The 144,179-nt window shown below is 43.8% G+C and overlaps 3 protein-coding genes and 1 pseudogene across 6 annotated transcripts; 2 read left to right on the top strand and 2 right to left on the bottom strand.

The window, feature by feature from the left end:
- Positions 1 to 40,608: 40,608 nt before the first annotated feature.
- Positions 40,609 to 54,767, bottom strand: LOC307227875 (glycine amidinotransferase, mitochondrial-like; annotated as a pseudogene). The gene is made up of 8 exons: positions 54,760 to 54,767; positions 53,326 to 53,437; positions 44,035 to 44,230; positions 43,667 to 43,857; positions 42,260 to 42,383; positions 41,155 to 41,389; positions 40,810 to 40,926; positions 40,609 to 40,718 (listed from the first exon to the last, which is right to left on the bottom strand). The product of its transcript is annotated as a glycine amidinotransferase, mitochondrial-like (transcript).
- A 2,974-nt stretch (positions 54,768 to 57,741) lies between these two features.
- LOC307227740 (glycine amidinotransferase, mitochondrial) lies at positions 57,742 to 62,747 on the bottom strand. The gene is made up of 9 exons (XM_079997163.1): positions 62,610 to 62,747; positions 61,621 to 61,830; positions 60,861 to 61,056; positions 60,512 to 60,702; positions 60,112 to 60,249; positions 59,579 to 59,743; positions 59,381 to 59,444; positions 59,165 to 59,281; positions 57,742 to 58,921 (listed from the first exon to the last, which is right to left on the bottom strand). The coding sequence occupies exons 1-9, from the start codon at positions 62,676 to 62,678 to the stop codon at positions 58,809 to 58,811; spliced, it is 1,263 nt and encodes a 420-aa protein (XP_079853289.1). The 5' UTR covers positions 62,679 to 62,747; the 3' UTR covers positions 57,742 to 58,808.
- A 9,190-nt stretch (positions 62,748 to 71,937) lies between these two features.
- On the top strand, positions 71,938 to 98,218 carry LOC307227999 (long-chain fatty acid transport protein 2-like). 3 transcript variants are annotated; one of them, XR_013844069.1, is made up of 11 exons: positions 71,938 to 72,439; positions 73,897 to 74,106; positions 74,209 to 74,367; positions 76,183 to 76,307; positions 78,700 to 78,894; positions 92,297 to 92,387; positions 94,238 to 94,436; positions 95,342 to 95,439; positions 95,549 to 95,679; positions 95,773 to 96,537; positions 98,159 to 98,218. XR_013844069.1 is itself a non-coding variant. In XM_079997458.1 (10 exons), the coding sequence occupies exons 1-10, from the start codon at positions 71,968 to 71,970 to the stop codon at positions 95,947 to 95,949; spliced, it is 1,857 nt and encodes a 618-aa protein (XP_079853584.1). In that variant the 5' UTR covers positions 71,938 to 71,967; the 3' UTR covers positions 95,950 to 96,771. The 3 variants fall into 3 exon arrangements, 1 of the variants encoding a protein (XP_079853584.1); XR_013844070.1 differs by lacking the exon at positions 98,159 to 98,218 and having other exon boundaries at positions 95,773 to 96,016; positions 96,429 to 96,771; XM_079997458.1 differs by lacking the exon at positions 98,159 to 98,218 and having other exon boundaries at positions 95,773 to 96,771.
- Positions 98,219 to 124,662: 26,444 nt separating this feature from the next.
- On the top strand, positions 124,663 to 133,895 carry LOC307227998 (long-chain fatty acid transport protein 2-like). The gene is made up of 10 exons (XM_079997457.1): positions 124,663 to 125,323; positions 128,977 to 129,186; positions 129,292 to 129,450; positions 129,545 to 129,669; positions 131,692 to 131,886; positions 132,460 to 132,550; positions 132,644 to 132,842; positions 132,927 to 133,024; positions 133,394 to 133,524; positions 133,612 to 133,895. The coding sequence occupies exons 1-10, from the start codon at positions 124,849 to 124,851 to the stop codon at positions 133,783 to 133,785; spliced, it is 1,857 nt and encodes a 618-aa protein (XP_079853583.1). The 5' UTR covers positions 124,663 to 124,848; the 3' UTR covers positions 133,786 to 133,895.
- Positions 133,896 to 144,179: the final 10,284 nt, after the last annotated feature.

Here is a 144,179-nt window from a genome sequence, read left to right as displayed (position 1 = left end):
GAGTGGGAGTCACGGTACAGCACGGTGGAGAAGGGGTGTTTAGCCATCAAGTGGGCAGTCGTTTCCCTCCGCTATCACCTCCTGTGACGAGCTTTCACCCTCTGTTCGGACCACGCCCCGCTTCAGTGGCTCCACCACATGAAGGACACAAACGCCCGGATCACCCGGTGGTCACTTCCGGGTGGTCCATAGGCCCGCGGTGCAGATGGTCGTGGCTGACTTTCTCTCCTGCTCTGGTGGAGGCTGGGGGGGAGTCGGCTGTTGCCAGATGGCTCCCCATCCTAAGTCGTGCAGTGGTGGCATGTGCCGGACAAAGGGGCGTGGTCAAGCACTGGCTCCGGACGACAGCACAGTTCCCTTTCGCATGGCCGCCAAGCTGCCTCAAACCGTCCAATCAGCGGCCGAGTGGTGGTGATTGGTCTGACTCGAGGCAGGGAGATTTCTTAATGTTTGTCTGTCTTGCAGAGGGGGTCGGCAGCACAGGCTTGCAGCAGCCCAGCAGCAGATGCCATTCCTCCTGCACCCAAGATGATTATTATTATTATCATTATTATTATCATCATCATCATCATCATTATTATTATACATTGCGTTCCAAATTATTATGCAAATGATATTTTTCTAGGATTTTTCTAAATAGTTGATGCAAATGACAATCGTTAGGCTATAATTTGAATGGTATTGAACAACCCTCCCCATGATGAACAGTAGTTTTTTCAAAAATAAAAAACTCAAAATGCACTGTTCCAAATTTTTATGCACAACAGAGTTTCAAAACATTTTATAGGTTGTAAAGAACTGAAAATGGTGATTTGTTGAATTTGCAGCATTAGGAGGTCATATTTACTGAAATCAAAACCTATTTCAATCAAAAACATCTTAACAGGCCAAGTTAGATGTTAACATAGGGCCCCTTCTTTGAATCATCTTCACAATTCTTGCATCCATTGAACTTGTGCGTTTTTGGGGAGTTTCTGCTTGAATTTCATTGAAGGATGTCAGAATAGCCTCCCAGAGCTGCTGTGTTAATGTGAACTGACTCTCACCCTCATAGATCTTTTGCTTGAGGATGCTCCAAAGGTTCTCAATAGGGTTGAGGTCAGGGGAGGATGGGGGTCCACACCATGAGTTTTTCCTCCTTTTATGCCCATAGCAGCCAATGACACAGAGGTATTCTTTGCAGCATGAGATGATGCATTGTCATGCATGAAGATGATTTTGCTACGGAAGGCACGGTTCTTCTTTTTGTAACATGGAAGAAAGTGGTCAGTCAGAAACTCTATATACTTTGCCATGGTAATTTTCACACCTTCAGGGACCCTAAAGGGGCCTACCAGCTCTAGGGGTGGCCCAAGTGTAGGTTTATGCACAACTGCAAGCCTCTGGAGGATCCTACACCTTGAGGTTCATGGAACTCCACAGGCACCAGCAGCTTCAAATACCTGTTTGCTGCTTTGTAATGGCATTTTAGCAGCTGCTCTCTTAAGCTGATGAATTTGTCTGGCAGAAACCTTCCTCAGTATGCCTTTATCTGCATGAACCCATCTGTGCTCTGAATCAGCCACGAATCTCCTCACGGTACGATGATCACGCTTAAGTGTTTGTGAAATATCTAATGTTTTCATACCTTGTCCAAGGCATTGCACTATTTGATGCTTTTTGGCAGCAGAGAAATCCTTTTTCTTTCCCATGCTTGAAACCTGTGGCCTGCTTAATAATGTGGAACGTCCTTCTTAAGTAGTTTTCCTTTAATTGGGCTCACCTGGCAAACTAATTATCACAGATGTCTGAGATTGAGTTCAGTGATCCAAAGAGCCCTGAGACACAATACCATCCATGAGTTCAATTGAAAAACAAAAAATAAATGTTTATGACACTTAAATATCCAATTTGCATAATTGCATAATTTGGAACGCGGTGTAATATTCATCATGATCAATTGTGATTGATTCTTGTGGCCAGCATACCTTATTGTTCAAGGTGACAATAAAAACTCTTGCCATGTTGGTGCACCACGGTCAGAAAGACTGTTTCTCTACCTAAACCCTTACCTGTGGACAGACTCCCACACACACACACACACACATATATATATATATATATATATATATATATATATATATATATATATATATATATATATAAACGATCAGACATAACATTAAAACTACAACAAATAACCACTTATATTGTGTAGCTCCTCCTCTTGCCGCCAACACAGCTCTGACCTGTCGAGGCATGGATTTGGACAAGACCTCTGAAGGTGTCCTGTGGTATCTGGCACCAAGACGTTAGCAGCAGATCCTTTATGTCCTGTAAGCTGCGAGGTGGGGCCCCCATGGCTCGGGCCGGTTGTTCTACCAGCACAGCACAGCACAGTCTCACAGATTGACCGATCCGATCGGACCCTCACCCCTGCCTACCACATAATGTAGAAGAAAATGTGATTCATCAGACCAGACCACCTTCTTCCATTACTCCATGGTCCATCTTGTCTATAAACAGTGTACATTTATGCTGTGAAATTATCCTGCTCAATTCCTGCTTGTTCCTGTGCAGTCTAATCACTGACTCTTTTCCTTTACTTTTGACACATGCCTGCTGTTACAAGCAAATTTCCCTGGTGTGATTAATAAAGTTCATCTTATCTTCTTATCTTATCTTATCATCTTTCTTGATGCTCCTCATGTTACTTGTTTCTGGTTTACATATGCATAGAGCTCCTTCAGACTAGTGCAGCATCCATTGTTTTTCTAAAAGCAGATCACTACATACCTCCTCAGTAAACAACTAATGTTGTCCTTTTTCTGGCACAAAAAAAGTCAAAGTTAAGGCTGTATGTGCCCACATAGTGTGGCAGCAAGAATTGCACATTACCGTTTTACTTTTGTCTGAATTTCACTTTTTTAAAACACGTTTCTTATAAAACATGGGATGTTAGAAAGGTGAATGACCTGGAAGGTTTTATTGTGCTGAAAAAAATAACCATTAAACCTTAATTTGTGTGCATGACATTTGTTTTCCATATTTTACTTAATCTATCAAACTGTTGATGACAAGGACACAGCCAAGAACAACTCATCAATGAAAAATGCCATTGTACATAATTTATTGTTCATGTAAGACTGGGTCAAATGCGGAAGGAGAAGGAGAAGTGGCAGGCAGGATAAAGCATCAGCACATAATGTATTCTTAAACAGCAGTTGGACATTCGTTTGTTAAGGCACAATAAACACTTACAATCACTGATGCAACTGAGGCCTCCAATGTTTCTTTATTATGTTCTCTATCTGTTGTCCATAGCATTTTTCCAGGTGGGAAACCGAAACAATTTTTCCACGTGGACAACTTTTCAACCTTTTCCATCGGGGGACTTTACTATTGCAGCATTTCACCCAACACAAGCGTATCATCTCACAATAAAGGAATCGCACACAAAAACAATGCTCTGTTAACAAAATACCTCCGAAATGGCGGTGATGGTGGTGACTTTGATTATCGCGCATTTCACGTCATCTGTCGATATTTCTAACTTTACCTCAGCGCAGAACTTTCCTTGCAGATGTTCTAGAATCGAAGGAACAACCAGTAAGATGCACGTTATTTGGGTCTTTATTGAAGGCTTTTTCTTGATGCATTTTTCGATTTTGTTCATTTCTCAGCCCAGGTGCAGGTAGCGTTTCAGAGCTCTTCCATCGCTGTGGCTGCTGGAGAAGCTGTCCCTGAGCCAGCGCAAGGGACAGCAGGAATGCCCTGTCTGTGCCTACAATGACTGGGACAGGCTGGAGGAAGTCATTGTGGGCTGCGCCAAAAATGCTTTTGTGCCTCCCTTCAGTGTGAAAATCCAAGTAAGTCATTGTGTTCTTTGTATTCTGAGTGAACATAAAATAAACAAAAGCAACTTGTAAAATAGCGCAGGCCTACACAGGAGACCGCTGAACGGCACTCAGTGGAGCAATTCAATTAAAGGTCCTTCAAGAGACAGAGATTAGATCCACAGAGAAACATGAATACATTATCACCCTATTAGGGTGGAAGGAATACAAAACCAACCTTTAAAAAAAGAGGAGCTTTTATTCTCCAAAAAAACACACTGCTGCCTCAAATCACCTCTCTGAATGAAGCTTACAAATTCATGCAGTTTCAGACACATGCACAAAAACACCCCAAAAAATTGGGAAAATACATTTCCTGGACCCTGATCCTTTGCCTGTTTCCACATTAAACATTGCTCCTACTACCAAAACCGTTTTGTTTTCCTGCATTTGGGTTCACCAGACTGTATCCTTAACAGTACAGACCTAACCAGACATGAACCCAGTGGATCCGGTTTTGGTAGCATTCAAGCGGTTCTTCGGCTCATCCTGCTGAGGCTTGCCCTGTTCCTGTCTACGAGCTGTCAGCTCCTTCTCCCGAGGGCCAGTCTGTTCCAGTTCCTGAGCTGTCGGCCGCTTCTCTCCAGTCCGTTCCAGTTCCCAGGTCATCGACCGCCTCTCCCGAGGTCCAGTCCGTTCCAGTTCCCGAGCTGCTGGCTGCCTCTGAGCGACCCTTCACTTCTACCGGGGCTCTGTCCACTCCTGATCCCCGAGCCACAGGTCGTTCCTGCCAATGCTCGCCTCTCAGCTGCCCTCTTAAGTGGCCCCGCCTACAGGCTCATACTCCGGAGCAGCCCTGCTCATCTGCCCTGAGGTTGGGTCGACCCCTCGAGCGGTCCGGCTCCCGGGCCCGGTCCCTGGTCGCCCTCCCGAAGGACTCTACCTACCTGCCCGGTTCGCTTGGGCAGGGTTCGAGCTCCCTGGCCGTCCGCCTGATGAGTGCTTCGCTCCCTTTTGGGTTACGGTTCAATGGTATTTAACCGGGTCCCCATTCACTCTGTCGGTGTCAGATCATTGTGTGTGTCTCTGTGTCTCTTGAACTCTCAGTCCTATCTATAGTCCTGATTCCCTGCCTGTTCCTGGAGCCTGATTCCCTGCCTAGTTCCTGGACCCTGGTTCCCTGCCTTGTTCCTGGACCCCGATCCTTTGCCTGATCCTTTGCCTGTCTCCACATTAAACCCTGCACCTACTCCCAAAACCGCTTTGTGTCCTGCATTTGGGTTTACCAGACCGTATCCTTAACAGTGTTAAAGGGGAGTCGCTCATACATTACATCTGTGAACTTTTTACGCGCTGCGGTGCGTTCCGTGATAATAAAAAGGTTGGGAGCCCTTGCTCTAAGCCACAAGAGTGAACAACATGCATCCAGAGATTTGGAGGGTTCCGTCAGGCGAGAAACCTTCATCAAGTCTTTAAGCGAATTTATTCAATAGGTGATTAGGTTGACCATGTATTGAGAGGCTTTAATATAGAATACTTCAATACTGAGATTTTTCATGATCAGTTCATCAGGGACACGCTGAGGAGGGGCACAACACGTGGAACATGTGGTACAGACGGTGAAAAATCTCCTAAAGAAAGGAGACCCGTACCTCGTTTTGATTGCATTTACCCCTTTCCCACTGCACAAAGAACCCACTAACACCAGCAAACATCTGGCATTTCTCTTTAGTGGGAAAGGTTACTGTGACAAATCTTTGTCGGTTACATGGTAGATATGCCATGATTTTGGCGATAGTGGCGCCGCCCCTAGCGGTCGCCTGCGCCGGCGCTCCGGTTACTTTCTTACTCTTTAGTATTTTTTTCCTTTTTTTATCACGATGTTCGCCAGAAAAACATCAACAATTAACTCATACGGCCGCGATGCACTCATGGATATAAAAATTTCCCTAAACGAACAACTTTGGGACTTTTTATCCGTGGGAGCAGAGTGGCCGGCGGAAATCCTACGCGGGAACACTCGCAACAACAACAAAAATGGAGTCGCTGTTCCACGAGCCGGCCCACGGAGGAAGCACCGAGGTAAACGAGGCGGCATTCGGGTCAGAATGAGGACGCAACCTTACCGTCCACCTCTGCCAAGCATCCTTCTTGCTAACGTCCAGTCCCTGGAGAACAAGATGGATGAACTTCGAGCGAGGATTCAATTCCAGCGTGACACGAGGAACTGTTGCGTCCTCTGCCTGACGGAAACATGGCTGACCCCACTGGTGCCGGATGAAGCCATACGTCCAGCCGAGGCCTTCTCCGTGTTCCGCGGCGACAGAACGGGAGAGTCGGGGAAATCCAAAGGTGGAGGCGTCTGCCTAATGGTAAACAACCGCTGGTGTAACACCAACAACACCAAATTCCTCTCCCACTCCTGCTCGCCGAACCTGGAACAGCTGACCATACTATGCCGTCCATTTTATCTCCCCCGGGAATTCAGCACGGTCATCATTACAGCCGTTTATATCCCACCGCAAGCGCAGCTCTGTCGGTTCTGTACGATGTGTTGTGCGGATTTCAGAACAGACATCCCGACGCGGCTGTGGTGGTGACTGGGGACTTTAACAGGGCCAACCTGAAAAAAGTTCTGCCGAATTTCCACCAACACATCACGTGTGCCACCAGGGGAGACAGAACTCTGGACCATTGTTACACTCCTTACAAGAACGGATACAAGCCCGTCTCGCTTCCTGCTTTCGGGAAATCAGATCACGCCGCGATCTCGCTGCTTCCTGTTTACAGGCCTCTGATCGCGCGGGATCTGGTGATGACGAGGGAAGTGAAGCGGTGGACGGACCAATCAGAGGCTGCGCTTCAGGACGCTCTGACTGACGTAGACTGGGACATGTTCCAAGCGAGCTCAAGTGACGTCAGCGAGTTTACGGAGGTTGTAGTGAGTTTTGTGGCTACGCTCGCGGATGAAATCGTTCCCACGGTGAAAGTTCGGATATTTCCAAACCAGAAACCATGGGTTGATAAATCCATCCGCTGCGCTCTGAATGCGCGCACGGCCGCTTACAACGACGGACTTGTATCTGGTAACATGGACAATTACAAAGCGGCGTCGTACAATCTGCGGAGGGCGGTGAGGGACGCTAAACGGACGTACAGAGACACCGTGGAGCTGCAGATGGAGCGGGGGGACACAAGACGCTTGTGGGAGGGGCTGCGAACAATAACAAACTACAAGAGCAGCTCCTCCCCAGCCACGAGTGTGGACGCCTCCCTGGCCAACCAACTGAACTCCTTTTATGCGCGGTTCGAGTCTGGCAGCAGCACCGCTAGCTCGCCGGCTAATTGGAGCTACACCGCTGGGGACGAGCGCGCACTCTCAGTGTCCGTGCACGAGGTCAGGAGGGCTTTGATGCGGGTGAACACCAGGAAAGCTGCGGGCCCAGACGGCATATCTGGGCGAGTACTGAAGACCTGTGCTAACCAGCTAGCTCCGGTGTTCACCACAATATTCAACATCTCCCTGGCTGAATCAGTGGTCCCGTCCTGTTTCAAGAGGTCCACCGTCGTTCCTGTCCCGAAGATCGCCTCTCCAACCTGCCTGAATGACTACCGTCCGGTGGCCCTCACCTCGGTGGTCATGAAGTGTTTCGAGAGGCTGATTAAGGATTACATCTGCGCCTCCCTCCCCCGCACCTTGGACCCGTTGCAGTTCGCGTACCGGCAGAACAGATCCACGGATGACGCGGTCTCCCAGGTACTGCACACCACGCTCACGCACCTGGATGGCCAGAAGGGGGCCTATGTGAGAATGCTGTTCATTGATTATAGTTCAGCTTTCAACACCATAGTTCCCACCAGACTGGCTGTCAAGCTGATGGAGTTCGGATTGAATGGTCCGCTGTGCACCTGGATCCTGGACTTCCTCACAGGCCGCCCCCAGGTGGTCAAGGTGGGGAAGTACATGTCAAGCTCCCTCACCCTGAATACAGGATCCCCCCAGGGCTGCGTCCTCAGCCCCCTACTGTACTCCCTGTACACACATGACTGTGTGGCCAGGTCCAGCTCCAACACCATCATCAAGTTTGCTGACGACACCGTGGTCGTGGGCCTGATCACCGACTGCGATGAGAAGGCCTACCGCGAGGAGGTGGCTGACCTGTCACTCTGGTGCCAGGACAACAGCCTCCACCTGAACGTCAGCAAAACCAAGGAGCTGATTGTGGACTTTAGGCGTGGATCACAATCGAGGACGCACGCGCCCTTGTGGATTAATGGGACTTCTGTCGATAGGGTGAGCAGCTTCAGATATCTGGGAGTCCACATCACAGAAGACTTAACATGGACTGTTCATACAGACACTCTGGTGAGAAAGGCGAGGCAGCGTCTCTACCACCTCAGGCAGCTGAGGAAATTCCGGGTCTCGGTGAGGATCCTCAAGTCCTTCTACTCTGGAGCAGTGGAGAGCATCCTGACAGGCAACATCACTGCCTGGTTTGGGAACTGTACTGCCCAGGACAGGCGGGCCCTGCAGAGGGTGGTGCGTTCAGCTGAACGTACCACTGGAACTACCCTCCCCCCCTTGCAGGAGTTATACACCAGGAGGTGTAGTAGCAGAGCCCGTAGGATCATGAAGGATCCTCATCACCCCAACAACGGACTGTTTCAGCTGCTGCGGTCAGGCAAGCGCCTCCGCAGTCACGCAGCGAGAACAGAGAGACTGAGACGGAGTTTCTTCCCTCAAGCCATCAGAACTGTCAACGCTGACCTCACCAGGGGTCCTAACTGAGCCATGCACTAGGCTCCACTACCTACTGTACTGTATGTAGCATACTGTACTGCATACTGTATCACTGTTCAGGGTTGTTCGTGATGCCGTATTGCTGCGCCGTACTGTTGTATACTGTGCTGTATTATCCCAAACACTACCTCACACTATTCACATTCACATGCCACTTTAATTCACATGCCACTTTAAATGCACATATCTGTATATACATAGCCATATTCCTTCAACCTATTCCATTTTATTTCAATTTATTTTTTATTGTATTTTATTCTATATATTTTTTATCTTATTCTATAAGTATTCCACTTACTGTATTACGTTTTAGGAGTCAGTTAGTCGGTCTATTAGAAAGGAATTTTCTACTTTTTATTTTATTTTATTTTTGTACTTTTTCCTAGGACTTATTGTGTGCTATCACCGGGTGCGTTGCATTACATTTCACTGCATATATGTATGGAAGTATGTATATGTATGTGACAAATAAAAAATCTTGAATCTTGAATCTTGAATCTTGAATGGACCAGGAGGCAGGTAGAACACAAACCAGAATTAACTGGACGTTTATTCAAGCCAAAAGTCAACAACGTATAAAAATCTCTGTAGCCGGCAGACTGGAGTGGGAGCCCAGCCTCCGGGTCAGGAGAGAGAGAGACAGAGAGACGGGTACAAATACAGCACCATTTGAAGACTGCTTATTCCTGTCCTTTTCGCAGGTATGACTGTGGATAAAAACATCATCCATCATCTGCGTAAATATCAAAAGCACAAGCTTTATCTGAAACTTGATGTTTTGAGTTAGCTGACAAGTCTCGCTGCACAACTGTGGTTCTGGACATGCTAACGTTGTTGAATTCCTGTATTTTCTCCAGGCACATTATTCCTGCAACTTCAGTGAGGTACTGTTTTATGAAGTCACCATCTGAGAAAGGTTTCCCGTGTCAAGCAATGACTTGAAGCTACCTCGGCTGTTGTGGCATTTTCTTGTGTTTTGTTAGCACGGAAGAATTACTGTTCCTACACTTTCTGTTCTAGCTCGGCATAAGTGTAGGACGTATAGGTCTGATGTTTGGTTTCATAGTGTCGTCACACATTACAGTTTTTTCATCACTGCAACAGTTTCAATGCAAATCAAACTGACACACTTCCACTTGACATTTATGAAGAAATATTCATTTTCCAACTCTGTCTGATATTTTCTGCACTCACTTGCTGTTTTGCGTTTCTTTGGTTCTGCCCACTTTGGTTTCCCGTTGCAAAATTTTCTTTGATTCCAGTTTTGTGGAGAAGCTGCTGTAACAAAATAATGTCAAAATATATACATATATAAATCTATGGAATCACATAAACGTATATGCACACACGTAATGATGGACACAACTTCATAGAACCCAAGTCACATATTTTCCATTATTAAATTAAAAAGGGACCACGGGCCACAGTTGGCCTGCAGGCTGAAGTTTGGACACCCCTGCACTAGACCATTTGTCTAATTCTGTCCAATTTGTACAGTTCCCTGAGTGTGTGTGACATAAATGAAGTGCCTTGATCAGTCAGAATCTATTCCGGAATTCTGACTCGGGAGATAACCTCTACAGATAGATATCCTCTATAACACTCTTTGCAGAGATGCTACACAGGGCATGGGTCTCAAACTCGCGGCCCTCGGGACGATATTTTGTGGCCCCCTACTTGACATCAAAGTTTAGTGCTAGTGCGGCCCGTGCGTTTTTCTCACGCGCACCTTTTTGCCGAGTCGTTGCGTGAGTCATTGCCCTGGGTGTTTTATATTATTTTATCACTTATGGGCTGCCATAGCTCAGGCTCGTGACAGTTTCCGGTGGTGTTTGTTGACAAGTTAGCCAAAACGGATGAGCAACGTTAGTCACTTGATTGAAACGTAATTCCGGAGTGACACCAAGTGGAAGGAAAATATATCTCGCACCCAATGCAAGGTACAGAGGACTGAGGAAGTGGGCGGACTCAAGAGTAATCAGTGACCTAATACAGACAGAAGAGTGTTGCAATCGGAAAGAGAAAATAATTACATGAATAGCAAATAGCGAGATGGCAAGTATAATATGAGATGGCAAGAACAAAAGCCAAATGGTGGTTAGAACCTGAATATTTTAAAGAAGAAGTTATAGATTATTATAACAAGAGAAATAAAGAGAAGGAAAAAGGACAGATATGTGCGATTGCAAAACAAAATGAATTTACCAAGAACAATTTCATCAAAAAGAGCAAGAAATTAATATAATATATAAAACATGATACACTTGATGTTAAGAATTAAGACAGGTGGAGTAACATGGACATATCTGTGTGAAAAGCTCTTCCCCACCATGAACTTTAATAAGTCAAAGTACAGGTCCAAACTTACTGACAAGCACCTTCAAGCCATACTGAGGATCTCAATTGCTTCCTCCCTCCATCCAAATGGGACACAGCTGTGTAAGAGGAAGCGCTGCCAGGTCTCTGGCTTCAAGGAGTAGGTAAGAGAAGCCTATGTTCTGAAGAACCGTTCGTGTTCTGAACTGTTATTAATAAAGAATGAGAAGATTGGATCAGTTGTACTTTTTTTTGGAATACTTGAAACCCTTTTTTCTGTGGAATACTCGATGCGGCCCAGCCTCACCCAGACTCTAACTCCAGCGACCCCCACGTAGGTTGAGTTTGAGACCCCTGACACAGGGGAACTGCTTTAGGATACCGTGTTTCATAATCCACCAGGACTAACAAAGTTCAAGCTCAAACCCTATGCACTCTGGTCTAATGGCCCAATGAGGTCCATCCCAATTCTTTTGAAGGGGACCTGATCTACTGTAATGGAAGGGGGCACAATGGCGCTTTTGGGATGGCCGTCGGATTGACTAAGGTGCATTCGTGGTTGTGAACGCACCCCCACGACCTCCCTAGCTAGTCTATGAAACCCTGGCCAATCAGTCCCTGAAAACAGGGGGCGCATGAGGCAGGAGTGAATTTCCACCAGTACTACTGGGTACATGTGAATATCACTATGCACCCACCTTATCTCCACCCATTCCTCCTCGAGCGCCCCGGGCCAGATGTTGGTGGATCAGGGTCTATGTACCCCCTTGTATCCTTACCGGTATACTATACCTCCCTTCTGGCCCCGGAGAGGGGGCCGGCTTGCCGACGACCCTGTAATGGGTGTGGTTAGGACCCAATTGCAGCACAAAGACAGGCAGGGATATTTGGTAATGTCTTTTATTTGTAGAGCGGTCGGAAGACAGGCAGGGGGCAGGCAGGATATGTCGTCGGGAACAGGCAGGTTCGATAACAGGGAGGGCAGACAGAAGACAGGCAGGCAGGCAGGATACGTGGTCGGGGCGAGGCAGGGTCGGTAGCGGGGAATCAATCCGGAGAACGCTGGAGAGTCTGGTGCAAGCATCGAAAACAATCTGGCAATGGGTGACTGGTGAGAGAGGCTATATATAGTGGCTTGGAGTTGGGCTAATAAGGCAGGTAAGGAAAGGGGGGGTAAGGTAGATGAAAGCGGAGATCATGACAGACCCGGACCACTTTTCCCACCTCCCTCAGGGGGAGACTAGTTACAGACGTGTCCGGCATAAACAGCAAAAATGCTGTATTCTGAGCAGTGTTTTCTCAGCCTGACATCACCCATGACACAGCACTTTTGTTTCCCAGGAATGGTGATGGGATCGTTTCCATGCAGCTTGACGGGATATGCATGGTTGTCTGTCTGATGTGTGCGGGCAATATGCTGGAAGATCATTGCAAGGTCTTTGAAGCAAAGTTTCTGGATGAACCCTAAGCCATCCTGTTCAAGTAGATGATCATAAAGTCTGAATAACACATTAGTCCCAATCAAAAGTGGTGTTCTACTGTGAAATGAACATTCTGGGACTATAAGTGTTAACACCTCAAGCTCTTTTTCTCGGCCAGTGATTGGTTGGGGAAAATTGATGCGAGCTTCTATGTAGCCAAGATAAGGGACATTCTGTCCACCAGCTCCTTCAATTTCAAAAAGAGCATTAATAGGACGGATGGGTAGGTGAGACAGATTGTTTCTATAGAAACACTCAGAAACTGTAGTTACTTGTGAACCAGAGTCCATGATTGACTCACAAGTTACTCCCTCAAGAGAGACTGAAGCTTCACAACGGAGACCCACAAGTCCTGAAGGTATGAGTTGCTCTGTACTGTCAGGCTCCATTGTCTGTGTCATTACTTTATTTTCTGTTTTAGCACTGTGGGTCAAGCTCTTGGGACAGGGGTTATGTGCTGTAGCAGCTCCTGGGTGTCCCATGTCAGAAGCTGCTACAAATTTTAAACCAAAGGGCGAAGCAGTCTGCTGAGCGGAGAACTTGTCACGTGCCTCTCTTAGCTCTGCATTTTTGATGCAGACTAATGCCTGTTTCGGTCCGTTTGAACAATGAGCAGCAATGTGGTTGTCTTGTCCACACTTGAAACAGAACCAAGCTCTTGGCATTCCAGGAACTCTAACAGGTCTCCTGTTATTTTCGCTAATTGCGAGGCACTCCTTTCTCTTAGTGCTCTCACTCTCTCTTTGACTCTGAGATAGCATCTCAACTTCTTTTGTTAGTTCAGCTATTTTACATTCAAGCTTAAAGGTTTCACCTTGTTTTGGTTTTGGTGCTGGCCCGTTATCATGAATGAGGTTGTGTGAGTCTCTGCTCAACTTCTCTACCTTTTCAGTTAGTTCATTCACTTTCTTTTCAAGCTTTGATGCTTCGGTTTCTTTTGGGGTGGGTAATGGGGCAGGACCACTATCATAGAAGGGAATGTCAAAGATGTGATGGGCTTGTGCGATAGCTTTTGAAGCACCTAGATGTTTTTTCATTCTGTCTAGCTTTGCTGAACGGCGATCTTCCTCAGCTCTCAACATGAGGAGAAATTCACAGAATGATGGGGGGTTGCTCTTTTTGGGCCCAAGCTGTGTACCTATTATGATGCTCTGATCCCAACAGCCTCGGCAGAACTGTCTGAGTAAGTGTTCGTTTGGATTTTCAACTGAGGCTCCCCCTCTAGAAATTGTTTTTGTGAGGAGGGTTTGGAGCCGGTTCAGATATGCTGAGGGTTTCTCCCCATTGTTCTGGTTTGAGCTGAGAAACACTGCAAAGAGCTTCTCTCCGTCCTCCACAACACCGAAAGCAGACTCAAGCTGAGTGACATAAGCGCTAGGAGGTAAAGGAGATTCCAAGGGGTTTGACGACATCAGTAGCTGGATTCAGCAGGCTTTCAAGGATTTTCCTTACCTTGTGCGTATCACTAAAGGAAGGATGGGTGGCCAACCTGGGTGCCAATGTGTCATAGTCAACCTCACCGTTAGGCCATGGCATGCGACCAGAGAAGATGCACAGACGGGCAGGCATGGATGATGTTGTTCTTGAGTCACTTCGGATGACATGCTCTACGATCACTCTTTGGATCTGAAAGGGGGTTAATGACATTCTCATCAATGTGAACTGGGCTCACTGGCACACTAGCAGATACGATAGGAACATGTATGGATCCTGCAGGTTCACTTTGGTTATCATTGTCAGGTGTGTTATCATTTTCAGTTGTATCTTGGTTCCATAGTAACTCGTTTGTGAGTACACTTAAGAAGCCTGTTTTGCTACTACCCACGACTAGCTTTAGTTCACTCAGGTATCGGCGGGCTATCTCCCTGCCCATCTCTTCTTGACAGACATCTCTAATTGTTCTCACAGACTATTTTAGGGAAGGATCTTTGGGACTTGGTAAGGTGCCTAAGGTAATGAGGTCTATTCTAGAGATGGACCGGTCAGACGCGTACTCAATCAGGGTTCTACCCTTTGGGTGTTCTAGCTCATCATGGATCCGGACAATTTTTTAGACTTCCCCATTAGCTTCAAAAACACAAGCTATCTCTACATCTGAGTAATCTCCCTCAATGCCCGTTACCAAGAGGGAGCTCTGACCATGAACGTCAAACTGGTTACAAATATCCATAGCTAACTCGGTGGAACGAATTATTAGCGTACAATGTGTGTAGCGTGGGATGGAAGGTCAGGTTGCTACTTAAAACCAATTTCCTGGCTGGCTCACCGCTTTATGTTACCTTCTGGTGACCCCTACGTGATGGGGTACCTATGCTGAAAGTCTGTGTCTAAGGTTGGATCAGGTTACTTAAGATTCCAGGTTCACATCTGATTGGTAAGGGGATTGATTGTAGCTTATTGAGATTTATGAGACCTTCAACCCACACAACAACATGTGACCACGACTTGAGAGAATAAAAGTTATATATTTACAAAGATACCTTCAAGAAATAAATAAAGAAATGTATATGTCCTCTCAACACTGCGGCAAACAAGACAAACATTGACCCAGAATCACATCCCGAAAAAAGTTAAATGAAACGGTTTGCTTGTCTTGGCCACAAGAACCAAAAGAAAACTCGAAGAAAAACCCAGAAGAAAAAAACTGAGTACTCAGAAAAAAACAAACATCAAAACAAAATATTCCTCAGTTTAGTTCCCCAATTTCGCTCTGATGACCCCTGGGCCTGAGCACAATGTCCATATGACGGACGTCCGACGAGAGGTGATGGCATCCAGGAACGACGACGATGGTGGAAGCAGTCAAATCCAGTTGGACCAGGACTGAATCAGTCCGACCCTCAAAAAAAAATAAAACAGCCAGGATAACCTGTCTATTTGCTCGGAAAGCATCCGTCCGGAACTCTCCCCAGAAGTTTTCACCAGTTTTCCTGTCTCCAATGAAGTGTTTTCCACATTAGGTATATTATATATATGTAATCATATATACTGTATATATCGCTTTCAAACCACCATCACAGTTGTGTCTCCTTGTTCGTCTATGCTCTGTGCTCTATCGTCTCTGTGCATGCGCTCGCGATGCGTTTTGGGGCCTCGTAAATTACATTGCTCAGCAATTATCTCAAAAAAATGTAACTGTAACTTAAGAACTACAGAAAATAACTTGGGTTACACAAACGTGTAGTGAGGGTGAACTGGGAATGCCTGGTGGATGCCCCTGTTTGCGAGGTCTTCAACTCCCACCTCCGGAAGAATTTTTCGCGCATCCCGGGGAGGTTGGGGACATGGAATCCAAGTGGGTCATGTTCAAAACCTCCATTGCAGAGGTGGCTGCTAGGAGCTGTGGTCGGAAGGTAGTCGGTGCCTGTCGTGGCGGTAACCCAAGAACCCGTTGGTGGACACCAGTGGTGAAGGAAGCCGTCAACCTTAGAAGGAGGCCTTCCGGGATTGGCTGGCCCAGGGGTCTTCCGAGGCAGCAGACAGGTACCGGCGGGCTAGAAGGGCTGCGGCTTCGGCAGTCACTGAAGCAAAAACCCAGGTGTGGGAGGAGTTCGGGGAGGCTATGAAGAAGGACTTTCAGTTGGCCTCAAGGAAGTTCTGGCAAACTGTTCGGTGACTCAGAAAGGGAAAGCAGGGCTTGGCTTAGGTTGTGTTCAGCCGGGGAGGAGAACTGCTGACCCGGACTAGGGATATTGTTGGGCTGTTGAATTAGCACTTTGAGGAACTCCTGAACCCCATCAATACGTCCTCAGGGGAAGAGGCAGAGTCTGAAGACTTGGGGGAAGTCTCATCCATATGCCTGTCAGAGGTCGCTGAGGCAGTCAAAAAGCTCCTCGGTGGCAAGGCCCCGGGGGTGGACGAGATTTGCCCTGAGATGCTGAAGGCTCTGGACATTGTTGGGCTTTCTTGGCTTCGCGAATACAAGCGGCCAAAATGAGTTTCCTCGGGTGGCTGGGCTCAGCCTTAAAGATAGGGCGAGGAGCTCGGACATTCCGAGGGAGCTCGGAGTAGAGCCGCTTCTCCTTCGTGTCCAAAGGAGCCAGGTGAGGTGGTTCGGGCATCTGATCAGGATGCCTCCTGGGCGCCTTCCCTTGGAGGTTTTCCGGGCATGTCCAACTGGTAGAAGACCACGGGGTAGACCCGGAACGCGCTGGAGGGATTGTATATCCCAGCTGGCCTGGGAATGCCTCAGAGTCCCCCAGGAGGAACTAGAAAACATTGCCGGGGAGAAGTGGGCCTGGAGCTCGTTGCTCAACCCGCTGCACTGGACCCGGCCCTGGATAAGTGGTGGAAGTATCTTATCTTATCTTATCTTATCTTGTATGTGTGAGTCTCACGGTCAAAGCGGGAAACTTGGTAGCTCTGTATAACAATGTTTTTAAAAACATATTTTTTATATATTTCAAGTAATGCAAGTTATAACCTGGAGCCGCAACTTACCACCGCACCATCCGTGCCACGCGCGCCACCCTGTCCAAATCCTCCACCTGCTTCCTCGCTGTTGCGCGTCCACATACATCCTCTTTGTGCGCGCAAGTGAATGAGCTTTGTCCGTGCGCGCTGCTGCTCCGTCCGTCGCTCCCTGTGGTTCCGCAGACGGACGGACGGACGCAAGCCAATCTCGCAAGCCGATCTCCCAATCTGGGCAAGTGCCCAGGGGCCCCCGAGCGCGAAACGGCCCTCCGCAGATGGGAGAAAAACATTTAGGTATTGTTTTTCTAAATGCAGTTATTTGTTGCACAGCGGGGTTAGTGGGAGAGGTGCAGAAAAGAAGAGAGATCCGTCATCTATGATGGAGAGAATCAAAGACGTGCACGGACAGGTAACGTCTCTGCGAGCATTTGATCCCTCGTTACCATGCTCTCTCTCTCTTTCTCTCTCTCTCTCTGTCCTTTCTCTTTCAATAAATCTCTTTCACTTTCTCACTCTGTCTCTTTCCCTCTATCTCTCTTAGTCTTGCTTTCTCTCGGTCTCTTTCACGCGTGTGTGTGTGCATGCGTGCGTGCGTGTGTGTGTGAGAGAGAGAGAGTGCGTGCGTGTGTGTTTGTGTGTGTATGTCCCTCAATATTTAGAACATTACACTTCGAATAAAGGCAGATGGCTGTCATTTTGGAAAAACCAACAGCGGAACCTGCGCTGTCTCCTCCTCTCCACCTGCCCCTGTTGACGTCTCTGCACGGGGTGGCACACGAGTAGCTGCATTTTCCCATTTTAATCAATGCAAATACATTTTCTGAAAATGGAACTCATTTGCATATGGCAGGCATCAAATTTGCTTGTTATCGTCAACTGGTTTAAAATCCGTTGTTACTTTCCAGCTGTGACCTTCCCAGCCTAAGTTATTTGCTCGCAGAATCCAAATATCCAATGTATTTCTAACTTCACCTCAGCGCAGCACTTGCGTTGCAGATCTTCTAGAATCTGAGGAACGGCCATTAAGATACACGTTGTTTGGGTCTTTCTTGAAGGCTTTTTCTCGATGCACTTTGTTTATTTCTCAGCTGTTGTGGGTGCAGAGAGCGTTTCAGAGCTCTTCCAGAGCTGCTTCCAGTTCAGCTGTCCCTGAGCCAGCACAGGAGGAATGCCCTGTCTGTGCCTACAATGAGTGGGGCCCGCTGGAGGAAGTCATTGTGGGCCGTGCTGAAAACACTTGTGTGCCTCACTTCAGTTTGGAAATCCAAGTAAGTCATAGTGGAGGGAAAATAGTTCCTTTAATATACTCTGTACATTGACAAAGAGCTTATTACAGAGGTTTTACTCACCTTCTCCTTCTAAAAAAAGGCTTTTTCTGGGCACAAATTATAAAAAAAGCTTTTGCCCTCTTGACATTCCACAGGTGACTGGTATGCTCCAGCGTTACATAAGTATATGGGTGATTCCAGGACTGGGGCAGTATTTGTGTCCCACTGATATAATTTACAAAATTGCATGAAGTGTTAAACAGAAATACAAGAAATTATTTTGACCTGTTCCAACCCACTAAACTTTACCTTTAAATACCATTATTATTATTTTTTGCTTCTTTCATTGAGGATGAATGAACTAGGGAACTTCATGGCCCTTCAATGCAATTTTAGTTTATACAGTTGACTTTGTGTTCACAAGTACAGTAATTATGATAACGGGGGAAAGTAAGCGGGGCATGTTTTTTTTACTGGATACATGTTAGTGTGGTTACCATAAAAATGTTTTTTATAGTAGTCTGCCATAAACAACTTTTAATATAATTGAAATACAACTGTAATTGTTGAAATTGGTCAGTGTTTGTACTGAAGAAGAACAATCTTTATTTGTCACATAGCACACCCACACGCTTTGGATGGTGCCTGGTGAAATGAGGCCTCTGCGTTTAACCCATCCTGGCTTGTCCTTCCCCCGGGGGCACAGCCAGGAGCAGTGGGCAGCATACGTGGACGCGCCCGGGGACCAGGTGATGAGTGTCCATCGCGGGTCAGACGATGATGTGTGCATGTTTTTGGCGGGGTCCTTACTGACGTTAGGTGGAGGAAACCCCATGTGATCACGGGGAGAACATGCAAACAGAAAGGCTCCTATTTGGGAGATAACCCGCGCACAGTGTCAGAAGTGGGATGAATTGCATTACTTCTACACATGACATGTATGTTTGTTATTTATATTTAAAATGGGTAGTTTGAATACCACTGTACTACCAGGACAACAATACTGTTGCTCAGAACCTCGGTTTGACATCACTGTTCACTCAACATAAAATTTCATAGAGAGCTTTTCTCTCCAACAAACTACAGTGCCGTCGTAATTGCCTGCTGTCAGTGAGCCAGCTTATTTTCCACTTTTTCCTGTGAGTAATTAGTTCAAACTTGAACTCCCATTTAATATTCCATTATTTTGTCCACCCATTGTATAAACACAGCAGCCTAGGTCAAACTGACATTTTGAGTCATCTTCTGCAGTCTCTTCACATGAACCTGTATCGTGATATCGCTACCACTTTGTGTAACTATCCACAGGCTCACACATTTGAGAAGTATTGGCCATTCTACCAGGAAAATGGAGTGAAATCTTTTCCAGAGGAACACTTGAAGAAAGCTGTTGCTGAGGTGAGGAATGTCAAGTCAAGTCAAGTCCCACTTTATTTATGAAGCGCTTTTCATACCAGGGCAACACAATGTGCTTCACAAAGAAATACAAAAAAGAAAGAGAGAACATAGTTGTCAGCTGATCATTACAAAAGAATGCCCCTGAAACAACAGCAACAACAAAAGCAGCAGCAACAACAATAAAGACAACAAAAACAACAACAAAAGTAACTCCAACCACAGCAGCAACAACAGCAGCAACAACAGCAAAAACAACAACAGCAACGCTCATGCAAAGACGTCACCGGAACCGGAAGTGGTAGCTCTCACCGGAACCAGAAAAATCACTCAGGTTAGAGACGTTAGAGATGGTTAAGTTGAGGTATAAGGTCAGAGATGGTTAAGTCTAGGTATAAGGTTAGCAGCACCAACAAGAACACCACCAGCAGCGACAATACCAGCAGCAACAGTAGCAGCAACATCAAGAGCAGCAACAAAAGAAACACCAACAGAAAAAGCAGCAGCAGCTACAGCAGAAACAACAGAAACAGCGCACAAGCAAAGACATCACCAGAACCGAAAGTGGTAGCTCTCACCAGAACTGGAAATCTCCTCATCTGAATTGAGTCAACAGTGTGTACCATCTCATCTCAACAAAGTAACGCACATGCAAAGACGTCACCGAAACCAGAAGTGGTAGCTCTCACCGGAACCAGAAAAGTCACTTAGGTTGGAGATGTTAGAGATGGTTAAGTTGAGGTATAAGGTTAGAGATGTTTAAATTAAGGTATAAGGTTAGAGATGGTTAAGTTTAGGTATAAGTTTAGGGATGGTTATGTTAAGGTATAATGTTCGAGATGGTTAAGTTAAGGCATAAGGTCAGAGATGGTTAAGTTTAGGTATAAGGTTAGCAGCACCAACGAGAAAAACCAGCAGCAACAATAGCAGCAACAAAAGCAGCAGCAACAGCAGCAGCAACAGTAGCAGCAACATCAACAGCAGCAACAACAGAAACCCCAACAGAAAAAGCAGCAGCAGCTACAGTAGAAACAACAGAATCAGCGCACAAGCAAAGACGTCACCGGAACCGGAAGTGGTACCTCTCACCAGAACCAGAAATCTCCTCATCTGAATTGAGTCAACAGTGTGTACCATCTCATCTCAACAAAGTAACGCACAGCAAGACGTCACCGGAACCGGAAGTGGTAGCCCTCACCGGAAACGGAAATTTCAACAGTGTGCACCATCTCATCTTAATCCAGTCCGGGTCCTTTAATTAGCATCCCTAAATTACAGGTCAAGTTTTCATTCAGACCTCGGGAGGGGGATCCTTTTGACTCGCTCTCTCCTAAAACACCCCCTTTTTATGAACCTCTCACTGTAATTTCACAAAAGAAACAACAACAACAACAGCAACAGAAAAAGCAGCAGCAGCCACAAAACAACAACAACAGCAGCAGCAACATCAACTCCAGCAGCAAGTTGAGGTATAAGGTTAGAGATGTTTAAGTTATGGTATAAGGTTAGAGATGATTAAGTTTAGGTATAAGTTTCAAGATGGTTATGTTTAGGTAAAATGTTCACGATGGTTAAGTTAAGGGATAAGGGAAGCGATGTTTAAGTTTAGGTAGCAACAACAACAACAGCAACAACAACAGAAGCAGCAAAACTAGCATTAACAACAGAAACAAACAGCAGCAGCAACCACAAAGAAATGTTTTGCTGTGATGAAGATGAGAAAGTCTTCCTGCAGCTCCTGCCTGACAGATTAACACATTCCCTCCATACTTAACTCCATACACATAGACACACACCGAACACACACACACACACACACACACACACACACACGCACACACACACACACACACACACACACACACACAGTCATAGACTGTAGTGAACAGCAAGGTTTTTAACCTTCTTTTAAAAGTATTCAGTGTGGGGGCCTCTCTCAGGTCCCCTGGTAGGGTGTGCCATTTACTTGAGGCATAGATACAGAATCAGTATCATCAGTATCATCTCCTGCTTTAGAGTTGGCACATGGGATAGTTAAAAGACCACTGCGTGTGGACCTGAGAGTTCTTGCTGATAGTGTATAATTAGCATTTATTTTATATACTGCAGTGCAAGGCCATTTATAGCTATATATACGTACAAGTAGCAGAATCTTAAAATCATTTCTAGCTTTGACAGGGAGGCAATGTAGAGATCTAAGAAAAGGTGTGATGTGTTTTTTTGCTTTTTTGTCCCAGTGCAGCCGCATTTTGCATTAACTGTAGCCGCTGCACAGCTGATTTCGGGAAGCCGCTCTCCGCAGCCCCGCCAGGTCGCAGCATACCAGAGACCATCAGGCGCGAGTTGCCAGGACTCGAACCCAGCTGGCAGGGGGTGCACCCGGCCACCCCCCAACCGGCCACGTCCCCACACCAACTCACCAGCAACCTGCCATCCCAGAATACCCTAGCGCTCAATGTGTGCTGTTGGCAATTGCAGTTAAAATTGCAGGTTGTGGGGGTGCGAGCCCTCCAAGCAAGTCAAACCCAAATCACTCGCACCCCTCCTGCCCCGCAGACTCTGGTCTGGTGGAGTGCTGTTTGGAGTAGGATTGGCGTGCGAGTGAATGTGTTCTAGGCTAATATGAGTCGGATTCAAATTTTTCGGGACGGACAAGAAGCACGTCGGGGCATGAGCGTGAAAGGCAAGATCGCAGCCACCCGACACATCCCCACCCACATAGCTCACACCCCACCTGTCCCGCAAGCGCTAGACCTATTGTGTGTTCTATGTACGGAGTATGAGTTTTGACACCTAAAGAGGGAGAGATAGGCGAAGCATAACCAGATCAACGCAGGGGCACAGAAGGCCAAGTGGCCACGCGGACCCTGAAACTGATAGGTCTAAAGCTAGTCAGTAAGTCAAATAACAAGTCATTCTAAGTTCAGCTCATGAACATAAATTAGGGCCAGACCCCCTCGGTTCTGGAGGTGACAGACTATTGATGGATAAAACTATAGAAAAACGAATATTCGTTTTTTACAAATTTTAAACGTTTCCTTTCATAATGTTTTGTTAAAGGTTTGTAGACATAAAATGTTAAGAAACAAATATAAATTATTTTATTTAAATTACTATATGTTGATTAAATTGCCGAAGTTTTCTATCATTTGAAAACAGATTCAACAAAGGAGTTTATCAATTATTTAATATGACTGTTCAAGATTGGCAAGCAGTTGCCTATATTCAGAGATAGGTCACTGGGAAGTATTCCTGTTGTCGTCTTTATAGTTTCTATTTATACTCAGTCGGTCATGTTATATAGTAATCACAGATGGAAAATCTTCAATGCAGAGCTGTCAAGGATTATAGAAGCTAACTGCATGTTGAGTGTTTCTTCTCCACACCAAATCCTTGGCTTTATCTCTAGGTCACAAACTACATGGGAATTGAATGGATGTGTCGCTCTCTAGCCCTAACCCACAAGGTCCACACCCTCTCCTTTGATGACCCCTCCCCTATGCACATTGATGCTACTTTTAACATCATTGGTCCAGGACTGGTGCTGTAGAACCTTGTTCTTCCTTGTCACCAGGTGAGAACAGAAGAGAATAAGTGACGAAGCTGTGCTGCCCTCTAGTGGTGTGACACTCTAATATCTTGGATTGACACCAGGCTGTGCACCAAGATTCAAGATTCAAGATTCAAGAGGTTATTTGTCACATACATAAACATACGGTCATACATACATGCAGTGAAATGTCATGACACCCGGTGATTACGCATAATAAGCTCTAAAAAGACTAAAAACACCAGTTTCTCTTTTTATTATTATGTGTTTGCTTGTTTGTTATTTCCTTTTATTTTTGTTTCCTACAGATCTAAATGTTTAAAAAGGCCGGCTGGACTATTGTGGAAGCCCATGATGCCTGATGGTGGGTAATGGAAGACAAATAATCTTGTAATGTTAGAGAGTTATGGTTTAAAGGTTTGGTGATTTTGCAGGTAAGTTGCTACTTAATTATTATTATTATTATTATTATTATTATTATTATTATTATTATTATTATTATTATTGTTATTATTAGGGGTCCAGCCTGCAGGGTTAAAGCCTAAAACTATCTGGAAAAACAACTTCAGCATAACACATGAACACGATTTATATCTTCTTTGAACCGCTCTGTCACAAAGACCTTGTGGTTGAAGTTTCAAATCTATGCACAAACGGAGCAGATATTAGCGAAAAACCAAATTTTGTGCGATTTTTAGACTGACGAGCCAAATATTTCCAACCCAGCTAAATCTATCTGGAACACATACTTCGGTGTGAGCTAGAAACATGTTTCAGGTGTCGTTCAAACTGCTATGTAACAAAGATCACGTGGTTTGAATCGCATCCAAATGGATACACATACAGAGCAAATTATTAGTGAAAAACCAAACAACTTTGACCCAAATTCAGTCATACATCTCCTTTGAAAATGAACAAGATGAGATTTATAGAAATACGCTTTATGATGTCATCATATTATTTACTATAAATGAACAGATTCCAATTGAGAACGTCCAGTAGGACCGTGTCCATTGGGCAGGATTGAAGCAGTCACGCTGTAGTCTTCAGAAGTTACCAAACTATCTATTTACATGTACAGTCGGAGCCACTTGAAGAGGCTTCTTCCAGCTGGTTGACAGCTGACTTGCAACCAGCTTTCAGTCCGTTTCCAGCAAACCATCATGCATTTCCCAGCCAGTTACCATTCGCCTGGAATCCCCCCTCCTCATGTGTCCTGACAGGGCGTGTTTAATTTCGATTGTAAACACACCCATTTATTCAATTGCAGTGTGTCACCATGAGATGGCGCTAACTTCACAAAACACAATCACATTCCAAAAAGATTTCAGATTTTAACCAATAACCCTGCCTAACTTGATATATGAGATAGAATCATGACCAGCGGTCATCTTTCAAAGTTCAATTGTTTTTGACATATGTGACCCACCACGTAGTTTAGGGTCATTTTTCTCACATCATTTGAAAGTGGAGAATCAGAGCTTCCAAACAAGGTGTCACTTGTGCAAATCAAGCAAATACTTTTAAAGCTATGACTTGTTAATGACAAGGGTGTGGCAAACCGTCTTTCTGAGATAATCACCGTCAAAGTTTTACCCACACCAGGTTCGTGCAGCCAGCTCCCAGAATTCAAATGTGGTTGGCAGACAAACAAAGGCTCATGGCTAATGAACATACTGCTGAATGGGCCAATCACAAACAGCTCAACAACACAACAAATTTTGTTTTAAAAAAAAAGCTTTTATTTAACAGTAGAATATACATGTTTAATGAAAGTGGAATTATTTTGGAATTTAAAAGTACGGACAACACAACAAAATGTAGAGTCTATCAATATTATGAGTCTCAGAAAATCTGAAATCTGAAAATCCTTCACCAACCTCAACGGACTTCATCACGACATCAACTTCTTCCGTTGTAACAACAACGGACGTATCGTCGGTCTCCTCCGGTGGTTCTTGAAAATATTTTCTTTCATCGTCACATTAAGTTTGAAATCCGCTGTTTGAAATGTTCTCCAAGTCCGGAGTAATATAGGATTCAGCAGTGCTGTCGCGGAAAATGAAGTCCAGTACGCGCTGCTTACACTGACTTGGATCTATCGCACTGGTCAGATTAAGGTCTGAAATATGATTCAGAGCTTCCGCCACCCGCTTCGCATAATCCATAACGATACGGAGAAGAAAGTTTTCACAGACAAGTGAGCCTGAACCGCGAGCCCACTTTAACCGTCTGTTTATGGAAGTGACGTAGGTGTGTGACGCGAAGGGTTCTTCTTCACCGTTTCACAACAATGGTACCGTGTCTGTAAAAGTAGTATGATTAAGAGGTTGAATTCTATCAAAACGGTTTCACACTTCATATCACATGGAATATGGGTGAATGATCTTCAACTGGACTTGTAATATGTTGTTTTTAACGACAAAGTTCAAAAGCTTTGTAATGAGAGCACTCAAACTAGGTCTATATAAATATAGTTTCAAGTTCATTGTCAAATACTTGATAACATTACCAGTAATGAGATTCTTAATCTCAGAGCCAACTCAGCTTTACATAATACGTAAACTAAGGGTATAGTAGTGATGAATAAAACAGTATTTAAAAACAGAATTGAAAGACTTTTTAAACAGTTATTTTTAAACAAAATTGAAAAATCTAAAATGAAAAGAAGTAGTATAGTACAAGTAATATAAAAGTATTAACCTAAAAGAAAGACAAAATAAAATGCAGACAAAAATGACATTGAGTCGAGTTGATAGTGGACATCTTAAATAGTCGTGGGCCACAACAATGCGGTGTCATACTGAATGCTAAGATAAACACAGTGTTGTAAGAAAAACACTGCAATATACTACTAAGCCGTAAGACAAAACAGGTATGCAATGCAATACTTGATAAATTAAAATGACTAGTTTTAAAGTTTTACTTGCCTCTTTTTAAAGTGGCTAAGTCTGTGGATTTATAGCTTCTAGTCTTTGGCCTTTTGATTTCAAAATTAGGGTTTTTTAACTATCGAATTGTTATTTTACTTAAAATTATTGTGAAATATCAAAACAAATTTCTGCATTTGAGCCTCTCTGCCGGAGAAATGGTCCCCCATCACCCAACCACCCACCCCCCCACATCTAATAGATTGATTTTCCAAATTTCAAAAAAACAACAATGACACAATGAAATGATAAAAATCAATCAACAAAAGTTGATAGAATAAAATCAACAACAAATATCATAATATTTTGTACAGACGTAGAAGAGACTAAACAGTATCTGCGTCCTTCTGAACACTCAAGATTGTTTTGCTGTTGATACAGTTATAACCTCCATTGTTATAATTGTAAAACCCGTGGTTTTATTCACGGATTAGTTGCCACCTACTAAATAAATTGCCATATGATAGTAAACTGGATATTTGATTCCCCCTCTACAGAGAGGATTTTCACCTCTCAGTGAGAAAGGGGTGGATTGCCCCATTTGAATGTGAAGATTTTGGTCAGTTGGTTTGCGTTTGCATATGTATGGGTTAGGTATGATAGCTACCAGACAATGATCGGCCATTAAGTGTAAACAAAGAGATGGCCCACAGCTTTACCTGCGGTCTGCTTCGTACTCACTCAAAAAATGTGTACTGCGGCAATTAGAGACAAGTACTGTATCCTTGCGTAAAAGGCTGTGATTCAAATGATTATATAAAAAAAACAGAAAGTAGAAAGCAATCTGTAAAACAGAAAAAAAAACATGTGATAAACAATAAAGGGTGATGCAGCAATACAGATAAAAATTATCTCATACAAACAATAGTCATCATGCACTGATGGTCAATGACACTTGTGCATGTACATTAGTTGTCGTTATGAAAAGCAACGGGGATCAATAGATACTAATATTATACTTCAAATAAGTATTTTCAGAGTGTAGTAATTATACATAATAATAACTTATAAGGTTTGCACACGGCACACTGTAGGACAAAAAAAACAAAAACGCTCCAATTCTTAGAGTTTGGTTCACCTCTCACACAATGAGTGGAAGACAACAAAGTGTTGAAGATAGCATTATTGTATTCATGCATTTATCAATTTACAGTAAAGCAGCGGAAACGTACATTATGCTTAACCTGTACACAAGCTGTGTAACAGGCACCGGTAGTTCATCCTCGGATTTTGCCCTAACCCTGGTCTTTATTTGAGGTAGGGCTTAGGCCTTTATTTGTTTGTGTTGACCATACCCCCGGCATTTATTTGAGGCCCGGTTTTTAGTAACTGTTTAAATTTGAGGAAATATGGTAGCTCAAATATATGAATTACCTTATATTCCCAGCAGTGGCGTACATGGCATTTAACGGTCGGATACCATTGAAATCACACCTTTGTGTCACGGTGGTGCAGTGCATTGCATTGCTGCCTCACAGCAAGAAGGTCCTGGGTTCGATTCCCGCCTGGGGCGCTGTTGGCACCGTGCTCCGGGCGGGTTATATCCCAAATAGGAGCCTTTCTGTGTGGAGTTTGCATGTACTGACATGGGGTTTCCTCCACCTAACGTCAGTAGGGACCCGGTTCCAGAGACATGCGAGACACCAAAAACAGAGACACCAAAAACATGCGTACATCATCGTCTGACCAGCGATGGATACTCGTCACCAGGTCCCCGGGCGTGTCGACGAATGCTGTCCACTGTTCCTGGCTGCCCCCCGGAGGAAGGACAAGCCTTGATGGGTTAAATGCAGATATATACATTACCATCTCAATGCTAACCTTGCTATTTGTTGTTGTTTTCATGTCATTCATTGTCTCAAGATCGTTCAATCGTCACAGAGAACACAGAGGAATGTTGTTCTGAAAGTTTTGTGTTTATTTTATACAAGCGCAGTATGGAACCAGATGAGAATGGCACACTACTACTTTATATATATGTGTGTGTGTGTGTGTGTATGTGTGTGTGTGTGTGTGTGTGTGTGTGTGTGTGTGTGTGTATATTGTGACATTTAGCGGGGTAGCTTGACAGACGAGGCGTGGAGACAAGATCCAAGTTGCTAACTCAAACACTGAGCCCAGATTTATTTCTCTGTCAGTCACGTACTGACGTACAACTAACCCGAGGTTGAGGGCACTGGATTAAAACAAATAACAGGGTGGCTAGCACAAGGTAACTGATAGATGCGGGGCAGTGTCTCTCAGCTACTTCGTTCCCCGCGTGCACCACCAACAAACACAACCACCACCTGTGCTTCCCTCCTTTTCCTTCCTACCGGAACAGAGCCTGCAGCCAATCCCCAACCAGTGACACCTCCCTCAATTAAAGCAACAGAACACACCTATACACAGTACCTCAGCGTTACACTGCCCCCCCCCCCCCTTTCTAAATTCCTCGTCCTCGAGGAACTAACTAACTTCAATCCAAGTAGCGCTGGGGGACTCTCCTGGGTCGCCTGGGTTGCTGCATCCCCCATTCCCCGCTTCCTCTCTCCCCGAAATCCTGTGTTGGAACAACTGCTCCCAGTGGCGTGACCTGAATCTCCATCTGCTGCCGCCCCGATGAACTCTGTGGCCCCCCTGGGGAGGGCGGTGAGGATGTGGCTCCTTCAGCACGTGTAGATGAACGCTGTGAGCCCACAGGAGACTGCGGCGGGGAGAAGGCTCCGTCTTCAGGTTGTATCTGAACAGCTGGAGGGGTGCGACGAGCCTGACTGTAGATTGGTTGACTCGCGCCCCTGTAGGGCGCCAAACGGTCACGGTGCAGCACCACCACTCTCCCCCAAACAGCCAGCTTCACCCTGTAGACCACCTCCCCCACCCGTTCCAAAACACGGCAGGGCCCAATCCATTTACTCTGCAGCTTAGGCGACTTCCCCTTGATCCTTTTCGGTGCATAGACCCACACCAAGTCTTCTGCGTCGAAGTGATTCCCTTTTGTGTGCTGATCATACGCTCGCTTCTGTCGCTCCCCCGCAGTCTGTGCCCTCACAAACTCATGTGCCATCTCCACCCTGTCTCTGAGCAGGATAGCATACTCCGTACCAGCCGGTACCTGGTAAGTGCCGGGGGGCAGGCCATATGCCAGAGCGGTCGGGGTCCGGAGCTCCCTACCGAACATAAGTAGGGCCGGTGTGCACCCAGTTGTCTCCTGTGTCGCTGAACGGTAAGCCATCAGGATCAACGGCAAATGCAGATCCCAGTTCTTCTGGTCCTTGTCAACCACAAGGGCCAGCTAAACTCCCAGCGTGTGGTTAAAGTTCTCCACCAGACCATCACTCTGCGGGTGAAGGGGCGTCGTCCGAGTCTTGCGGATTCCGAGTTGTTCGCAAACCTCCCCGAACAGCTTGGACTCAAAATTGGTCCCCTGGTCAGAATGTAGCTCCGCAGGGACGCCAAACCGACTGAACATCGCATCAACTAACGCCCCACACACGGTCGCTGACTCTTGATCAGGAACGGCCACAGCCTCCGGCCATTTCGTGAAGAAATCCATCGCCACCATCGCGTAGCGGTTGGAAGGGCGAGGGGAAGGGCCCTAGCATGTCCACAGCGACCCTGTCCATGGGCGCTCCAACCCGGTACTGCTGCAGTGGCGCTCTACTCTGGCCTGAGGGTCCTTTGCGGGCTACACAGGGATCACACATCCGGAAAAAGGCTTCCACATCACGCCTCATGGTGCTCCAATAGAACCCCTCTCGCACCCTATTCAGCGTCTTGTTAATGCCAAAGTGCCCCACCCCAGGCTGCCCATGATGGAAGCTCAGCACCTCTTCCTGACGGCTTTTCAGCACAACTACTTGCCACTTCTCTCTTGCCGATGCCGGCTCCTTCCAACGTCTACAGAGCACACCATCACGAAGCGCTAGGCCATCCCCTTGCGACCAGCGCATCATTAACTCGGGGCAGGGTCCTTCACAGTTATGTCATTCAGTGGTCTGAAATCGACACAAAACTGCCACCCTGAATCCTCTTTCTTCGGTACCATTACCACGGGCGACACCCACGCGCTGCTTGAGGGTTCAATCACCCCAGCTTCCAACATCTCCTCCACACATCGTTCAGCAGCCTCCTGCTTCTTCAGCGGAATGCGCCGTGCTCGCTGGCGAATGGGGTGCTCCGTGCCTATGTCGATTTCATGCTGCACCAAATGGGTCCTCCCCAGGTCAGTGGGCGACATGGCAAAGACTGACCAGAACTCATACAGAACATCCCATAACTGTTGCTGTTGTTCTTCTGACATCCCCTCTCTATTTTTATCCAGCACCATCTTGATAACTTGCTCCTGGGAAGGTGGTTCTTGCGGGAGAGCATGGGTCTTGCCCCCACTCACTGCTGTATTGTTGATCGCAGGCTCCGTGGACAGGCACGCCAGAAGCTCTGGGCCTGATTCTTGTGGCAGGTGTCCTTGTGAATGCATGGTCTCTGCGGGGACAGTTGAAGCCTCTGATTGCCCTTCCTCTCGGGCAACCTCCCCACATGTCTCTGCCCTCTCCAATACGCTGGGCCTCTGGACCGCCCCACTTCCTTCATCCCCGCATATCAGGGGTAGTGGGGGACCACCCATGAACGTCACCCTCTTTCGACTCACATCCAACACGGCATTAGCGTCTCGCAAGAAGTCCTACCCCAGCAGGCACTCTTCATGGATATCAGCCACCCACACAGTGTAAGGGAAAGTCTGTTCCCCCAACTGGATGTCAATTTCACAATGACCCAGCATTGTTGCTCTATCTCCGGTCACAGTGATGAGAGGCCGCACTATAGAGCACCCCTGCAAATTCTCTGGAAACATGTCTGGGCGTACGATTGTCACAGAAGAACCTGAATCAACAAGTGCACATATAGGCTTTCCATTAATCAGGGACAGCACTCGTGACACCTTGAGCCCTGACTGTGGTTGTACAGAACCCGCCACCCCGACACAGTTATTCATAGCTGGCGAATACATGGAAGGTGAACGGCCCGGAGCGGAGTGACCTTCCTCACCTCTGCTCCCCACTCCGTTTCCCGGCGGCTGGCGTTGGGCAGGCGGCATAGGATTAGAGAGTTCTGGGCCCCCCTAGAATACTAGGCCTAGGTGGGGGCCTAGCTGTGTCCCGCCGCGGAATGGAATCAACATTGCGTGTAGGCCTCCAATGCCGTCCTTCCGTAAAGATATGCTCCACCTCCTGTGCGCGCTCCAGTGCGACCTCCCAGGATTCAGGTTTGCTGAGTCGGACCTGCTCCCGCAGCTTGTCAGGCCTCAGTCCGCTGATGAACGCCTCCTTTGCAAGGATAAACCTTTGTTCTTCACTGAACTCTGGAACGCCTTATGGGCCAGGCGGCGTAAATAGGCTGCATACACGCCCAGCTTCTCTCCTTCTCTGCGTGTTCTCTCATTAAACATTTGCCTGGCTGTTGACTTATTGATTGGATCACCAAACTGTCTTTCTATGGCCTCTGTTATAGCCTTTGGGTTAGCCATTTCATTGTCTGAAAGGTCCAACAAAACCCTTCTAGCCGCCCCCTCCAGGGCTGCCTTCTCCATTTTGTCCCACCCGTTGGCTCTGGCTATCAACTTGAATTGAACCCAATACGATCAATCAGTAGAGCCATCATATCGCCCAGCCTTAACTTGGTCTCTTCTCTGAGTGGCTGCCGGGGCTGCTGCGGTATTCGGAGACGAGGGTGCATGAGCTATAGCTGCATTGAAGGCTTGAGTGAGAGCAGTAGTCAGCATTACAGTAGGGTCAGGAAGGGGCCGCTGACCGGAGTGCTGGGAGCACTCAGGGGGCCTGTTATCACGGCTCATCAAGGGGGTGTGGTAAGCATGCTGAGTCACATTTTCCTCCCCTTCGCTCACATTAAGTGTAGGCGAGCTCCTGTAATCGCCCTCAAGGTGTCTTAAAGGTTCAACATTATGATTTTGTGTCCTTGATCCCTCAGGCTTGGCGAACACACGGTTAATAATAGCAGCCTGTTTATCTTCCCCCATATCCTGCTCATCTTCCAAACTCAGAACCCTCAGCTTTGGAATAGCACCCTCCCAACTAGCTCCAGATTCACGTCTCTGTGCAGCAGCAGCAGCTGAGCTGCCGGGTTGCTGTTCCATCGCAGCCGCATAGCGTGTCTTCAGCCAATCTCTGAGCAGTCTCTTTTCAATTTCGGGTGTGTATGCTGAACTATGATGTTGATAATCAATCGATTCGTCTCCTACTTTCCTCCGTTGTATCTCTGTTCCACCTGAACGTGCCTCCATCTCCGCCGGAGTTATATCCGAGCGCGCTTGACTCACTTTTGCTTCCACAGACGGCGGGGAAGCCGTCTTTTCTTTTCTCCTCCATCGCCGTCGTTTTAGCTACTGTAGATTAGTGGGAAATCCAACACTTCTGACACCAATGTGACGTTTAGCGGGGTAGCTTGACAGACGAGGCGTGGAGACAAGATCCAAGTTGCTAACTCAAACACTGAGCCCAGATTTATTTCTCTGTCAGTCACGTACTGATGTACAGCTAACCCGAGGTTGAGGGCACTGGATTAAAACAAATAACAGGGTGGCTAGCCCAAGGTAAATGGTAGATGCGGGGCAGTGTCTCTCAGTCTTATGGTTGGCCTCTAAATGGCTGTCCACGAATGTACTGATACCCGACGAGAAGCGTGTTTTGGTTGACACCAATGAAACTAGCATTCAGAAAATATTTAAAAACCTTGTCATTTAATGTTGAGAAGTTGAACTCAACTCAGATTAACTCTGTGTGGCGGACAAAGGGGCGTAGTCAAGCACCGGCTGCGACCGGCTGTGACGACAGCATGGTTCCCTTCCCCCAAAGCTGCCTCGAATCGGGGCACTAACTCGAATCAAACTCGAGGCAGGGAGATTTCTCAATGTTTTGTCTGTCTTGTAGAGGGGATTGGCGCACAGGCTCGTCAACACCTCAGCAGCGGAACGCCATTCCTCCGAGATGCCCGAGATGATCATTATTTACATCATCATTATTATAATATTCATCATTTGTTATTTCTACTTGTGGCCAGCATACCTGATTGTGTAGATGACAATAAAGACTCTCGCCATGTTGGCGCCCCACGGCCAGATTTATTTGATATTGTTAACATCTTATTATTAAAAAATGCTGCAGTGAAAGAACAAGAAAGTAATGACAGATGTACACCAATCAGCCACAACATTGACATAACATTGATAATCTCATTCCAATGGCACCTGTCAAGGGTTGGGATATATTAGGCAGCAAGTGAACAGTCAGTTCTTGAAATTGATTGAGCGTAAGGATCTGAGCTACTTTGACAAGATGATGATCGTCAGCAATCAGGCTCACTCTACTCTGAGAACAGCAGCTGCCAGCAATTAGAGGCCTCCATATAAGTATGGAAAGCCTTGATTCACCTCTATTTTAATTCTTTCTACATTAGAAATACACGTTTCTTACGGCGTTCTAAACACTTAAGGCCCCGTACACACCAGAGAGAGAGAGAGAGAGAGAGAGAGAGAGAGAGAGAGAGAGAGAGAGAGAGAGAGAGAGAGAGAGAGAGAGAGAGAGAGAGAGAGAGAGAGCCCACGCCTGGTACCAATATAGATTCTCTAGCTAAATACGTAGTTTTATTTGCTGTGAAACAACTTTGTAGTTTAAGCTGAGGTTTTTATACATTTGTGTTGTGTGACATAAGTCCTTGTCTGTAAACAATGGTTGCTGTTGTTATTTCTGTGTTTATATAAGCGTCTTACTCTGTTATTAGGTTAATTACCATAACAGTTGTTGGCAGGTCTGAAAATAAATGGTTTATGCATCATCTAGGTGGGATGATGACACACACACACACACACACAGACACACACACACGCACACACACACACACACACACGCGCCTGAAGACAATCTGGCACCAGAGGAAGGGAACAGCAGAGCTTATATGCAGCTCTCTAACTGCTGGCAGTTGGTGACAATCTTCAGCTTGTTGAACCAGGACCTGCATGAAGGATAGAGATGGAGAGAGGGGGAAAAGAGGAGCAGACCAAGAACCAACCAAAACTCACATTAACACACCAAAACTGAAAATAAAAGAGAACCACACACACAGGGGAGCAGGCTGGGCAGGTGTAATACTACTAAATGCAAGCAAAAAGGCTCCACCTGAAAGATCATTAATAAAAAATGAAACCCCACTGAGAATATTCTGAAAAAGAAGGTACCTGTACCAAAGTTTGGATAGTGCACCAAAGGATTGTGCACAGTGGAATTCCAAACATAACTGTAGCAACCCTGTTCGAAATGTTTAAACTGTGTTATTGATATATTTATTGTTACCGTGTTGCGGGCTTAGATGCTCAAGGGGACGGGTCCAGGAAGTGGGGAGTGAGAGACCGGAAGTGAGGAATGGCTGCCAGGTGGATGAGCGAGCGGGTCTGTTCTTCGGCGTGGTTACGGCCACACCTAGCCTATGCTGTTATACAATAAATACAATGGACTGCAGCAATATCACCCCTTGTGCTTATTCGAAGCATTGAGCAAAACGCTACAATACCTACCTAGTGTTTACCTGGAAGCCTTTATTGGCAGGGAGCCAAGCCTCAAAAGGTGTGTCCTGAAATGTGTTTGTCCATGGGAGCAAAGGCCTACAGCCGCCTACCGCACCCTATCCCCCACCCACGACAGCAAGTTGCCTGCTCAGGGCCCACCCGGTGCCCACCCGGAGCGAACCACATCCCCACACCAACCAACAAGCACCCTGCGACCCCAGAAAACACCAGTGCTCAATGTGTGCTGTTGGCAATTGCAGTTAAAATTGAGGGGTGTGGGGGTGCGAGTCCTTCAAGCATGTTGAACCTGAATCACTTGCACCCCACCCCAGATTGAGTTCTGGCACTGGAAGAGATAGGCGAAGCCCAATCAGATCAACGCAGGGACGCAGCAGGTTGGTCTGCGGCCAGGCAGACCCCACCGCGGATCCGACTGTGACCAGTGCACCCCCCGTACCCGGAGGCACCCAACCCAGAGCAACCAGCAATGGACACAGAGTGGCCCACCACACGCCTCCACCATGCTGGGCTGCTCTGCGCACCCACTAGGCCAGGGGTCTCAAACTCACGGCCCGCGGGCCAGTTGAGGCCCGCAGGACGATATTTTGTGGCCCCCTACTTGACATCAAAGTTTAGTGTTAGTGCGGCCTGCGCGTTTTTCTCACACGCACCTTTTTGCCGAGTCGTTGCATGAGTCGTTGCCCTGGGCGTTTTATATATTTTTTTATCACTTATGGGCTACCATAGCTCAGGCTTGTGACAGCTTCCGGTGGTGTTTGTTGACAAGTTAGCCAACTCATTAGTCACTTGGTTGAAACGTAATTCCGGAGTGAAGCTAAGTGGAAGGAAAATATATCCTGTCACCCAATGCAAGGTACAGAGGATTTAGGAAGTGGGTGGACTCAACAAGAGAAATCAATGACCTAATAAAGACAGCATAGTGTTGCAATAGGAAAGGGAAAAGAAGTTGTACTTTTTCTGGAATACTTGAAACTCTTTCTTTGTGGAATACTTGATGCGGCCCAGCCTCACCCAGACTCTACCTCCAGCCGCCCCTAGGTAGGTTGGGTTTGAGACCCCTGCACTAGGCCAATGACCACCCCCTACCTGCTGCACATGCACACCACAGAACAGAGGGTGGCAGACGGCACCCCACCCACAGCCTGGCCCCCCAGCAACGAGAGCACCAGAGAAAGGTACCCAGGCGGACAGGTGCGACGGCAGTCGGAGAGCACATAGGGAGCCCAAGCTGAGCACACCTGGGCTCAGGTCCCCGACCATGTCACAGGACCAACTAGCCTAACCTGTCTAACTAGGCCTTGAATCTTGAATCTTATTTTGTTTTTATTTTATTTTAATTATATCATTCTATTCACTAACTGCATTACAGTTCAGGAATAAGTTAGTTTCAGCTCGTAAGCAAGGTAGGAAATAGGTTCGCTATGTTTGTTTTAGTAACTATTGTGCATTATCTCCAGGTGCGTTGCAAAGACACTTTACTGCATATATGTCACTGCATAGCCCGGCCCCAGGTGGTTAGGGTGGGGAAGCACCTGTCCAGCTTCCTCACTCTGAACACAGGATCCCCCCAGGGCTGCGTCCTCAGTCCCCTTCTGTACTCCCTGTACACACATGACTGTGTGGCCAGGTCCAGCTCCAACACATCATAAAGTTTGCTGACGACACCGTTGTTGTGGGCCTGATCACCGACGGCGATGAGAAGGCCTACCGCGAGGAGGTGACTGGCCTGTTACTGTGGTGCCAGGACAACAGCCTCCACCTGAACGTCAGCAAAACTAAGGAGCTGATTGTGGACTTTAGGTGTGGATTACAACCGAGGACGCACGCGCCCTTGGTGATTAATGGGACTTCTGTCAACAGTGTGAGCAGCTTCAAGTAACTGGGAGTCCACATCACAGGGAATTTAACATGGACTTTACAAACAGACACTCTGGTGAGAAAGGCGAGGCAGCATCTTTACCACCTAGGCAGCTGAGGAAATTCCGGGTCTTGGTGAGGATCCTCAAGTCCTTCTACTGTGGAGCAGTGGAGAGCATCCTGACAGGCAATATCACTGCCTGGTTTTGGAACTGTACTGCTCAGGACAGGTGGGACCTGCAGAGGGTGGAGAGGTTCAGCTGAACGTACCACTGGAACTACACTCCCCTCCCTGCAGGATTTATACACCAGGAGGTGTAGTAGCAGAGCCTGCAGGATATTGAAGGATCCTCATCACCCCAACAACGGACTGTTCCAGCTGATGCGGTCAGCCAAGCGCCTCCACAGTCATAAAGCGAGAACAGAGAGACTCAGACGGAGTTTCTTCCCACAAGCCATAAGACCTGTCAATGCTGACCTCACCCGGGGTCCTCACTGAGCCATACACATAAGCTCCACTACCTTGCTGTACTGTATGTACCATACTGTACAGCATAATGTGTCACTGTTCTGGGTTGTTCGGTGTTACCATATTGCTGCGCCATACTGTTGTATACTGTGCTGTATATCTCACAAACACTACCTCACTTTATTCACATGCCACTTTAATGCACATATTTGTATATACATAAATAGCCTATCCCATATACATAAGTATATCCCATAAACATAAGTCTATCCCATAAACATTCCCTTTAACATTTTAGCCTATTCCCTTTATCTGTTTTGTACCCCCGCCCTGCATTAACTTGAGTTCTTATTTAATTTTGTTAAATTCTATTCGATATATTTTTATTTTATTCTATAGTATCTGACTTACTGCATTACATTTTAGGAATCAGTTAGTAAGTGAGGTGTCTTGGAATGTGTGGCGTCCCAAGACAGCCCCCATTGTATAAGATAATTATTAACAGACGGTGCCAGGGGTCTCAAGAGAGAGAGAGCCCATTGTCAGGGGTCCCAGTGATAAGGGATGTGAAGGGATGTGACCTGTGACCTATGTAGTTGAATCAGATGGTCAACGTTGTCTCTGGACAAGCATAAAAGCACCAACCCGAGTTTCATTCGGCAGAGAATACATCCGGCTTTGTTCTCTCCCGGACGTCCATGGCAAGTCTGGTCTGATGCAGTTATTTTGTAAAAAAACTATTATTTTACTCAAGTCAGCATCAGCGGTCACTCCTTCTTCAGCAACACATCAAAATCATCAAGAAACTACATTAGTCAAGTAAAAATTCTTAGGTAGCTACTGTGTTCAGTCTAGAACATATTGTGTGTAATCACCGGGTGCGTTGCATTGACATTTCACTGTATATATGTATGAAAGTATGTATATGTATGTGTCAAATAAACCTCTTGAATCTTGAATCTTTTATCTTGGACTGGGGTCATTGAAAATATATAGTTTATTTTTGGTAGTATATTAATTTTTACTGCTGCAATCCTACCAATTGGTCAGATGTGTTCAATGAATTTTATCAATGGAGTAAAGTTAAGGGTCAACAAATTTGACAGATTGGTGGAGATCAATACCAAGGTATCTAATGTTGCCCGTTGTGATGGTTAAGGGAGGTCTCTGAGTTAGAGCATTCCAGTCTTCCTCACTGAGTGGTAAGACTATGGTTTTAGTCCAGTTTATTGAATAGTCTGAGATGGCTGAAAATTTGAATCAAAGATTGAACACTTCCGGTAGGGAATATATTGAGTTCCGTAAATATAACAATATCATCTGCATATAAACTGAGTTTGTGAACTGAGTTTCCTGTTTGTATGCCAATGATAGTACTGTTTTGATGGATGGCTGCCCCGAAGGGTTCAATAAAGATGGTGAATTGTAAAGGGGAGAACAGACATCCTTGTCTTGTGCCATGGTGTAGAATGAAACGCTGTGAAGTGTAACCATTGATGATGTATGTTATTTTTATACAATATATGTTATTTTCACTCTTCCTAGACTGATGCAGTGAGTTGCTTGACAAAGACTATGTTTGGACTGCAGGTATTAATACTGTTTTGTGAGCTATGACCACTTTTTGAAACAATAAAAACAATCAAAATCAATTTATTTCAAACAATGTTTCATATTAAGAATTAAGAATCTTTATTTGTCACATGACACACCGCACTACAACTCATATATACATACACACACGCACATGCTTTTTGGGTGGTGGCCAGTGAAATGTGGCCTCTGCATTTCACCCATCCTGGCTTGTCCTTCCTCCGGGGGGGCAGCCAGGAGCAGTGGGCAGCTTTCGTCGACGCGCCTGGGGACCTGGTACCAGGTGTCCATCGCTGGTCAGACGATGGTGATGTGTGCATGTTTTTGGTAGAGGTCCTTACTGATGGTAGGTGGAGGAAACCCCCTGTGAGCACGGGGAGAACATGCAAACTCCACACAGAAAGACTCTATTTGGGAGATAACCCACTGGAGCACGGTGCCAACAGCGCCCCAGGCGAGAATCAAACCCAGGACCTTCTTGCTGTGAGGCAGCAGTGCAATGCACTGCTATTATTTTTATTTTTATTATCATTATTATTAAACAATACAAAGCATCTGTTAAAGTAAAACAGCTATAAACGTTGTTTGTGCATGGACTAATCGTTACAGAGGAAATTGGAGACAAATACTTTAGGTTAACAAAGTATTTAATCTTGTACAATAGGATCCAAGGTTGTACAAGAGGAGCAATTTCAGTGTAACAATACAGAAACAGAAAATCACAAAGGAAATGCTCAATTTCTCACTGAAGAACTGAGCTTTTATACAGTCTTCTTGCAGAGACAGTATAAGTGATGGGGCAGTTTTCATTGAGACTGACCATATCTTGATGTTTCCGTACTTTACGATCGAGACATGTTGCCTTCCTCCTCTTTACATTAGGGACAGAAAGTGATTAGTTTGTCCTTTTTAAGATATGAACTCTTACTTAGCCCTGAGAAGGAAAAAAAGAGTACACATATACCGTACAAGAATCTAAGAGAAAAACAGCAATAAAATGTGAACTCTACTCAGCCTACAGAAAGAGCGCAGAGTTCATATACGTAACAAAGTTCTGTGAACGGCACAGAAATATATATAGAAATATAAAATTCTTATAACAGCATCTACCCATATTCCTACTCCAATATTCCCATATTCCTTGTATATGCTCGTATGAGCAGCAGTGACAATGACTCGCAGTGTTGATGTAATAATTAAAACACATGATACCTTTATATGGTTGACAGGTAGGCCTATAAAGTTGTCTTCTATGGTGGCACTGTGTATTAAACAATACATGAGCTCCATGAAAGAGATGACATAGTATTTTGCTAGGGTAATATGACCCACGTGTTGTGGGTCTAGATAATTGAGTCCAGGATCAATGTGGCTGTACGCCTGTTGCGCATTGATTGGTCTAATGAGCAACAGGTAAAATCCCCATCCCCCCCCACACACACACACACACACACAGGAGAGGAGCCCTAGTCATGACATGTCTTTCCATCTGCTCCGGGGCTTGTTCCACATCGCCCACTTGCTACAATACACTGGTGTGTCTCCATCGTCTGTGTCTCTGTGCTGGAGGGCCCTGAAAACACCCCTGGCATGTGGCAGGTGGCTCTGCCACACAGTTGAATCTGCAGAGCTAGAAATGTTATGCCTAGATGAAGACTAAATGAATTTGTCCCCAAGATGCCATATGTTGCCATACAAGACAGAAGCATTGGGATAAAACACAAATGTCTCATGACTATTTAAAATTTATTCTGTTTAAAGAAGATTTTTGATTGTTGTAAAACATTCTGGTTATACAGTATATATGTTTGTGTGTGTGTGTGTGTGTGTGTGTGTGTGTGTATGTGTGTGTGTGTGTGTGTGTGTGTGTATATATAAAAATCGTGTATATATAGACATGGATCAGTTCCAAAACCTCAGGAATCAATCATATATATAATTGAGAACACAGATCACACATACAAACTAACATAAAAACAGCTGGTTGAAAACAGGCTGCCACACATCATCCACAGTGGTGTGTGGCAGATGGACAGGGTCTTTCATGTGTGCAGGGCATCACAACAAGGATTTATAAAGAGAATGAAACCCTAATTGAGGATTGCGCCTTAAAAGCTAAATATAACCTACTTTAAATGTATTTTAGAGGTAGGACTGCAGGGTCCCACGGCGACGGATATCTGTTGTCCAGCAATGGAAGCCTCCACCCAGGGAGTTGGCATGGCGCATGCTCACCTTGATGGGTTTGATACCTGTGGAAATGTAATTTTGGAGTATATTATCACACACACACATCGAAGAATGAGAGAGAGAGAATTAAAATGTTACAATATGTGCACTCACCAAGGTCTTCAAACATTTTATGAATCGTAGGTTCTTTGGTTTCAACCATAACACGCTTCTCATCCAGCATCAGTACATTCATGGACAGCCATTTAGAGGCCAACCACAATGGGTGATCTGCAAAAACAAAAACAATAATAATAATAATAATAATAATAACAATAATCATCATCATCATCATCAGAAGAAGAAGAAGAAGAAGAAGAAGAAGAAGAAGAAGAAGAAGAAGAAGAAGAAGAAGAAATAAATAATTGTAGTAGTAATAATAACAAAACTTGTCCTTTTTTTCAAACAATTAACTCGTAAAAACACACCTCACAAGAACATTTGTCTTCCATTACCCACCATCAGGCATCATGGGCATGGGCAGGGGAGGGGCAGCACAGCTTCGTATCTTATTCTCTTCTGTTCTCACCTGGTGACAAGGCCGGGTCGGGTTCGACAGCACCAGTCCTGGGCCAATGATGTTAAAAGTACCATCAATGTGCATGGGGCTGGGGTCATCAAAGGAGAGGGTGTGAACCTTGTAGGTTGGGGCCAGATGGCGACGCATCCATTCAATTCCCATATAGTTTGTGACCTGGAGATAAAGCCAAGGAGTTGGTGTGGGGAAGGAACACTCAACATGCAGTCAGCCCCTATAATCCTTGACAGCGCTGCATTAAAGATTTTCCATGGGTGTACCTTGATTACTGAATAACATGACCTACTGAGTATAGACAGAAACTATAAAGATGACAACAGGAATACTTCCCAGTGACCTATCTGTGGATATAGACAACAACTTAGGGCCTTGCCTCATCAATGAGCATCAAGCATCCTTTATTTATTTCTACTCTAAAAGAGAAAAGTGCATTATTATCCAATATCCACCTTGCAAATGAAGGTGAAACCAATCCAAATCACTGAACTCGGGGAAGCCCTCCTACCCAAACTCCCTATAGGAGCATTGGAATGATTTGACTTACTTATCAGTGGTATTGAACTTTTTCTTTTCGAGCCCCCCTCCCTCGGATCTCACATTCATTTGTGGCTTTTATTGACTAGTAAGGTGCACAACTAACGAAAAATGATCATAATAATAATGAAAACAAATTATGAAAGTAAATGAAAATATGATTTTTCTATGTGGTTTTTGTTTGTGTTAATTGTGTTACTTTCAATAAATTAAGGAAAATAGCAACCCCTTTCCCTCTTCCCATCCTTTCCCATTTAACAGAATACCCAGTGCACCATTTCTTATTTTTATTTTTATTTTTTTAATCATTCATTTCATCACGCTGCCTTGCAATTCCCCTGCACACAGCTAGGGGGCGCGCCCGAAATCAAACCTTAAATCCTTTATCTTTGTCTACATTAAGGCGTGATAATGGTAGCTAGATGAGACAGTGAGGTATGTCATGTTTGCAATAGAGAGGCTACCAGCCCACACCCACAGTGGTCTACATACCTGACTCCTCTGGGCAAACACATCCCTCCCAGCCCTGATGAAGTCGGCGGCATCGAAACAAGGTCACAAACTTCCCTTGGACAGCGGGCTTCTGTCTGTCCTCTGCCGTGCGCATGGAATATTCCTTGGAGGGCACAAGCAGGAATCAAATCAGCTCGAAAGAACTGTAACTGCTATCATCATTATCATCAGCCTTCCCTAGATACTCCTGATCTTCAAAAACCTACACAGCAGGGCTTATAGATTAAAAAGATAACGTTGCAGTCGAGTTATGTCCAGCAGTGGAATCAGATATGGTTACTGTAGTGGCAGTCGAACAACAAAAAAAAAGCCACTTGAGGGAATTTGAAGGCATTTCGAATACCTCTGCCATGGACGATGTGTTTGAAACTTTTTTTAAAATGTAGATTAGAGAACACCTGCAAAAGCTGGGTGAACTGCCAGACATAGACCAGGTTGACGTTTTAAAGAATATGACATCCTCTAATGTCAGAGGGGGCTGAATGGAGTTTTTTGAGATACAGTGGTACTTTGACTTATGAGTTTAATTTGTTCCGTGACAGAGCTCGTAATTCAATCTGCTGGTATAGCAAATCAATTTTACCCATTGAAATTAATTGAAATGCCATTAATCTGTTGCAGCCCCCAAAAAACCACTCCAATTTTTTTTTGTTACGTGTTTTTAAATAAGAAAAACGTATTTAGAAATAACAAATATTGTATAAAAACATAATAAAACACTATCACGCTATCTCCTGCGAGCTGCTTCTCCATCAACCACACCAACAGCAGATTCTCCATCTTTTCATGTACAGCAGTCCGCAGCTTAGACATTATTTTAATGCCCTTGGCTGGCGTAATACACTTTTTCCGCCTCCTTCTCATATCGTAGAAGTACTACGTTCGTACTGCCTCGCCAATTCCATCACACGCACACCTCACTCATGTTTTTCTATGCTTTCATGCTTTAACTCAATCGACATCATCCGCTTCTTCTTCTTAGCACTTACTTTCCCAGGACCCATGCTTAGAAAATTATTTTTGTGGCAAAATAATTGCACAAAAAGCACAAATTGCCAACTAGCCACGCCAACTAGCGGCGGCGTACCAGAAGCTCGCTCCCTGTAACTCACATTTTTGCTCGCAAATCAATACAAAAAATCGACGGAACGTCGGCTCGTAACTCCGAAAACTCGTATAGTGCACTCGTAAATCAAGGTACCACTGTATATTGTACTTTTCTTGGATTCCTAAACGGCTTTACGAAATGGGTTGAGATAATATCTGGTGAATGCAACATTAACAAATAGCCTTCTATCACTTTTCTTAAATCTGGCAAGGTGGTCAAAACAAACCCTCTTAGCTCTCTTCTCCTGTATGTAGATGGTTATTTGTGTTCTGCCATACCTGATCATACAGCTCATCAGCCATGGTGGGTTTGGGAGCAGTGGTCCATTTGGCACCTTTTCTGAAGTACTCCTTCATCAAGGGCCTGTAGGCGCGATATTCAAAGAAACGAGCCCTCCAGGCCATGGGAGCCTCAATGATTTCATTGCCCACGACCATGAGGATGTCTCTGGGCATGGCAGCGTACATGCCTGCAATCAGTTTGAATCATTTTAGAATGACAACACATCATTGAATATATAGTAGTATACATGCTTATACAAGTATACGTGCTATATGGATATTTACAATGCCTCAATTGTTCAGGTATTATGTGACCACAATACCTGATGTTGAAAACTGTATCAGCTTCATGCCCTGGTGTTTACCTGATGATGTGAAATCTGGAGTTTTGTATTCAAAAGAGCAGTCAATAGGCTCCAGCCTCCGAACGGTGACGCCCTCGAGACGCAGAACATTGCACAATTCCTCAACCTCAGCAACAGCTTTCTTCAGGTGTTCCTCTGGAAAAGATTTCCCTCCATTTTCTTGGTAGAAGGGCCAATATTTCTCAAATGTGTTAGCCTGTGGATGGTTACACAAATAAAGAAAATAACAAACACACAAAGTCATGCCATTGATGTTGAACTCAGGTTCTGAGCAACGTTTGTGTTGTACTGGTAGTACAGTGGTATTTAAACTGTCAGTCGCACCCTGACCCCCCTAGTGGGGCGAGGAGGAATTGCAAAGGGGCGCGGGAAAATGAAAGATTAAAAAAAAGAAGGAAAAATCTACATTCGTAATTACATTTCATGAGTTGATTTAAAGTTTCTAAATCTACTGCAAATAGTATCACTTAAAATAATACAATTAATTCATTATTATTAAATAATGATTTTATTAACTCATTTAATAATTTGTTGAGCCCTAGTTAGCCTGTGTGAATAGGCAATAAAGGCCACAAATGAATGTGACTGCTTGACCTTGTTTAATATAAACTACATTCGTTTACATATGGCACATTTTAAATTGTAACTTTTTGGGAGGGGGACAGGGGTAAGGGGACTGTCATGTCCTTGAAATCCAAGGGAAGGGGGCTCAACAAAAAATGTGGTAATACCACAGTACTAGTAAGTAAGATAGATTGATAATAGTCTGTTCCTCCAAATAAAACAACTAAAAACAGTGTGGGGATGGGGCAAGGAGGAAGGGGCACGACTCGTAGACTCATTAAGAGTATTTTCTGTGAGGGGGTGATCGGGAGAGATTCACAGAGAAACCGTCGCCATGAAGCACGATCTCGTTCCATACCCACATGTTTCATTCCGTAAGGAGAGGTAAAATTTAAACACACCGTTCTGCCACTTATCGCAGACACCGCATCACTGGCTGTCATATCGTCTGTACCATAGGAGAGGGAGACAGGTGCGTATGCGATTCGACTGCCAAAATTCTGAGTTGATTACAGCCCCAAAAAATAATAATCTAAAAACACACTATTTCTATTTGTTTTGATGGGAGAAACAGGGAACGCGAAGCTTGCAGCTCGAGCCACAGCTCAGCCGCTTGTGCAGAGGTGTTGGATCCTGTTGTGGTTAATTATTAACACAGAGAGGGGAGCATCTTGCGAGAAGATGGTCGCGGAAGTGAGTAGTGAGTGGAGACCCAACATGGCGGCGCCCTGCTACACTAACTAACGCACAGGTAGCTCCACCTCAGACAAAATAACAAAGCGAATTGCAAATAATATTTATATATATATATATAAAACAGGGAACACTGCACAAAACCAAAGTGGAGGACCTCGAGGATTCTATCGATTACACATACTTGATGGAAGACGACCAGGGCCGCAATAATACCGTGAAAAGGAAGAAGACCGACTAAGCAACGGACACAGACAATCTCATACCGGGTGCCGTAGAGGTTAGTGTCTTGGATGAGATGAACAAAAAGCTTGACATGCTCAGTCTGCTTCTCCGAGACATTACCGAGATCAATGCCAGTCTTGATTTCCTGCACCGCACGGTCGACGAGATGCAAAAAGACAATGCAGATCTAAAAACCTCCATTCACAGAGTTCATCGACTGGGTCCACGCTCCATCATTGCTAAGTTTGAACACTTCAAGCACAAGGAGCTGGTTAAAAGCAAAGGACGGGAGCTGAAAGGAACAGAGCTGGGCATGAACGATCAATTCCCCCGGGAGATCAGCAACTGTTGGAAGGTGCTGTATCCTGTCCTGAAGGAAAACAGGCAGAAGGGTAAACGCGTATCGATGGTTGTTGATAAATTATATATAGACGTCTGTTATACTGAGACTCCATCACACCCTGGTTATTCTGATCATAATGTATGTATTCTTGTAATTCTGGGAATTATATACTGCAAGATGTAGGAATAGGCATGCTATCTATGTCAGGATTTATAATATCGCTCACTCTCATCTCACCTTCCTAATTCCCTCTCCATACTCCTGTCATCATCTCACCTCCCTAATCCCTCTCTCCTTACTTCTCCTATCACTCTCACTCCATAATATCTTACACTTTATGTATGTCTAATCCAGTAATATTCTGTGTTTATCTTTGTCTACTTGTCATTTGTTTGTGTGGTTATGTATCCCTACAAACTTCCTACAATACTATGGCAGTGAAAAGGAATATAAATAGGAAACTCCAGACTTATCTTTGGGAAAGCATGGGAACGATAGTATAGCTATTGCCTTGGATGCACTGTGCCATCACCCCCTAACTAGCCTCAATGACACCCATTAAGTTTGTTAGTTGGAATGTGAGAGGCTTGGGCTCACCTGCTAAATGTAGCAAAATCCAAACTCACCTCACCAAGATGAACCCCAGCTTCTGTCTTCTGCATGAAACCCACCTCACTGCATCTGAGCATCTCAAATTCAAAGCTAAATGGGTTAATCAGATGTTTTACGTATCATTCAACTCAAAAAAAAGAGGTGTATCTATATTAATCAATAAGAGTATCCCATATCAAAACAAAACCACAATATCAGACCCAGAAGGGCGTTACATAATGATTAATGGGATTTTAGGTAACATCAAATTAAACATAGCTAATATTTATGGCCCCAATGAGGATGACACAAATTTCTTTCACAATATATTTTCAAAACTCTTAGAATTCTCTGAAACAATAATCATATTGGGAGGAGAATTCAACATAGTACTGGATCCAAATTTAGACCGTTCTCCAGCCAGAAATATTCCCAAATTCTGGCGTTCGTCGGACACTATAAAACAATATATGAATGATCTTGCTCTTGGGGATTGTTGGCGATCAAATAACCCACATTCTAGAGAATATACATATTTTTCACCACCCCACCAAAGTTTCTCTAGAATCAACCTTTTCTTGACAAGTAACTCCGCACTGTCCAAAATCACTAATCCAGAAATCCACCCTATTGTAATTTCCGATCACAGGCTGATTAGTTTCAACCTGATAAATGAAACAAACCAGAACTCTCCCGGCAGGTGGCGGTTTAACACCTCACTTTTGACAGATAAAGAATTTAACCATTTCTTTTCAAGAGAATGGACTTCCATCATTGAGCTGAATGACTCCCCAGAAAAATCACCATCCTTACTTTGGGAAACAGCTAAGGCAGTTCTAAGAGGTAGTATGATTTCATTCCCCACTCACAAGAAAAAGGACAAGGATGCCAAAATAAACTCGAACACCGACTAAAGGAGTTCCACTCCAAACAAGGCCACTCATCTTCTGAGCAAATCCGAAATGAGATCAGGACAATTACATCTCAACTTGAAACTATCATCCATCAAAAGACACAATTCCTTATGCAACGAACAAGAGCAAATTATTTTGAATTCAATGACAAATCAGGTAAATTTCTTGCCAATCAACTGAAACGTGATAGAGAAAAATCACTTATTACAGCCATCAAAGATTCACAGGGTAGAATAACATACTCTCCACAAGACATCAATAACATATTTTGAGACTTTTAGAATAACCTATATCACTCGGATAATGAATCAAATATATCAAACATTTCCTCATTCCTTGATGATATTGACCTTCCTAAACTTTCGATGGAGCAGGCTACCCCCTGAGATCAACCACTCACTCTTGAAGAACTCAGAAAAGCACTCTTCTTTATGCCCAACAATAAATCACCTGGATCAGATGGCTACCCAATGGAATTCAATGAACACTTGTGGCCACTTATATCCCCATTATTTATCAGAATAGTTACAGAGGTCAAGTCAACCTCCACCATGGCTCCGCACATGAATACTGCTCTCATTTCGGTTTTGCTCAAACCCAAAAAGGACCCAACCTTCACCTCCAGTTACAGACCCATGAGCCTTATTAATTGCGACCTTAAGATTATAAGTAAAACACTAACCAACAGAATTGAAAAAGTAATTCCATTTATAATTCACTCAGATCAAACGGGCTTTGTCAAAGGCAGACACTCATCCAGCAATAGGCATCATTTATTCAGTCTGATGAGCATATCTAAAAGGAACAACTTTAATACTATCATTGCCTCTTTGGATGCCGAAAAAGCATTTGATAGAGTTAATTGGACATATTTATTTTCAATCCTTAACAAATTTGGCTTTAGAGAGTCCCTCATTCAATGGATCAGAATCCTCTACAACTCTCCATCTGCTTCTGTCATCACCAATGGTTACACTTCACAGCGGTTCACTCTACAACGCGGCACAAGACAAGGATGTCCCCTCTCCCCTTTACTATTCGCCATCTTTATTGAACCCCTCGTGGCGGCTATCCATCAAAGCAGTAATATTGTAGGCATACAAACAGGAAACTCTGTTCACAAAATCAGTTTGTATGCAGACGATATCCTGTTGTACATACGGAACCCAATATCATCCCTACCGGAGTTGTTCAATCTTATATCTAAATTCTCAGCTATCTCAGACTATTTAATAAATTGGACTAAAACCACTCATTGGGGGGGGGACTGTAATGCTGCAACCCAGAAACTTCACTTAACCATCACAACGGGCAATATTAGATACCTTGGTATTGATATCTCCCCCAATCTAGATTTGTTTACCCTTAACTTCACTCCATTGCTCAAATCCATTGAGAAGACCTCATTCTAAGGAACAACCTACCCATCTCACCAATTGGTAGGATAGCAGAAGTGAAAATGAATATACTTCCAAAAATAAACTATATATTTTCAATGACCCCAGTGCAACCAACAGTACATTGGTTTAATACTCTCGACTCAATAGTCAACACATTTTATTGGAAATACAAGAAACCGAGATTTAAACTGTGAAGACCTAGCAGCCCCAAACTGTAACTATTAAATGGTTACAACCAGAGCAACAATTGGTCCATGGATGGCGAGACATTGAACAATCTGAATGTCAGGAGTTATCATTATCCGATCTCCCATTCCTTACTGAATCGATAAGGAAACATAATTGCTTTAAAAACCCATTCATTGCAAGAACTCTGTCAGCCTGGTGGAAATTCCTCAAACTCAGTGGTCACACTCTATCTCCAAACAAATTCACACAAATCTGGCACAACCCAGATTTCTTGGTTAAAAACAGACCAATAATCTTCAGGTCTTGGAAAAGACAAGGAATTACTCATCTGGAACACATTTTTGAAAACAATTTGCTTATATCCTTCCCAACCTTAACCCAAAGGTAAAATATCGGTGGCCACGGCTTCCTTCAATTCCTTGCATTACAGCAGTCTCTAAAAATTAAAATCAAATTGACGAACAACATCCTACTACCACCTGAAGTGATTGAACATCTCACTCATATCAGTCACTTGAAAAATCCCTTTTCCAAAATGTACAAACTTTTATTAAAAAGAGATGACACCTTATCTTTACCTACAATGAAATGGGAAACAGCCCACTGATATCAACCTGTGGAAGCTTATTTGCCACAACACCTTTTCTATGGCCCTCAACTCCAAAATGCTACTCATCCAATATAAGATTTTGCACAGAGACCATATCACGGAACACAAAATGTTCCAGATGGGTTTTGTGGATGAAGACATTTGCTCTCACTGTTCCCTTGATACCAGTTATGACTACTTTCATGCCTTCTGGCTCTGCCCACCTATCCTAGCATTCTGGACCAACATCACCAAGAAGCTATCAACCCTTCTGGTTCGCAGCATTCCATTCTCCCCGTCTATATGTCTTCTCGGTGACCTCTGCTCAGTCGATCCACCACTGAAACACCACCAACCCATTTTGATCGCCTTAACAATGGCCAAGAAAACAATATTACTCAATTGGAAAAAGAGAGATAATCTCACCACATCCCAATGGTTGCAGTTATTAATATATTAATTAATTAATAATAATTATATCTCAATGGAAAAACTATCGGCAATATCCCAAAACAATGTTGATTCATTTAATGAAATATGGGCTACTGTTATCACTGACATAACTCCATCATTTAATACTTGAGTATCCTAAGTCGGTGCAATGTCGTTGTGCTTTGAGGCATTTGGGGGTCCTCCTGGTCCGCCAGGGCTCCGCAGTTGGGTGGATGCCTGGGCGGCTCTAGGGGTATCTGTGGTGCGTGGGTCTGTGTTCCTGGGGGATCCCGGGGCCCCATGGGGGAGTTGAGTAGTCTGGGTGGTGGCGCCCGCTCCATTACATGAGTTGAGCTGGCCTGTCTCCGGGGGTGGGGGATGGGGGGACGTGCTCCCTGGGAGTACCTGCAGCTGGTGTCCGTGTGTAGGTTCCGGGCGTGGTTGTGGGTTCTGGGTCTCGGGTTGGGGGCGGGAGGTGTGGGTCACTGGTTCGGTTCTCGGGCCCCGTGGTCAGCGGGTCCTTCTGTGTCCCGTGCGGGGGGTGGCCCGTCGTGCTGGGGCTGGTTAGGCGTTCCGTCCGGTCCTGTCAATTTGAGTCCTGAACCTGGCTGGCTGTGCTAGGCGCGGGCCTCACCATGTGGCCTGCTTCGTGTGGGGCTGTTTCCCATCATCACACCGGGCTGGCGAGGTACCTGCCCTCTGACGCTCTCGGTGCACGGGGCGCTCAACGCTGGGCGGTTGGGCTGTGGGTGGGGGTGCCGTCTGCCCTCCTCTGTTCTATAGTCTGTACGCCCTGCGCCCTTGGCTGATCGCTGTAGGTTGGCTGCCACCAGGTACAGGAGGTGGGCGCACTGGGGCGCAGTTGGGTCCGAGGGGAGGGGGTCTGCGTGGTTGCTCCCTGGCCTGCTGTGCCCCTGGATCGATCCAGTCACGACTTGCTTATCTCTCCCAGTGCCAAAACTCATTCTGAGCACATACACCACACAATAGACTGAGGGCTTGCGGGATGGGCGGGGTGCAGGGTTTGTGGGTGGGGATGCGGCGGGCAGCTGCCATCTTGCCTGTCACACTCCTACCCAAGCGTGCTTCTCGTCCGTCCCAAAATTTGAATCCCACTCACATTAGCTGAGAACACATACACTGGCACACCAATCCTACTCCGAACAACACTCCATCGGACCAGGGTCTGCGGGACAGGACCGGTGCGAGTGATTCTGGTTCGATTCGCCTGAAGGACTTGCAACCCCAACCCAGCATTTTAAACTCTACATTGAGCACTGGGTTTTTTATTTTTATTTTTTTCCGGGGTGGCCGGTCGCTGGCAGGTTGGTGTGGGGGCGTGGTTGGCCGGGGGGCCTCCCTGCCTTGCTGAAGTCCTGACAGCTTGCGCCAGGTGGTTTGGGATGTGTTGCGACATTGCTTTCCTGGGGCCTTAGGGTGTCCACAGGGCTGGGGAGTTCGGGGGGGCTTCAGGGCCCCTTCCACTGCTTGGAGGCACCGCGACATATTACTGACCTTCTACACCAGAACCAATGGGGATAAGTTATGTACATTCACCAATCGACATTTCTCTCACACACACACACACACACACACACACACACACACACACACACACACACACACACACACACACACACACACACACACACACACACACACCCTCCTGGTAGCATTCCTCTCCTTTCCTCTCTCAATAACTACTGTAATGACAGGAAGAGATCACATGACCAGTTGTAGATCCAGTTTTCCTGGACCGAATTCACTGTTTTTCATCCATGTTGTCATCCAATTTTCATGTTTTGTGTAAATGTGGTTTGTTTCTATGTTTATTTGTCTCACCGTGGTGATTCTCCCCCCAAAAATGATAAATAGTTCTCCAAAGAGGGGGGTTGGTGGTTGTTCTCTATAACCAAAAAGCTGTGCTCTTGTCATTCTACAGGTCATTCACAGGACAGAGTTATTGCAGCAGTATATACAATAATTATTAACACCCACATGACAAGAAACCGATTACATGGTATACTAAACCACCAATATTTAAGGTATATGTATTAAAAAACCTTTAAAAAAAAAAGTATGCTATAAACCCCAAAAAAGGGAAGTAATAAAAAAACAGAAAGAACTTCAGTGTTCTACAAAAACAGGCCTAAACAGAATACCAGCATAATACAGTTGAAACAAAGAAACAGGTCAAGGTCATGAAAAGGGAATATGCCCGTTTACGTACTCCTCACTTAACCACCTACCAGTTCAATAACCATTCAGACTTAGGAACAGCTCTCTGAGCAGTCAGTACTGTACACTGCATACAATACCGCGGCGTGCGCGCTGTGTCTCAGCAACAAACATCTCATTGCGATCACCGTTCTCAGTCTCAGTCTTGTTCAGGAACTCTGTCAGTATTCACTACACTGGAGTTTGCAATTGCTAAGCCCCCTTACCATGCGATAACATGGGTCCATGCTTTTCGACCAATTTGCTTAACAACCTGGTTGTCGGAACAGAACTTGGTCGTTAAGTCAGGAGTACCTGTACATGGTGCGGGTGTTCCAGGAACCATGGAGAAAAAAAATCTCTTCCAGGAAAGGAGAGGGTGCTCAGTAACAGGACTGTGATTTGTTCACACTCCACAAGACTGTGATTGTTTTTTTAGGAACCACCCCCAAAAGGAGAAGCTGCCCAGTAACGACTAAAACTAAGACTAAGACTGTGATTGGTTCACACCCCACAAGACCTGGGAGAAACCCTCTTGACTATGATTTGTTCCCTCAGGAGCAGAGAGAAACTCCCTAGTAACAGGACTATGATTGGTTGCTAGCACTGAAAGGGGCAGGACATATAATAGGAGAAGAAAACATCTTGGGTATATAAAAGATCAGTTTTTTAGTTGGGCTCGGGAGCCCCTCTCACTGTTTATTGCTGTACTTGACTCTGGGATACACAATTTTTCGTATCAGACTCTGCTTGCTTCCAGTGTTCTTTCTTCCAAGTTTTTGAGGCCAAAGCAGATAAAAACATCGTCCAGAGATCCAGACTTTTTACCGGCCCGGGTCTGGACCTTTTTGGTCATGACAATCCAATCCATATGGCAATGAGCCTTGTGTAGTTTTGAATTTACCACCGGGGATTATCTTATCTTATCTTATCTGCTTGAGCCATTGGTGACATTTCAAATTTATAGCATTCCAGTCACCTGTGAAATGTCAAGGGTGTAACTTTTTTTTATATACATTTATGGCCAGAAGAAGCCTGTTTAATAAGGAAAAGGTGAGTAAAACCGCTGTAATAAGCACTTTGTCAATGTGCACAGAAAATTAAAGGCAGTACTTTCCCCGCACTATGACCTACTTTGACTTCCACACTGAAGGGAGGCACACAAGCATTTTCGGCACGGCCCACAATGATTTCCTCCAGTGGGTCCCACTCATTGTAGGCACAGACAGGGCATTCCTCTTTTTTCCTCCAAAAGAAAATATTCAACCACTCCTTGTCATTTTTGTTCAAAGAACTCGTGTATCAGGTTTTCTCTAGGTGGCAGTAGAGAGAAAGGAATGTCCTTCTTCCTTTCACAGGAAGTAGTAAAAGAAGAAGAGCGCTAGACAGCAACCATGGCTGCAGGCACAGCTTGTTTGTGGTGAGGAGGAATAGAGCAGTGCAGGGATGATGCAAACTATAGTTCATGATACATTTTTTAGTTGAATACACGTCTTATTCAGCTATATAATCTTCACAAATAAACACCACTTTTATGATTTTTGAAGCGTGAATGCCATCGGCAGAAGTTAAAAGCTGACGTGAGGCTATAACGGAACTACCGCACGGTGGCATGACTTCAACTTCACCACCACTAAGCTTCCAACTTGCTAAGCTTCCATGTCCATAATAAGAAGAATAAATACATTGTAATAATTTACCTCAAATGTATTTTAAGAAAAAAAAAAAATTACCTTAAGCTGTAATTTTGTTAACAGGGTTGTACTTTGAGAGTGACATCTCAGTCAACATATCAATATCAGTGAAATTGTTAGGGGGTATGCAGAGTGAACCCAGGTGCAGAGAACAAGGCAGAGGCGGCAAAAATAGAGGTTTACTCAAAACAAGTACAAAAACTGGGCAAAAACAAATACGTCTCGGGAGCTTGGAACAAGAGCGTTGTCATGAGGTCAGACAAACTCAAGCCTGAGCGCCCGAGGACACAAACGACAGGGTCTAAATAGGGACGACCAAACGAGACACAGGTGAAACATCTCACCTAATGAGGCAGGGTAATCAGGAACAGAAATAGGTGAAGCAGAGCAACCTTGAAAAGGCAGTACTGGCGGCATCTAGTGGCTGATGCTGGTAGGACCCGGGCGAACCCTGACAGAAATTACAGAAAAAGGAATGAGATAACGGACATTACCTCTACCCACGGCAGTTCAGATGATGCTACTTCCCTTTGAACATGTTGAATAAGGGTTTTTTTTTATACATTTTGTGGCCACCGTCCACCTTGTTCAGAGGACAACCTTACCACCTTTTGGTCAACTGAACAACATAGACCATAAATTGCCTTTTTGAATCATTGAACCTTTTTCAGCCCAATGACCCCTTGGTAGATGAGACAGAACAGATTTGTATAAATTTTTTGTTGCATTGTAAGCCTGACCCATAATAAAATATTTATAATACCTTATTAACATACTCAGTTGTGATGCTTATGGTTCCTGTGTGTTTTTATTTCCGCTAGCTACCTGCTTGCAAGAAAGAAAAAAGGTAAACACAACTAAGAGACTGTCCCACCCCGTCATCATGGAGAGACAGTGCTAGAGAGCAGCATTCCACGGCAGATGCTGTCGCCTCCAACCACACCCACATACTGTAGTGCACATGCGGAAGGAGTTAGCCAGGGCCAAAGGAGGCCAAACTATTCTATTCTATCATATGAAATACTTCTTGAACAGTGTTGAGAAATTTTTACTTTTCATTTTGAGAGGCAAAGTTCAGATAAAGATTCAATTTCCCTCATGACGGACATGATGAAATAATAGGGCAGGACATCATTGGGTCATTCACATCTAGCAAGAGGTCATCTGCATAAAGTGACACCCGATACTGAAATACATACATTACTAACACCTTATTCCTCGTAGCTGAGGGGATGCCTTCAGTGCAATAGAGAGTGGTAAGGACATCCTTGACGTTAAAGGGAAATATGGGGAGAGTAATGTGTCCAACCCAGGAAATGTATTAAAATGTATTTATTTCCATTCTTTCTTTTCCCCTTTTTGTTTGAATCCGAGGTTTCAAGTAGGTGTGGGCGGACTGGTACCAAAAGTATCGATACTCCCGATACTTTGTCTAGTTTTGAAGATCGATTCTAGCATCAATAGGATCAATACCAAATAAGGGATCAGTTTCGCTCTCCAAAATAAGTAAAATTGCTTGTTTTTTTTATTCCATGTATACATTTTCTCACTTGCGCTTGCTTAGTGTCCGTCACTGCTAGCGTGGTGAACAGGAGATCCTTTCCTCACATACTTTACGTGAACGCCAACACGCCCTAACACCCTTGTTGGAGTGCAGTGCCACGCATGGCAACTTAACCCCCAACCCCCCACCCTAATCTAGCCCTGGTATTACATGTTATCGGATTGAAACCAAATTTTGCTGTATTTCCTACCCCAGCCCTTTCACAGAACCATGTGGTCAATGACAAAATGAGGCCTTGCCGAGAACCGTGTGCTTGATTTGATTCGTGTTTCGGAGAGTAGATACAGAAGTGAGGATGTTGCGAAGAGCAGCAAGTATTTTCTTTTGGAGAAAAGCCTTTTGCGAAAGTAGACAAAGTTTTTTGTGCTTTGAATTGACATCTCCCAATCAATAGAACAGCAATAGATTACTCACTGGTAGAGGAACTGCTATTATTGCTCTATGACACAAGGTCCTAGCTGTTCATTGTCATGCAGTAGAACACAATGGAACAGCTTGTTTTTCAAAATAAAAACCTCTCTCTCTCTCTTTCTCTCTCTCTCTCTTTCTCTCCCCCCAGGGCCCCTAGTGCTCACTTCCTTAAATCAGGCCTTGAGTAATTAATCTATTAGGTTGTTAGTTGTTAGTAGTAGCAGTAAAGTTATTAGTTGGCCTTGATTAGATTAAGGCCAACTTGTCAGCAAGCCAGACTGGAAGATCCTGAACTGGAAGATTGTTGGCAGGTCTGATGACTCTCTCTCTCTCACACACACACACACACACACACACACACACACACACACACACACACACACACACACACACACACACACACACACACACACACACACACACAAACTTAACGGACTGGAAGATCTGGAACAGGAACTGCAGTCATTAGTGCAAGACGATCTGGCACCAGAGGAAGGGAACAGCAGAGCTTATATGCAGCTCCCAATTGCTGGCATTTGATGACTATCATCAGCCTGTGGAACCAGGAACTGTGCGATGGATAGAGATAGAGAGAGGGGGGAAAGAGGAACAGACCAAGAACCCCCAAAGACCTACATTCATACACCAAAACTGAAAGAAGGCACCTGCACCAAAGTTTGGATAGTGCACCGAAGGATTGTGGACAATGGAGTTCAAAACATACCTACCTAGTGTTTATCTGAATGCTTTTCTTTTGATAAGCCTCCAGATGTGTGTCATGACATTCATTTGTTGATTTATGGTCCCGAGAAGAAGTTTAGGAATATATAAATCATGGAATTGTGTCATAGGTGGTGATAGAATAAACAAAGTCAAAGTAGTGCAGTGCTCACTGAATTAGTTCAGCAACATGTCATAATAATACAGTACATGGTGGTGAGCATGCTGTCCCCGTGGTCAGTTTCAATTACACCTGGACCCCAAATGTAAGTCAGGAACCCATGTATTATTAACAGAAATGTCATCACTTTTTGAACAGTCAAGATTATTGTTTTAAATTTGTGTAATATTTTTAAATTTAGCAATAGGGTATTTTTGCAGTTCCTCACCTGGCCAGGAGAGTTCCTAAGCATTCCTCTTGTGTTTCCATCCAAGTTATAATGTACTAGTGTCCATGTTGGACACCTGGACACTAGTACAGTGGTACCTCGACTTACAACTGTAATTCATTCTATTAGAACGGTCGTATGTTAAAACAGTCGTATGTCAAAGCAATTTTTCCCATATACACCACGCTCATATTTTTCTATTATTTCCTTCTTAGTTTCAATGGGAGTTATTGCCTTTTTCTTTTTCCCATCATCCTCCTTCTTAGGACTCATCTTGAAGGGTGAAAATAAACAAAATACACAGCACAAACACAGTAAATATGAAAAAAATATCGATAAGTCACGAACTACGTGCACACACGATGTAGGTCGCCCGCTGACTGACTGCTGAACGGCTGCCGACGCACCAACTGCAAATTTCCACGCTCGTATCTTGGAGCATACGGTCGCAAGTTGATACAAATTTTCGCGACTATTGCTACTTGTATCTTGGATTAGTCATAAATAGATGTGGTCGTAAGTCGAGGTACCACTGTACTATTCTATAAAGGGAATTAAAGTTAAAGGTGTAATATTTTATTTTTATATATTATGTTATTTTCACTCTTCCTAGACTGACCCAATGAGTTGCTTGACAAAGACTATGTTAAGATCGCAGGTATTAATACTGTTTTATGAGCTATGGCTGCTTTTGGAAAAATAATGAAAACAATCAAAAATGATTTATTTCAAACAATGTTTAACAATATTAAACAATACAAAGCATCTACCATATTCCTGTTATTCTCAAATTCCTTGTGCTAGCGCAAGCAGCAGAGCAGCAGTGAGAATGACGATAAGCATAAAACTGGCCCAGATTTGCAAGAATAGAACACAGCTAGAGGCCTAAGGTGTAATATCTCATATGGATATCATACTGTACTTTTAAGTAAATATATAAAAACACTAATTGTTGGGAAACAATTTATACCCATAAATGTATATGTCCAATAAAATGTATTAAAAAGTATAAATAGAATGTTTTGCTCAATTAATTTGAATCCTCTATAAAAAATAACATATCTAAGGAATCAATCCTGTTTAATGACCTACACAAAAACCTTGACACATTATTTTGATTTAAAAAAACAAACAATCTTTGAAAATAATCAGTATTAATTCAAAATACAGAGAATTCAAATGCTGTTTCGGAGTTTTCAAAAGGAAAAGGCTTCTCCTCTCTTGTGCACGAAACTGATGGCATACAGTACCAATTGTGACCTGTCCTCAACTTCAAGACTTTTAGATGTACGAGTCATTGAGAATTCTGTTTTACAATAGCCAGGCCAGAAATGCAGTTATACTGAGATTAAGCTTTTTGCAAGAAAATAGGGCTATTTTTTGTTTTTTGTTTGCTTGTTTCATTTTTTTTTTTTTTTTTTTTTTTTTTGTTTGCTATTGAGCATGTATCTCTGAACAAAGCCGTTTGCAAAGATATTCAAATGTGAAACATTGGCAAGTCATACGTTTGTTTGCTTAAGTCCTGAAACCCAATTTAGAATGTAGTGACAGCAACATTTCCCCACAACTGTCTAGTTCATTGCTTTGAAGGATTATTTGAGTTTAATAGCATTGACAGACATCTTAAACCCAAAAAGTCTCAATTCTAATATAGCATCTTATCATACTCACTTTAGCAATGTTTATATTGAATAAACTGCAATTGTGATGGAAAACACGGGAAAAAAAATGTATCTAAAAGTGGTAGATGCGTCACCTTACATTAGATTAAAAATAATAAATCCAAGATTGAGGCTTTAGCTTTACAAGCTCAATATAAACTGCCATATTCTGGCAAGGCTAGTGGAAGTAGGACTGCAGGGTCCCACGGCGACGGACGTCTGTTGTCCAGCAATGGAAGCCGCCACCCAGGGAGTTAGCATGGCGAATGCTCACCTTGATGGTCTTGATACCTGCAGGAGTATCACATTAATCAGATTAATTCTTGTTCTTTATTATGTCGATACCAGATTATTATCTCACCCATCATAGGTTTATACTAGCAGATTATTTTCTAGTGAGGAAGAAAACAACATGCATTTGTGTTTCCTTAAGATCCATTTTGACTGACATGGAAGGTTGATTCAAGACTGAAATGAATCCTCCCTGTTCACGCTAGTTAAAACAAATGGAATCTCTCGAACATGTTGACTCACCAAGACTCTCAAACATTTTATGAATGGTGGTTTCGTTGGCGTCGACCATCACGCGCTTCTCGTCCAGCATCAATACATTCATGGACAGCCACTTTGAGGACATCCACAGAGGGTGGTCTACGAAGAAGTGGAAGAAAAAGTTGAACGTTTCTTACCAAGTTCAAAATTATTTATCTCATGGTATTTTATTATTTGGGATTATTCGTCTTTAATTACCATCGGGAATCAAGGGCAGTGGAGGTTTCACTACAGTCCAGCCTGCCTTTTTAAACATGTCAATCTGAAGGAAACAAAACCAAGTCAAGTGGTGAAACCAGGGCACTGTCTCTATGAGAGAATTACACCAAAAGAGGGCGGCAAAGCACAACCTATTTTCCCTGCTTTTGTTTCCAAAACAACATGCTCCAATCTCACCTGGCGACAAGGCCTGTCAGGGTTTGACAGCACCAGCCCCGGCCCAATGATGTTGAATGTTGCATCAATGTGCATGGGATTTGGATCCTTGAATGAAATAATGTGGACCTTGTAGTCTGGAGCCAGATGTCGGCGCATCCATTCGATTCCCATGTAGTTTGTAACCTAGAGAAAAATCCAAGGAATGAAAGAAAGAAACCTTTTCATTTCCCGCTGTAATGCTCAGACTGAATGGTTGATTACAAATAGTCATTGCAGGATACTTGACAAAAAAAAATCCTGCTAAATACTTCTTAAAGAGCTTTCTTTATTGTTCTCCAACAGCAGCAGGGATTGTTAGATCGTCCCCATGGCAAAGCCTGCATTTATCTAATCTCTGTTTCTTTCCCTCCTCAAGGTCAAGCAAAATGTCATTATGTTTTGAGCCACGTTGTGCTTCATTAGTTTGAACGCTGTCACCAGAAAAATGCTCAATGAAATCTCCTATCTTCTGTCGCTGTGAGAGGAAATCAGAAACACATCATCCTATGTACCTGACTCCTCTGCACAAACAGGTCTCTCCCAGCCCTGATAAAGTCAGCAGCATCGAAACAGGGCTCGTGCTCGGTGGTCACAAACTTCCCCTGGGCAGCCAGCTTGTGTCTGTCCTCCACTTTGCGTATGGGATAGTCCTGTACAGAGAAGGCATGGGAGAAAACCAATGGAGTTACCTCTGGAGTAATACAGTGGGGAATGACACCACATACAGATGAATGATACAGGTACATGCAATGCCATTTTGTTGGATTTGTCCCTATTGAGCTCTGGCAAATACGCAAGCAGACACTATCCCTATGCTACAACATCCCATATCAGAGGTAGATAACAGATGGTCATGATTTTCATACACTGGTATGTAGTTGGTATTTTGTGTTCTCCAATATGCTGCCATACCTGATCATATAGGTCATCGGCCATGGTGGGTTTGGGAGCAGTGGTCCACTTGGCACCTTTTCTGAAGTACTCCTTGATCAAGGGCCTGTAGGCACGATATTCAAAGAAACGAGCCCTCCAGGCCATGGGAGCCTCGATGATTTCATTGCCCACAACCATGAGGATGTCTCTCGGCATGGCAGCATACATGCCTGCAATCAATTTGAATAGTTTTAGAATGGCAACACATCATCGAACATAAAATAATATTGATGAATATGTATAGGGCAATGGCTTTTCTAAAACATTTCGAGATGACAGGCAATTAAATTTTTTTTTTATAATCTCAACCACGTGCCCTGGTGTGTACCTGATGATGCGAAGTCTGGAGTTTTGTATTCGAAGGACCAGTCAATTGGCTCTGGCCTCTGAACAGTGACGCCTTCGAGACGCAGAATATTGCACATTTCCTCAATCTCAGCAACAGCTTTCTTTAAATGGTCCCCTGGAAAAGGGTGACCTCCGTACTTCTGGTAGAAGGGCCAATACTTTTCATATGTGTTAGCCTGTCAAGGATGACACAAAATGGCAGGTCGAGATGGTCAACAGCAGAAAAGTAAAGCGTGTTAATTCATTCAAAATGTCTTTGACATGGTGTGATGTAGAAAACCCCTCCACACCCACTGTGCTTGTTATTTCCACAAGATGTTCACAATGAATAGACAATAAATCTCACTTGTATTCACATTATAACCCTAGGCAAAAATTCAACATAATATTCATAAACATACACTTTATTGGAGTTAAGGCTACAGCCAGGTTGGGTGTGGCACCCTATAATAGTCACTAGTCCCATTCTGTCATCCCATATATTTTTGATGTGGCTTCCACTTAGGGCAGAGTGAAATTGACAAAATTGAAAAGCAGAGTATTTTAGGAAGAAAACCTCAATATCGATAATTTTGGGGACGGTGCCTTCATAAGATATTAACACACAAGAAGTATTTGAGAAACAATAAAATCCCACATGATATCAATTCGCATATCACAATATGACACCTGATTATATCGATATGTCACCCAACCCGATTTCCACTCCTTTTATAACTTTTTTCCCCACTATGACTTACTTTGACTTCCACAGTGAACGGAGGTACCCGAGCGTTTTCGGCGCGGCCCACAATAACTTCCTCCAGCGTGTCCCACTCATTGTAGGCACAGACAGGGCATTCCTCCTGCGATGGCTCAGTAACAGTTTCTTCTGCAAGGAGCTGTGCAGCAGCAGCGCTGGAAGTGCTCTGAAACCCCCTCTGCACCCATCCAGCCACAGACTGGCCCAACTGCCAAGAAATAAGCATCCAATAACATTTTGAATTAAATGCAAAATGTCTTTCTCGAGAAAACCCAGAAAACCAGAAACAGAAATGATTCTAGAACAGAACAGAACAGAATGATTCCATCAAAAAGATGGAAAAAAAAACTAATTTTTAACAGACATCTAGGGGGATTTACTTTAATTTATTAACTGAAATTGGGAGGAATATATATAAAACATGAAATGAAAAACCCGGAATGTAAATGTTTTGTGTGATATAGGCCTAGACAAAACCTACTTATATTTTTATGTCTTAATCCATATAAAACAGATTTTTTTTTTATATATCGGATTTGTTTAACCCAAAGACCTGAGAGAAACCTCTTAAGACATGTGGTTGGAACCAATGTACACTTGTCAAGAAATGTCTATCTAAATAGAGAAGCCAAGGAGACACATGGCTTCAAACAGCTGTCCATCGTCACTCAACAAGCAGAACAATGTATTTTCAATGTAATGAAACACTTAAAATAACCACTTCAATTCAAAACAGGTTTTTCAAAACAGTGTTTGTAGTTTTTCAGATGAGAGAAAAAAAAAAGATCCAATAGTAAGTAATAAAGTGTAGGTATAGTAATAAAAAAGATTATAGAAAAAATATATAGAAAGAATATATAGCCAGTTTTTTACACAAACACAATGTCTTTATTCCCCTTGATTGTTTTTGTTGTTGCAGAAATGTATTTTAATTATTATTATTTTAAATTTGGAGTAGGCCTAAAAACATCAAACCCCAATACCAACCATAGCTCCGATCAGATGGGCAGCCTCAGCGCCCCTGCTACCTCCTCTCAGACATCTGACCCGCAGCATTGTCCAACGCAATGATTAAGGATGGGAAATATAATGAAGACAAAGGCGCAGAATCCACCTCTCAACTTGAAAGCAAATGTAAGCAGCCCAGCTGACATGCAACTTTTTATAGGAGCCGGCTACGTGTCTCTCAGATCATTGGTCGCTCAAAAACTTGTGAAGCAACGTGACCTGAGAAAATACACCCGGTCACACAAATCCCTGAGGCCAGCACATTCTTATCTACTGGGCTGCCTGTTCTCGGGTTCTCAAGGATACTATCTGAAACGTTCCTAATTTTAAGGAGCCCTATGGATTTTCTTTCTCATTATGTTTGACTGCTTTAATTTCAAGAATAGGCATTTTGCAGAATGCAGTGTAAACTATGCAATATGAGTGAGTGAGCAGGGGAGGAAGAAGTACAAAAGTATAGAATGCACTATTATTAATGTATTTAATGTACTTAAAGTATTAAAAATAAAAGCAATTGTCATATCCAGTAGCCTGATAAAGCAGAGCCTAAAATACAGCATAAGGTGCCTACTCTCCCTACCTTTTTTCTGCAGATGAGGGCTCATGCAGAAAAATATAATCCTTGATTAGTCCTTGATTTAAAATAACAACTAAATGTGTGTGATGGTGTTAGAAATGTCAAGTAAGTAAAGGGTATAGATATTTGCTGTGAAATGTAGCGCGGTAAAAGTCGAAAGTCTCTGAACTAAATACACTTGAGCCTATACAGAAACTTGTAAAAAGCAGTTAAGTACTGTAACAGTTACTTTCCACTTCTATGAGTGAGCGAGTGAGCAAATTCATAGAAGGTTGCAATTCCATAGCATTTGAGACAATACCTATTTTTTTGAGAGACCATTATCTATAGCATGACAGTGAGAATGCTCAAAGGAGTTCTCATAATCAAAGCGATAGTGCAAGCTGTTTCACCACCTGCTCCACTGGACTGTGCTCACAGCATTTCACAACGAGGCAACCATTCCATAAAGACCTCCGTGAACCTCAGGGAAAGCAACTGCTGGCCCAAGGTTCAAAGGACATGACCGAAGACGTCTTCAGCTTTAAAGCATCATCATCGAGTGGGTTCAATAAACTAATACTTGGAAGCTTTTGTTAAGCGTGGTTCTCTTTCTAATGGAATTACAATGTCAAAGAGAAATTAAAAAGCTCAATTGTCAAAAATTCCATTTCTTCAGGCCATTTCTTTAGAGCACAAACTGTCCGCCACTTATAGCACGGGTACTGAAATTGAGAGAAGGTTCTTGATAAAGAGGTCAGGTGATGAACAATGACCAACACTAGTATTAAAAGGTTGCTGCCAGACAAAAGCAAAAATCTTTCTTTAAATATAAAACTAACTGGCTTACATTTAATATGTTTTCTTCTGTGAATGATCGCTTTCTAGAAACTCTTGGTAAATCCAAAATATCTCATACCTATAACTACAAGCGATCTAATCCTTGAGTCAGATCACTAGATTAGACCTTACTGATAAATATATGTGATCACAAATTACCTCATACACACCCTAGAATTCACATGTTCAAATACAGGTCAAGAGGCATACAGTGGAAATGTGGTAAGTTTGAACAGTGATAATGTATTTAAAACCACACCTTGACTTCATTGAACTGTTAGACAGTAAAGCAATAAAGGTTGTATCCATCTGTACAGTATATCAACTGATAACATAATAACTATGTACGTTATTAAGGGATGGCTATATATTACGTGACAAACTGCTTAAAATATATATCGTAATAACTTATAACAACAAACATTGATTGATAACATTTAACTACTTCATATAATGCATTGAGTAACTTAATGAATTCATGAAAATATTTTTATCAAATTGTGATAAAGGGCTGTATAAAGAAAAACCGAAATGATTGATTGAATACACACTGTTTTACGATTCAGCCCTCCCCTCCAATAACACCACCAGCTGCCACTGCCTGAGGCAATGGAAAGATTGGTAAAGCAAACCACCTTTCCTGCTATTCTAGGGCTCTGGTTAACTAGAACAGTATCACACATTGTTTTGCTTTTATCAGGGTCCAGTAGTAAGGAAAGATTGTGAATAGTAGTAGGATTTGCTATTTACCACTGACATGGTGTAGGTTTTGGTCTCTTTGGACAAACTCACAGTATTGCCCTCTGCTGTGCTGAACTGGCCAACTCTTTCGACTAGGAGTACGGTACATGAAACCTCTGTTCTCACAGGCTATCGTGCTTGGGAATAATCTGTGCAGCCTCTGTCCCCAGTCTCTCAAAAGAGTATCTTGCCTGTCTTTTTGAAGATGTTATTAGCAGAGCAGGCATGAACCCTGGACAACTCTCCTCTTGATGAAAATGTTTTTGTCCACCTCTGGGTTTGACAAATTGACAACTTGTGTCCATTGCTACTACTTCACCAGGGCTGAGGAGATTCCGTGATTCCATTAAGCTGCAACTGGGCACTGTGGCTACTTGCAAGTTCATATAATTGACAGAAACAGTCGATTTGGCAGAATGCTTCTTCCCCCAGTGCCGCCTGAAATTATTTTTGGTCAGGGCAAATTGTCCAAGGAGGTACTTGATGGAAAGGGTATTCCAAAGTTACACAGGGCCATGACAATCCGATGGACTGTAGGCTTTATCTCCACCATGAGAGAAGAGCAGAATTTAGGAATCACAAGGGGAACTTTGACTGTAGTCCTTAGCCATGTTTTTCTCAAGGATTATGCAACAAAAATGGTTGACATGCTAGGCACACAATCCAGTGCCCCACGTACTTATGTCACCATGGCTCCAGGTTTTTGTGGAAAAACAATGCTGCATATAAGCATGACTTATGCATCAGATAAAGGGCTTTCAGGTGAAAGCAGCAGCAGGCCAGGAAAAATGAGGTGCCTCAGGGCAAGGTACCTACAAAATGTACATTGCACCCCATGGTCCCTGTATTGCTTCGAAAAAGATGCAATAACCGATTTCAATTAATATACAACATTCTTATCATTACTGCAGAGAAGGTTTGATTCTTAAAAGGGACTGATTCTTCCTCACACTTGGACTCAAAGCGACACCGACACAGCACTATTGGACCTAGATTATGTATACCTCGTCGGAGACCCCGTCCATCTCCTGGTCCTCTGCTAAATGGGCCACGTGATCCTCATCGGAGTACTCATCGGAGACCCCGTCCATCTCCTCGTCCTCCGCTGAATGGGCCTCGTCCTCCTCGTCGGAGTAGGGGCCCACAGGGTCGACATCGTCTGCCTCTGAACCATCTCTGGAGGGTCCAGACAAGAGAGGTGGTGGGGTCTCCGGTCTGGAGGGCTGGTCAGGATGGCGCTGATGGAACCTCCTGATGAGGGTGTGGTCCAGAATGTGTCTCGCAGGGACCCAGGACCTCTCCTCCGGACCGTAACCCTCCCAATCCACCAGGTACTGCAGGCCTCTCCCACGCCGGCGGGAACATAGGAGACGGCGGACAGAAAAGGCGAATGAAGGCCTGGACGGACGGGCGTGAAGCCTCCCTCACAAGGGCCGGGAACAGAGGCGGTGAGGAACCAGCAGTGGGTGTAGGAGCAAGAAGAGAGGGTTTGTGCTGGTTACAGGTGGGGCAGGCATTGACGAACCCTCGGACATCCTCACCCAGGGAGGGCCACCAGAAGCGATGCTGGACGACCTTCTTCGTCCGCTGGATCCCCGGGTGGCAGGTGAGTCGGGAGTTGTGGGCCCACTGGAGAACCTCGGACCGGAGGTCAGGCAGGACGAACAGATGGTCGGGCGGACATGCGCTGGGTCCAGGTTGGTCCTGGGCGGCGGCTCTGACCTTCTCTTCCACCTCCCAGGTGAGTGTGGCAACTGGACGGGAGGACGGTAGAATGGTGTCAGGGTCAGCAGCGTCTTCCTCCTCCCCCTGGAACTGCCGGGACAGGGCGTCAGGTTTGACATTGCGTGACCCCGGCCAATAGGAGAGGGAGAAATTGAACCTGGTTAGGAAGAGCGCTCAACGAGACTGACGGGAGTTCAGTCTCCTGGTGGACTGGATATACTCCAGGTTCTTGTGGTCAGTCCATACCAGGAACGGCAGCTGGGTTCCCTCTAGCCAGTGGTGCCACTCCTCCAGGGCCAATTTGGCGCCGAGAAGCTCCCTATTCCTGATGTCGTAGTTCCTCTCGGCCGGGGTCAAACGCCTGGAGAAGAAGGCGCAGGGATGAAGCTTCTGGTCGGAGGCGGTTCTCTGGGACAGAACAGCTCCGACTCCCACGTCGGAGGCGTCCACTTCAACCACAAACTGCCGTTCGGGGTCAGGCAATACCAGAATGCGGGCTGAAGTGAACCGTGCCTTCAGGGCCGGGAAGGCGTCGTTGGCGGCGACGGACCACAGAAACGGCACCTTGGAGGAAGTTAGGGCTGTGAGGGGGGCAGCCACCGTGCTGTAGCCTCGGATGAACCTCCGATAGAAGTTGGCAAAACCGAGGAAGCGCTGGAGTTGTTTGCATGTGTCCGGGGCGGGCCAGGTGGTGACGGCGGAGACCTTAGTGGAGTCCATCTGGATGATCCCCCTCCCTACGACGTACCCCAGGAAGGAGACGGACGGGGCCTCGTTAATATAGGTGTCCATGGCCTCTCTCTCCGGGGCGACAGGGAGTACAGGCGGCCTCTGGGGGGGGTGGAGCCGGGCTTAAGGTCAATGGCAATATCGTATGGCCTGTGCGGGGGAAGGGATGTCGCCTTGGCCTTGCTGAAGACCTCCCTGAAGTCGAAGTACTCAGCGGGGACCCCCAACATGTCGGGTGTGGAGCTGGAGCTGGTGGGTGGCTGAGGTGCGGCAGCTTGCTTCAGGCAGACCTGATGGCACGCAGGACTCCATCCCAGAATAGCCCCTGTGGTCCAGTCGAGGTGTGGGTGTGACGCCGGAGCCAGGGGAACCCCAGGAGGAGAGGGTGACGAGGGGAGTGCAGGCTGCAGAACTGTATGTGACGGGTTGCTGGGCGGCGCTCCACTTGCCTCTGACGCCTCTCTCGCTGCCGGGCCTGGATGCGTCGGTCGATACGAGAAGCAAACTCAATGATGCCATCGAGAGAGGTGGGCAGGTCGTGGGAAACTAGCTCTTCCTTCATGTACTCTGCTAATCCCATCAGGAATGCGTCAATCTGGGCTGCCGGGTTCCACTTGCTCAGTCGAGCCTGGGTGCGGAAGTCGATCACGTAATCGACCACGGAGCGGGACCCTTGACTGAGCCCCAGGAGACCACCAGCAGCATCGGGACCCTGTGATGTCACCCCGAACACCTTGCAGAGCTCGGCGGCGAAGGCGTGGAAGGAGGAGCAGGCTGGTGTGCATCTTTCCCACTCGGCCATTCCCCACAACCGAGCGCGGCCCGTCAGGTGATTTACGGCGAACGCCACCCTGGCATCCTCGGAGCCGAAGGTGTGGGGCTGCAGAGGGAAGAGGATGGAACAGTTCGTGAGGAACGGACTACAGCCGTCTGTAGCGTTCTGGAACCCCCACCCGGGGCTCCAGGGGGTACCCAGGCGGGGCCGGTGCTGGTGGAGGTGGGTCCGGGGAAGCGGGCGGCAGGACGAACCGACTGAGAGCGTTGGTGAGCTGCTTATAGAGAGAGGCTTATATAGTGGTTAGATTTCAGATCATGAACAGCTGTGTGCGCAGGTGAATGGAGTTGGATTAATGAGACAGGTAAGGAGAGGGAGGGGAAGGTAGATGAAGGCGGAGATCATGACACTTATGGATCGCTGTGTGACTGCGGAGGCGCTTGACCAACCGCAGCAGCTGGAACAGCCCATTGTTGGGGTGGTGAGGATCCTTAATGATCCTGTGGGCTCTGCTACTACACCTCCTGGTGTGTAAGTCCTGCAGAGAGAGGAGGGTAGTTCCAGTGGTACGATCGGCTGAACGCACCACCGTCTGCAGGGCCCGCCTATCCTGAGCAGTACAGTTCCCAAACCAGGCAACAATGTTGCCTGTCAGGATGCTCTCCACTGCTCCAGAGTAGAAGGACTTGAGGATCCTCTCCAAGACCCTGAATTTCTTCAGCTGCTTTAGGTGGTAAAGGCGCTGCCTCGCCTTTCTCACCAGAGTGTCTGTGTGTATAGTCCATCTTAAGTCCGCAGTTAGGTGGACACCTAGGTACTTCAAGCTGCTGACCCTGTCAACAGAAGTCCCATTAATCACCAATGGCGCATGTGTCTTCAGGAGTAATCCTCTCCTAAAGTCCACAATCAGCTCCTTAGTGGTGCTGATGTTAAGGAGGAGGCTGTTGTCCCTGCACCAGAGTGACAGGTCAGCCACCTCCTTGTGGTAGGCCTTCTCATCGTCGTCATTGATTAGGCCCACAACGATGATGTCGTCAGCAAATTTGATGATGGTGTTGGAACTGGACCTGGCCACATAGTCTGATGTGTACAGGGAGTACAGTAGGAGGCTAAGGACGCAGCCCTGGGGGGGATCCTGTGTTCAGGGTGAGGGAGCTGTACATGTGCCTCCCCACCCTAACCACCTGGGGCCTGGCTGTGAGGAAGTCCATAATAGTTCATAATAGTCATTAATAGTCCGCAGCCCCTTCCACAAGCCTCTGGTGTCCCGTTGCTCCATCTGTCGCTCCACTGTGTCCCTGTACGTCTGTTTTGCGTCCTTCACCGCCCTCCTCAGTTTGTACGACGCCGTTTTGAAATTGTCCATATTTCCGGATACGAGACCTTCGTTGTAAGCGGCCGTGAGAGCATTCAGAGCGCCGTGGATGGATTTATAGACCCACTGTTTCTGGATCAGAAATATCTAAACTTTCACCATGGGATCGATGTTGTGCGCTAACATAGCTATGAAGCTCGTAGCTACTTCGGTAAACTCACTGACGTCACTGGAACTTGATTGGAACATGTCCCAGTCGATGTCAGTCAGAGCGTCCTGAAGCATGGCCTCTGATTGGTCCGACCACCACTTTACACCCTTTGTCACTACTGTTTCATGCACGATGCACGGCTTGTAAACAGGAAGTGGCCAGATGGCGGAATGATCCGAATTCCCGAAAGCAGGGAGCAAGACGGTCTTGTATCCATTCTTATAGAGCAGTGGTCCAAAGTTCTTTCTCCCCTGGTGGCACAGATAACTTGTTGATGGAAATTAGGTAGAACCTTTTTAAGGTTCACCCTGTGAAAGTCCCCAGTCACCACCACAGCCGTATTGAGATGTTTGTTCTGAAGTCCGCATAACACATCGTACAGGTCTGATAGTGCTGTGTCGGTGTCCGCTTGCGGTGGAATATAAACCGCTGTGATGATGACCGTGCTGAATTCCAGGGGAAGGTAGAATGGACAGCATGAGATGGTCAGCTGTTCCAGATTCGGCGAGCAGGAGCGAGAGAGAATCTTGATGTTGTTGCAGTTATACCAGCGGATGTTTATCATGAGGCAGATGCCTCCACCCTTGGATTTCCCCGACTCCTCCGACCTGTTGGTGCGGAACACAGAGAAGGACTTGGCTGAACGTATGCTGTGGTCCGGCACCAGCTGGTTCAGCCATGTCTCCGTCAGGCAGAGGACACAACAGTTTCTCGTATCCTGGTGCTCCATCATTATTAGCAAAAAATTGCATCATTTTACATCAGGGCGCAAAAACCCTTTCAAACCTGATGAACTCTGTCCAAACAGATTAGGGGTAAAACTATAAGATGTTGAATATTCATTATTCCCTTTATCACTCATAACAATTCCCTTCATTCCCCCTTTTACAAATACACTGCAGTCTGCCTCTTCTTCGTTTCGGTATCAGCAGCCAAAGGCCAGCCACTCTGACTTGTCTCCTGTCTATCCACAACAAACAGGTCAGAGCCAGCATCCATGTGACCCCCAACACCAGACTCACTAAGCAGTCATGTCATTCCAAAGTGTAGGAGAATTCAGGGCCGACTAAGGATGTTGTGTCTTAGAGATAGGAGAAAGGAGATGAACCTCACAAATGCCACTCTCCATATTAATTATAGAAACATTCCAAATTTGACATAATATAATAGAAGAGAAAAGAAACACATAATCCCAACTCTAGCACTCCGTACACATTCTTAAACCATATGAGGAAGGGTACTAGGCTTACTTATTAAGTAAGCCTAGCTTGCTTTTTTATTAAGAATATTGATGAGGTGTTTTATGTTTAGTTAAGTCTCTCTGGCTTTATTTAAAGGGTACATTTAAACAAGCAAGCAGAGAGAGATTATAACAGGGGATGATAAATAACTGGAGTCGTTGAGCATCCACAGTATAACAAAATAAGTTATCTGTCTTCACATTTAAATATAAGACCATGATATCATGTCATTTTTGATACACATTTACATTTAAAGGTGCAGTGTGTAGAATTTAGTGGCATCTAATGGTGAGATTACAGATTGCAACAAAACCCTCCCTTTCCATTGACGTAGGAGAAGCTATTGTGGCCTTCAGGTGCCATAAAAAAAGAGAAAATAAAGGAAAGGCCCTCTCTAGAGCCAGTGTTTGGTTTGTCCGTTCTGGGCTACTGTAGAAACATGGGGGTGCAACATGGGGGCCTACATGGAAGCAAACCCGCTCCCCATGTAGATAAAAATTCTAAGGTAATAAAAACGCAACGATTGTTATTTTCATGGGATTATGAGCTAATTAAAACATACTTGTGAATATTATATTACATTTCTACCAAGTCTGTTCCATAAATTCTACACACTGCATCTTTAACGGCTAGCTACTTTTACTAAAAAGGGGTGTTATGTTTACTGAACGATTTTTTTTTTTAGCTTAGTCCAGGGTATTAATAAAGGATAAGACAACTTTTTCCCCCTCACTGACCCCCCCCCCCCCCCCCCCCATGATGCCCCTCTTTGTCCATTTAACTATAACTGTAGTTACTATGATACACATTGTTGGAAAAGAACTTCCAGAAGATCTAAATAAATTAGGTTAGTTTAAGTCAGGTTTTCTGACATAAGTGAACTGCTGAGAATGATACTTTATTATCCTTAGTCTTTTTTAGACAAATTAAAAATAAAATATTTATATAGGTTTTTTTTATAGTGTGAATTGCCCTTGGGTTTAAAATGTGCCATACAAATAAACACTGCATTGCCAAGTGTCGCTGTTGTTCCCTCTGCTGCATCGAGGCCGCAGGTTGCCTCTGGATGAGAAAGTCCAGCACAATGGAACGCCTGTAGGAAGCCCCGCCCACACGGGGAAAAGTTTGCCTCGGACCTGAGCTCCCGCTCGCAGTCCCCGCATTCTAATGACTCCGTACCATCTGAAAACCTCCACACGCCAGAATGTACATGCTTTCTCTATTCCTAGCAAGTCTGCTGGTCCCCCTCGCACTCACAGCGCTTTTCCCTTACTTTTGGAAGGACGCCGTCTACCTAGTGAGCCTGCTGAGGATTTTTATGGCGTACGTTTTCCGCCGCAGGAGGAAACCGTTATTTTTCGCGTTGGACCGATTTGTGGAACAGACCGCCGCGCATGCGCAGAAGCTCTTCGTCGCGTTTGAAAACGAGCGCTACTCGTACCGGGACGCCGACAGGAGGAGTAATAAAATCGCCAACGGCCTCCTGTCCCATCCCCGGTACGCGGCGGGGGACACCGTGGCGCTGTTTATGGGGAACGAGCCGGCCTTCGTCTTCACCTGGCTGGCCCTGGCCAAGCTGGGGTCCCCAGCGGCGCTGCTCAACCACAACATCCGGTCCAAGTCGCTGCTGCACTGTTTCAGCTGCTGCGGCGCCAAGGTGCTGATAGCCGCCCCAGGTGCGAGCACACACACACCCACACCCATCCATCTATCTAAAAGAAAAGAAGATTAAAAACATATCAATATATCTGCAGGCAGCAATGCGTGGGGCCAGGGTAGTCTGCCCTTCTTAAAGCATAATGGAAGAGTGTGTTTTGGGACTGCAGAAGTTAATTTCTTCCGGCCTGGTTACAGTGTAATTCTATGATCGGGTGGTGTTTGTGGCTGTCACTAACAAAAGTTATCATGATGAAGTAGGGTTGCATGATTATGGATAAAATGATAATCAAGATTATTTTATACCATATTGTGATTCCAATTATTTATCACGATTTTTAATCCATTTTGGGCAACAGAATTGTTTTAAGCACTTTGTAAATCAACAGAAAACTGCCTTCAAAATAATGTATTTTATAAACCTAAAAATAAATCACCTAAGGTAAGTGGTTTAACTTACTTTTGAAAAAATGTGCGTGTAGTGGGCTACACCAAAAACACAAAAATAATGAAAATATTTCAAAACACATACACAATAAAAACATGTTCCTTGTATTATGTAATTGCTTATGGTTATTTTTTTACCAGTAATTCTAATTCAGGAAGTTTGTGTTCCAGTCATATCTCTGGAATGTCTATAAATTCTGTCATTCTGTCAAAAATAAAAAATTTAAAAGGTTAAAATAATATCTGTCCCTTTGTTACTTTGTATGGTTAAGAGTTTGTATTTTATATTCCTTTAGTTAAAGTCCAATCGTGACTGTGCGTGGCGATCTGTGTCTTTATCTTATTGATCTATGTCTTTATACGTCGTGTATGTGGCGCCATCTTGGTGAGGTTGCGATTGTTGATCACAAACTCCATCCACAGTAGTGAACTGCCGATCTTGATGAAAGTCAAACGACGCCATGTTTGAACTACCTGGAATACACATCTTATTCAGATTGTCTGAGACATCCATAAAGTTCTGACGTCACGTGACGCCATCTTGGTGAGGTCCAGATTGTTCACCAATAACTAGACTGCAATGCCATCGAGCGACCTTTTGCAAATGCACATGGCCGTTGCGGTGATGATTTAAAAAAAACAACTTTTTTTTACTAAGTAATTCCACAATAATGGACCGATCTGGATCAAACTTGGATGACGGCATGTCGGAACTGCCCCGAATATACATTTGATTCATCTTGTCTGAGTGCGGCTGATCCATGAAATTCACACACCACCGGCGTCAGTTTTTCATTAACAAAAGCAAGTCAAACAACTAAAAGCACATAAAGACATTGAAGTGCAATTTGAACATGCTCCCACTTTGGTCAATAGGATTCAAATCCAACTAAAACTCATCAGAGCATTACCTTAACTATAAATAAAACTCTGGAGTGGCATTTGCATTAGCCGTAGATTTCAATTCATGTCTTGTCTCGAAATCAAGATCCTAATTTTCCATTTTGACGATCCCATGGCTTGTTTTTAGAACTTAAGGAGGCGCTGGAGGATGTTCTCCCTTCACTTAAAGAACAGTGTGTGACCATCCTGTTGATGGCCAAGGAATGTGACACACCTGGAATTGAAAGCTTTGCTGATGAAGTGGAGCAGGCATCGGACGAGCCGCTGCCGTGTTCTCTCAGGTCGCAGGTCACATTGAAAAGTCCTGCCGTGTTTATTTACACCTCTGGAACCACAGGTACTGTAGCCGTCAAAATACTGTTTGGAGAAAAACGTATTTATCATATAATCCAACAACCTATCAAGGCACAATCTGCCTTGTGCCTGGAATCCCCTCCAGGTCTCCCTAAAGCAGCCATCGTCAACCAGAACCGCCTCCTTACCGCTCTGGCTGTTCTGTCGTCCAATGGCGTCACCTCGGGCGATGTAATTTACCTCAACCTGCCTCTCTATCACACGGCTGGGTTCGTCATCGGCCTTATCGGCTCCATTGAGACAGGTGAGATACCGAGATCTGAGAACCCAGCATTGAGACACAGTCACCACTTCCCGAAAGAGGACAGTCCATCAGAGTAAGGGCTGAAAATGACATTTATTTCACACAATTGAATCATCTGTCTGCCGACTATCTTTTGATTATTCGATAAATAGGGGCAATTAATGTACATAGTATAATTACAGTAAAATAACATAACTAGGTACACAAACCCAAACAGGCAACTTGAAATTACTTTCTATGTTTACTCAGCAAATGGAGGAAAATGTTTCTTTTTTTTTCACACCACTCAAATTAAGATATTTAACCTTTATATTTTTTTGCTTATATTTTTTTCTTTTGTGTATGTATTTTTTCTGATTTAGACAATTTAATTTCTTTCTTCCTACTTTGTTTTTTTGCACAGCCCCCGGAGTGTGCTCATCATCATTTTACTGGACCATACTTGACTGCCTGTGACAGATAATAATCTGTTGTTTGACTAATCAATTAGCCTCGAGACAGAATACCTGTAAAAACTGTGAGCACAATGAACTGGCTTCTGTGCTGAATGAACAGTTTGACGTTATGTTTCACTTTCTCTCACGTTCTCTAAGTTGTCAGATTCATGCACCACCCACCCCCATCCCTGGAAACTAAATGAAAGAGCCTTTTGTCCCCCATAAAACCCCTAATCAGAAGCAACCAGGCCAACACAGCTGAAATCAGTTATATTTGCTAAAGGCTTTAAGCAAGGCTTTTCCCCCTAAATGTGCCAAAGTTCACTCCACTTGCCAGTGAGAGACAGTAGTCACCAGACGCATGCACAGGTATAACCCACTGGGCCTTGAACCCCCTGACTCTCTGCCCTTTCGGACTGGAATCTGAAAATCCACATTTTGTTAATGAATAAATAAAGCAGATATAACCACACAAAACTTGCCCCCAAAGCATCCCTATCACTTTTTGATCTGAATACTTTACATGTATTCTTTCACATTAGTCTAAAACCTTTAAGTCAGTGTTTTCCAACCACTGGGGTGGCACACTAGTGCAAGAACTCGCCAGGTGTGCCGTGAAAATCCAGACGGAAATGATCCATGGCAGTATCAAAATTGCAAGGCTGTACTAATTCATCAGTCTGGCCAGGATACCACCTCTTTGTTTATCAAAACAAGCTCAAGTTTTACACTGAAAGTGAGAACTATTAGTTGGCCATAATAATAAGCGCAGTGATACATGTTTGTAATGTTTTTAGTGGTTAAAGGGACGGTCGTGTGCTGTGGGGTTAATTCATTGTAAAAAAAAAAAAAGGTGTGGGAAGCACTGCTTTAAATGTATGGTAAAGCTTTATTTACTTTTACAAATACAACAAACCCCTCTATTAAACCTCTTGAATCTATTAAAGCTATATTGTGTTTAACTCTGTTTTAAGCAGGAGGCTTGGGAAATGTCTTTCAAATTCCAAATAAAAGTCTCCCCCTCCTCCGTAGTTACTCCCCAACACTGGTCTTCCCTTTTGCACCAAACAGCCGTGTTCCACTCAACCTATTAAGTATGTTCAACAGAACTTGCCCCATTTGCTAAAATAAAACATTTCTTGGAAAAATTAAGGTAATACATTTTGAAATGAACTTAATTTATCAGGGCTCACAGTGTGGGAATCTGGAATGTTCTTTGATTTCTAAACAAAATTTACCAAATTCTCACTTTTTTAAATAAAAAAACTTTAACTAAAAATCTTTTTTATATAATGAAAAGTTGACTGAAATAGTATCTGCATATTTTAATCTTGCTAATCATACAACCACCCCCCCTTCCTGATCTTTGGCACAAAAGGCTCCACTATCATTCTGAAGAGGAAGTTCTCTGCCTCTCAGTTCTGGGACGATTGCCGGAAATACAATGTGACGGTCATTCAGTACATAGGAGAGGTACTGCGTTACCTCTGCATCGCACCCAAGGTAAGCATATATGTTAACCCTCGGTATGACAAAATAATTTTCAGCAATTCATAAACTTTGGATAAACGGGATAATTTGTCACTTGCATAGTTCAATTGTTTGACATTTTGAGAGTCTTCAAATTGTTAGTTTGTTAAAAAGTGAACTCAACACTTAATATCCATGCATTATAGTATACATTATGATTTTCCCCTGCTGTTTTGCCAATGTTGCTGAGAATCTTCTTTACAACAGTTGCAGGGCCAGAATCCTGCAAAGTGCTTCTGTGACTGGCAGTGTATCGAGGCGGATCTAGTCAGAGATGCTTTCCAAATCTGTACATTCTGGCTGAAGAGCGTGGCTGGCTGACTGAAATAGTAGTCGTTAAAATGTGGATCAGTTTTCAGGCCTCATTAGGATAATCCGTAATGTTTTGAGCGGCAGCGACTCGTGAGGCTGCCGGGGCGTAGCAGGGAGTAGTGCAAATATTCTGTGTATGGCCATTGAAACAGTATCTGACAGCATCACGTGGAGTATAGTGTCGGATTCCTGTATGACGCCCGCTGGCTGGAGCTGGCTTGGTCTCTATGTAGATAGCTCAGAATAGATGCTGGTCTTTACATAGATTTTCCATATTAAGTGGCTCAGTAACCGGACCCCCCCCGCCTAAAATGCCAAAATACAAAAAAATTTATTCTGCCACTAGCATTTTCTCTTTCACATTTGCATGTTACTATTTCCTGAATTTCCCCTCATGGATTCATAAAGTATTATGTTATGTTATCTAAACAGGTGACTTGACAACAATCTAACAGTATGGAATCAAGCATGATTCCAAAACAAGTATAATTGTGTGTATGTCAGCCTAGACCCATCAGAGCAAAGCATATCTTATATATTATAAATCCAGGTGCTTGAAGTGCTTGAACTTCATCCTCCATCCTTGAAGTACTGGAATACCTTGAAAATGGCCCCTTTTTGTGCTGAAGTGCTTGAAAAGTTATTGAAAAAAAACGTGATAACTGAAAACCTGTGATATTCCCCCAGGTTTTGGTATAATTAAAAAAATCCAGCATGTTTGGAAATAGACATTATAATAGTAGATGACAATGAGATTAATTATATATATATATATATATATATATATATATATATAATTAATCTCAATCTCTCAATAGACATTATAATAGTAGATGACAATGAGATTAATTATATATATATATATATATATATATATATATATATATATATATATATATATATATATATATATATATAATTAATCTCATTGTCATCTACTATTATAATGTCTATTTCCAAACATGCTGGATTTTTTTAATTATACCAAAACCTGGGGGAATATCACAGGTTTTCAGTTATCACGTTTTTTTTTCAATAACTTTTCAAGCACTTCAGCACAAAAAGGGGCCATTTTCAAGGTATTCCAGTACTTCAAGGATGGAGGATGAAGTTCAAGCACTTCAAGCACCTGGATTTATAATATATAAGATATGCTTTGCTCTGATGGGTCTAGGCTGACATACACACAATTATACTTGTTATATATATATATATATATATATATATATATATATATATATATATATATATACACACACACACACACACATACACACAGTATATAATAGATATACTTATGTTAATAATAGACAATGAGACTAAGATTATATAATATTTTAATTTATAAAGATCCCATTGAAAATTAAAAACTCAGACAGAGCTGGATCTAAATCTTGCATGGTGCGCAGTGAGGGCCAGGGATCCATAAGAACAGAGAAAAAACACTAAACATGGTACTAAGAAGCTGGAAATCCAGAAAGCCATTTGATTGTCTGACATTATACAACATGCTACTACACCCAAAAGTATCTTAATATAAATTACATTATATCATTGTTGTGTGACTGAGGTAAAATGCAAATTACTTAATGTGGAGAACGAATTAAGATATGAATTAAACAAATACATGTCATTTGGATACCACCGATCTCTACACATAGTGTGGTTGCAGTCAAAATCAACATTCCTCCTCATCCTACCAAACAGGGGAAACTTTATTCAGGAAACACATTTTTCTCTTCATGAAACACTTTTCAAACTCTGTATTGATTTGCATGTGTTCAAGGAAGAAAATTATTTATTTTTCCATCTGTCTTCTTTCGTTCTTTTCTCTCAGACACTGACACACATTCGAGCCAATTCAAAAGATCACAGGATTATATTTTCTGCCTCCATAGCTTGCAAAGTCACTTGTTCTCATGTTTTTTTTTTTTTTTAACATGAGGTCATAAAGACTTAAATTATTGCAATGTAATCTCTTTCTTGTGTTGTTTTTGTTCCAATTTTCAAAAATGTCTGATATCTGATGTTCTACTCTAAAAACCCCTGGCAGAAAGAGAATGACAAGGAGCACAAGGTGCGTCTGGCCATCGGCAATGGCGTGAGGGCTGACGTGTGGAGGGACTTCCTCAGTCGCTTCGGGGACATAGAGATCAGAGAGTTTTACGCCTCCACCGAGGGAAACGTGGGCTTTGTCAACTACGCGGGAAAGATCGGTGCCGTCGGGCGCGTCAACTTTTTACATCGGGTATGGACAGCGCTCATGCCTGACACAAACCTTTTTTACACTGACAACTTGTTTGAAAGGTCCTTTTAAATATTTGAATCATTCCTTCATACCAAGATACCTTCTAGTGATAATGGATTCAATGTTTGATTGAATTTAATAGTCCCAGTTTATTAACCCATTCTTTTTCATCTAAATGGGTCTCTCATGAAACCACCATAAAACATGTCAAATGAATTCATACCCATACTCACAGAAAATGTGAAATAATTCACTAATTTCAACATGAAAATATACAATTCCAACTATACGGCCCACAGTGACAAGACTGTCTTTTGTGTGGGCCGGGTTGGATGAAGCCAGAAGGTATGTCCAGGTTTGTTTCATTCAATGTACTGGGGTCAGGACCAAGCCTCACTGGCATTTTTGCCCCTTTTCCACCAATGCAAACCTAGTGCTGGGGGTGGAGACAAGCAAGCCTGAGCAAATCAAGCCGAAATATTGTAAAATATATAATTTTATTGAGGCGGAGCACACTTTTTCTTCAAATTATTAGAATACACAAGCTGTGAGTCTGCAGACTTGAACTCCGGTAGTCAGTGGAGCCCGGAGCTCCAGCAGCTCGCTTGGCAGCAGCAACGCAGAGCTCCGGGCTCTGTGGACTGCTTGAGTTCAAGTTCAAGTTTAAGGCTATCGCTGGTGGGTTTATCCCTTGCCCGCACGCGAAGCACTGAAATCTTTTCGTCCAAGCCCACCTACTGTGGGCCCCACTTATGGACACACCTTGTGTATAAATAGCCAATGCAACCGTCAATTGGGTCCCATTTTTCCTCAGCCACGCAGCAACACTCAACAGAAGAAAGAAATGACTTCATCAAGCGGGGTTTGTGTGTGTCTAGTGTGCGAGACAGGATACATCCTGAGCTTCGACTGCACCCCTGTTGTGAGTCTTGCCCCAGACTGGAGCCCGCCGGTCCAGCACTCACCCCTCAAGCGGTGTGCCCCTTTTGCAAGCTCCTTCCTCTGGTGGAGAAGCAGCGCAGGGCGGATGCTTTTGCGGCTGTGGCCGATTCGGATGAAGATGTTCCTGCCCAGGACCACTACACCCTGAATGAAGTGCTCGACTTCTTCAATGCGGACGACTCCCTCCATGGAAACTCAATGCGGGTCGCCCCCTGCTCTCCCCCTCCTGTCAGAGGGGCTGGAGCCGGATGACGTCCTGCTGGGAGCACGCTCAGCTTTCCCTGAGTTTGTCGTGGAGAAAACCCCACTCTGAGGTTCTTTAACAAACAGGCAGCGCTTGAGGGAAGTTGAATACACAGATAAGACTTCTATTAAATAATAACCAGTCTCAGTGAGGTCTGTAGAGTACACTGACGACACTCTTTGGCTTGCAAAAAATATATATTATTTTCAAAGCATTGACCCCTCCTTGTCTCTATATTGTTTTTCCCTCCTATTTTCCTCCTATCTTCTGATCTTACCACCATATGGAGATCATTACTTAGAAGCCGGATCTAAATCAGACACCCACACCCACACCGCTCTGGCTTTTCAGAGGCCTCTCTGTTGAGATATGCTTTCACTCTTATTTGAATTGTCTGAATACATTCATATGTCAAAATAAGTTATATCTTATTTATATTATGTCTAAATACGTTTTATCTTGTCTTCATGCAAACATATTTTATGAGGTTGATGTAATACTCCAAACCTCTGCATTCCTTGTCTATAGGTGATTGATGGAAGGAGCCTACTTCCTGCCTTCCACATCTACTTCTAATTGTGGCATACCCAACACAAAGACATGTTTAATTATTCATTGATTCCCATAAAAATAAGCTTAAAATATATACTACATTTCCCCCTTTGCCCGAACACAAAATTACAGCAAGCAATTGAATAAACATTTCCCATAGCTAGTCTATTAGGGGCCACATGCTTACATGTGTTGCAAACAAAACAAAAACATTGCCATGCATGGTTTATTTGATTATCAGAAATAAACTGTTTGTACTCAAGGATATACATGATGGATAAAAATATGCAAAACCATCTTCTTTGGTATAAACAGACAAAGATTAACAAATATAGACCTTGATATAGCAAAAAGTAAAATACAGACAATACACTGCAAATCACGTATTTTATTCATTGATGTCTTCTTTCTTCTTTAGCTGTGCAGCATTGTACACAGCTCTTCCACCACCCTTACCAGCCCCACCCTTACCAGCCCTACTGCACTGCAGTAGCAAGGCAACTGCAGTAGGGGGCTGGGGCGGTGGGGCGTCCTCTAAATGGTTGCTTCCTCTTCAGCATTGACTCGGAACGGCCACACACAACCGGTATTACAGTACGGGCAGTCAAGGGGACCTCTATGACCGTTACAGGGGAGACCAGCAGCTGTGACATACTCTTGGTTTGACAACCACCAGAACAGCCTCCTTGTGGTGATTGGTGACAACCGTTGCCTCCCTGACTGCAGCCTGGATGGATGTCTGATCAATCAGCACTTTAGTAATAAAGGTTCTCAGTACTGGAAGCAAACAGCAGAAGACTATTCCAACTATCACAAGCCCTATTTCTGTAGCTATCCCTATTTTCATAAACATGGCTCCCCATCTTCCTATGCTACCCTTTAACCAATCCCATGTGTGGGCTCCTCTGCCCGCAGCAGCCGTTACTTCCCTTCTCAAATTCCTCAGTTTATTCATGTCCAGAGTAAAACTCCCTTTGGGTGAAGTGTTATTGGGAATAAATGTACAACATTGCTCAGCGAACATATGACAAATGCCTCCTCTTTTGCAAACAAGTCATTTAGTGCTATCCTATTTTGCCAGGTCATAGTGCTAGTCGCATAGAGCTGTTCTCCTACTGAAGGCAGCGCATCCTCAGTGTATTTAATGAACCTCTGCTAATTGTAATACACAAAATTAATCCATTCAGTGTTTTTGATTGGTGTGACCCAGTGAAAGAATAGCTCAAAACCTACTGATATCTCACTTCGTGCTTTCACCTTATTAGGCATACCTACCAGGTTGGCCGATTGCATCAATATAAACATTAAGGTCAGTGGTGTATATTCTCTTTCTCCTATTATGCTGTGGTTTTTCAGATTTTACCTAATCTCCAGCCATTAACGAGATGGGCTGTATTAGCTGTACACGAGCACAAACACCATTCTAATTTGCTGGTAGAGTATTACGCAGAACGTCTCCCCCACACATCCAGAAGATGTCTGCCAATGGCTCACCAGTGTATAACAATGAACTGCACCACTCCCCATCCTGGGATATTGTACTTGCTGCATCTATAATCACCTGACCCTTCTCTACATCAAATGTTATTTTACATTTAGTGAAACAACCCACCAGGACCTGTCCTTTTCACGAATAGCATTCGTGCAGTCCATAGACTTTAATGTTCCTTATCTGAGGAATTGTCCTAGCTGACACTTCCTTAGATATTATAACACTACTATCTGCACACCATTCCTTCATAGTCTTATGGCCCACCTGGACAGTCTCCATAAGTCGTGCCCCGGAGATTTCATCTCTATCTATCCTGCTGCATTCATCTATATAGTCCACTGCACAAGGTGGTTTAACCCGTGCCCTGTGACCTTCAGATGTATCCCTCGGGGTAGACTAGCCACAACATCCAACCTGTTCAAGTACAGGAGCCAGGCTTCATGACTTTTTTGACACCGGCTCCAACTTTATAAAATGGGGACCACGTTCAGCCGATTTTGATTCTCCTGGGCACATGCCCAGCAAGGTTTCTGTTATGTTGGCGTGATGTATACTGCAGCCATTCATACCACTCGTTCCCTAATGCTCTTCCATATAGTGAGTTGACCTAACTCAGGTCTTCATCGAACTGAGTTTCCCTTGGTGTGTCTACACTCGGTAGGGGTTGGGACCAGCATGTCACCCATTCCCTTTCCATATCTTTCCTTCTATTTCTGAGGAGTTGGTTACACCCCTTTCATTTACCTCAGGAGTAGATGTTCCATTAGTTAGAGAATCCCAATCTATACGAGTGTATGGACACTATTGGATACGCTACCATAGTCATTTCTACGGAGGTGTCCTGTCTCTGTCTCTTCCCTAGGTTTATTCTCACATACCATTGTCCTTCAACTTAGATCAGAGTAAGATAACATTTGTTGTGAAATATTGCCACTCTCTTAGTTGATTGATCTATCACCCAATAGCAAAGTTTATCTTCTGTGGCCTTGTCCCTCACTGTTAGGGCCTGTTGAATCTCCTGGTGCACTTGGAGTACAATTGGTAAAAGCATACTAGCCACCGTCTGCTCTACAGACCTTTTATCTCTAACAAAGGCAGTTTCCAATTTGGAGGTGATCACTTGTTCCATTATAACATTTGGAGCCACAATCCCTTCTCCTGAAACTTTTTACCCTCCATCCTCGGGGGGGCGCTGCGGGGCCCCCAGGATCCGGGTCTGGTTCCTCCTCATGGTCTGGTCCCTTTGCGGTACATTAGTACAGTGGTTATGATGATACCATGTGGTGCTTCCCTCTACCTGAATAGCAGTTGCCATTGCTCTAACCACTATACAGGGTCCCTCCCTCCTTGGTTCTTTCCACCGTCTCCTGAAGACTCTCAGGTAGATGCTGTCTCTAGGTTGGCTCTGAAACTATTCTTTGCCTGTTGGTTTATCACTTAATTGATTGCAGTTAGTTGTCTGATATATTCTCTTAATTCCATTTGCAAAAGTTCTAATGGTGGACTTCATGTGGTCCACGTAACACAGCCACGGGTCGACCCATAAGCATTTCATGCAGGATTAGATGCATTTCTGGGTTAGCTTGCATGCGGTAGCTTATTAGTGCTAACGTGAGTCCACCCAGCTTAATTTTGTGCTTTCACAGCTTAAGCTTAAGCGTGCCATTCACTCTCTCAGCCCTTCCCTGTGATTGTGAGTGATACACACATCCAAGCCTTTGTTTTATTCTCAGGTGCTGCATCACTTTTTTCACAACCTTCTGTATAAATGATAATCTGAACTGATCCCTGTTAGCAAACCAAATAGAGGTATTACTTCTCTAGTAAGGAACTTTATCATTGTCTATGCTCCTAAGTCTGCTGATGGAACGACTTCTACCCATCTGCTGAATCTGTCTACTTTCACCATCATATACTGTGGCAGTTTCCCCACCACACACCACCCAAGTGGCGTTTTCAGGGCCCTCCGGCACAGAAACACAGATGACAGGGGTTGTTAACACCAGTTTATTGTAGAGATGCCGCTCGTTAGCCCAACCAACGAGTGTCATGTGTGGCTGCTCAAGCCATTCCATCCACCACATACCCCCAACACCAAACAGGCCAGGAAGAATTCCTGGCCGAAGCCTACCGCAACCCCCCCCAAGCAGGGAACAAAAATTAAAAGAAATGCTTCAAACAGACTCTGACCCAGGGTTACTATACCTAAAAATATAGAGTCACCCAGGGTTACTATACCTAAAATAAATTAAACACTGAACTCTGAAACAGGGTTCCCATACCTTATATAAACAAATGTCAAAAAATAATTAGCTGGTCCCCTTCCAGACGACCTGGGTTCCCCAGAGCAGCACGTTCAACCGGCCTCCTTCCAGGGCGAAAAACTGACCTTCCGGAGCATGGGGCCTCAGGCTGCAGGGCTGGCTGGTGACAGCCTGGCTGGACTTGGCTGCTGCGGGGGCTGCTTGGAGGGGTGGCCTGGCTGCTTGGCTGCTGGATGGTCCCGGTGATGGCTGCAGGGTGGAGAAGCTAGCTGCCAGCGATTACCTGTGGTGGTTGCTGCACTGCTTCTCCCCCGGTCCTCAGCCGGACCGCCTGGATGCTGCTGCTGCCAGTTGGGAGAGGGTTAATCCCGGGGCCACCCGTTGAACTGCTGGTGACTCCAGGGCGACTTCGGACGGCCCTTCTGTGTCCCTTCCCCGTGCCGGAGCCCCACAGTTTCGCCCCCACACACCACCCAAGTGGCATTTTCAGGGCCCTCCGGCACAGAGACACAGACGATGGGGGGTTGTTCACACCAGTTTATTGTGAGATGAGGCTAGGTGGAATTAGCCAGGAGCAGATGGAACATGTCATGACAGGGCTCCTATCCTGAGTGCGTGTGTGGATGGGGTTTTTAAACCTGACGCTCGTTAGCCTAACCAATGAGTGTCAGGTGTGGCTGCTCAAGCCATCCCATCCACCACATATACCTTTTACCATTGACCTATTTAATCATATCCACATAATCTATCTGTAAGTGTCTAAAAGGTCCTTCTGGTGTTGGAATACTGTATGTCCTAATGGTTTAATGATGGCTTTTCGCACATTGTTTGGCACATACTTTACATTCAGCCAGACGCGCATCTACCATTGATTGGTAGACAAACTGTCCATTCTGGGCCCTTCACAGGCCGTCCATTCTTCTGCATTTGTATAATATCATCTAAGCTTGGCACCTCCTCTGGTATAATCAGCGGAGCTTGAATTCCTGTTGCACATTTTGAAGCTAGTTTCGCTGCTTCGTCTTCCCTATTATTGCCAACGATTATGTAGTCATTGCCTTTCTTATGCGCCTGGCACTTAACGATTGCCACCTGTTTTGGTAACAGCAAAGCTATCATTAAGTCAAATAAATTTGAGTGTGATGCAGAATGGGTGTGCCATCCGTTTTCTTGAACCCTCTTGGTTTCCATACTGCTCCAAACAGATGACACACTCCATGAGAATATGCATAATTGGTATAAATATTGACAATATGTCCTTCACCCTTTCTGCATGCTGCTGTTAGACCTTTCAATTCTGCCGGTTGCGCTGAGAATGGTTGTGGACAGGCCTTAGTCTGGATTGTGATAAACTGCTGATTCGCCTGGTGACTGACCAAGGCAAACCCTGCATAGTTACCAATGTGATCCTTGAAGCATGATCCATCCACAAACAGCTCATTATCTGCCTTTATTATTGGGGTGAATATCAGATCTGGTCTTTGTTTAGTGTATGTAAGTGAATCTGCCACACACTCATTTGGTGTGCCCTTGTAGTCATGAGAAACTCGCTCTGCTGGATTTCCTGTGGAGCATCTTTTTAATGTGACATCTGGGTATGTTCGCAAAGTTAAATGTTCCAAAAGCCTAGCATTGTTTAGCACAAGACTTTCCCTGTTCTATCATCTCTGTTACTTTGTGATGGGTGTATATTGTCACTGGATGCCGTGTCAAAATGCCGTGTCAAATGTTCCCTCCTTCGGCCATATAGTCATTTTTGGTACGTTTTGCCCATTTTTGTGATGTTCATTTTATTTCTTCCTTACTTAGTGGGAACCATTTACCCAGATTTTGTACTGGTGCCATCGTCATCTTTGCTGTTTTCAAATTTGCACACGACCTCTTTTCTTTAATCACGCCTAACTTTGCGTTATCTTTATTAATTGTCCTTAAAAGTTTGAATTGTTTATTTTATTTGCTTCTTAATTTATCTATTTATTGTTTTTAATTGGCTTGTATACAAAATGTAGTTTTATATTGTTTTATTTGCTTTTAGTATATTGAATTTTAAATTTGACTGTGTCCTGATATAGCTCACCCTGTGAGGCTCTGAAACTCCAGCAAAGGTCGCCCAGTTTCACCCCCCACTCGAGGTCAGCTGCCCACAGCGCTGAGTGACACCTCTCAAGGGTAGAATCAGATCTGTACACAATGACCTCAGAATTGGAACCCTCGATTGAAAGCCAACGTAGAGTATCACTGCTGAGAAACAGCCTAATCCAAAACAGTGAGCACCTGGGTTTCTCATGGGAATTGATCAGATCAACGTGCATTTGGAGAGTTATTCAAGAACCTTTAACCAATAATTCCTGATCAACACAATGTCATATCCGGATTTTATTCTTACTACTCAGCAAATATTCATCCTAATATACTCTAATGTATTTTTACTCTTCCTCAAATTTAAGTTCTGTTTTTCTCTCTCCTTCTCCGCTTCTGACCTCTGGTTCTTGTTCCCCACCAAGCTCCTCAAGGAGTTCTCCAACCGGCCCACTCATCACACACTCAACTCCTTAATTTCTCACAGTCCTTAGCGGCACTATTCCCGAGGGGTCGCGCTCACTGAAACACAGACAATTCAATTTCTATCCTTCAGACAATCTGTGCACACACAAGAATATTTTATCAGAATCCCTAGTATTTAGACAATATATCATGAGCAGTTCCTTTCAAGGGTCTTATTTCGGTTCTCTAATATTCTTTTGGGGGACTGTTTTCACACAATAATGTCCCTTGGAAGCAAAATTATAAGCATCGAGACTCAAATACAAGTCTTTTCAACGCACATATTCTTGCCACACACACACACACAAACTCTTACACACACAGCGACAGAGAGAGAAACCCTCTCCTTTTTTTATATCCCTCTGCTCTCTGTTCGTGGCCTTCTACCTTTTTTCTTTCTCACACTGTCTTTCTTCACCAGCCAAATACAGTTTCTACATCGAATTTACTTATGTGATATCCACAGCCTAAATTAAGGCCGTTCAGTCTTTAACACTATTTTTCTTGCAAAGAGATTATTTACTAAATTTATACTCTACCCATTCAGTCCTTAGCAAGGTTTTTCTTCCTAAGCGGTATCCACAGAGTTAAGTTCTACCCAGTCAGACCCTCTAGAAGGGCACTTTCTTGAGGCAGTATTGCAGAACATATAAGTCTATCCAAGCAGACTCTTATGAGACTTCTCTCCTTAAGGCGGTGTCATAGAACAAAAACTCATTTCTAACCAAGCAGACCTTTTACAAGACTTATCTCCTTAACCCTCTTAAGTCCACTCTGATATTTATCTAAATATAATTAACTTAACACACTTTTACTCCAAAGTTGTTGATACATCTATTTTAAGGAAAATCACAGCTACATTGATATGCCATCAATAGTTTGATCAGTATCATTATTCAGCTTTTAAATAGATCTAAAATAGACAAGATATAAGGTAAAGATACTTTATTTATCCCCAAAGGGAAATTCCAGTGTTGCAGCAGCAATGACATACATGACTAAACACACATAATGTACAAAAACACACATACATACAAACACACACAGACATATAAAGAGTATGTTTTTGTATTTTTTGTTGCCGCCAGAAATGTTGTCAAAGCACAAACTAGAATATATTGACTGAACTGTTTTGTCAATACAAAAGTTGTTCATAAAGGTCTTGGGTATATAATGAAGTAAAAATAGTTGATCATATCTGATGTCTAAATAGGTAAAAACAAGGTTTTATCACAACTGTTCACAACTTTATTTCAGTTGACCCAAGGTGTGAGAGGAGCCATTAGCTAATGACCTGAAAATTCATGACCCCCTGGTGGGGGCCATTAGAGGTGCTGATCTGCAGCAGGCGGAGCCATGTCTCTGTCAGACCGTCAGACAAAGTAATGAGGCTGTAGGCTAGTGGAATTGGGGAGGGTGAGCAATGCAAGAAATGTAACAATTGTTTTTTGCTCTGAAATATTTATTGAAAACGTCATACAGACTATATACAAAAACTCAAAAAACTGGTTTTAGGTGATAGGTTCTAGGTTCTAGGTGAGAAGAGCAACTCTAAAACCAACAATCACTTCCAAGTCAAATCAAAATTGGAATTCATGAACAAAATATATATATAGAGGAGTAGGAGCATCCGGTCTTGGTCTGCTAGCTGGTGTAGGTTCAAGATGATTTTCTGTGGCAACTTGTAGAGGTGCTCTCATACTGTAATAACACATTTTAAAAAAGTGTAAGGAAATGTGATATTTACATCATCAGACATATCTCTACAGACTACATACATCACACCTGGCAGGGGAATGCCGCATATTACATACAGCTCACCAGCTTATGGACTGTATGGACTGCACACACACACACACACACACACACACACACACACACACACACACACACACACACACACACACACACACACACACACACACACACACACACACACACACGTACACGCCAATACAATAATGCAAATTAATTGGAAACATACATCCGTCTTGGAAGACTGCGTGGCTGTTGTGTGGCAACTTGGAGCAGGGGTGTGTTTGTCACTGTAACCATAAGTAAAACAAAAAGGTTGTAAGATGCAGGCTAGGGCTAAGTGGAGAGGAGAGCAGAGCTGCATAAAGGCTGCGTGCTACCTCACCTGGACGTGCTGTACAATGCTTAGCTTGTTTAGCAAAATAAAAATCTCATCTCTTGACCTTGTAACAATCGCCAGTAACGTCAGCTATCTTGACAGTGTTATTGTCACGGCAAACAAGATTCCACAAAGCGGTCTCTAGCTAGCTCTTTCACCTTGCACTCTGGTTATCTAACCTTAGCGTTAGTGAATGGGTGTACAAGACGCAGAAATCATTTCAACCTTAGCTTGTGCTCGTAAAAAGATTGTTACTTACTCATCGTCAGGTATTAGGGCCTCAGCTGGGTCAATTCTCGATAAAAAATGCTGTCTTTCTTCCTCTGAATCTTCCTCAGTATCAGAAAATGATGATTTATCGAATCCGTCCACACCTCACATTGATGCGTGGCCACAGCTGTGTCACTGCGGGGTGTGCGTCATTATGCAAAGTAGCATCAGGTCTAAATGGAAGGATGTGGATCCGGGAGCTGCGAATCCATTGACATGATAAATGGGTGTTGGTTTGGAAGGACAGATAGAGAGAACAAATGCAAGGTATCCCTTAATGCCAAATCTTAATAAATCTTATATTATTCTAAAACGGAAGTCGCGATTCTAAGGATTCTGGCTTTTTTTTCCGCCCGCGCATGATAAAATCATGCGGATGTAGAGAGAGATTTATAAACCAAAGTCACTTTTTTCTACCTGAGATTATTGACTTGCCTCGGAGGGTTAAAGTGCACGGTGCGCTCTCTGGTTCTCACTGAGTTCGCAAGACAATCCTCTGCTGGGAGTGGATGCGTTTGCTCATCGGCAATGGCCCAGGATGCTCCTTTACGCTTTTCCACTGGCCCCATCATGGTTCCCACACCTGCAGCGGCCTTTAGCAGGCTGGCCATGGGAAATCCCATGGCGCGGAGATGCTCTCTCCCAAGCGGAGGGAGCGATCAGGAATTTCTCAGTGATGGCCAGCGCCTATGGGCTTGACTGCTGAACAGGAACGCCTAGAGGAGGCTGGGTCTCTCTCAAAATGTTGTGCGCACTATCCAGGGTGTGAGAGCCACTTCTACCAGAGCGTCATATTCTCCCAAATGGGAAGCTTTTCAACGCTGGTGTGTGGGGAATGACCTAGATCCCACAGCATGTCCCCTGCCTCAGGTGCTTTTATTCCTCCAGCAGAGTTAAGACTTATGCTCCCGCTATTTCATCCTGTCATGAAGGTTTTGGTGACAGATTGTTTAGTTACCCTTTATTGAAACCCTTCCGAAAGATTGTGCAGAGACACAGACCGGTGTCACGCTCCTTAGCTCCTCAGTGGCACTTAGCACTGGTTTTACGCGCGCTGGTTAAAGCCCCCTTTGAGCCCTTGGACCAGGTTCCCTTTATGTTCCTGTCAGCCAAAACGGCTCTGTTATTGGCTCTGACATCTGCAAAGCGAGTAAGTGATTTATCTGCGCTCCTCCACCTGTGCCTCCTTCATGCCTCAGGATCCAAGGAGTTGGCAGCTCGGCAATTTAACACCCTAACCCGACTTTTACGCATAAAAGTATCACTGTCTACTGTTGGTTCACTCTGGATGGATACTTTCCTTCCCCTCACAACTCGGAGAAGTAAGCCACATCTCATCTCCTCTGCCCGGTGTGCGCTGTCCTTCTACATTGTGCGCACGGCGGATGTACGCCGTTCCCAGAGCCTGTTTGTGCACTACAGAGAGCGATCTCAAGGGCTTCCCCTGTTGGCATAGCGCCTGTCACACTGGCTGTGTGAGGCTATTTCATAGGCATATCTCTCCTCTCGGACGGGTCATCTGGAGAGCATCAGGGTGCACTCCACCAGGAGAATTTTGTCCTCCATGGCGTTGCACAGAGGAATGTCAGTGGAAGACATTAGCACTGCAGCTTATTGGTCTTCTTCTGTTCTTTCATCTGGTTTTATTTGCGGGATGTCTCCCATTTCTCTATGACTCACTCTGTACTGAGTATTTTGTCGGAGTGATTGATACTGTATGTTTTTCTGTGCGCTCTCCCTTATGCCCGTTGGCATCAGAGGGACACCTGCGGCCTTCTGCGACTTGTGGGACTGTTATAGTGTATAACCTTCGTCTCTATTTATCACAGCGGAAATAATTATTGGTTCCCAGCCCGCATGCCACCATAGAGAATTTATTATTCTGCCATGTTGTGCCATTCAGGATCATATGGGTCCTGTGGTGTGTCATTACACCTGACGCAGTGGCTGGGAATGGAGCGTTAGAGATTCGTTACTGGAGTAGGTATGGTTGTGCTGATCATACCGGACGGACCCAGTGAGGCATAGATTATATCCTGCTCTGCCTTTAACCCACTAGCGATAGCCTTAAAGGGCTGAGCTTATACGAAATAGAAAATGAGTTACCCATATTAACTCTAGATTCTTCTGAGTATAAGTGCAGACCTTTAAGCTGTGGGCCTCACAGGCCCCGTAAAATGGCTGAAGATAAAGCTGTTTTATGGGAACCGATTGAGGGTCGCACCCGCTATTTAAACGCAGAGTACATCCGTAAGTGGGGCTTACAGTAGGTTGCCGTGGACTAAAAGACTTCTGTGCTGCGCCTGAGGAATAAACCCACTAATGATAGCTTTAATGGGCTGCGTTTACTCATAGAATCTGGAGTTACAATAGGTGACTAACGTTCGCTTTGGTAGAAAGTGGGTAACAAATGAGAAGAGACAGATGAGACATGGTTTTTAAAGCCTCTGTCAACTACTCACAGCTGTGTCTGCTGAAGGTTGTGCCACTGCTCCCACCACCCCCCTGTAGCAGATGGAAAACCACGGCTCCTATCCCACCCACATGGTTGTTTCTAAGTATTAGATTAGTGTTTTTCTTATAAACCATTCAATTACCGTAACACATCCAGATGGAAGAAAAACAGTTGCAGTAATGTACCCTTACATTACTGTAAGAATGTAATATTTCATATTTTTGACACAAATATTAATTTTAAACAACCGTAGACAGAGTAGTGAGGAAATGTAGTGATGGAGCATGCATTTTGCCCTATCGTGTGTTTACGCTAAACTAAACTAAGATTAGCTAAAGTTCATTACCGTAACACCCATATGTATATCAATAGAATTCATGTTTTATGGTGGTTTCATGAGTATGACCCATATAGGCCATTGAAACAGCGTTACATTTTGTTTGTTATACTTTTTATGAGAAAGTGACATTTATGATGTGCTTTCTGATACAACTTTCCCCTGTAGAAGCTGTTTCCTTACGCTATAATCAAGTACGATACACAGAGAGACGAGCCGATTAGGGATATCAGTGGCCTGTGCATTGAGTCCCCTAAAGGTGAGCAAAACCCACTTTACTATGTGAATGATCCATCAATGATCATCAATGAGCCATCAGTGAGCCAACAGGCGTGATTGGTTATTGCAACACCACATTGTGCGATTTAGCATTTAAAACAGCAAACAAGTATGGCTGCGCGTAGAAAACAATGTTTATTGCTCAACAAATAATGCTGCGTTAAGATGGAACACGGTAGACGGGAACGGGCTAATAGCACAGGGAGAGGAAAAAAACCCGGAGCGAGGGAGAGGTATGACAGCAAAACGAAACAAGTGACATGTTACTATGGTGATAACGCTAGTTGTTACGGATACGGTCAGGTGAACCCAAATGCAGGGCACAACGAAGGCTCAGGAGTAGGTGCAAGGTTTAATGTAGAACAGGTAGGGGTGAAACCAGCGGAACAGTCAACAGCAAAACCTATCTGCAGGGAACCAGGGTCCAGGAGAACAGGCAGAGGATCAGGGTCCAGGAAACAGGCCGGGAATCAGGGTCCAGGAAACAGGCTCATACATAGACAGCATGGCAGACAGGAACGAGAATTAAATACGGACACAACAATCTGACTGAGAGAGAGTGAATGGGAAACAGGTTATCTACAAGAGGTGTGATGAGGAAGGTGAAGAGAGGTGGTGAGATTGCTGACTGGGGACAGGTCTGCAGTGGCAGGGATGTGAAACCAGAGACAGATAGAGGGCGCTAGAGAGGGACGTAGGGAACTAGAGACAGACAGAGAGAGCCAGAGAGGGACAGAGGGACCTAGCGACAGACAGAGGGAGTCAGAGAGAGATAGAGGGAGACAGTGAGAGACAGATATTAAGCAAGAGCAGGGCAGGATCCTGACACCAACAGAATATATACAACTTTATATCAAATACTTTTATTAGTGTCTCGATGTCCATATCTGCACCAGACTTAATCTGCTACAGTATGTAACATCAAACTCATTCCATTGAGGAGCATTGGAAAAAGTAAAAATATTTAACTCACGGCAAACACAGGTCGTAAATATTCCTATATGCGCGAACCAGCTCAACGAGTCTTGACTCAAACTTCACTATTTTAAAATGAAATTTAAATTAAACAGGAGAAATGCTCCTTGCACCAAGTCACAAAATCCCGAAGGTGTGGGACGCGCTTAGGTCCCCACACGCCATGGCACCACGCCTGGTGAAGTCATTGGGTTTTAGTTTATCAATTAATCGACGATTGTTTGTTAAGATTAACAACTATACATTAAGGAAATTCCTTTTTTCTGTGCTTACCTACATGTGACTCCTGACGTGTCGGATAGGGAAGCCAGTTTGTCTTGTCAAACAGACAATACATACACACTCTTAAATAATGGCAAACAACAGTGGTTTCTCCCCAAACTATACAACAGAAATGTTGAAAATTATGTGATCTAGGCTATTTATATTTTTACTTTTTATTATATTGTATTTTATTATTATTTTATTCTAAATTTTTTCAGATTGTTTTTACGTCTGTAGTAAGTGAAGAAAATATATTCAATAAACCGACAATGAATTTGAAAGCAAATGGGTAGGAGTCCAAATCCCAGTCTAAATCAAACACAAATCCAACCAATGCCATTCAGTCCCACAGTAAAAAAAAAAAATCTATGAAAATAAATCAGTTAAATCGTATTCAGTTTGGCTTCACACATTTCCTTTCTAAAATATAGGCACTAATCTTCCCCACAAAAATAGTAATAATGAATCGATTCAAGGGATTTTAGTTTCCATTCAGTATATTCTCGTTCAGTTGGGAAGACAATATTGCTCTTTCTACTCGTACTTCAAGATCTCCAACATTTATTTTGCGTCTCGCTCTTTCACCCGAAGGCGAGACTGGACTGCTGGTGTCGAAGATCACAAATATCGCTCCTTTTGTGGGCTATGCCAAAAACGAGCAACAAACAGAGAAAAAGCGGCTGCACAACGTACTCCAGAAAGGGGATCTGTACTTCAACAGCGGAGACCTCTTCAGGGTCGACAAAGACAACTTCCTTTACTTCCAGGACCGCGTCGGGGACACTTTCAGGTTTGGAGTTCCCCAGATATTGCTTCCTTTACCTTAGAAGTCCACTCTTTTCACAGAATAAAAACAAGACGAGATCACATTCATTAACATGTTCAAGTTCAAGTTATAACTGCTGAAAACCTGTTCATACTTCATACCTATTTAAAGCCTTTTCAATCATTTTAAAGGGGTGATGAGAATTATTTCAGAGTAACATCATTTTGGAAAAATGTGTGCATGAACAATGCATTGTTCTTCTGTATTTCACAATATAGTGGTAGTTGCCACACATTTCCACCACTGTGGGCTGTATTGATGGAGTTGCACCTGGAACGAATGTTTGCACATAACCAAGGGTAAATCATACACCCTACGCAAATATTGACTGGGGTTTATCAAAGACAAAGAGAAGTCAAAGGTATTCCACATATCACTGGCAGTCTATCTAGCTAACAGATTTAATTTTTGTTGTGTTCATGCATCTCAGTCCGTTCTAAGGTACGGATGCCGGTGTTGGATGAGCCTGTCGGAGGAGTGGTTTTTCTTATCTCGAGCACTGAGTGCACTGAGAAATATGTCGAAATAATTATTTTTGCAGGATTAACAATGCACGGGACACAAATCGAGTTAAAACTGCTTTCATTTCCAACATATTGTATATACACATTAAATCAGTGGTATTCAAACTCTTTTTGCCAAGCCCCCTCCCTAGCATTTCAAGGACTTGAGGAAAAAGTACAAATACAACATAGTTTATAATAAACTAGATGGGGCAGTGACATTAATTTGTGGCTTTTGTTGCCTATTCACATGGGTGAGCGGGCGCAGAACAGTGTGTATCTAAGGAAACAAAAATACTAATAATGAAAATAAATAATGAAAGCAAAGTTGAATACCACTGCATTAAATGCCATTTTCTCCATTAGGTGGAAAGGGGAGAATGTGGCCACAACAGAAGTAGCCGACGTCCTCACCGGTATCATCTGCATCAAGGAAGCCAATGTTTATGGAGTCCAAGTGCAAGGTGAAAAGAATTTATTTGCGTACTTTGCTTACAGTTTACTCATTCATATAAAGCTTTTTTTCTATCTCTTTGCTTGCCCGGCTTTGCCTTCTGTCTTTTCCTTTTAAAGGACATGAAGGAAGAATAGGGATCGCCGCCATGACTCTAAAAGAAGGTTTTCAGTTTGATGGAAGCAAAATGTATCACCATGTTATTGACCACCTGCCTTCTTACGCACGGCCTCGCTTCGTGAGGATACAGGTGATTTTCACTTCTGTGGTTACAGTTAAATGAATCGGTATATATTTTGTCGAGGGGTGTTTGTGCTTAGTGGGCTATTTTCGCATCTTACAGAAAGAGGTGGCAGTGACTGGGACCTTCAAGCAGATGAAGGGCAAATTAGTGGAGGAAGGCTTCGATCCAGATCGCATCCAGGACCCCCTGCACATTCTAGATGACCGCGCTAAATGTTACGTGCCAATGACAGCCCAGACATACAGTTCAATCCAAGCAGGGAACATTAAACTGTAATCCCACCACTGTCATTACAGCCGTCGGACATTCAGCTCAGAGATGGAATCACTTTTTCATACTACAGGTACTCCTCAATTAACCACCTACCTGTTTAAGGACTGTTCGGACTTACAACCAGCTCTCCGACCATTCTGTATTGTGTGCTGCGGACATTGCGCCATGTGTGCCGCATGCACGGCCTCTCAGCTTCAAGCATCTCATCGCACTTCACCCTTTTTTACTATATACACTATAGATACTATATATATTATATATACTATATAAACTATATACACTGTATACGTCTAATCATCACTGGTCTGTCTCGTTCCCGCAGTCTGTCAGTATTCACTACACTAGCCTTAGCAATCGCCACGCGCCCTTACTGTGAAATTACATGGGTCCTCGCTTATCGACCAATTCGCTTTAATACCCGGTCCTAGGAATGGAACTCAGTCTTTAAGTGAGGAGTACCTGTAATAATAATGTGTTTTCAGCATGCCTTGAGATGTGTCTGCAGATGGGGCAAAGATCCAATGAGCTGTGTTGCAGAGAAGTTGCAGTGAGAGGAACAGGAGGAGTAACTCATCTGCTGTGAACATAAAGGTGATGGATGGAAAGTGTTAATTAACCATCACAAGAGAGAGCATGATACCATGTCTCTGATATGTCTGTTTCGTCACATCAGAAAAGGGCACATATTGAGCCCAGTAACATTAATGACATAAAAACATACATTTACATGAAACAAGCTCTTTTATTGTTTTACCAACACGCTGCAACATTTCTAAATGCTGAAAACATCCACAACTTTTCTCTCATGATGAAACCATCCAGACAGTTCAGATGTATTAGTGCCCCCTAGAGGCCGCCATCTTCAATTGACTAAACGGGGAAACCAATCCATACCATTCCTCTTTTAGTAACAAAAATATATAGGTGAAAAAATGATTTACCCTTCTATTGATTTGCCTGTCTGTTCTTCACATGGGTATGTTATTATTTCAGTGCCGATCGTGTTTTTGTAATATGCGTCATAGTTTCTATAGGGAATTATGTTTGAGATCGTAGGTGTCAGACTTTTTTTTTAAGTTGCTGTCACATTAGGAAAAGGTATTGGAAAAACATGCAGTAGAAGAGAAATGGAGAAATTGGTGTTGGAGAATTCTCACTGTGTGGTCGGTTCTGAGCACAGTCATAATGTTTCCTTAATTCTCTAACTATCCTTCCTTTTTGACAAATGGTCCCACCATGAGTCAAACAAGCGAAACAATGGAAAACTAGAGGGGGCGATACGGCTCAGTACATACAGTACCAAGTGGTTCTGCCACTACAATCATTCAGTGCAGGATGCCTTTGAGTAGAGGAAAAACAACGTTTGTGGAGGAGACAATCATCATTAGGCATGAGGAATATCAGGTACGGCGGCCAACATTTCCTATAGAGATGGGGTCAAGTACATTAATGTAAACAACACAAATAGGAAGATCAGAATGGGGGGGGTTATGACATCAAAACATTTAACGGATGTTCTGTATTTCTCATTAATCATCTACACTGCACCATATCACATTTGCCCGTACATATTCATGCAATCAAAATAAAACAAAAGACAGTTTACAAGAGATACAAACACAAACACAACCGGTTGTACAAAATAGACAAACACTGTTTTGTCCAAAAACAATGACAGACAGACAAACAAACCGAAAACCCTCTTAATAGTTGTACTCATGAGCCTTAATCACCATAGTTGAACTTTTCAAGAGCTTCAGTAATATGCAGTGTCATGATGAAAGTCACTCCAGGGTTCTCTGACATCAATGTCTCTAAATGATAACACAGTAATCATGAACTCAACTTGCTGTATGAATATTGATTCAACAGCTAGGTAAATGTAGGAGAATGTCACATTGAAATAAGAACTATCAAAATGGTTCTGGTTCTATAGGACACTCTATAATATCTGACAATAATTTTAACGATGGAGCTTAGTATGAGGTATAGAGTTAAATTCAATCAATGTCTTTCCATTTATATGCTTGCATGCATTTCATCTCACAATAATTCCGATTTAGCCTATTAAATAATTGTATTTACAAATCAGTTAAATACAAATAGCAATAATATCAACAATTTACAAACACCTTTTGAATGCTGGACATGTTATGGCCTTACTCAATTGTCAAGCAATTCTCTTTGATCAATCCTGCTGTCAATCCTTCAGGTCTTCCCAATCAGACGCAGTCATATCTACACCGGTCAAAAGTCAAGCTGCAGCCAGTGGATTCCTGCTTAAAACTGCGGAAATAAAACACTGAATAGACGGGTTGGTTAATATCCGTCAATACACAATTACAACATTAATCGATTCACAAGATATTTTTAAATTTAAACTTTAAATTTTGGAATGCCCAAATGAAAAGCCATTGAAACGGCCAACGTATTTCACATTTATTTTAGTGTTTACATTTTTAGTAAGCGAATGTACACATTCCATTACCTCTCTAGTGTACAAAACAAAACAGTTATTCCTCTTTTTTAGCCTACTTGCTAAGTTTTACCCTGTATATCAACAGCTGCCTTATTCAATGTCAAGACGAGATCCCTTCGAGAGTAATAAATAAATAAAAATTCAATTATAATTAAACAAATACCAGCCTTACCGAAAAAATATGGTAAGGATTTGAACACACAAACAATACTGTATATCTGTAACCGGTGTGGTTAGGACCCAATTGCAGCACAAAGACAGGCAGGGATATTTGGTAATGTCTTTTATTTGTAGAGCGGACAGAACACAGGCAGGGGGCAGGCAGGATACGTCGTCGGGGACAGGCAGGTTAGATAACGGGGAGCGCAGACAGAAGACAGGCGGGGGGGAAGCCTCCCTCTCAAGGGCCGGGAACAGAGGCGGTTAGAAGCCATAGGCGCACTGGAAGGGGGAGAGGCCTGTGGCCAAACTGGTCAGGGTGTTGTGGGCATATTCCACCCACAAAAGCTGCTCAGACCAGGACGACGGGTGTGAGATGTCATGCAGTGAAGGGCCGTCTCCATCTCCTGGTTCTTCCGCTCCATTTGGCCGTTGGACTGGGGGTGGTACTCTGAGGACAGGCTGACAGTGGCCCCAGGAGCGAACAGAACTCCCTCCAGAAGACCGAGGCGAACTGGGGACCCCGGTCGGATACAACATCTGATGCCATGGAGGCGGAAGACGTGATATAACAATAGGTCGGCGGTGCCCTTGGCCGCCGGGAGCTTCGGTAGAGGCACGAAGTGAGCCATCTTGCTGAACCGGTCCACCACGGTCAGGATGGTAGTGTTGCCGCTAGACGGTGGCAGACGAAGTCCACGGAGATGTGAGACCAGGGGAGATGAGGAACCGGCAGTGGGTGTAGATGACCGGCAGGAGCAAGAAGAGAGGGTTTGTGCTGGTTACAGGTGGGGCAGGCATTGACGAACCCTTGGATGTCCAGAACCTGGACACCAATAAGATCATCCAGGATTCATGTGAAGTGTAGCACTGCAAATAGAGTAAACTACACAATGGGCCTTTGAACCTCGTCCTCTCACTAAGTTAGAAAGTAAGTCGCATAGCTGGACTAGCAGTACCAAAAAAAAAAAAAAAAGTAGAAATTCTAGAAACACACACACAAATATACTGTGTGTGTGTGTGTATGTATGTATGTATGTATGTATGTATGTATGTATGTATGTATGTATGTATGTATGTATGTATGTATGTATGTGTGTGTGTGTGTGTGTGTGTGTGTGTGTGTGTGTGTGTGTGTGTGTGTATATGTGTGTGTGTGTGTGTGTGTGTGTATATATGTGTGTGTGTGTGTGTGTGTGTGTATTATTCATTTTATTAGTTTTTCTTTTTAATCACATAAGATTGTTGTCTTTATTTCCAAACCTGTGTCCTAATACACCGGAAGAATTTATTATTATTATTATCAATTTTACTTTAGTTATTAATTGATTTTCTTTTATTCTGACAACACCAGAAGTTACTCACCTACCCTCAACGCTTTGCTACATAGGGGTCAAGAGTACTATTCTGCCTTCTTGCTCTCAACGCTTTGCTACATAGGGGTACAGACTAATCTATATACCTATATTTTAATATTTGTGTATTCAATAATGTTGACTTTTTTATTGATTAACATAAAAAATAAACACACAAAAACAACAATCTCTCTTGATTGACGCAAAATTGGCCACTTCATCCACGATCCTCCAGACCAGGGGTCGGGAACTTATGGCTCACGAGCCATATATGGCTCTTTCGATGACGGTATATGGCTCACAGACAATTTTGAGCTTCAATTTTTTCATCACAATTAACAAGTTATAAATAATTATTCTGTGTCATTTTAAAGTAATACAGGTAAGAGAAATTACAATTTTGAAAATAAAATTCAAAATATAAATGTGGCGGACAAGGGGGCATAGTCAAGCACCAGCTGCGGACCACATGAAGACTCCGTGGCGCCTTTTACTCAGCGCCCGGCCCCTCCCGGGTCTCTGCTCAGGCGCCACTTGTGGGAGTCTCTGCCCACAGGTAAGGGTTTAGGGAGGGAGATGGAGTCTTTCTGGTCGTGGTGCGCTGACATGGCGAGAGTTTTATTGTTCATTTCAATATGCGACACACAGGCCACAATTATATATATATATATATATATCACTGAGGATTATTATAATAATTGTGGAGAATAATAATCCTCTTGGGCACAGGAGGAATGGCTTTCCACTGCTGGGCTGCTTACGAACCCGTGCACCGATCCCCTCTGTAAGACAGACAAACATTAAGGAAACTCCCTGTCTCGAGTCGGACCAGCTGAACACAAGTGGACGGAAATAGAAAAAACCTTAATATGTATGTGACAAATAATCTCTTGAACTTGAACTTGAACTTGAACCTGAAGACCAGCTGATTCTTAAAACTTGGAACGAGTTTCCCATCACATACCACACAATGCAGCGTGTGAGTATTGCCATATTGACCATGTTTGGCTCTACATACGCATGTGAGCAGTCTTTCTCGCATCTGAGAAACATTCTGAGCAACCAACGGTTACGTTTAACTGATGGAAGCCTCAACGCCTGCATGAAGCCTAACCTCACTACGTATGAACCAGACTACAAGGCCATCAGCAAAACTATGCAGCACCAGAAGTTGCATTAATGATAAAAAGTATTTCATTTATTATTGGTTAGCTACAGTACAACAATAATATTAAGAAGAATGAAGACAAATTTATTATATACGGCACCTTTTTAAGTACTCAGAGATGTGTTATATGTTAAAAATGTATGCCTTAAAAAATGCACGCATTAAGTTGCATTAAATTTTTATTAAATATTATATGGCTCACAAGGAAATACATTTAGAAATATTTGGGTTTTATGGCTCTCCCAGCCAAAAAGGTTCCTGACCCCTGCTCCAGAACGATATATCCACTGCTCTTCCTAACCTGAGAGGCTGGTGACACATCTGTCGGGGGGGTATTCTGAGCTTAACAAAAGCTTCTTCAACAATCCTCTCGATCTACACAATCTTTAAGCTTACTCAAAGCTATTTCCTACCATCATCCCTGATCGATACAATATCTCAGTAAGTCCTCAACTTAATTAGTTTGGGATCTCATGTTCACCCTTCTGGATCTGCTGTCACAGCCAGATGACTCCTTCCCGGATATCTTATGGTCGGTCCCTGACTGCTGTTGTGCACACAACCTGGGCATGAAGCAGTCCAGCAGAGCCAAACAGAGAATCTCATCGTCGTTGCCGAATTGTTGGAGAATTCTCACTGCGTGGTCAATGACCTGCCCACTACAGGAAAACAAACTGAGCGTATTAAAGATATTTAGTCTGCGGAATAAAAAGAAAGATACTGAGTACTTCGAAACAGTAGTCTGATCAGTCTGCCCTTCTGTTGAAGAGGACTTTATAGAGAAGAGGTTGTGTCCCATTGGTCAGCTTGTCATTTACAAGGTTATGGCCCCAATCATATCCCCGGGTGTTTTCCTCATACAATGATTTAACAGTCAAACTCTGGTCACAGGTACAATCTTTCTTTGCCATTCTACAAACCACCTTAGGACTACCCTTATCTCCACACAAGGTTGAGTGAAGATGGAATGTGATCTGCTCTTTATAATACAGTGTAGCATTATCTGAAAGAACAGTCTCTTCATATGAGCTCTGAGAGACTCATTAGAAACCCCAAGGTTGTGTGTGTTTTAAAAGCTACATAACATGCAAATAAAGGCTATTGTCCTCTATAAAACATGTGAAATATCATTCAAAGAAGTGATCATCTGCATTTTTTTCTCTCACTTGGACCACATAATTGTTTCGTATGCATGTTATATTGTACTATCTGCGAATGAAGTGTACCTACTGTACAAATAACTGAAAATTAAACTGCCCTCTAATGTCAAACAACAATTCTGAACTTGCTTAAATTTCAAGTTGTTTATGTATTATTATTTTTGTTTTGTTTTTACTTATTAACCTGAGACAATAATGATATGACATAAGATAAAAAGTAATTCATGCCAAGGGGAGAAACTATAAACATCACCTCCTCAAAGGCAAAACATGGGTCAAAATGGTGTTGAGAAGGAAATTTTCAGGTAAATTGTCCAGTGTCAGAATGTGATGAAATGGATTCAAGCGAAGACATTGAAATGAGCCGTGAAATCACCTTTATGGGAGGCAAATTACCCAAAATGCAAAAAAATAAATGCTAGCTATATATAGTGAGAGGACAGAATAAGAGAAATTCCACCTCAGGGTAGATTAATTGACATCAAGATGCAGTCAACCTCCTACCATGGCCTTCCCGATGACCTGATCTGAAAATCTTTGAACCTTGATGTAAAGTCTGGAGATTCTTCTTCATCCCTCAGAGAACTGAAGGATTTAGTTCTTGAAGAATGGTGTAATATCCCCCAACACACAGATAGCATTCCAAGAAGGATTGAAGCTCTTCTGAAGCCAAAGGCTGACTTCACTCCTTATTAGGTCCCTCATATGGATATATTATTGGGTGTTTCTGTCATTTTCTCCAATAGAAGTTGTGGATGTGTATGTGTGGATATAAATGGCACATTGGAGGAGACTTTTAAGGTTCAAGATTCTTTCTTGTTACATCTTTTATACAGGTATAAGGGAGTAAAATTGTTTTGCTTCAGCTCCTCAAAATTGCAGCAATAGAAGCATAAAAACAATTCACAATAGAAAGGCAGTAAGTTAAAAAATAAAACAAGAATACGATAACAATATAACAGGTGTGGGGATAGTGTGGTTTGAGCAGCCACACCTAACCTGGATATAGATAATTGGGAACCTAGGATCAGAGTGGCTGCATACATGTTGCTCGTTGGTTGGTCTAACGAGTAACAGGTAAAACCCCCATCCCCACACACACTCAGGAGAGGAGCCCTTGTCATGACGATAGAGATGTCATCTCTATCTGCTCCTGGGCTTATTCCAACTATCGCACTCTCTACAATAAACTGGTGTCTACAACCCCGTCATTTGTGGCTGTGCAGGAGGTCCCTGACAACGCCACTTGGATGGCATGTGGTAGGCGAAACTGCCACAATAACATAATAATGTAATATTAATGTGCAGTGTGTGTAAGGTGCTTTGTGCATGTGTGTACGGTGTTGTGTACATGTAGGCTCTGCCAGACAAGTCACAGACAAACAGGTAGCAGGCTGCTAGTGTATTTTGTAGGGATGTTCCTAACGACTAATTATCCTGACGTTTAAATATTATAAAAAATCTTTTGTATATTGTAAGAGCCATTTGCAACTGTTAATCACATTTTTCAATATCCAAATTATTTTTTAAACGCCACTGCCCAGGCCGGGAATCTGCATCGGGATCGCCATCCAGGGACGGCAGCTGCCGAAACGGTCCATGGCTGGAGCGGCTTCGATATTTTATGATATAATACGTCTTGGCATTACTGACATACCGTCCATTGTATATATCCTGGATGGAAGGAAGCTCACATCCACTGATGCTCTGGGCTGTCCTTACGACCCTCTGTATTGCTTTGGGTTGAGGGCAGTGCAGTTTTCAGTTGCGCCTCTCTAGGAGGTCTGTAAGATTTTGGGCTGCATGCCAAACTTTTTCTGCCACCTGAGGGGAAAGAGGGGTTAAGTCCTTGGTCTTATCGACGTTTAGCGAGAGGTTGTTTTCCTGGCACCACGGTCAGGTTGTTGACCTCAGTCCTGTAGGCCATCATCATTGTTGGTAATCAGGCCATCACTATCATGTCATCAGCGAACTTGATCACCAAGTTGGAACTGTGCATGGCCACGCAGTTGTTGACGTACAGGGAATAGAGGAGGGGGCTCAGGACAACGTCCTGGGTGGCTCCAGTGTTTTAGGGGGGAAAAGGTGATGGAAGCCACCTAACCACCTGGCGGCGACCCAACAGGAAGTACAGAATCCAGCTGTAAAGGCTGGGGTCGAGTCCTAGGTCCCTGAGCTTGGTGTCGAGACTGGAGGGGACTATGGTGTTGAATTCTGAGTTATGGTAGCATTGATCAGCATCCTCACCCTCAACATGTTTCTTGAAGCATTTTCTCACTGGGAGCAAGGGCAACAGGAAGCCAGTCATTTAGGCATGTTACCTTGCTTTGTTCAAGAGGTGGGATATATTTGGCAGCAAGTGAATCGTCAGTTCTTGAAGTTGATGTGTTGGAAGCAGGAAAAATGGGCAAGCATAAGGATCTGAGCGACTTTGACAAGGGCCAAATTGTGATGCTAGAGGGTTGGGTCAGAAAATCTCCAAAATGGCAGGTCTTTTGGGGTGTTCCTGGTATGCAGTGGTTAGCACCTACCAAAAGTGGTCCAAGGAAGGACAACCGGTGAACCGGCGACAGGGTCATGGGCGCCCAAGTCTCATTGATGCATGTGGGAAGCAAAGGCTAGCCTGTCTGGTCCGATCCCATGGAAGAGCTACTGTAGCACAAATTGTTGAAAAAGTTCATGTTGGCTGTGAAAGGAAGGTCTCACACCCAGTGCATCGCAGCATGATGCGTAGTGGTTTTCATAGCCGCAGACCGGTTAGAGTGCCAATGCTGATCCCTGTCCACTGCCGAAACGGCTGCAATGTACATGGGAGCATCAAAACTGGACCACTTGACCGTCTTCGTGCCAGATATGACAGGATACCTTCAGAGGTCTTGTGGAGTCCATGCCTTGATGGTGAACACACCAGCCAGCTGCGCCGCGCAGCTGGCTGGAGTGTTCTGATCATCATAGGATAAGAAACCCGGGGGTACAATGGTGTGGTCTGGAATATCCTCTGACAACCAGTTCTCTGTAAGGCAGATGATGTGACAATTCCTTGTTTTCTGCTGGAATGAAATACCCGCTCTCATCTTGCACAGTTTATTATCCAGGGTTTGTGTTATTCACCCACATATTGAAGTTAAGCGTCAATCAATAATGTTTAAAAGGAGATTAGCAGAGACGAGGAAGCAGAAATGAGACATCATCCCTGTTGCTACCACATGTTTGGATCCTCATTCAACATCTGAAGCACCCTCAGTGTCTGCCACAAGGTGGCCACACATGCACACTGTGGTTTCAGAATCATGGCATGGGAGGCATAGCTGTTCACCCCCCAAAGGAATCCAAGGAAAACAAAAATAATTCATGTCCGGTGTATACACAGCAACTTTTTCTTGGAAGGAGTTAAAGAACTGTGCAAAGGGGAGCGTCAGCTGCCATGTTTTAAACTGCTTTCTCAGTTTTTTCTTGCCTTGCCATACTTCTCTTCCTACTCCTCTTGAAATTTCCATATTTTGTGCATGATTGCATGTACATTAACAGAGTGCTTATTATTAAGTCTAAACGACTGAAGTTCTCAAAGAGGAGACCTATGTTCACCCTGCTGGATCGCTTCTTGGAGCTGACGAGGAGCCAGCCTGAGAAGCCCCCATTGTGTTTGAGGATGAAGTGCACACCTACAGAGATGGAGACCTGCACAGCAACAAGGTGGCCCTAGGCCTGAGGCAGCACGTCCAGCTGGAGGAAGGGGACACTGTGGCTCTCTTCCAGGGGAACAACCCATGCTTTGTGTGGCTGTGGCTGGGCCTGGCCAAACTGGGCTGTGCCACCTCCATGCTCAACTACAACTACATCAGGTCCAAACCCCTGCTGCACTGCCTCTCCAATAGCGGAGCCAAAGTCCTCATTGTTGCTGCAGGTATGGAGGCCTGATACTTGGCTGGGGTCAAATTATTTTAATCACTGTCAAGTTTCTATGACTTCCTGCTTGACCTCTCACACCTGACCACTTCCACCTGTCCCTCTCAGAGCTCCGGGGGACTATGGAGGAGGTGCTGCCCACCTTGCAGGAGCAGGGGGTCCGCGTGTTCATCCTCAGTGATGACTGTGACACCGAGGGTATGGAGAGCCTCGGAGATAAAATTCATCAGGCCTCAGATCAGCCTCAGCTCAGGGCCAATGTTGACAGCCCAGCATTTTACTTCTATACCTCAGGCACGACTGGTACGGTGGGGAGCAAAAGCTCATAGTAATGAAATAGACATATTTTTCTTCAAAATCTGAAATTTAATTTTATCACATTCTTTTATTAAGGATACTGTCCGGTAACAATACTCAATTTGAGCTTGGTATTGGGCCAATGTCTAATAACAAGATCATTTTCATAGGCAAAAGGTGTCTTTACTCATCGTATCACTGTCACTGTTTTGTTGTCTCTATTAAGGTCTACCTAAAGCCTCTGTGGTGACACAAGCCGGGGCTTGGGCGATGTCATTCCTCCCTTTTTCATTCAGTGTGACCTCAGAGGACGTGATCTATGTTCCTCTTCTTCTCTACCACGCTGCCGGGTTCCAGGATGGCTTGAACAGTGCGATATAGAGAGGTGAGACGGGCGTAGCGTAGAAGTGGATAAATGCATCGATGCTTCCTAATGGCAACTGATTTATATATCCGTTGTCAAGGACGTGGTAAAAAATTGCGCAAATTGAATTCAAATACATTTCACATTTAATTTGATAGGATGCCAATTCATGAGTTATTTCAATTACAATTTGAGAATGAAAGATGCACATGACTTTTTTTGGCGTAAAGTGAATAATGTTGATCATCCAGTTCCAGTGACACCTGTCAAGAGGTGGGATATGTTAGGCAGCAAGTGAACCGTCAGTTCTTGAAGTTGATGTGTTGGAAGCAGGAAAAATGGGCAAGCATAAGGATCGACTTTGAGCAACTTTAACAAGGGCCAAATTGTGATGCTCAAGGACTGGATCAGAGCATCTCCAAAACAGCAGATCTCGTGGGGTGTTCCTGGTATGCAGTGGTTGGTACCTAACAATGCGAAATCAGTCATGCCCAAATTGCTAATAAGCCGTACCTTTTCAATGAACCATAGCTACAGTAAATAGTCTAGGAATCTTAATTTTTTTCCCTTTATGATACACATGACAGAAATATGAGAACCAATCTGAAAGACTCCCGATGGAGGATGAATGTGAATTTTTACGGTTTCTCAATGTTCATGAGCATGGTAAATTTTTTGTTTCACGGTGTCCCTGCAAACTCAAGTTCAACAAGTTCTTTAGAGTTGCACTTTAGATTAATGATGGACACAAAATGCCGCACTCTGCGGATACCAGTTACCTTGTCTGAACTTCTAAACATGCCCAGTGCATGTCAGTAGACACATAAACTAGTTTGGCCCCTGTCAGGCCCACGGCCTCCCAGTGCCACTAGAGGCCACTCTTGGCCCATCCGCTGCTCCTGCCTTTGGCCAATACCACACACCTGGGATCAATTACCTTCGTCATCAACACAGTATTTATTCTCCAGCTGCCCAGTCACTCATTGACTGTCAACTAGCTTACCCAAGTTGTACTGCTCCTGGACCCCTTCCTAGTTCCTAGTTTCTATTTCCTAGTTCCTAGTTCGAAGCTCTTTGTTCCAAGTACCTAGTTCCTAGTTTATGTCTCCCTGTTTCCTCTTGCCCTAACCGGCTTGTCTACTCTCCTTGACCAAGTCTGTCCATCCCTTTCCATCCAGCCGTGTTCCCCGTCCCTCCTGGACCCCTCCTTCCCGGTCGTCATCATCCCTTCCTTGCCCTGCCCTGCTCTATCGCTACCCGACCGGATTCCTCCGGCCACCTCCACCCGGTTCTCTAATAAATATCCTTTGTCTACCCCCTGTCTGCCTCCCATCTCTGTGTCGTGTGTTTGGGTCCTTCCTAGCCCCAGTCGTAACAGGCTCAAAGTCTGGATTACAACATAAGGAAGATGGGATTTAATCTGAATCAGGACAAAGATAATCCTACATAAATTGATCCATAATTCAAAGACGTGGCCTAATGTAAGATGAATTAGTTCTCGACTAGGAAGTCCTAGACTGAGGTCATTAAGGACTGGCATCTCCTTCTGTCTGGTCTTGCTGCTGGTCCAGATAATCCATGTGCTCTATTGTCAAGGTCAACCTGGACGCCACATCCATTCATCCAAAGATAAAGCTGCCTCTGGCCAGGTTTGATTTAAGACTTAACGTCGACCTATAGTAGATGAGCTTCAATCTTCATTCTGGAAATCAGAGTTTTTTAAACTAAGGCAGGGACTGAGACTAAGTCTGAGACTATTTCAAACCATGATTGAGAAGATTAAAAGATTACAATGGATTTAGTCTAAAATTAGGCCTAATATGTGTCCTTGAAAACCACCCCTATACAGTATGTGTAGTTGTTTCCTACAAGTTTGCATGTTCAATTATACAAGTCAAACTTTATTTTCTTGTAGAAAGCTCTCACTGGGCTTTGAAAAAGGTGAGTTTGCTGAGTTCAATGTTTGATACTGTCAGGCAATATAAGGTCATATGTTATCCAGTACTCCAATAAAATCATCAAACTATAAAGAACATGAAACATTGAAAGACGCTTGAATTTCGTCCAACTCTTTCTGAACTAAAGGTTAACTTAACCCGTCAAAGAAAACCCCACGTTTGGTTTATATTGGACCAATAAGCTGCTTTGGAGATTGGAGACTTGTGTCTTATTAGGGGTCCCGTCCTGAAGGGGCGGGAGCCCTATTGCTTTTGTTAATGGAAAAACTCTGCCAGGCTCACAGACAAGGTGAATAAAATGTGTTTTCGGGGCAGTTCCGACATGCCATCGTCCAAGTTTCATCCAGATTGGTCCATTATTGTGGAATCATTTAGTAAAAAGCTATTTTTTTATCATTGCCGCAACGTGCACACATGCGCAAATGACGGCGTGCACGTGTCATATGGCATTGTACTCTAGTTCAACAATCCGGACCTGACCAAGATGGCAGCACGTGCAGATGTAACTGACATCGGAACTTTATCAATGTCATGGATCAGATGAACCCACAGACAATCTGAATAAGATGTTTATTCAGGGCAGTTCCAACATGGTGTACGAGTTTAATCAAGATCGGCGATTCAGTTATGTGGAAGAAGTTTCTGATCAACAACGGCGCGCATGTGCAAGTTGACACAGATCATGTGACAGATATAGTCACAATTGGACTTCCTTAACTGAAGGAATATAAGATACAAACTCTAAAGCATAAGAGGTTACAAAGTGACAGGTATTATTTTATTACTTAACCTTTATTATGTTTGAAAAAAATGAAGTCAAAGTACTACCAGAAGAAAATTGATTCTACAAAATAAAATAAAAACCCAATAACATCACTGTCAAAGTTCATAGAAATTCCGGAGATATCAATGTATACAAACTTCCTGAATTATAATTACTGGTAACAATAACTAAAGCGTGACAAAGGAAGAAATATTTGTTGTGTAAGTGTTTTGAAATATTTTCATTTTGGGTTCCCTTCCAGATTCCTCATAGATTTGTTACAATTACAACAAAAAATGTGTAGCCCACTACACACAATATATTTTATTATATATCCTCCACAGTTGAATTCAGTTAAACCACTCACCTTAGTTTATGTATTTATATGTTTATAAAATACGTTTATTATACAATTATTGTGGTGGCAGTTTTCTGTTGATTTACAAAGTGCCATAAAATAATTCTGTTCCCCAAAATGGATTAATAACCGTGATAAATAATCATGCTCGCAATATTGACTAAATAATTGTGATTATCATTTTAGCCACAATCATGCAGCACTACTTCAGAATGATAACCGCTGTTAGTTGCAGCATAGGAAACCCACCCACAGCCAAGAACACCTCCCGATAATAGAATTACACTGTAACCACTCCTGAACAAATGAACACTTGCAGTCACAAAACACCATAACAGAGAGCCAAAGCATACTCATCCATTGAACTTTAAATAAAGGCTGACTACCCTGGACCCCACGTATTGCTGCCTGCAGCTATATTTATAACTTGTGTTTATCTCTCCCCTCGTTTTCATCTACTTACATAGTTTAATCGTAAGAAGTGTAAATCGAATACTAATGCCGTCCTAAATTACGTCTCCAAGAGAATTGTAGGTATTTGTTGCCCAGAGAATCCGCTGCAAATATTACAACAACTTTATATATAACTATATTATTTATTACAAGACTTTATTCTTAATTTCTCAGGAATGACAGTTGTCCTGCGACGTTAATTCTCTTCCTCTCAGTTCTGGATGATTGTCGGAAGAACAAGGTCACCGTTATCCAGTACATCGGAGAGATGATGCGCTACCTCTGCAACATGCCGGAGGTTGGTCCCAATGCCCTTTTTCTACTTACTTCCATCCTTAAAATGCTTTGTTTTTCTGAGGTGTTTTCTTTCTACCTCATGCCGAGCAGAGAGCCAATGACCGACAGCACAGCATCAGAATTGCTGTCGGGAACGGCCTCCCGGAAGAAGTTTGGAAAACCTCCCTGGAACGCTTCGGGAGTGTTGCAATAAGAGAATTCTACGGCGCCAGTGACGGAAACGTGGCCCTGCTGAACTATGTCGGGAAGATTGGAGCGATTGGGAGGGTCAATGTTTGCCACAAGGTAATCTACAATTAATGTTACTGTCTATGACATATATGTTGATCGAAGGAGTTCTATATTAAAAAGATGGCTACTGAATCTTTTATTCCTTTTTCTTCCCCTGTGCACTGGATCAGTATAACACAGAGAGAGAGGAGCTTGTGAGAGACGATGGGCTGTGTGTTCATGCATTTGGTAAAAGCAAATGCATGAACAGCAGAAAGTGGTTGTAAGGATAAAGGGAGCCGTCTACTCAGTTTTCTGAAAACTTTTTTCTCTGTTTCTTGAATGTCACACGCTGGGACACGCCTAAAAGGCCCCATTTGATGTGTCTTTATCCACAGGACAAACAGGCCTGTTTGTGACGAAGATCACCAAAATCGCTCCCTTCGAGGGGTACCTAGGGAACCCAGAGCAGACGGAGAAAAAGAAGTTGAGAGATGTGTTCAAAAAGGGAGACACGTACGTTAACAGCAGGGATCTGATAAAGATCGACGAGGATGGCTTCATATTCTTCCAGGATCGAATCAGAGACACATTCAGGTACTGGATGGTTTCAGCTTGATCAGCAATGAGACGCGAACAGCGCTTAAAAAAGGTGAAACTCCATCCACCCAGTGAACAGAGGAATATAAATAAACTTTCCCTCAACTTTTGCTACTATCTTGTTGCTAATTTACATTGACAAACCTTTCCCCTCAATACCACAAGCGGAAAGCGAACAACTATTTTGGCATTTGGTGCCAATCATGATAAATTGTTGGTGTCGATGATAGTGGACTCAAACTGCTCATAATTTTTCACTCAGCCCTGTTGGGTTTGGATTTTGATGCCAATATTGCCCTCTGAAACCGCCTTAAACGTTGTCCACTGTTGTCCGATTAAGTTTTACATTATACTGTAGCAACATCCAGTCTCTTCTCTCACTATGTGCTGGGTTCCACGGTGAGCAGAATATGAGTTTTACCTTATAGGATTACATACGATAAGATAAGATAATACTTTACTCATCCCCACAAATTCAGGTGTTACAATAGCAGAAAACTTGATATGTACAGCAAAATGTGAAACGTATGCATATACAGTACAGTATATGTAGACTATAAACAGAAGTGATCAGGAAGCAGCACTTTGCAGTTTTTTTTGTCAGTCCAAAGCTAAAGTGAAGTGCAAGTATTTCACATAAGTCCATAATAAACAGTGCATAGTAATCAGCTGCAACGGCAACAATACAACTTTATTTGTATAGCACTTTTTAAAACCCACTGTTACAAAGAGCTTTACAGAAACACAATTTAAGAAATTCAGTACTACCAATTAGTAGTACTCCTCACTTAACGACTGAGTTCCGTTCCTAGGACCAGGTCATTAAGCGAATTGGTCGACAAGCGAGGACCTGTGTTATTTTGCTGTAAGGGGGCGTGGCTGGTATATAAAGTGTATATAGTGTATATAGTAAATATAGTGTTTAAAGTATATATGGTGTATATAGTATATATAGTATACATAGTATAGACAGTATAAATAGTGTACAGACTGGTCAGAGAGCTGGTCGTTAGTCCGAACGGTCGTTAAACAGGTAGGTTGTTAAGTGAGGACTACAGAGATCATTGTTTGGAACTCCCACACGGAGTAATTTCCTTCCACATAGAAACCGTAAGGCAGGACTGTGTGGACTACAGGTACGAAACAGCCACCTATCCAATTTTTAGGATAAAGTCATAAGTGTAAATGCAACAAGTGTATATGCTTGTAGTAGTACTATTCTGCGTGTCACCAGGACGCGAAAAACTCACTTCACTGCGTCATTACGTCAGCCGATGCTGCATTCAAGGAAAACTCGGTTCACATCTCATTTGAACCTATATGTCACAAACATCTCGTGGTTTAAGTTTCATCCAAATCGTTCCACATACGGAGCAGAAATTAGTGAAAAACCATCAAATTTGATCCCAAGTAATCAGGAAGTCGTGCTTGACCAACACGTTGTAAACAAAATGAACGAGATGAGATTTACAGTAAGAAGCTTTATGACATCATCATACTATGTACTATAAATGTGCAGGTTCTGATTCAAAATGTACATTGACACCATGTCCAGTATGCGGTGTAGACTCCCTCTTGCTGTGGTGATTAGAGATTACAAACTAGGGTTTTTTTGTTTCCTGGTAGATGACTGTGGATCTGTTTGATTGACATTTTATTGCTTTGGTCCCAAATACTTTTCCGGACGACTTTTTCCGGCAAAGTAATTGGTCATGAAACTTTCTCATGAAAAAATACGAAAAAAATTTGTCCACAAAAACTCTTCACCGTGTCGAGTCGAGTATACTCGACTGTACATGTGAGTGATGCATTCAAGATCCAGAAAAGAAGAAGAAAGAAAGAAGAAGAAACAGTCTATTCGTCACGCAACACACCACACTACAACATATGCTTGCACACACACACACATGCACATGCTTTTGATGGTGGCCGGTGAAATGGATCCTCTGCCTTTAACCCATCCTGGCTTGTCCTTCCTCTGGGGGCACAGCCAGGAGCAGTGGGCAGCATACGTGGACGCGCCCGGGGACCAGGTGATAAGTGTCCATCGCTGGTCAGACGATGATGTGTGCATGTTTTTGGTGGGGGTCCTTACTGACGTGAGGTGGAGGAAACCCCATGTGAGCACGGGGAGAACATGCAAACTCCACACAGAAAGGCTCCTGTTTTTTGGAAGATAACCCACCGGAGCACGGTGCCAACAGCGCCCCAGGTGGGAATCGAACCCAATCGAATCCAGCGAGGCATCTGAAAAATTGAAGCCATCATATGGTAATTACTCACGGAAATACCAGAACATTTTTCATATTTCATGTAAACGTAACTTATTGAAAATGTAATCCAAGGAAAGAAGTCACTACTAAAATTACGTAAGTTCAACTACTATCGTAAACCTCATGGTCATAATTGAGGCGCAAGAGACCCAATGTCACCTGCAGTCACTGAGACTCCACATGTACTTACACACAACAGGTAAGTTATAACAATGACAAGGTTTGGTTTAAAGTAAAAAATAAACGGTTGTTTTAAAGAAACTTCATGCTGTATTTAATTAATAATGAATAAGTAATAATTGTCTCGTTAGGACACCACCTTCGTTTTGCATAATTTAATGAAGCTAATGTATTTAATTTAGGTAAATCCATCCACTCTGTTGTACAGCTGTAAAAATCTGCTCTGTTGTACAGCAGCTGGAAATCCGTGGTGGTTAATAAGTGGTTAATAATTCCGTTCCCAAACAATGCCCATCAAGAGAGTGATGCTGAGTTTCCCTGTTACGCACGGTGCTTTTTTTGTTTTGTTTAATGAGGAAATTCACCAAAATGTAATTCTTATTTCTGTTAAAAAAACATACATTTTAGGGCTATTTCAGAGATTTTTTATGAACTAACCCCATTTGCCCTTCATCACTTTTCATTTACTTTTCACATGTAAACAAATAACTGACAGTTTGTTTGAACTGGACGGTATCTGTAGTGAAAATTTTTACGACCCGCCTCTTTTATCTTTTTATTGGCTAAGCATAATGTGACACTGACGAGCATCACTGCTGTTTGGCTCTCAACCAAAAGGCGAGTTTGCATGCCCTGTTTGCACGGGAGAGGAAAGCAGCAGCGCGTCATACAGAGCAATACAGAGGATTTTAAGAGCCCCACTCAAAGCGATAATGTTAGTGAAGGCGCGTATGGTTCGGAGCACCGGAGGGTGGATATATCAATCAGACAGTTTGGGCATGGCACCAAAATGAGGCACTCTGTGTTGCGATTCGGTCCGGTAGAGGAACCGGAACCGGTGCCATAGTAGTACCAGGTGCCCAAACCAACGGGATGTTTAAAACATCCCATGCATGATCTTTGATTCGGAGTGTGCACAGGGAGGAGGAGCTATTCACAGACAGGTCTGTTGTTTGAGTGAGTGAGTGAGTAAGTGAGTGAGTGAGTGAGTGAGTGAGAGACGGATAGAGAGAGAGAGAGAGAGAGAGAGAGAGAGAGAGAGACTTTTTTAAGGTTCCAATAAACAACAAAAATAGAGACAAACCAGAGTAAAATCACAGGTTAATAACAAATAGTATGAGTAAAAACATCTTCAGAGCTAACTAGGTATGCAGGGATCTGTTGATTTCTTCACCAGGTTTGAGACAGCTGTTCACTATAAGGACAGAGAGAGAGATCAATGTGCTGTGCACTACAGTTAAATACGATTTTAACCATTGTTAATAGTCAAAAGAAAATGAAAAAATCAATACGTGGCGGTCAATGTTGATATTTTTATAAAAGAAACCTTCAAATACTTTTTTTTTTAAACGCAGATGCTTAGAGAGGGGGGTCAACTCATGAAATACACTGGGTGAGTCACACACTGGCGTCGTTAGATCATTATCATCTTTGGCCAGAGATCCATGAAAGAATTACCTTGAGATTCTGGCATGGATATCTCCACTGTTTCCTGACGTAGAAAGACAGGGCTTTAAGATGAATGGAAACATTTGTAGCTAATACGTATTTTGGTAACAGATTGATGAAATTAATAACTCGTGATGATACCTTTGTTGTTTAAAACATAGAATGGTTGTAGAAAGGTTCTCGGGGAGTGTTGTCAGTTTATGGCAGGGCATCCGGTGGAAATTCACAGCTTTGTAAGACATTGGTTGGGACAGTGAACTCTCTACCGTTCTTAGTCCTGCTGCTCCTACGACGGCGGTCAAAGTTCCCGATAGTGGTGGGTTTGATTTAAGTTTTTGCAGCCTGCAGCTATATTTATTATTGTTATTATTATTATTATTATTAGCATTAGCATTAGCATTATTAGCTTTATTATTATTATAAACAGGAGAAGTCATCTTCAGTGTATTGTATCCAGCTCAATTCTCTTTCTGTCGTCAGGTGGAAAGGAAAGAATGTTGCCACCACTGAAGTCACTGATATCTTGGCCATGATAGAATTTGTTTTGGATGCGAACATTTAAGGAGTCAACGTGCCAGGTAAACAAAATACAACACAGTGCACACCACCTAACAACTCCTTGTTATCTATAACTCCATAATTCAAATCACAGCTGGGAGTGATCAGAAATGTTCCATTCCAGGTCATGAAGGAAGGGTGTGAATGGCTGCTCTGGTGTTAAAAGATGGAGAAGTGTTTAACTGCATATAGACGTTCAGTCACATTTCCAACTACCTGCCATCCTACGTCAGGCCACTCTTTATCAGGATTCAGGTGACAGCACAGTTATGTACAGTTTGGTACAGTTAGGGTTAATCAGAATCAGAATCACAATGAGTTTATTCCGCCGAGTACATATACCAGTAATTTGGTATTTGGTGAGGATGGTGCATTTCTTTACAATTTGCATTAACAGCCAAAAAAAATAAAATAAAATAAAAATAATAAAATAGAATAAAAAGGTAAATAGCCGAAAAATACAAAACAGAAAAAGCCAAATATGCTGTACAGGTACAGGCACCACGCCCCCTTAACGTGAAATAACACGGGTCCTCTCTTACCGACCAATTTGCTTAATGACCTGGTCCTAGGAACGGATTTCGTTGTTAAGTGAGGAATAGCTGTATATAAAAATATACAGAATATACAAACTGCGATTGTATGCACAGGATAAATTATTGCTTTGCGTATACAGGGTATAAATGATAAATTATTGCTATGTACTTACTAAGTTACCCATCACGATGCTGATTCTCAACCTGTTTCTTTCCCAGGATGCTTTTGAGCTCACTGACACGTACAAACTGATTAAATTCAAGTTGGTGAAGGACGGTTTTGATCCGTGCAGCATCCAGGATGCCTCGTATGTTCTGGACCAGGGGAGAAAAACCTACACCCGCTGACACTGGACACCTACTCCTCTGTCCTCTCGGGGAGGGTCAAACTGTAAACAGGAGACATACACCCTCTGGTTCTGAATCAAAGTGAACCGTAAAATACAATCTAATAATTGAGACTGTATTAAGACTGACAGAGAAAGTGTCCCCATTACGCATGACGCTTCTTTTGTTCCATAAGGAAACGGAATAAACTAAAAAAGTTAACCTACACCTCAAATAAAAACACATTGTGCCGATTGCTGGTGTGTTTCATCAGTTTGAGGTCTCAGTGGTGGCTTTCCGAGATGGGGGGGGCAGGCCAGCTCAACTCAGGTAAAGGAGCGGGCGCCACCACCCAGACCACCCAACTGCCCCGTGGGGTCCCGGGATCCCCCAAGAACACAGGCCCACGTACTACAGATGTCCCCAGAGCCGCCCAGGCATACACCCAACCGCGGAGCCCCGGCAGACCAGGAGGACCCTCACATGCCCCAAAGCACAACGACATTGCACCGACTTAGGATACTCAAGTATTAAATGATGGAGTTACGTCAGTGATAAAAGTAGCCCATATTTCATTAAATGAATCAACATTGTTTTGGGATATTGCCAATAGTTTTCCATTGAGATGTAATCTATTAATAACTGCAACCAATGGGATGTGGTGAGATTATCTCTCTTTTTCCAATTGAGTAATATTGTTTTCTTGGCCATTGTTAATGCAATAAAAATGGGTTGGTGGTGTTTCAGTGGATCAGTTGATTGAGGAGAGGTTACCGAGAAGACATATAGACAGGGAGAATGGAATGCTGCTACCCAGAAGGGTTGATAGCTTCTTGGTAATGTTGGTCCAGAATGCTAGGATAGGTGGGCAGAGCCAGAAGGCATGAAAGTAGTCATCTCTGGTATCAAGGGAACAGTGAGAGCAAATGTCTTCATCCACAAAACCCATTTTGAACATTTTGTGTTCTGTGATATGGGCTCTGTGCAAAATCTTATATTGGATGAGTTGCATTTTGGAGTTGGGGGTCATAGAAAAGGTGTTGTTGCAAATAAGCTTCCACAAGTTGGTATCGGTGGGAACAGCAAGGTCTCTTTCCCATTTCATTGTAGGTAAAGATAAGGTGTTGTCTGTTTTTAATAAAAGTTTGTATATTCTGGAAAATGTATTTAGTCCCTAAGCCAAGCAGTTGCCTCCTGGTCTGCTGTATGGAGGGTGACTAATCCTCCTTTCAGCTTTTGAAGAGGGCAAACTTCTATGATGTGTTCCATGGTTTGCTCCTCTCCACAAGCACACAGTGGAGTGGGGCTACTGCCCCATTTGTGAAGGCTGGCCAAGCAGGGGCCATGTCCAGTCCTGAAGCGATTGAGCGTAGACCATTGTCTCCTTGGGAGGTTGGTGACACCAGATGTTTGTTTGGGACCTCCTTGGACTCCCATTCTGCTTTCCAAGCCAGTTGGATGGCGAAGTCAGCTGGTGGGATGTTCTTCCAAATTGGTCGTCTAGATGGAAGTTGAGCAGTGGGTGGGTTGTAGATGTCTGCATGGATTGGTAGTTGGGGAGAATCTTTGACCTTTTGGAGCATCCTTTGAGTGGCTGCTGCTCGCCGGATAAGTGGAGGGGGAATGTTTGATAGGACAGGGAGCCAGGGGAGTGGTGTTGAGCGGATAGTCCCGGTTATGGTTCTCATGGTTGTGTTAAGCTGGGTGTCCACATGATGTGTGTGGGATGACCTGGACCAGACAGGGGCGCAATATTCAGCTGCAGAGTATGCGAGAGCCAGTGCTGAGGTGCGCAGTGTGGAGGCTGCTGCCCCCCATTTTGCACCAGCGAGCTTGCCAAGCAGGTTGTTCCTTGACTTAACCTTAGCTGCCGTCCCTTTTAGGTGTTCCCTGAAGGATAGGGTCCTGTCAAGGGTCACTCCCAGGTAGGTTGGATTAAAGGCATGCTTCAGCTTGAGTCCGCCCAGATAGATGTTTTGTTCTCTGGCAGCTTTTGCGTTGTGGAGGTAGAATACACTGGAAACAGTTTTTTCTGGACTTGGTTTTAGGCACCAGGTTCTGCAGAACTGGTCCAGTTTGGCAAGGTCATCAGTGAGCACCCGTTCCAGTTCATCAAAGTCTGGTGCTTGAAATGCCAGACCAATGTCATCTGCATAGATACATTTGCGAGATTTGGTGGAGGGTAGGTCATTTGTGTAGAGGTTGAACAGAGTTGGAGCTATAACTGAGCCTTGTGGGAGTCTGTCTTCTCCATGCGCTCGTGTTCTGACCAAGGTGAACTCTGAACCTCAGATTTGTCAGGAGAGTTTGTATTATTGCTGTTGCCCAGGCAGGGAGCGCCTTTGTGAGTTTGAGTAGGAGGCCTTTGTGCCAGACTGTATCATAGGCGGCTATGAGGTGGTTAAGGCCAGTACTTGTTCTCCTGTGCTGCGCTCCTTCAGGAAACCTGCCTGATCCACGCAAAGAATTTCCTCCACTCCTGGAGATATACGTTGTAGTATTAGGCGTTCCAGGATTTTGTAGGGAACGCGTAGGGAGATTGCGCAGTAGCTGGCAGGTAGTTTGTGGTCTTTGCCAGGTTTTAAGATGGCAATTACTTTTTCTGTCCTCCATTTATTTGGGATCAAGTTCGTATTCATGATCTTGGTATAGAATTGTGTCAGCCAGGTTAGGGCTCGGGGGCCAAGGTGTTTCATGAACTCTGGAGAGATGTCAAATAAATAAATTCTGGAAAAGGGATTTTTCAAGTGACCGATATGAGTGAGATGTTCAATCATTTCAGGTGGTAGTAGGATGTTGTTCGTCAGTTGGATTTTAACTTTTAGAGACTGCTGTAATTGAAAGAATTGAAGGAAGCCCCTGATATTATACCTTTGGGTTAAGGTTGGGAAGGATATAAGCGAATTGTTTTCAAAAATGTGTTCCAGATGAGTAATTCCTTGTCTTTTCCAAGACCCAAAGATTATTGGTCTGTTTTTAACCAAGAAATCTTTTAACCAAAAAGGAGTGGCGATAGTGGCGCCGCCCCTTGCAGTCACCTGCGCCGGCGCTCCGGTTGACTCTTGCACTTTTTTGTATTTTTTGCTATTTTTTATCATAATGTACACCAAAAAAGCATCGGCAGTTACCTCATACGACCACGATGTCCTCATGGATATGAAAATTTCCCGAAACGAACAACTTTGGGACTTTTTATCTGTGGAAGCAGAGTGGCCGGCGGAAATCCTACGCGGGAACACTTTCAACAACAACAACAACAAAAATGGAGCCGCTGTTCCACGAGCAGGCCACAGAGGAAGCACCGAGGTAAACGAGGCGGCATTCGGATCAGAATGAGGACGCAACCTTACTGTCTACCTCTGCCAAGCATCCTTCTTGCCAACGTCCAGTCCCTGGAGAACAAGATGGATGAACTTCGAGCGAGGATTAAATTCCAGCGAGACACGAACACGGAACTGTTGCGTCCTCTGCCTGACGGAGACATGGTTGAACCCACTGGTGCCGGATGAAGCCATCCGTCCAGCCGAATCCTTCTCCGTGTTCCGCGCCGACAGAACGGGGGAGTCGGGGAAATCCAAAGGTGGAGGCGTCTGCCTAATGGTAAACAACCGCTGGTGTAATGCCAACAACACCAAATTCCTCTCCCACTCCTGCTCGCGGAACCTGGAACAGCTGACCATCCTATGCCGTCCATTATATCTCCCCCGGGAATTTAGCATGGTCATTATTACAGCCGTTTATATCCCACCGCAAGTGGACATCGACGCAGCTCTGTCAATTCTGTATGATGTGTTGTGCGGATTTCAGAACAGACATCCCGACGCGGCTGTGGTGGTGACTGGGGACTTTAACAGGGCCAACCTTAAAAAAGTTCTGCCTGATTTCCACCAACACATCACGTGTGCCACCAGGGGAGATAGAACTTTGGAGCATTGTTATACACCGTACAAGAACGGATACAAAACCGTCTCGCTCCCTGCTTTCGGGAAAATCTGACCACGCCGTGATCTCGCTGGTTCCTGTTTACAGGCCTCTGATCGCGCGAGAACTGGTGGTGACGAGGTATGTGAAGCGGTGGATGGACCAATGGGAGGCTGCGCTTCAGGACGCTCTGACCGACGTAGACTGGGACATGTTCCAATCAAGTTCAAGTGACGTCAGCGAGTTTACGGAGGTTGTAGTAAGTTTTGTAACTACGCTAGCAGATAATATCGTTCCCACGGTGAAAGTTCGGATATTTCCAAACCAGAAGCCGTGGGTTGATAAATCCATCCGCTGCGCTCGGAATCGCACGGCCGCTTACAACGACGGTCTTGTATCTGGAAATATGGACAAGTGGCGTCGGACAATCTGCGGAGGGCGGTGAGGGACGCTAAACGGACGTACAGGGAGACCATTGAGCTACAGATGGAGCGGGGGGACACGAGACGCTTGTGGCAGGGGCTGCGGACTATTACGAATTACAACAGCAGCTCCTCCCCAGCCACGAGTGTGGACGCCTCCCTAGCCAACCAACTGAACTCCATTTATGCGTGGTTCGAGTCTGGGAACCGCATCACTAGCTCGCCGGATAATTGGAGTTACACCGCTGGGGATGAGCGCGCACTCTCAGTGTCCGTGCACGAGGTCAGGAGGGCTCTGATGCGGGTTAACACCAAGAAAGCTGCGGGCCCAGACGGCATAGCTGGGTGAGTACTGAAGACCTGTGCTAACCAGCTAGTTCCGGTGTTCACTACAATATTCAACACCTCCCTGGCTGAATCAGTGGTCCCGTCCTGCTTCAAGAGGTCCACCGTCGTTCCTGTCCCGAAGAGCACCTCTTCTGCCTGCCTGAATGACTACCGTCCGGTGGCCCTCACCTCGGTGGTCATGAAGTGTTTCGAGAGGCTGATTAAGGATTATATCTGCGCCTCCCTCGCACGCACCTTGGACCCATTGCAGTTTGTGTATCGGCAGAACAGATCCACGGATGACACGGTCTCCCAGGTACTGCACACCACGCTCATGCATCTGGATGGCCAGAAAGGGGCCTATGTGAGATTTCTGTTCATTGATTATAGTTCAGCTTTCAACACCATAGTGCCCACCAGACTGGCTGTCAAGCTGAAGGAGCTCGGACTGAATGCTCCGCTGTGCGCGTGGATCCTGGACTTCCTCACAGCCCGGCCCCAGGTGGTCAGGGTGGGGAAGCACATGTCAAGCTCCCTCACCCTGAATACAGGATCCCCCCAGGGTTGCGTCCTCAGCCCCCTACTGTCCTCCCTGTACACACATGACTGTGTGGCCAGGTCCAGCTCCAACACCATCATAAAGTTTGCTGACGATAGCTGCTGCGGTAAGGCAAGCGCCTCCGCAGTCACACAGCGAGAACAGAGAGACTGAGACAGAGTTTTTTCCCGCAAGCCATTAGAACTGTCAATGCTGACCTCACCAGGGGTCCTCACTGAGCCACACACATAGGCTCCACTACCTACTGTACTATTAGTAGCATACTGTACCACATACTGTGTCACTGTTCAGGGTTGTTCGTGATGCTGTATTGCTGTGCCGTACTGTTGTATACTGTGCTGTGTTATCCCAAACACTACCTCACTTTATTCACATGCCACTTTAAAGCACATCTGTATATACATAATTGCCTATTCCATATACATAAGCATACTCCCTCTTTCTATTCCATTTCCTTTAATTTTATTGTATTTAATTTTATTCTACATATTTTTATTTTTATTCTATAAGTATTCGGCTTACTGTATTACATTTTAGGAGTCAGTTAGTTGGTCTATTAGAAAGAAATTTTTCCTAGGACATATTGTGTGTTATCACCGGGTGCGTTGCATTACATTTCACTGCATATATGTATGAAAGTATGTATATGTATGTGACGAATAAACCTCTTGAATCTTGAATCTTGAAATCTGCGTTGTGCCAGATTGGCGTGAATTTTTTTGAAGATAGAGTGTGACCACTGAGTTTGAGGAATTTCCACCAGGCTGACAGTTGTTGCAATAAATGGGTTTTTAAAGCAATTATGTTTCCTTATAGATTCAGTAGGTTACTCCTTCTGACTTTCCTTCCTCTTCTCTCTAATGCATGCCTCTTAAACAAACAAAAGCACAACGCCCTCGGATGAAAATTTTTATATATATATATATATATATATATATATATATATATATATATTTATTTATTTATTTATTAAAAAAATGCCACCGGAGAGCGCCAGACAGGGAGCCATGAAGCTGCCTGTTGAAGCTCGCTACAACAGAGAGACGTCGCCGGAGACCTACCTCATCCAAGTGCAGCTGGCGGCACAGTTCAATAATTGGAGTTCAGAAGAAACCACTGTGCAAGGTGCCCTCGCTCAGGAAGGAAAAGCTCTGCAGATCCTCACCGACCTCCAGCCAGAAGAACGACTCGACTGGCAGACCGTCGAGAGAGCGCAACGGCATCGGTTTGGCCTTCGCATCTACACTGACGACACACGGGACAAGCTGGTCAACCGGCAGAGGAAAGATAGATAAAGCCTGGGCGCCTACATAACGGACCCCCATCTGTATGTGCGAGAGGGCTACCCAACATTTGATGGTGCGGCGCAGAAGAGCTTGCGTTTCAAGCTTTTGTTCAGGGGCTCCAACCAGAGTGGCTCAGAGAACAGAGAAGGAGCTAGCAGAAGCTGAACGGGTTGAACACATGCTGATTACGAGTGATCATTTCCCCAGCACAAAGCATCAAGTGCGCCAAGCAGACAGTGTGGAGTACTCTAGGCGGTGCATGAACTGACCAGGCAGGCTCTTGCCGACGCTGGGTCCCGGGCTTACGACCAACGCGCCAAGGGGGGGGATTTTGCTTCCGGGGCACAGGTGTGGGTCTACAGCCCGGAGTGAAAGAAAGGCCCCTCCCCGAAGCTGATGAGCCACTGGGTGGGACCCTGTACGATCCTGGAGAGACTGTCTGATGTGGTGTACAGGAAGCGGCTGATCAAAAAGAAGCAGGTGGTGGTTCTTCATCGTGATCGGCTTGTTCCCTACTGACCCTTGGCTCCCTCTGAGGGTGAGTCAAGGGCAGAGAGGCAGCCTCCAGTCTGTGCCTTGCCATGGGAAGCAGCCGAGGGGCCCCCTGGACGGACCCGGCGACAGCGTCAACTTCCCCAACTTCTCAGAGACTTTGTGGTGGACACATGGGTTGCTGGGGACAGCTAACCAGCCAGGTGGGGGCGATGTAGCGTGTTGGGGAATAGAGGGGGGCGGAGATTTCCCAGCATGCTTTGTTTGTGAGTTTTGGGGTTGTCGGGGAAGGGGATTGTTTTATGTCATGTTAATTGTTAAGTAATGTTAATTGTTACGCCATTGTTAGTCTTAGTTACATGTTACATGTGTTATGATAGATTGTTATTACCTTTATGTGTTAAGATTGTTGCACCAGGTGTGTGTGTGTGTGTGTGTGTATATATATATATATATATATATATATATATATATATATATATATATATATATATATATATATAATCCCCCCCTTCTGGTTTTGTTTGTTTGCAGCTGCATCTCACTTCTTCCACGCGTCCTGCCAAGTGACAACGGTACAGTTACTGAAAGTTTGGCTCTTTTTTGGAGACTCGACTTTTTGCCAGTGACTCGAGAAAAAGAAACAAAAAAATGTGTTCGGTTTTCCGACCTTTTGTTTGTTCGAAGAGGCGGTTGGGTTCTTTGGAAGGTTTCGTCTCACTCCCTTTATCACTTCCACGTTAATTTACTCACCGGTTTTTATTCTATTTCGCGAGTGGAAAGTTCGCTGCGCTCCAAGTCATTTGAAAGATACGAACGAACCGTTCGCGCGTCTCGCACCACTTCACGCTGGACAGTCGTGTGTTGCGGTGATTTAAACGCCGTGTCCCGCTGGGCTGACATGGCCGAACGTAACGTGAGAACAAGGGCCGCCCCGTTACAAACCGAGTGCTGTGTGTGTTCAAAGTTCGGGTCGGCGTGTATGACATGTATGGCTGCGTGGAGGCTGGATTCATAACCCGCAGGACCCGACGACACGACCACCATGTATGTCCTGTACTCTGTACTCGCAGGTTTGGCCATTTTGCCGTTATATTTCTACCTGAGGAATCCCTACATTTTCAAAGACATTGCTTTCATGGTGACCTTGATGCAAACCCGCTCTCGGATGGCCAACTACAAAAAACGCAAGCCTTTCTACAGCATTCTGGATCGATTCCTCGAAAAGGCGGCAGCTCACCCGCACAAGCCCTTCATCGTGTTCGAGGAGACTTCGTACAGCTACAGGGACGCCGACAAACAGAGCAACAGGGTGGCCAGGGTTTTATCCGGACTGGCCAAAGTCAAAGAGGGGGACACCGTGGCCCTCTTTTTGGCCAACGAGCCCTTCTACGTGTGGGCCTGGCTCGGCTTGGCCAAGCTGGGCTGCACCGCTGCTCTGCTGAACAACAACATCAGGTCAAAGTCCCTGCTGCACTGCTTCTCCTGCTGCGGTGCCAAGGTGCTGGTGGCTGGAGCCGGTAAGATTTTATTCACTACAGACTTTACACTTAACACGATGAGTAGTCAGCCCGTCGACTGGGAGCAACCTCTTCACTTAAAAGTCATATTACTGCTTTATTTCAACATTTCTGAGAGGTCGATGTCGAAAATAAGAGGCATTTTTGGCATGCTACTTTTCCGACTTAGACCCACCGACATGCATTATCTAACTAACACCATCGTGCTAGTTTCTTTTTTTTTTTTTTTTTTTGCAAATGTATTAAAAATAAAAAACTGAAATATCGCATGTACATATGTATTCACACACATTTTGGCAGCGATGACAGCCTCCAGTCTTCTCTGGAATGATGCTACAAGCTTGGCACACCTGGATTTGGGGTATTTCTCCCATTCTTCTCTGCAGATCCTCTCAAGCTCTGTCAGGTTAGATGGGGAGCGTCGCTGCACAGCTATTATCAGGTATTTAGAGATGTTCAATCAGGTTCAAGTCTGGGCTCGAGCTGGGCTACTCAAGGACATTCACAGACTTGTCCCAAAGCCACTCCTTCGTTGTTTGGCTGTGTGCTTTGGGTCGTCGTCCTGTTGGAAGGTAAACCTTCGCCCCAGTCTGAGGTCCTGAGCGCTCTGGAGCAGGTCTTCATCAAGGATCTCTCCGTACTTTGCCCCGTTCATCTTTCCCTCGATCCTGACTAGTCTCCCAGTTCCTGCCGCTGTAAAACATCCCCACAGCATGATGCTGCCACCACCATGCTTCACTGTAGGGATGGTATTAACCAGGTGATGAGAGGTGCCTGGTTTCCTCCAGACATGACGCTTGGCATTCAGGCCAAATCTTGATGAAACCAAGATTGAACAATTTTGGTTTCATCAGACCAGAGATTCTTGTTTCTCATGGTCTGGGAGTCCTTTAGGTGCCTAATGGCAAACTCCAAGCGGGCTGTCATGTGCCTTTACTGAGTAGATGCTTCAGTCTGGCGACTCTACCATAACGGCCTGATTGGTGGAGTGCTGCAAAGATGGTTGTCCTTCGCGAAGGTTCTCTCATCTCCACTGAGGAGCTCGCTGGAGCTCTATCAGGTTCTTGGTCACCTCCCTGACCAAGGCCCTTCTCCCCTGATTGCTATGTTTGGCTGGGCGATCAGCTCTAGGTAGAGTGCTGGTGGTTCCAAACTTCTTCCATTTACGAATGATGGAGACTACTGTGCTCTTCGGGACCTTCAATCTTGCAGAAATGTTTTTGTACCCTTCCCCAGATCTGTGCCTCGATACAATCCTGTCTCGGAGGTCTACAGAAAATTCCTTTGACTTTGACTTGGTTTCTGCTCTGACATGCACTGTCAACAGTGGGACCCTATAGAGAGGTGTGTGGCTTTCCAAATCATGTCCAATCAATTGAATTTACGACAGGTGGACTCCAATCAAGTTGTAGAAACATCTCAATGATGGTCAGTGGAAACAGGATGCACCTGAGCTCAATTTTGAGTGTCATAGCAAAGGGTGTGAATACATATGTACATGTGATATTTAAGTTTTTTATTTTTAATACATTTGCAAAAGATTCTACAAGACCCTTTTTCGCTTTGCCATTATGGGGTATTGTGTGTTGATTGATGAGAAAAAAAGGAATTTAATCCATTTTGGAATAAGGCTGTAACATAACAAAATGTGAGGAAAGTGAAGGGGTGTGTGTCACGACCAGGGCTAGGAGAGACCCAAACGCACGACACGAGGAGACGGGAGGCAGACAAAGAATGTCTATTAGCCCACACGGTGGAGGTAGGGATGGAGCAGGGCTGGGCAGGGATGATGATGACAGGGAGGAGGGGTCCAGGATCCGGGTGGAGAGACAGGAAACCGGGCTGGATGGAGAAGGATGGACGGTCTGGGAAAGAATGACTGAGAAGCTGGAGACTAAATACTGTGTGGAGTGTTGCAGGAAATTGATCCCAGGTGTGTGCAATTGGCTCAAGGAGGGAGCTGCAGATGAGGCAAGAGTGGCCTCTAGTGGCGCTGGGAGGCCTAACAGTGTGAATACTTTCTGGATGCTGTGTGTGTGTGTGTGTGTGTGTGTGTGTGTGTGTGTGTGTGTGTGTGTGTGTGTGTGTGTGTGTGTGTGTGTGTGTGTGTGTGTGTGTGCGCATACACTGAAGGAATGCACAAATATTGTTTTGTTCTTTGAAATACTTAAATAGTTTCAGTATATTTCAAATACATTACGGCTATAAACGGATTAGCCACAACATTATAACCACTGACAGGTGAAGTGACTAACGTTGCTCATCTTGTTCCATTGGCACCTGTCAAGGGGTGGGATATATTAGGCAGCAAGTGAACAGTCAGTTCTGAAGTTGTAATCGTTGGAAGCAGGAAAAGTGGACAAGCGTAAGGATCTGAGCAACTTTGACAATGACCAAATTGTGATGCCTAAACGACTGGGTCAGAGCATCTCCAAAACGGCAGGTCTTGTGGTGTGTTCCTGGTATGCAGTGGTTGTTACCTACGAATTGTGGTCCAAGGAAGGACAGCAGGTGAACCGGCTACAGGGTCATGGGTGCCCATGGATTCATTGATGGCTAAGGGAGGAGAAGTCTAGCCTGTCTGATCTGATCCCACAGAAAAGCTACTGTAGCACAAATTGCTGAAAAGATGCTGGCTATGATGGAAAGGTGCGAGAAAACACAGTGCAGCACAACTTGCTGCATATTGGGCTACGTGGCTGCAGACCGGTCAGAGAGCCCATGGGGACCCTGTCCACCGCCGAAAGGCCTACAATGGTAAGTAAGCGTCATAACTGGATCATGGAGCAATGGAAGAAGGTGGCCTGGTCTGATGAATCATGTTTTTTTCTACATCAAGGGATGTATGGCAGAGATTAGGGCCGGATCTGATCAAGCATCTGTGGGATGTAATGGAACAATAAGCCCCATCCATGGGGGCCCCCACCTCACAACTTGTGCCATGGGCACACTCCACTATGCTGTCTTGTGACTGGGAATCTTACAGTCTCATGGTTGGCACACTGATGATGTGCGTGCTTGAGACACGCCCGCTGTTTTTAATTTGGATGTAAGTTATTTTATTTTAAACATGCTTATGGAATGAAACAAGTGCGTATGGAATGGGATAGAACAAAACCGTGCATAGTGGAGACACTTTTCTCATGACTCTCCCGGATCACCCCCTCTCCATGCATTATGTGCAGAATATAATTTTAACGAGTCTATGAGCCGTGCACTGTTCCACCGTGCCCTGTCCCCACACTGTTTTTAGTTGTTTTATTTGGAGAAACAGGGCACAGTGATTTAAACATACTTTAACATTTTGAATTGACAATGACGTAAACCACGGGATGGCAATATATTTGATCTTTATACATGTCCTTTTTCATAAGTGAACACAGAGGACAAGCAGTTAATCATTGAAATAGAGAAGCAGAAAATTGTCAAGATGAATGTTGCCATTATTACACTGTTCTGGCCTCAGAAAAGTTTGGGATCCTCTGTTTTTATCATGACACTTTTGGCCTGTCTCTCTCAGACAGAGAAAAATATGTTGAATTTGGGCAAAAATACATTGAAAAGAATGCTCATAATTTGGGGTATACCCAAAAGTATTTGAAATACGTATTTCAAATACATGTAACTGAAATAATGCCAATCTCTGCTCTTAGAGCTCCAGGGGGCTGTGGAGGAGGTGCTACCCACCTTGCGGGAGCAGGGGGTCCGTGTGTTCATCCTCAGTGATGACAGCGACACAGAGGGCATGGAGAGCCTCTGCGACAAAATCCAGCAGGCCTCAGATCAGCCTCTGTCGCCTCAACTCAGGGAAAACATCAACATAAAAAGTCCTGCACTGTACATCTACACATCGGGAACAACAGGTAGGCAGAGCATATACAGTTATATTGCAAGATTAAAACACCTTATTTATGAATATGCATCGTCGATCTTGAGGTAGTTCTTATTATCTAAACAATGTCTCAAAGGGCTTCCCAAAGCAGCTATAATTAACCACGCGAGGGTCTGGATGGCGTCATTCCTGCAGTCCAGGGCCGGCGTCTGCACAGACGACGTTATTTTTATCTACCTGCCCCTCTACCACACCTCTGGCTTCCTGATGGGACTCTGTGGGGCCATAGAAAAAGGTGAAAGAGCACGGGCAATCTTTAATCTTTCTTTTTTTCAACTTAACTTTTTGCAAAAATATATCTACAACTGCTGCCTTTGTTCCTTTTCTAGGCATCACGGTTGTTCTGAGACGCAAGTTCTCCGCCTCACAGTTTTGGAATGACTGCAGGAAGTACAATGTGACAGTGATACAGTACATAGGAGAAATTATGCGCTACCTCTGCAACACGCCAAAGGTAAATCGTCCTTCCAACTCCTTTGTAAAATATTGTAAATGTTATATATATGCGCTAACCTCCAGTGATTTCAGGAAAACAAGCTTTCCTACATTGTTTAAATGAAAAAACACACAGTCAACAGATGTAATTATGCTATTGTCATTGTTTAGTTCATGTAAGTTACTTACACTCCATCCTTTGTTTGAAAACAAATTACTATCGTGTCTTCCAGCGGTCATATGGGCAGACCTGTTTGAGGACATAGGTGAGACTTAGAACCTATGTTCTCAAACAAATTCAAATGAAAATACAGCTGCAGGCAGCAATCCATGGGGTCCAGGCTAGTCGGTGTGACGTGTGAGATAATGATATTCAAGACCTATTTGCAATGCTATAGATGACATACAACCAAATAAATGAGTAGTTATGGAATCCAAACATAAGGTGATATTTTTAACAAATCTGGTGTTGATGGTCATTCCCATGCATCATCATTTACCAGTGATCATCAGCTGGCATGGCTATATGTTGTAATGCAGGGTAATAGTGATCAACACCATGCCAGTAAACACATCATAATACGTCAATTTGAATGTTGTATTACAGAAGGTATGTGTCCTTGGCAATTGTGGTATTGCAATATAATCTCTTACAAGAACATTGTCTTTTATTTGACCAGACATTTTAATGTCCTGATAAAGGCTAGTTCATTTTATCAAAACATCATTGAAGTCACCTTCTGTTCATGTCAAAACATTCCAGATTATGCGCATTATGCGCTGGTTAATCAAACAGACAGCTGCACAGCTGAGCCTCCAAACCGTGCATCACCCTGATGAAATGAGCCTCTTGAGATGAACACCAAGATATGTGGAGAATCAGCAGGTATATTTAAAGGCACTTCATCTGCATTAACTTTTGTCAGAGATGTTGTTGAAACTTATTTCTTTAGGTGTTTTTTTAGTTATTTTATAGCTTCTTGAAGTTCTTGTTTTTTTCAGAGTTTTGCTCAGAGGTTTCAGAAAGCATTTTAGTGTTTTTTTAAGAGAAGAGTGGCTGACTTCTAAAGCAGCACGTTCTGCCAACCACTTCTTTGCTGCCTTAGAATGTGGGTTTCATTGAGGCATCTGGAACACAAAAACACAAAAACAATGCCACTATTTCATAGCATAGACACAATTAATACATGTTTTTGCACTGTGTAATTGCTTATTGTTATTGTTACAACAAACTACAATTCAGGAAGATTGTATATATTGATATCTCTAGAATGTCTACAGTATATCTCTGGAATGTCTAAAATTCTGAAGGGGATGCTACTAAGTGTCAGTTTATGACGCCTAATACGCTGCAGTTTGTTTAATCCAATTGTCTTCTGGTAATACTTTAATCCAATTATATTCAAACATTATAAAGGTTATAAGTAACAAAGTAATACGTGTTACTGTTTAATTTCGTATTGTTTCTGTTACAACTAGCTACAATTCAGGAAGACTGTAAATTACATTATGCAAATGCAACACCTACCTCGTGTTTGGGGCTTGTTGTGTGTTTTTTACCATCCCGTCTTCTGCGTCTCTGTACGGGAGGTCCCTGAACATGTCACTGGGATGGCATGTGGTAAGCGAAACTGCCACACTGGCACCTGAACAGGGCCCTCCGCCACAGAGACACAGAAGAAGGGGTTGTAGAAAACACAATCACATCTTCGTGCACACTTCTTTCTTCTTGCCTGTAAACAGTATATTATATATGTAAGCACTGAAAGAAGTATAATAATATTATTATTGTTATTATTTTAATTGTGCTAAAACTGGGAAAATTTAGTAGTGAATTTTGAAAACCGGGACATTTTAGTGTTTAACAGATAACTGTCGGGACTCGGGACACACAGCCCGAAACCGAGACAGTCCTGGACAAACGGAGACAGTCCCGGACAAACCGAGACGTCTGGTTACCGTACGATAATAACACATGATATTTGTAAGTGACACCTCCCTCTCCACCCCTCCCTCACCCTCTTCCTGATTACATTTTCAGGGAGACAGGGACAGAGACCATAGGATCAGGCTGGCTTTGGGAAATGGGATCAGAGCCGACACCTGGGCGGAGTTCCTGCAGCGCTTCGGGGACATTCAGATTTGTGAATGTTATGGAGCAACAGAAGGAAATATCGCCTTTATTAACTATATTGGAAAAATTGGAGCCATCGGCAAACAGAACGCCTTCCACAAAGTAGGTCATGAATATGTTTAAATCGTGCATATCTTATATTATTTGATTCAGATCAGTCCATTATTGTGGGATAATTTAGTAAAAAACTGTATTATCATCGTTGTCATTGTTTCAGTCAGAATCATGCAGCCCTATGTGAGAATGATAACCGCCAATAGTTGCGGTGTAGGAAACCCACCCACAGCTGCAAACACTGCCCGATCACAGAATTACACTGGGCCACCGGGCTGGAACAAATAAACTTCTGCAGTCACAAAACACACAGGAATTGAGAGCCTAAGCACATTCATCCATTGAACTTTAACAAAGGGCCGACTACCCTAGACCCTGTGTATTGCTGAATGCAATTATATTTACATATTATTACATTATTATTGTTATGCTTAGATTATTATGTAAATATAAAAAAAAAATTCAGCACATGCACAACTTAAATATTGGGATATATACAGAGGTATTGCAAATATGAATTGCGTGCTTCTCACCGAATGCAAATCCGCGGTTTGTTCTCACTGTCTGTTGTTTTCGGTGTAAAGTAGACTTAAGTTGGCCCCCACCTATGTATGTTTTCAGGCCATATTTCCACATATGTTAATAAGATACGAAACGGAGAAAGAAGAACCAGTGAGAGACTCCAGAGGATTCTGCATCGAAGTTCCCAGGGGTGAGGAAAAACAAAAGGGGGAACTCCTGTCATGATGCCTTTCATCTTTAAATCTAGTTTTAATTTAATGGCATATTTTTTTTTTAACCGCAGGTGAGACGGGATTGCTGGTTGCCAAGATTTCAGAAAGAACACCTTTCAGCGGGTACGCCAAGAACACGCAGCAGACAGAGAGGAAGATGTTGGGGGACGTGCTTGTGAAAGGAGACCGCTACTTCAACACCGGGGATCTCCCCAAAATCGACCACGAAGGTTTCATCTACTTCCAAGACCGTATCGGAGACACCTTTAGGTCAGTAGATCAGAATAATCCTCATTTTTCACCTGTCATTAGATAACTTTTAAAAATGGATCTCCTTGTTTTTCTCGCATACAGGTGGAAAGGAGAGAACGTTGCCACCACCGAGGTGGCTGATCATTTGATCATGGTGGACTGTGTGCTGGAGGCTAACGTCTATGGTGTGAAGGTGCCAGGTAGAATATTCCATACACTTTTGAATGGCACATATGGAGAAAATGTTTACAATCAGTCTATGACGATGTCACAGATGAACATTAAATCCAGGGATTCCAGGGAAATAACATTCACTCCCACTGGAAGCAACGTTTTTTGGTCCTCCTGAAGAGGGACAAGGGTGTCTATCTTCCAATCTCTATGCGTACTCTGATGTGAATTGATGATCAATATATTGAAGAAAAAATATAAATGATTGTGTTAGTTCATCAATATAAAAATGTTATACCATTAAAGTCGTCCATTTCTTTTACATACATTTTCATGGGTGTCAATCTCTCACATGGGTCATGAAGCTATCTTGTTAATGCTTGTATTCTATGTGTTAGGACACGAGGGGAGAATTGGAATGGCAGCGATTAAGATGAAAGAAAACATGAACTTTGACAGAAGTGCTCTCTATGATCATGTAAAATCCTACCTACCCGGCTACGCAAGACCCTGCTTCATCCGCATACAGGTAAAAAACAATAAACATGGCTAATTAAGTGAAGCATATAGGTTAAAACAAATAATATATTTCTTCAATGACCTCATGTCCGGTCAGGATTCACTGAGTGTGACCGGGACCTTTAAGCAATTGAAAGTCCAGCTAGCAGAGGAGGGATTCGACCCTGCGATCATCAAGGACGCCCTGTTTCTCCTGGAGGGTAACAAGGGTTATGTTCCCATGACACAAGACATATTCGACTCCATCTCGGATGGAAGGATCAGGCTTTGAATGACTGTAGCCTGAGACATGGTGTTCTAGCTGAAATCGGTCACTGCCAATCACCTCACTGTAAATTCTGTGCTACAAAATAAAACCTTTTCTATTATTTTTTTTTAATCACAAAATATGGCGTGTGTTGTCTTTTATTGCGACCATTTTTGTACCATTAAGAATCAACACTTAAAAAACAAATAAGGCATTTTGCATGAGGGGAGGTGCTCAGAGTTGACTGGTTTGAGCCCATCCCATCCAAAAATCTTTATTATTCCATTACGTCATTTTGCAGACTCTTTTGTCCAAAGCGACATACAATAATTACATACATATGAAAAATGCCCATAAAGTATTACTGTCACAAGAACGCACTAAAATGTATTACTTGCAGTAAGGAGACTCACTGGCTGTATGAAGACTATTCGTACAGGGTCCAGGTGCAGTCTGAAGAGATGGGGATTGAGTCTGCGACGGAGGATGGTGAGCGATTCAGCTGCTCTGACAGGCTGGGGGAGCGGACTCCACCATCGGGCGCCAGTGAACAACTCCTGAGACCACGTAGTGGCAGAGGAGAGGGTGGAGGAACGTAGCACACGAGTCCCAGTCTGGAACCCGAACAGGGATTGAAGATATGGAGGAGCAGTTCGATGGACGGCCTAGTAGGAGAGCACCGGTGTCTTAAATTTGATCAAGGTTATTTTCTGATTTGCAATGTTTCAATGAGTACCAATGTCACCTTTCCAACTCCTTTTCACACTATATTTAATTGTAAAACATTTTTCCTGTGCTGATCCCATAGACAACTTATTTTTAAATTTAAATTCTTTGAAGCCAAGAAATAATATGTTTAATATGTAACACTCCTGATTCGACTGGGAAGGTGTCAAAACTACATTAGTATAAGATTATGTTTATCTTAATCTGACCATCTTTGCTATTATATTGCTGCACCTTTCAGTTAAACAAGGTGGAAAAAACTGTTTATCTGACCGGGAATCAGCTTTGAACCACCAGGGACTGGGAAGGTTGTATAACTCAGCAATCATTAGCCAGAAAGAGTTACTTCAATCTGCAATGACGGAAAATCGTTCAACCAACATTGACATTGTTTTCTATATCCATCAAAGCAGCAAGAGTGAATATTCAACACATTTTACCATATGATTGTTTAAACATACTGTATTGTAGCGTTTCCTTAGTAAGAAGGTTGTTGGTTGGATGGTTTTGCTTTATTTACGGCAGTACACGGGTTGCTGTAGGCTGTAAATAACAACAAAACAATGAAAAAAATATGAAATACATGTGTCTCTATATAGTTGTGTAATTATTTATTAATCATACTATTTCATTAGCAGTGTGGTGTTTTTCTTATACAACTAGGATAGTTGTTCTTTCAGCATCAATATGACGGAAAATGTAAAAATGTTGTATTGTATTATTTAAGGTACTCTGGAAATGATAAGGTTTAGTATAATTCCAATGACTAATTGAAGTGACATATGGGCCCATCAAAGGTCAAAATATTGCTAAATTTGGCTGAAGTATAAAAACCAGAAGTGGTACTGAATGAAGAGCCGTTTGGGAGCCTAAAGAGCCGGCTGTTATTGCTAAGCTGAGCCAAATGAACTGATCCACGGCAAGAGCAGCTAATGGACCGCTGATGCTCTGCTGGTACATCAGTCTAGTTCCTACCGACACCCAGCCGCCCTCAAACAGCAGAGAAGCAGGTCATCACACTCTGCAAGCTCCTGCACGCTCAGCCTTCCTACAAGCGAGCATGGAAAGAGGTGTGCATCTGCCTCATTCCGCCAGCCAATAACAGCTGCAACTTTACTTCCTCCAGCAGGTAGCTCTGTTTCTGCAACGTTACTATTTGGGCGCACCTCCCCTTTTTGACTTGGTGCCACCTGCTATAATATTAAATTCGAAATTCATTACAAAGCATTTAAAAGTACAAGAAAATGGCTTTATTCTTTGATTTGGGATTGTAATTTGCACACTTTAAGAAAAAAATCTTCTGCTTCCTTCGGCTGCTCCCGTTGGGGGTCGCCACAGTGGATCATAAGCTTCCAATACCTCCTGTAAAGGTTGTTTCAGAAAGAAATAAAGAGGGAAATTCATTTTTCTAAATCCGAAAAACCTTCCTGTGTTTTTTATACATTTTTACAGTCAAGTACAGATTTTTGTTTGCAAAGTGAAATGGGATACATTTGGTGTCAATGAGACCTGGAGACGCAGAACTTAATTTGGAACAATGATATACTTGTGCTCTCGAGCAGCAGTTCCCAACCTTTTCGGATTCGAGGCCCACTTGAAACTCTCAAAAGTGTACGCAGACCACATCCGACCAGAAGTAATACGCAAGCCAAACCAAGCCTCATGAGAAAGCTAATGCTGCATGGCAGACACCAAATGCTTGATGTCTGGCTTCAGGGACGACAGTCTCAGGTGAAGATCTCGCTCAACATTCAGTTTATTCCTGCATTTTGTCTCCAATGCCACAAGCGCCGAAAAGCCAGTCCCACAGAGATACGTTGTTGGGAAAGGCATCAGAAATCGAACATCTCTGTTGGACTGATCAGGATTCCCAGAAGCAACCTGAAGTTTCTCAGGTACTGCTGTGAGAAAGCCAGTTTCAATGCGCTGTCGCAGAAGAGATCCACAAGAATGTCCTTCTCTTTTGCGCTCAGGCCTGCGAGGGTCTGGTCGCTGTGTCTGGGGAAGGGGTTTTTCGATCAGCTGCACTCTTTGACATGATCACGGTGACAGGAAGCCGCATTTCTTCCTTCGTCAAAAATTCTGACATACTCTTAAATGAGTCAAAGACTGACCGGTGAACTCGTCTGGACCACAAATCCATTTTCCATAAAAATGGCTCTCTCGTACGCTCGTTATCAGCTGTTGTAACACATTCTCTGCCATCTGAGTTATCAGACAATGAGATGAGGTTGGTTGGCTTGCACGCCTTCTCTCCCAACATCACCCCCACTATCTCTTTTGTGGCAGGAAGAATTTAATTCTCCCGATTATATGTGGCTTACCATGCTTGGCTATGAGTCAGGCGACTCAATAGAACGCTTCCGCTGCCTTTGAGTTCTCGGCGTCTATACATGATGTTTCGATGACTTTCTTCTTGCCCTGATACTCCTTGAGTTTATTATCGAAAAATTCAAGCGGCTTGTTTTGTCTTGAGGTGACGACGCGGTTTACATGGCTTCAGAGCTTCGTTCGATAAAATCTCGAAACATACCACGCACAGCGATAAAGGTTGGTCTTCATTTTTTCAGTACTTGTACTCTGAGCAATGACAATGACGTTTAATCCAATCTAATTTATTCCAATCCAATCTAATCTAATCAAATCTAATATGATCTAATAAATCTAATCAAATATATTTCTGTTCTAGAGGAGTCACACTGCAGAATTTCAAAGTTAAAGTCTCACACTTGTACCTTGAAATGGATTCCTTTCTGAAATGTATACGCCGTAAATTCTGACAATGACTAATTTATTTGAGATAACCCATTTCTTCGATCAGTAGTTCATGACACTTATACTGCTGGACTTTGTACTTCATTTACATGCACAAAGTAGTACATAACTACAAACCCCAATTCCCATGAATTTGGGATGTTGTGTAAATAGTAAATAAAAACAATACAATGATGTGCAAATCCTTTTCAACCTTTATTCAATTGAATACACTACAAAGACAAGATATTTAATGGTCAAACTGATCAACTTTTTTTTTTTAAACATTCACTCATTTTGAGTTTAATGCCTGCAACACGTTCCAAAAAAGCTGGGACTGGGGCAACAACAGACTGCAAAAGTTGAGGAATGCTCAAAGAACACCTGTTTGGAACATTCGACCGGTGAACAGCTTAATTGAAAACATTGGAGTGTCATGATTGGGTATATAAAGAGCATCCCCGAAAGGCTCAGTCGTTCACAAACACGATGGGGCGAGGTTCACCACTTTGTGAACAACTGCGTGAGCAAATAGTCCAACATTTCTCAACATAAAATTATAAGGAATTTACGGATTTCATCATCTACAGTCCATGATATCATCAAAACATTCAAGGAATCTGGAGAAATCTCTGCACGTAAGCAGCAAGGCCAAAAAACCAACATTGAATGCCGATGACCTCCAACCCCTAAGGCAGCACTGCATTAATAACCGACATCATTCTGTAAAGGATATTACCACGTGGGCTCAGGAACACTTCAGAAAACCATTGTCAGTTAACACAGTTCGTCGGTACATCTACAAGTGTAAGTTAAAACTCTACCATGCAAAGCAAAAGCCACATATTAAAAAAACCCAGAAACGCCGCCGGCTTCTCTGGGCCGGTGCTCATCTGAAATGGACTGACGCAAAGTGGAAAAGTGTGCTGTGGTCTGAGGAGCCCACATTTTAAATAGTTTTTGGAAATCATGGATGTCGTGTCCTCCGGGCCAAAGAGAAAAAGGACCATCCAGATTGTTATCAGCACAAAGTTAAAAGACAGCATCTGTGATGGTACGGAGGTGTGTTAGTGCCCATGGAATGGGTAACTTGAACATCTGTGAAGGCACCATTAATGCTGAAAGGTACATACAGGTTTTGGAGCAACATAGACTGCCATCCAAGCAACGTCTTTTTCAGGGACGTCCCTTCTTATTTTAGAAAGACAATGCCAAGCCAAATTGTGCATGTGTTACAACAGCATGACTTTGTAGTAAAAGAGTGCGGGTACTAGACTGGCCTGCCTGCAGTCCAGACCCATCTCCCATTGAAAATGTGTGGCGCGTTATGAAGCGCAAAATACGACAACGGAGACCCCGGATTGTTGAGCAACTGAAGTCGTACATCAAGCAAGAATGGGAAAGAATTTCATCTACAAAGCTTCAACAATTAGTGTCCTCAGTTCCAAAACGCTTGTTGATTGTTGTTAAAAGGAAAGGTGATCGTGGCGGACAAAGGGGCGTGGTCATGCACCGGCTGCGGACGACAGCATGGTTCCCTTTTCCCGCGGCCAAAAAGCTGCCTCCAATCGGCCCAATCAGCCCAATCGGCACCGATTGGTCCAAATCAAGGGAGGAAGTTTTCTTAACGTTTTGTCTGTCTTACAGAGGAGAGCGGCGCACGGGCTCGTGAGCAGCCCAGGAGCGGAACTCTATTCCCCCTTGCCAAGAGGACTATTATCAACCACTTTATAATAGATCCTCAGATATATACTGTATATATAATTGTGGCCTGCGTGCCAGACACTAAAATTGACAATAAAACTCAAGCCATGTTGGAAAGACTCCATCTCCCTCCCTGAACCCTTAACTGTGGGAAGAAACCCCCACAAGTGGCACCTGAGCAGAGACCCAGGAGGGGCAGGGCGCCGAGTAAAAGGTTCCCCGGAGGTCAACTCCGGGGTGCCTTTTACTCGGCGCCCTGCCCGGGCTGCGGAAACCCCTGAAATGGAGAGAGAGCGTGAGTATCTCCGCTGACAGCTGGGGTGCGTCCTCACCAGAGTGAGCTCCCTGGAGCACGCCGTGACTGGCCGCCGGCTGGGAGCCGGCCAGAAGGCCAGACCCGCGTGCATCCCCAGGACACGTGGGATTCCCTGGGTCCCCAGCCCATCCTGGTGCCCCAGAGGACAACGTCAGGGGGGTGCAACGTCTGTCCCCAGGACCCCCGCGGGATTCGCCGGGGCCCCAGCCCGTTGCCCAGAGGACAACGTCAGGGGCGGGGCTATGTCCGTCCCCAGGACCCATGCGGGATTCACCGGGTCCCCAGCCCGTTTCAGTGCCCTGGAATACACAATCGGGGGAGGGGCTACGTCCGTCCCCAGGACCCCCGCATCAGTGGTGGTCCCGTCCTGCTTCAAGAGGTCCACCGTCGTTCCTGTCCCAAAGATCGCCTCTCCTGCCTGCCACCGTCCGGTGGCCCTCCCCTCGGTGGTCATGAAGTGTTTCAAGAGGCGGATTTAAGATTATATCTGCGCCTTCCTCCCCTACACCTTGGACCCGCTGCAGTTCACATACCAGCAGAACAGATCCACGGATGACGCGGTTTCCCAGGTACTGCACAACACGTTTACACACCTGGATGGCCCGAAGGAGGCCTATGTGAGATTGCTGTTCATCGATTATAGTTCAGCTTTCAATACCATAGTCCCCACCAGACTGGCTTCAAGCTGCAGGAGCTCGGACTGAATACTCCGCTGTGTGTGCCTGGATCCGGGACTTCCTCACAGCACGGCCGCATGTGGTTAGGGTGGGGAGGCACATGTCCAGCTCCCTCATCCTGAACACAGGATCCCCCCTAGGGCTGCGTCCTCAACCCCCTACTGTACACACATGACTGTGTGGCAGCTCCAACACCATCATTAAGTTTGCTGTCGATGCCGTTGTGGTGGGCCTGATCACAGATGCCGATGAGAAGGCCTACCGCGAGGAGGTGACGAACCTGTCACTCTGGTGCCAGGACAACAGTCTCAACCTGAACGTCAGCAAAACTAAGGAGCTGATTGTCGACTTTAGGAGAGGATTATGTGAGGGAAAAATGATTACGATCAACAATCAACAATGTCAATTCCAATATGAAAGAAACCGATTACACTTGGCCTGTTAACCTTCTATAGAGATAAGGGACACTCGACAGGGAAGCACCCCAGAAGACAGTTAGGAGGGGGAGGCAGACTCGTCGGAGACCTCTAACCCAAACCACACCCTGTTTCTTCTGTATAAAGCCTCCTGTCTTTCTCTGTGATATCAGATTGATCTGAGCGCTGCTTTGGAGAAGTACTGAATCTTTCTCTTTATTCTGCAGAATAAATAATCTTGGATATTCTCAGTTTTTTGTCTTCTTATAGCGGGCAGATTAACCTCACCGATCATTGCGGAAGAATTTCCTTCACAGTTTGGCGTTGTCGGCAGGATCTCTGCTTGCCTGTGTTGGAACTCTGCATGCCCAGGTTATGTGCACAACGGCAGGCAGGAACCGACCGTAGAGATATCTGAGAAGGAGTCGTCTGGCATGACTGGCAGATCCAGCAGAGAGCAACACGAGATCTTGGAACAAATTAAGGTGAGGACTAACTGAGATATTGTCGATCAGAGAAGATCGAAGTAGAAGCTATTGTTTTTGTAAAATAGCTCTGAGTAATTTATTTATTTATTTTTTACTCAGAAATCATACCCCTCACATAGACGTATGGCCTGTTACGTGCGACGTAATCAGGAAGGGTAGTGGATAAATCGGTTTAAAAAAACGCGGACGTGGCCAATATTGTACGATCGCGATGATGGTGGGTTTTTGTTTGTTTATCTATATTTTTTTTTTAAATATATATTTTTTATTCAATAATAACTCAACATTATTGAATACATAATATTATAGAGTATTGTTGATTCTTCCTAGCAGAAGCGTTGAGAAACGTCTGGGGTTGTGGAAATACAATACATTTAATTAATAGAGTAAAATTGATTATAAAGAAAAGGGGAATACAAATAAAATCAAAGACAATAATAATAATTGTTATTATCATAATTTTAATTATTGTTTTGTTTATTGTTTTTTACTATTTTGCTTAGATTTCATTTTGGAGGTATTGATAATCCAGCTATGCGACTTACTTTCTAACTAGTTTCAGTAAGTTTTAAATAATTAGGAGGAGAACGTAGTTCAAGGGCCCACTGTGTGACTCTATTTGCAGTATAAAACACTTTCACATAATCACATCAGTTCGGAGAGACAGTTTCTTGGGCTTTGTTGAGCCTCCTGGCTGATAAAATCTCAATGAAACAAGCAAATGTATAAATGCAAGATAAGCGTGGTATGTGTTTAACACAGGAGTCATTATAATCTGAAAATCTCTGGTAGGATTGCTAGAAAGGATACCGTAAGGTTTTAAATGAATTAGGACATTTTTATTTTTATTTTTTTAAATCTTGACAATGGAAGTGAGAAAGTTTGCCCATGATGCATTTGGGATTCTTTGTTTACGATGACATTTTAGTAGGATATTGGTTCAGCAGAGGAAGCTACAGAACTGAATAATTTAACTAATAGTCAAATGTTGTACAACAGAGATCTATGCTGTGGTAGTATGAATAGATATTGCACCGTTTGAATTGTTGGATTGTGTTTAGAGAGATCATTGTGATGTTGACAAAAGTGTTGTGGTTTTAAGTTGCTGAAAAGTGTTTTTGGTTCATTAAATTGTTTTGGTAAGGTTAGAAGTATGGTGAGTTTTATTTTTTGAGAACTATAGTTGGTGTTTTGTTCATAGATGTTATGGAAAAGCATTCCAAAATTGATAAAACTAAATTGATCAATATAAATTAAAAAGAAAATTTCTTCCAAAATATGTTTCAAGACATCGCGGAGAGCAGATATGATGCATAGGAGCAGCAGAAATGAATTACTTTTTGGTTTATAAAGAGTTATTCTTTTTTAAATTTACTTTATTTTTCCCTTTTGTGTTCTTGTGTCAAAGTGATCTGCTGGTTGAGATAAGATGATCCTTTATCTATCACACAGAGGGATAGTCTGCAGTGTTTCAGCGGTAACAAATTGAATGGCACAAAGAATTAGTAAATTGGTAATTCTAAATCAAAGGATATGATAAATAACTAAATGGTATAGATTGAACACTATACATTAAATCATGATATTGCATGAGTGAATTGTTCGTTTTGGTATGAGATACAACTGTGTTTGTATGTTTGAATCCTTACCGGTTACTCTTTGTTTTTCTCAGTAGGGCTGGTGATTATTTAAGTTGATCGAACAACATTATTATTACTATTAATTTTTATTTTTGTCTTCCTCTAGAAGTAATCTCGATTTGACATTGAATAAGGTAGATGTTGATATACAGTATATGTATGATACAGTATAACATTTAACAACTAGTTTAACAAAGAGGAATAATTGTTTTGTTTTGTATACAGGAGAGGTAATGGGTTGTGTACTTTGCTTACTAAAAATTGAAACACTTAAATAAATGTGAAAAACGTTGGCCATTTAGATGGGTTTTTTTTTCTAATTTGGACATTCAAAATTCTTAAGTTTAAACTTGAAAATATCTTGCGATTCGAGTAATGTTGTAATTATATATTAATGAATTAACCAACCCATCTATGCAGTGTTTTATTTCCGCAGTTTTAAGCAGAAATCCACTGACTGCATTTTGGAGTTTTGACCAGTGCAGTTGTGACTGCGTCTGATTGAGAAGACTTGAAGGACTGACAAAGAGATCAGATCAAAGAGAATTGCTCTACAAATGAGTAAGGCCATAACATGTCCAGCATTCAAAGGTCCTTGTACATTATTGATGTTATTACTATTTGTATTTAACTGATTTGCAAATTTGATTATTTAATAGGCTCAATTGGAATTATTTTGAGATGATATGCATGCAAGTATATAAAAGGTGAGACCTTGACTGAATTTAGCTCTATATCCCATATCTAGCTCAATCGTTAGAATGTATAAAAGCATCATATATTATAGAGTGCATTATACAACCAGAATAATTCTTGATTAGTTCTTATTTTAATATGACATTCTAGTTGTCTAGTCTAGTTGTTGAAACAATCTTCAGAAGCTGAGTTAAGGATTACTGTGTTAACACTCAGGGACACTCTTGTCAGAGCACCCTGGAGTGATTATCTCTATGACACTGCTTCTTACAGTGGTAGACTTTTCCTTTCATCTTATGATAATGTATGAGAACAATACATTAAGCACCTTAGGGTTTTTTCACACAAGCCCAAAAGCCTGATATCCTGCTGAGAGACTCCTGCATTTCCGAGAAGGTCTCTGAAAACCTTGTATACAGAGATCCAGTTTGGCCACCGTCAGGCTGAATAGAAAAAGAAAAGACTTGGGACATTTTCTGAACAACGAAAAAGCTTCTGTTGTGGAAAATCAAATGCAACCATTGACTCCTGCTGATCCTCCCCTCCACCAACGAACATGAATTGTTTGGCCTCCAAGTACAGCAGACGCACAATTGGAAAATATGTTGTGCACAGTTACGGAGCCTAATCAACTGTGCTTCTTTGGAATTGGATTCAATGATGTCACTGCATCAGACACGATGAAACTGAATGACTGCAACTGGAATTTCTTCTCCAACTGAGAGACATTTACATTAACATTTAGTCATTTAGCAGACCCTTTTATCCAAAGCGACTTACAGGGTAGAATAACATTCAAGCTACATTGCGACAGAGATTAGTGTAACAACAACATTAGTGTAACAATAAATTCTGCTAGGTAGTGCTAAGTAATTGTAGGTTAGGACAGGAGGTACTCACTGAAGAGCTGGGTCTTCAAGTGCTTCTTAAAGACAGAGAGGGAGGTCCCTGCTCTGGTCATTTTTGGCAGCTCGTTCCACCAACGTGGAACTACAAATGAG

This window comes from Zeus faber (genome assembly GCF_960531495.2).
Source record: "Zeus faber genome assembly, chromosome: 3".
In the NCBI taxonomy this organism is placed as follows: Eukaryota; Metazoa; Chordata; class Actinopteri; order Zeiformes; family Zeidae; genus Zeus; species Zeus faber.
This window is presented reverse-complemented; position numbering and strand designations above follow the sequence as displayed.

Coding starts and splice junctions, on each gene's coding strand:
- LOC307227999 (XM_079997458.1), top strand. CDS start 71,968: ATGTACATGCTTTCTCTATTCCTAGCAAGTCTGCTGGTCCCCCTCGCA. Junction 74,107..74,208: donor TTACACCTCTGGAACCACAG/GTACTGTAGCCG, acceptor AATCCCCTCCAG/GTCTCCCTAAAGCAGCCATC. Junction 76,308..78,699: donor ACCTCTGCATCGCACCCAAG/GTAAGCATATAT, acceptor AACCCCTGGCAG/AAAGAGAATGACAAGGAGCA.
- LOC307227740 (XM_079997163.1), bottom strand. CDS start 62,678: ATGCTGCGGGTCAGATGTCTGAGAGGAGGTAGCAGGGGCGCTGAGGCT. Junction 61,831..62,609: donor CCCATCTGATCGGAGCTATG/GTTGGTATTGGG, acceptor ATTTCTTGGCAG/TTGGGCCAGTCTGTGGCTGG. Junction 60,703..60,860: donor TCCAGACTTCGCATCATCAG/GTACACACCAGG, acceptor AATTGATTGCAG/GCATGTATGCTGCCATGCCG.
- LOC307227998 (XM_079997457.1), top strand. CDS start 124,849: ATGTATGTCCTGTACTCTGTACTCGCAGGTTTGGCCATTTTGCCGTTA. Junction 125,324..128,976: donor GGTGCTGGTGGCTGGAGCCG/GTAAGATTTTAT, acceptor CTCTGCTCTTAG/AGCTCCAGGGGGCTGTGGAG. Junction 133,025..133,393: donor CTATGGTGTGAAGGTGCCAG/GTAGAATATTCC, acceptor TCTATGTGTTAG/GACACGAGGGGAGAATTGGA.